This window comes from Polypterus senegalus, chromosome 14, assembly GCF_016835505.1.
Source record: "Polypterus senegalus isolate Bchr_013 chromosome 14, ASM1683550v1, whole genome shotgun sequence".
Lineage (NCBI taxonomy): Eukaryota > Metazoa > Chordata > Cladistia > Polypteriformes > Polypteridae > Polypterus > Polypterus senegalus.
The window spans coordinates 717,654-861,832 of record NC_053167.1 but is presented as its reverse complement, the minus strand read 5'-3'; the positions used below and the strand labels follow the sequence as shown (position 1 = coordinate 861,832).

The window sequence follows — 144,179 nt, the reverse complement described above, 5'->3', positions numbered from 1 at the left end:
TCATGTTCCGCAGGGGACTTGTCGGGCTGATGAGCGCTATTGTGCGAAATTCGGACTGGTGCAGGCCAGTGCTGGTGGCATCATTGACAAGAAAGTTGACGTCTACCGTACCTGTTTTTCATGCTTACGGTAGTACCGTACTGTATACTGCTTTAATAAGACCGTACTGCTGTACTGATAATTTCATTAGATCCTGAAATGCTCATCCGGTGTTGTTGCCTACATTTTTGGCGCTTTTCCACTGCATAGTACGGCACGACACGGTTCAGTTCAGCTCACTTTTGGGGGGTTTTCCACTGGGAACCTGGTACCTGGTCCTTTTTTTAATACCACCTCAGCCGAGGTTCCAAGCGCGCTGAACCGTTACCAAAACGTGACGTGTAAACTCTGCTGGTCACTGATTGGCCGGAGAAAATCATCATTACTGCGTCACTGGCTATTCTTTTCTTTAAAGGTACACACACGCGGAAGTTTGTGTCCCGTCTCTCCATCGCTGGATGCAGTTTGTTGCATAAGTGGATGAATGTTTCTTCAGACATTCGAAAGTTCTCCAGCCACTGAGTGTTTGTAAAACCGGGAACAATCACATCCCACCACTCTGAGGCACGGTTAAATGTCCAAACAGATGGTCTGTTGCGACTTTTTGCAAAATGTGGAAGATCTGTAATATACAGAATCAGCATTTTAATGTTACACTGGCAGTTAAGTTCATTTTATGCTTTGCAACAGTGATAAAAGTTAGCTAGTGACGTGCTTTTTTTAGATGCTTACCCTTGCGCGTCGTCGAGCTAAAGTGTTGTCGTTGTCTGTGTGTTGTTGTAAAAGTTCCACGGTGTCACGGCAGTAGAGGCGGCGAAACTATAATGACACGTGAATAATCCGCCCACTCTAAAGCGGTACTAAACTGCAGGCGAAAGCGCAAACCGAGCGAACTGAGCCGAACCAAGGTGAGCTGTACTGAACCGTGCTGTGCCGTACTATGCAGTGGAAAAGCGCCTTTTGTGACCGTAAATACGGTACCATACTGTATTTTACTGCCAAATGAACCCTGTTTACCCATCACCATTCCGTCTGCAAGGCGAATAATAGCCGGCCTCCAACAACCGCCGGTCTCTTTTAAACGCCGGGCCGTCCGAATAGTTTTTTGAATAAGCACCGGGGCTACTATTGGAAGATATACGGTAGTTAAAATGGCCTTTTACTAGTTCTCTTTTAACCTTTAATTTTGCTCATGTGCATTGGGCTTTGACTTTTCAATATTATTCAAACACTTTTTTCCTGCCTCGGCTCTGCCCTGCTTTCTGGTTCATTGACGTAGCTTAGAGGAAGTTAAAAGGCACTTCCATGAAGGCTTTGGTGTTAACATCTCTATTTTGTGTGCTCGGTTCCCTTGTCAGTTTTGTCCCCAGCCCACAGTTAATCTTTGATTCTGTCTTAGCCTCTCTAGTTTCACTTACTGCTCCCAGTATCTCTCGGTGTCACTCGACCTCTGGCACATCACTACCTGTGAAGCAGCAGTGCGAACCTGTCAATTACATATTTCAATTCCATATTCATTTATTTTTAGTTTTTAATCCTCCATGTCTGTGCATTTTGGTTGCAGATTGAGCCGCTCCTTGCTATTTTTCATTACATTATAAAAAAGCTTGGGTCTAATTTATAGAATGTAACCCAGATGGAAAACTGCACATTCCTGTCACCCATACACATTTCTCAGAATAAGAAAACAATTGTGACTTACTGAATTCTGAAGGGACTGTGAGCTGTTTGACCTCCTTTAGCTTCCCAGAAGGTTCCTGTTCTCACAGCACAGCCACAGCCTTAATATTCCTGCTGGAACTCCAATGGGAAATTAGAAAGGGAGGAGCTGACCGAGTCCTCAATTAATCGTTCAAATCCAAACCCAGAACCGGCACTGCAACAGAGTGGGACTTTAGTCTGCAATACCTGCAAAGTCACCTGCGACGTTCAAGCAGGGCGTTATTCTTAACTCGCCCATTCCAATAACACACATTTCATTCGTCATTCCAACAAATGGCATATGTAACCCAACACTGTAACCTAATAAAGGAAATTTTAAATAGAAAGAAAAAAAAAACTAGGAAATGATAAAAGACTAAAATACTTACACCATTGGGGCTCGTTGACTGTCACACCAATTGAAGTAGCTCATGGTCTGATTGCAGGGGTCTTCGTTATGTCCTGGGTGGCCACCATACTTTCTTGATAGCTGTGATGGAGTTTGTTTTTTACTTGCACAATTGATTCCCATTTCATTTTGTTACATTAATAACTGCAGATCACCAAAATGTTAATGGACTTGTTTGATATCGGCACGCTCTCTCTCTCTCTCTGTTGTTCTTTTCTACTTCCTGTATTTTTTTCAGTTTAAATTTACCTTTCTTAATTTATACTGTCAATTTGGTTGTTGCCTTAATCATACAGTATTTGGCACAGAATTCTAAAAAGCACTGCTAATGGTTGCAATGTGTCATCTGCTGGAAAGAAAAATGCATCCAACCATCCATCAATTATCTAACCCACTATATCCTAGCTACAGGGTCACGGGGGTCTGCTGGAGCCAATCCCAGCCAACACAGGGCGCAAGGCAGGAAACAAACCCCGGGCAGGGTGCCAGCCCATTGCAGAATAAAAATGTAATATAATTCATTACTACGAGCACTACAGAAAATACAATAAATATTCCAACAGATGGTGCATTGCAAATATTAAGTCTGAATACACCCAACAGAATGTAACTACTGGACAGAAAGGAATCGCTGTATATACTATCAGTGCTACTCATCTAAGACGGGTTGAAATCGAAGCAGTCAACGTAGACCTCAGCATTAACGTTTGCACTGCACAATCAATTGAAATACATTTTGTAGTGCATGTACTAATAAAATACATTGCGTTTGTCATTCCAACAGATGGTGCATCACATATCTTTGGTAATAAAATGCATTACAAATGTTTGATGTGCCATCTATTGACAAAATGCGGTGTGTTTGTCTCTGTTATATACCCTTTGGTATGGGATTGCTAAAAGCAGTGTTAAAGTTTATGATGCATCATCTGTTGAAATAGCAAATACAATGCATTTTATTACTACAAATGTTTGTTGCGTACCATCTGTTGACCAAACGCAACTCATATGTCTATGTTTTATGCCATTTGGTATGGGATTTGTAAAAGCAGTTTTAATATTTGTAATGTGCGATTTGTTGGAATCTTTTTTTTTTTCTATAACTACAAATGCTTGTAATGTGCCATCTGTGGAGAAAATGCAAGGCATAGGTCTCTGTTATATGCCTATATGCCTGTTAATGTTGGATTCATAAAAGCAGTCTTAATGTTTGATGTGCCATCTGTCAGAATGAAAAGTGCAATAATTATACTACTAAAATCATTTGAGATGTGTATGTATATGTGTGTATGTATATATATATATATATATATATATATATATATATATATCTCTCTCTCTCTCTCTCTCTCTCTCTCTCTCTCTCTCTCTCTCTGATATATATACACACTGGTCAAAAACTTAAAGGAACACTTTTAAATCCGAGTATAGCATCAAGTCAATGAAACTTCTGGGCTATTGATGTGGTCAGTTATGCAGCAGAGGGTTCTGTTAATCAGTTTCAGCTGCTTTGGTTTTAATGAAATTAACAACAGAGGGGCAACAATGGGACAACCCCCAAAACAGGAAGGAATGAATGAATGGTTTAACAGGTGGAGGGAGGCCACTGACATTTTTCCCTCCTCATCTAGTTTTTCACTCGTTTTGCATTTGGCTATGGTTTGTGTCACTACTGGTAGCATGAGGTCATACCTGGACCCTACAGAGGTGGCACAGGTAGTCCAACTTCTCCAGGATGGCAGCAACATCAATACGTGGCATTGCCAGAAGGTTTGCTGTGTCTCCCAGCACAGTCTCAAGGGCATGGGGGAGATTCCAAGTGCAGTTACTCTAGGAGGGTTGGACAGGGTCCCTCGTCGAAGGTACTTAACCCGTCAGCAGGACCAAAGGAACAGGATGAGCACTGGCAGAGCCTACAAAATGACCTCCAGCAGGCAGGCCACTGGTGTGAATGTCTCTGACCAAACAATCAGAAACAGACTTCATGAGGGTGACCTGAGGGCCTGACATCCTCTAGTGGGCACTGTGCTCACTGCCCACCTGGCACCACTGTGGAGCTTGATTGGCATTTGCCCTAGAATGCCAGAATTGGCAGGTCTACCACTGGCGCCCTGTGCTTTTCACAGATGACACCAGGTTCACCGTGAGCGCATGTGACAGACGTGAAAGGGTCTGGAGAAGCCGGGGAGAACATTATGCTGCCTGTAAGATCGTTCAATATGACCGGTTTGTTGTTGGGTCAGTGATGGTCTGGGGAGGCATATCCATGGAGGGACGCACAGACCTCTACATGCTAGACAACGGCACCTTGACTGTCATTAAGTATCGTGACGAAATCCTCGGACCCACTGTCAGACCCTATGCTGGTGCAGTGGCTCCTGGGTTCCTCCTGGTGCACGACAATGCCCGGCCTCATGTGGTGAGAACATGCAGGCAGCTCCTGGAGGATGAAGGAATTGAAACCATCGACTGCCCACAAACACGCTCACTCGCCTGACCTCAATCCAATAGAACACCTCTTGGTGTGACGTTATGTTTCAGTCCATCCGACCCTGCCAGGTTATACCTCAGACTGCCCAGGAGCTCAGTGATGCCCTGGTCCAGATCTGAGAGGAGATCCCCCAGGACACCATCCATCGTCTCATTAGGACATTGTCAGGCATGCAAACAAGCACGTGAGGGCCATACAAACTACTGATTACGATTTGAAATTTTGTCAAAATGGATTAGCCTGCCTGCCCCATCATTTTATTTCAATTTGATTTTCGGGGTGTCTTTGAATTCAGCCCTCTGTAGGTTGAGACTTTTCATTTCCATCAAACGTTGAGGCATCCTTTCCTTTCTAACACATCGCCATATCAGTCCAGATCAGTAGACATAGCCAGCAGGTGTTTACTTTTCCCATTGAGATCTGATGAGTTTTCAAAGTGTTCCGTTAATTTATTTGAGCACTTTATTTATTTATATTTAGATCTAGATCGATATACATATATATATATATATATACATACAGTGGGATGCAAAGGTTTGGGCAACCTTGTTAATCGTCATTATTTTCCTGTATAAATCGTTGGTGGTTACGATAAAAAATGTCAGTTAAATATATCATATAGGAGACACACACAGTGATATTTGAGAAGTGAAATGAAGTTTATTGGATTTACAGAAAGTGTGCAATAATTGTTCAAACAAAATCAGGCAGGTGCATAAATTTGGGCACCGTTGTCATTTTATTGATTCCAAAACTTTTAGAACTAATTATTGGAACTCCAATTGGCTTGGTAAGCTCAGTGACCCCTGACCTACATACACAGGTGAATCCGAGTATTTAAGGGGGGTCAAATGTAAGTTTCCCTCCTCCTTTAATTTTCTCTGAAGAGTAGCAACATGGGGGTCACAAAACAACTCTCAAATGACCTGAAGACAAAGATTGTTCACCATCATGGTTTAGTAGAAGGATACAGAAAGCTGTCCCAGAGATTTAAGCTGTCTGTTTCCACAGTTAGGAACATATTGAGGAAATGGAAGACCACAGGCTCAGTTCAAGTTAAGGCTCGAAGTGGCAGACCAAGAAAGATTTCGGATAGACAGAAGCGACGAATGGTGAGAACAGTCAGAGTCAACCCACAGACCAGCACCAAAGACCTACAACATCATCTTGCAGCAGATGGAGTCACTGTGCATCGTTCAACCATTCGGCGCACTTTACACAAGGAGATGCTGTATGCGACAGTGATGCAAGAGGAAGCACAAACAGAGCCGCTTGAGGTCTGCTCAAGCACATTTGGACAAGCCAGCTTCATTTTGGAATAAGGTGCTGTGGACTGATGAAACTAAAATGAGTTATTTGGGCATAACAAGGGCGTTATGCATGGAGGAAAAAGAACACAGCATTCCAAGAAAAACACCTGCTACAGTAAAATATGGTGGTGGTTCCATCATGCTGTGGGGCTGTGTGGCCAGTGCAGGGACTGGGAATCTTGTCAAAGTTGAGGGACGCATGGATTCCACTCAGTATCAGCAGATTCTGGAGACCAATGTCCAGGAATCAGTGACAAAGCTGAAGCTGCGCGGGCTGGATCTTTCAACAAGACAACGACCGAAACACTGCTCAAAATCCACTAAGGCATTCATGCAGAGGAACAAGTACAGCGTTCTGGAATGGCCATCTCAGTCCCCAGACCTGAATATAATTGAAAATCTGTGGTGTGAGTTAAAGAGAGCTGTCCATGCTCGGAAGCCATCAAACCTGAATGAACTAGAGATGTTTTGTAAAGAGGAATGGTCCAAAATACCTTCAACCACAATCCAGACTCTCATTGGAACCTACAGGAAGCGTTTAGAGGCTGTAATTTCTGCAAAAGGCGGATCTACTAAATATTCATTTCATTTCTTTTTGTGGTGCCCAAATTTATGCACCTGCCTGATTTTGTTTGAACAATTATTGCACACTTTCTGTAAATCCAATAAACTTCATTTCACTTCTCAAATATCACTGTGTGTGTCTCCTATATGATATATTTAACTGACATTTTTTATCGTAACAACCACCGATTTATACGGGAAAATAATGACTATTAACAAGGTTGCCCAAACTTTTGCATCCCACTGTATATAGATAGATAGATAAATAGAGATATACAGTAGATAGAGATAGAGATAGATATATATATATATATATGAGAGAGAGAGAGATATAGATAGATAGATATACAGATATAGATATATAGATGTTCACAAAGATGGCATCCCACTTTCAAAAGTCTTCTCCTGCCACATTTTCTTCACATGATGTGGTAAATTTGGCCCTCATCAGATATTTGGAGTTTAATTTAAACCAGAGATTAAATATGGCCATACAGCAAATAACTGGGTTGGGTTGGCACCCTGCCCGGGGTTTGTTTCCTGCCTTGTGCCCTGTGTTGGCTGGGATTGGCTCCAGCAGACCCCCATGACCCTGTATTTAGGATATAGCGGTTTGGATGATGGATGGATGGATACAGCAAATAACAAGTAATGCAACTAACTCAGGCTCATTGCTAATAAATCTATTCCCATCGCAACACCTGTCCTTTTCCAGCCGCAGGTTTAAACTGGAGTGTAACGTTTAAGTAGCCTTTCAACTCCTCAAGCTGGCTCCCTAAATATAGCCTTTCTTGTGGCTCAACAATCCGAAAGCGGGTTCTCTCCTTCCTTGCTGTCGTCTTATTTTTTTTTTCTTTTTCCTCCAATTTGACCTTTATGAACTGTATTCTGACAATGCATTCTTAAAAGCAGCAATTATCTAGCTGCGTCCTTTATCATGCTAACTGTAATTTCCTGCTTCTAAATGAAGCCTTTATTCTGTTCTGACAAAGCTTTCATAGAAAAGCCCTGCACAATTTAACTCTTCGTTCCTTTTAACAAGAAGTCCAATGCTCTCGGGGGGTGAACGCTGAAGACGCCTGGGGATACTTTTCATAGATGTGACCACACTCTGCTGCTTATAAAGTATTGTAGCGACCCGTGGAGGAGTCTTTTAAGATTTCGAGCCGAACTCTGCCGTGCACCTCTCCGAAGCTGTCGGCTAGCGGCTTGCCAGCGTCATGCACGCAACTGCACCCAGCTCTTTAAGAAAGAGAACACTCGTGCCCCATACACCGCACGACTCCGAGTGTCTCGGTAGTTTGCTTAGATAAAATCTTAGCAATAAACCAGCTCTGTCCTGTTATATCTTTTTATTACAGAAGATAGTCAGAAACAAAAGCTCAACATTATTGCGCGGCCATTGCCAAGGTCAAGCACGAAGACACATTTCAATAAATTGGTACTTTTACAAAATAAATAACCCCGGACGGCGATAACCCAAACCCACCCAACCAATTAAATACAAACACACCATTATTTACAACACAAATGACAATACGTAAATTCCGACATACAATAAGCTTTTTATAAATTACCCATAATTTCCCCGCAAACTATTTACATAAATTACCCATGAGGCGTCACTCCGCCAGCGCTTGCTGCCGGGTTGTTACAGTATTAACTTTGTAACTCCAGACATTTACAGTGGGTGTGCGACTGCGGAAGGTTTTATTTGATTTTCTTTATTCTCAGGTCGTCATCTTTCATCAAGCCCCTTTTGCCTTACCCTACCCTCTGTAACATTAGAAGGTAACAGTCCTTTAAGGACATGTGAATCTCATTGCCCCGGAGGTCACTCGCCATTGATTTTACAGCGCATTGTAGCAGCCTGCAGTAAAAGGCACCCAGCAAATGCATTCTCAAATATTATAGTGCTACACTTATTAATATTTATAGCCTGTATATTAAAAATTAGTTCCACTATTACTGCACCACAGCGGAGCACAATGCCACACAAGTTAATAAATACAAGTGCTGAGCAAAATTCTTAGCTATCCAGGCAGAAAGTGTTCATTTACTCATTAAAACACACAATCAGAATAAATATGGATAAATATGTAAAAATAAATGTCTACTTTCAAAACAAGTCAGCATGTGCACAAATGAAACAATTCACTTTGGTCCACAGTTGTCTTTCTTTTTTCAAGTAGCCCTGTGGTGTCTTCTTCCAAACCTCTTGTCGGATTTCCCGTCACTCTTTCTTTTTTGTTCTTTTGCTCGTCCTTGTGACCCCACACAGCTTCAGTGACGTAGCAGTCGGTCGAATGCTCTTATTGTTCCACTTCAAGTTGATCTTAATTGTGACGCAGTGTGTTTGGGGTCATTATCGTGCTGAACAAGGTTATTATAGTTAACGAAAACTAAAACTATTATTAAAAAAACATTTTCGTAAACTGAAATAATTTAAAAAAAAACGAAATGTAAAACTAAACGAAACTATTAAAGTAGCTGGAAAGACTAACTGAAATTAAATAATAATTTACTAAAATATTTCAAGTTTTCGTTTTTGAATGAATATTCTTGCCGTTAGTCTTTAACCTTGTAAGTTTAAACTCTAAAACAGAAAGTCATCCAACAGGAGCCGCCCGAACATATTCATCCAGTGAACGGCAGCTGGAGACGGAGGGCGGCTGTTCACACAGCATTTGCGGTGACAGAGCAAGCGGAGTGCGGGTGCGTAAAGCGTGAGAAATAGAAAGCGATTTGCGTGCCGCCTTTCTTTGCGCTTGTTGTATATCAAGATGTAATTCAAACGGCTGAAATCAGTATGTGATGGTCAACAAAATGTTTACCATATGGACAGGAAAATCACGAGTGAGTAACGTTTCAGTTTATTTCTCAGGTATCTGCTTTTTGTTGACCTGCGACTTCGCACAGAAGAAATCGTTTTTACTTTCTCATATACGAAGTATAGAGAAAATATAGTAATCATGAAAAATTCGACCTCAATATTTTGATGAATCTTGACGTTATAGACTTCCCAGAGTCCAAAAACATTTTTTGGAATTGTGTGTGTAAACACGATAACTCAAAAATGCAACTAGACAGACAGATAGATGGATGAAATTCGGCATGTGGTTGTTGCACCACAATTGCAGATCTGTATTAACTTTTTGGCCAAATCCATCACCCGGAAGTGGTACTTTACTTACACACAGTCGATTTTTTTTTTTTATTTATGCAGCTGCAGAGTCTGATTTATGCAACTTTACTTTTATAATAATCGTTCAATAAATTAATTTGATTTGTTGTTGATGGATCCTTAATGTACATAATATAAAAAATATAATCATTGTCTTGCGGTTTACTCCTCAAGTACCCATCCCGATATCTGAGTATACAAGGAAGTCAAGAAGAGACGTCTCCCGATGTTTGAAAATAAGAGACTGACAAGGTCATCATACGAGATCAGCATATTGTTGCTGACCAATCACTTTTGTTTGAAAAACATCGTTTAACAATGAAGCGATACAAACAAAGGTAGAGAGTCTGACAAGTGATGAAAAACTAAACATTGTAATGTGGTTTTGTATTTATTCCATATTTATTCACTTATCTTTTTTAGTTCATATTCACAACTCGAAATACCTGATATTGTGAAAGTAATCCATTAGCACAGGGGTCCTCAATCACGGTCCTGGAGGGCCGCAGTGGCTGCAGGTTTTTGCTCCAACCCAGTTGCTTAATAAGAAGCACTTATTGCTCGAGTAACACTTCTGCTTCACTTTAGTTGTCTCGCTTGTTAAGATTTTGAACCCTTGTTGCTTATTTTAGTCTTAAGCAGCTGCATTCTTAGTTTTAATTGCACCTAATTAGCAATAACATGCAAATGACAAAAGAGACCAGCATTTCTCCATTTAGCTTGTTACCATTTATCATGTACAGTTGGGTTTAATTAAATACTTGGAAGGAAAGTGAAGAGAAAAAAGTGAAGGACTGAGTATTACTCATCCATTTTAGCCTTCAAATCATTTGGATGATATAATTTAAAAGGGGGAAAAAAATCTAGAATATGAGAATTACCTGACTTTACCGAGTTAAAGCACTAACAAGCCATGCAAATAAATTATTGGCAAGGATTGCTTTCTAATTAAGCAACCGGGCTAGAACAAAAACCTGCAGTCACTGCGGCCCACCAGGACTGTGATTGAGGACCCCTGCATTAGCAGAATTATATTTTAAAATATTTGTCTCCCTTTTTTTCAACATTTTTCTCTCTCTCTCAAAATGTATAGTGGAAATATCATATTCTTTTTGTTCTTAACATCAGCCTTATCATTCATATTGCATACCAGGGATTTTTTCCTGCCTTACATCCAAACCTGCTGCGGTAGGCTCCTGGTTTCCTGCAATCCTGGATAAACAGGTTTGGATAATATATTTATGTACTGTTCTTAATCTCAGATGCTGCAGTCTATGTCGTTTTATTCTGTCCGTACTCCTATTACCTGCTCTTGCTCTGCTCATTATGGGTTTACTGTCCTTTATGGTGGGCTATTCAAGTCTCACCACCCCTAACCTTGACACTTCATGCTCGTTGTTCTTTGTTTCCCTCAATACAGCTAGGTGGGGTCTGCATACTGATTCAAGTCTAAGAGTCCTGTTCTTCCTATGCCCCTGTGATTTTCATGAGAAAATATTTAAAAAATTATAAAATTGTGTAAAATTGTTCATATTCAGGATCTAGTTTTAATTATGCTTGTTTTTATCAGACAAAAGTAAAACCAGATAGTGAACCATGTAGTGTAGTAAGCTTCCACTAACATTAAACTTATATCCAAATCTGTTAAGTGTACAGTTCTGTCTGATTGTGACACAAAGCTAACTCTGTAGGCGCTCCATGCCATAATTACTAAAACTAAAACTAAAACTAATATATATAAAAATAAAACAGAAATGTCTTTCTGAAATAAAAACTAAACTAAAACTAAAAATGCACTACGAAGGAAAACTAAAACTAAACTGAATTTCCAAGTAAGGTCAGAAAAAATATAGAAATGAAAACTAATATTAAAAGGCAAAACTATAATAACCTTGGTGCTGAAACATTTCAGTGTTGCCAATAAAGACCCCTTCACATTATACGATTTTCTTAGAGGTTTTCAGTTGTACACTTCCATCAACTCAGTACAACCTATCAGTTACTCTCTCTGGTAAAACTAACCAGGTATGATTTGGTCTTAAGTCACAGGGTGGATGCTGTGTGTTCACAAGAGCTGACAGCCAACAAGTGCTCAGATGAAAGGACAATGCATAAAATGCAGCTATGAGGAATACGGAGTGCTTGTGTTTCGAACCTCACAACTGAAGAGAGGCTTGTCTTGCGAGGCGGATGTCTCGTATTTTATGAGAAGCCATTCCTACAACTCGAGCTTTGTGAGGCAGCATGTTTTTAGCTGTCAGAAAATGGGGACGAGCTCTCGATACTTAGGAAATGTTATACCGTTCCTGAAAAGTCTGCATGGAGTCGTGTAATTTGTCATGACCTGTAATCAGATGTCTTCTGACAAAAAGATCTGCAGCTGCAGTCAAGTTTGACGTCCAATCTAACTAGAAGCCATGTAATTTGTCAAGCTCTTAGGTCTCCTTTCAGAGAAGCCTTCGCAAAAGACTGCAGACAGGCAAGGCAGGTGTGTTAAATAATGGAGTCCGAGGCAAAGCACATTTTAACACCCCAAAAAAATCTATCCTTACTAGGCGTGGGCAGATACATTAAGGCTTTATAATACAATACTCCCACAATCTGCAGTATACAGAGGGTCCTCGGGTTACGACACAGTTCCGTTTCTACAACAGTGATGTAACCCGAGTTTTGGCGTAAGACGAAACACACCCTATCCTAAGTCACTTACCTGTCCTAACACATTTGCAAAATCATAATCTATAACATAAAAACACAACTAAGCCACAGAAAAAGGAAAGTGAACATAAATATACTGTACTGTAGTAACAGAAAAAATGACAAAAATGAGTGTTCCTTACCTTTATTCCTTCTGATCTCTTTACAATATCTAATTTCACTTCCATCGTGATGGCTTTTCTCTTCTTCGAAGCACTACCATCTGAAGACTCTGACTTTTGTTTAGGAGCCATGATAAGGGCCACAAAGTCGCCAAACAAGGCCACACAAACGGAACACTTCCTCCATGCGCAACGAAACTAGATTGCCAACTCCCTCACTCATATGCTGCATTACTGCGTATTCTTCCGCTGCGCGCAACCAAACTAGTTCGCCCACGTAGTCAGTAAGTACAACGCTAATGGCGTTAAGATGAAACACTCACGTCTCAATTTTTTTTAAGTTTTTATGGGAGTGAGAGTTGTAAATTTGAAAGGTTGTATGTCGAGATGTTTTAACCCGAGGACTGCCTGTGTATAACTATTGCTGAGTTGACTGATTCATTCACTCACTCGTTTATCAGTAAAAACACTATTTCCCATTTAGGTAAATACTTGAAATTTGTCAGGATTGCACACGTAGGTCAGTATGTATCTGCTAAGACATGACATTTCCATATGTTTGTGTTTAGAGGTAAACCCCGCCCACGATAGAAAAACTACATACAGTGGAACCGCGGGTCACAAACGTCTCTGAACACGTAGAGATCGGGCTACGACCAAAAACTTTTGTATCTGTTCGTGACCACACACTCGGGTGACGAACAAGCCAGTTTCCCTTCCGGTTCGTATGCGCCGATGATTTCCGCACATGTTCAGTCTCTCCCTGTGTATTGTTCTCAGTCAGACGAGTGTGCTTTCGCAGTGAACTCTTTGTGCTCTATTTCGTGTGCTTTTGCATTCATTTTGTAATTAACCATGACCTCCAAGCAAGTGAAGAATGGTAGTGTTGGTGAGAAGAAAGGTTCGAAGAAAATTGAAATCGAATTAAAGAAAGAAATTATTGAAAAGTATGAGTGTGGCGTTCGTGTTACTGATCTTGCCACCGAGTACAAGAAGTCAAAATCTACGATTTCGACTATTCTAAAGCAGAAAGAGGCCATTAAAGCAGCTGATGTTGCAAAAGGAGTTACAGTGTTAACCAAGCAGAGGCCTCAAGTGCTGGAAGAGGTGGAAAAAATATTGCTAGTGCGCCTGAACGAGAAGCAACTTGCAGGGGATAGCGTAAGCGAGGCAATGTTATTCGAGAAAGCCAGGAAGATTCATGGCGATTTGCTGCAAGGTTAGTTTTCTTGGTTGTTTATGGTTAGTTTTTGTATTAATGAAGGATTTTTCAAATTTTCATTTTATTCCCTGTGCTTAAAACTCATTAAAAAAAAAGTGTTTACAGCGAGTGGTTAGTAAGACTGTAGCATGAACTCTTGCAATGTTAGTTTTCTCTGTTGTTCAAGGTTTTTCACAGCAGTTCGTAAGGCTGTAGTGTGAACTCATGCAAGGTTAGTTTTCTTGGTTGTTTATGGTTACTTTTTCTATAAATTACGGATTTTTCAAATGTTCATTTTTTTCCCTGTGCGTAAAACTCATTTTAAAAAAAAAAAGTGTTTACAGAGAACGGTTCGTAAGGCTGTAGTGTGAACTCTTGCAATGTTAGTTTTCTCTGTGTTATTCAATGTTTTTACATTTAGTTTACTATTACACTGTGCATTTTATGGTATAATTAACTATTTTTGTGCTTAAAAATCTTATATTCACATACAGTTTGTACAGTCTGGAACGGATTAATTGTATTTACATACAGTCCTATGGGGAAAATTAGTTCGGGTCACGACCAAATCGGGTTGACCCGAAGTTCCACTGTATCTCAAAATCGCCTTGATGGATTAAATTGAAATTTAGTGATGTTATACAAGCAGCTAACAGAATATTACCTGATGTTTTTTTATTTGATATTTTTGATTGATATTTATTAATATTGTGAGACCTCTGAACTTTTTGAGACCATCAGAGAGCCCAAAATGGGACGAGACACAGAAGCACGACTGCCGCGTCTGTTGAGGGTGGCTTGTCTGTTCGCAGCACCACCGAAACAACTAAAAGCTGACCGCTGGTGTGCGCAAAGTGCCGGTCGCCCGATGGGTGATGCAGGGAACATTATAACTTGGCCACTAACCTGGCCCCGTCTATACCTGTTTTCTGTATCGGCGTATAACAGAATGGTAGATCTCACTGCAATAAATAACCTTGCAGTTCCTGTTTCAAGTTGTATAAAACTGGTTTTACTAAAGAACTGAGACTCGGCCTCATCTTTGGGGTGCAAGACACCGACTCGCGCGTCACGATATACTAACGTACATGTCTTGTAGAAAATGAAGGACGGGGCAGGATTGATTGATGGACCATGTAAATAGCACCACTAACCAAAAGGCTGGATGGATGACAGAAGATGGGGTGGTGTCCTGGACAGTGAAAAGGAGACTTGATCATGATGTGAATAGAAAAAGAAGTTTGTCAAAGCTGAAGGAAGATGCAAATCTCAATGGTTAGCAAGCAGTGTTTTTTTGCTGTTGACTATCGGCATGCTTAGATGTGTTCAAACTTTCATCTTGGTTACCCGTTCTGCTCCATAAACTTCCTGGCATGAAGTACTGAACACTGCAAAGCACTCTTACAAAAACAACAAGCAAGAAGCATTGAGCGCAGTGAGGCACAACATGTAAAACGAAGCACAGGAGAAGTTTTGGGGTTGACCTGTTGAGTTTCAGAAGCAGCAGGTGCATTGCCAAAGGGTGAAAGGCACAATAACAGCTGCATGGCTCTTCCAAACTGCTGCGCTGGAAGGTGAGTGAGCAGCACGATAACAGATGTTGTAGCAACTGCCAGATATGGGAACGCGATTCCTACACTTCATAACCCGGGAGGGAAGTGGACGATATTTGAAGAATAAAATAGCATTGCCATATTCGGTCCTTGGTCCCTCTTGTCCCCTATGCAAGCCCTTAAATAACTGGCAAAAAATCACACGCAAAAGAAAGTGGAACTAATAAATATATTGAAATTTGCTGTTTACATTTACTTGCCTGGTGCCTCAGTGCTCATTAGTGAACCCCTTCCCCAGATACCCTCTCCAGCGGCCAAATCCTAACCCCCGGTTTGACACAGACAATAAAAAAAAAAAAAAAAAACTATTATCAGAGAAAGCAAAAAAAGATTTAACATAGTCCACATATAAGGAGAAAAACCCTGCAGTTCAGTTCCTACCGTATGGCGTGAGGAAACACAACAGTCCACTGACTATCATGAAGAAACGCACTCATGAATCAGACTCACCAGACGAGAGCACCAGTACCTGGCCTCTTCTCGGGGATTCGTCACTTATTATTTCTTTGGGGTGGCCACCCACAAATACGAGGCGTCCCTGGGTGAAGTAAGATCCTGAATGATTCTTAGAGAGTAGGTAGTCGCATCTTTGCCTTCAGCCTTTTCCTTCCTTTTTTTTCCTCCTTCCTTGATCCGCCATTCCCCTTAAAAAGAAAACGTTTCCCGCCTCTTGGTTGTTACGGAAATATGACGCTGGCAACAGGCAGCTGGAATATTCACCGGGAGGGATCCTCCCAGCACTGGGTCGTCCTCAAAAGTGCCTGAAGGGCTATTTACAGACACCCTCCCAAGCCACATTATAAAGTGACGGAACAGTCCAGAAGGCCAACCCGACTCGCAAGTTATGTAGCCTTGCTACAATGGGCCCAGGCACCCAGAAAAAATAATGTGCAGCTGCATCTTAGAGGCAACATGGTTGATCACCCATTTCAATTCAAAAGATTACCCTGTCCTGTAAAATTGTGTTTTGTAATTACTGTCGACAAAAGGCAAGTCACTAGGAAAAGCAGGAGTTGATCTAAGGCAAGGATGTCTTGCTTACTGACGATTGTGTATAGCATGTTCAAGAGATAGGATCTCCATTGACGTTATTATTATTTTGACTGATGCCTTAATCCAAGGCGACTTATAACATCTGAGATACAATTAATTACATGTCGTTTTGTTTTTCCAGCTGGAACTCAGGCAGGTGAAGTGACTTTCTTATGGTCACACAGTGTCAGGATTCGAACCCACAACTTGAGGGTTTGAAGGCCAGAGCCTTACCACTACGCCACACTGCCTGCCAATATTAGAAGCCCTTGGTTAAAAAATATTGGATACGGAAAAAGCATTTGGTGCATAGTACTTCTGATACGGCCAATTAATTGACGGCACTATAACTGATGCCCATTGTCTTACAAAACCTCATAGGCGAAACTGTGCAACACAGGTAGTGTAATATACGAGGGGGCACCCAAAAATAACCGGAATCCGTACCTGGCATGCAATCTCGACTTAGTTGCGAATTTCGCCGCTAGGTGTAGCATACTTACAGTATTCTGTGGGAGTCTGCCAAGTGGCGTTGCTTTGTATTGTTCGTATGCCATTCCGTGTCGGTTTTTCTTGGTGTTTATTAAACATGTTCTGTGATTTGTGTGATGGGTGATCATAAAGAACAGCGAGTAACTGCACTAAATTCTGTTTTCTCTTAGGGAAAAAGGGTGCTGGAACTGTAGCGATGCCTGAAACTGCCTTTAAAGAGGAAGCTTTCAGTAAAACACAAGTCTACAAGAGGTTTCCATGTTTCAAACGAGGGGAAATGTCACTTGAAGACCAACCGAGATCTGGCTGACCATCCACAATTAGGAATGACGAAAATCTTGAAAAGGTTGGCAATGCAACTTCCAAAGATCGTCATCAGACTATTGAAGAGATTTCTCAATTGACTTGTGTATCTTGGAGTTCTTGCCACCTTCCCTACTCGCCTGATCTTTGCTCCATGTGACTTTTTCTTGTTCCCAAATATGAAAAAAAAGAACTCAAAAGGAAAGCATTTTTGTACTGTGGAGGAAGTCAAAGAAAAAAATCACTGCAGGCATTGGACAACATTTCTCTTCAGTGATTCCAAAAATGTTTCCATCAGTAGGAAAACCGTTGGGACAAGTGAATTCATTCACATGAAGTGTACTTTGAAGGAGACTAAAGTTTCAGTAAGTAAAAATTATTAAAACAATTTTTTTTTCAATTCCAATTTTTGGGTTACCCCTCCTCATATCTAATATTACATTTTTGGGGAAAAAATTAAAAATGTGACCTTAAAACCAATTACACCAAAGCACTTAAAGCTGTGCAGATGAAAGCATCCCAGGACTTAAGGATATGTCCTACTCGGAGAATTAAACCTGTTTAGTCTCAAGCAAAGGAGACTGTGTAGGGAACTAATCCAGCTCTTTAAAATTCTCAAATGCTTTAATAAATTAAATCCAGCAGAATTCATTCCACTTAACAGTAAATCACATACTCAAGGACACCAGGGGAAAGTAAGAAGAAGTTCATTTAGGACTGAAGTCAGGAAGCACTTCTTTACACAAAGAGTTGTAAGAACAAACGACTACCAAGACCTGGAGATGAAGCAGAAACCTTGACAACCTTCAAGAAGCATCTGGATGAGACATTGGGACAGCTTAGCTATTAGCTAAACAAACAGGTTTGATGGTCTCCCTTTCATTTGTTAAATTTATGTTCTAGTTAAAAACCCAAAATGGGTATTAAAATAATCAAAATGTAAACATTCTTTACTGCTTCTCCCAACAACAGAATTCACATTATTAGCATGGAAAAGCAAATCGACGAATAGCTGAGGATGATCAACCGATCAGGACTTCCTGGATCTACTGCTGTATTTACTGGCAGTTCACAAAATACTGATGACCATCATGGAAGGTGTGGAGACAAGGGTAAAGAAGAACCTCCAAAATTGGCTTGGAGTTCCTCCTAGCTTCATGTCAGTAGGTCTCTATTTTAGATCACGTCAGCTCCAGCTTCCATTCTTGTCTGTGCTAGAAGAGTTCAAGCTGGCAAAGGGCAGGGTAATGAAGATGTTTAGAGACTCCCATGATGAGCTGGTCTGATTAGCAGGGATAAGAATGAGGGCAGGCTAAAAGCTCCCTGAAGTTAAGAGAAATCATCAGGAACCCATGCATGGGAAGACAAGAGAGAGATGATGGAGGCTAAAACACAACACCTGAAAAGAGAGAGATGATGGAGGCTAAAACACAACACCTGAAAGAGGAAGCTGGCATTGCAGGAAACATAGACCAAGTGGGACCTCCCGAAGAGGAAAGTCTCCTAGACTGAACTACAGAGGCTAGAGCCACTCCAGATCTCCTTTCTTTTGAGGCCAGTGTACGATATCCTTACTTCAATAAAAGATCTGCAGAGTTGGGGGCTTGAAGAAGACTCACTGTGGAAGTTATATGGAAAGAAAGGCATCTTGTCTCACATCACTGTAGCAGTGCTACTGTTTGTTAAAACCGCATCTCCCAGCAGTCCCTGCAGAGGCTCTGATTGGTCTGCTGTCTGGGGTGAAGGGGCAGTTGGGGGCAAAGGTGGAAGAGTGGCTCTTAAAAGGAGGGCAGGTGTCCAAATGGGAAAGGGTGTTTTTTGATTTGTATTTTGTGTTCCGTGTACCTATCTGGCTGCCTTCTGTTGATTAACCGTACTTAGTCGTTGTTTTGTTGTTGGGGTCTGGATCGTCTTCTGCCTTCCTGTGTGCTGAGGACTTAAAGTGGATTCATGGCTTTCCCACAAGATATTGAGTGCTCCTGAACCATCCACCCATCTTCACCTTTACAGTATCTATGGGTAGGGCTGTCTTTTCATTCCCTTTCACGTACAGATCTCTGAACTTATTATCTTCATTGTTTCATTACATCCGGTGCTGTTTTCCATGGACTTTGCTGTGGAGGGTTGTTTGTATTTGTGGTTTAATGTAATATTGTTGTAGGGGTACAGGGGTGGTTTCTTGTTGTTTTCATTTATTTCATTTAATTTCATTATGACCTTTAATTGTTGTTAGATCCCAATGTGTATTATTTTGTCTCTGTGATGGTGTGCGGGTGGGGCCAAGGTTGGGAGCGCCCCTGGGATCTCCTCTATAAAAATAAATAAATCTCCATCATCTTAACAGTGTGAATCTTAGCAGCACTGGACCACTACATCACGGCAGGAAGACTGCCATCACTCAAAGGAGATACCGTACACGTGGTGGCACGACAATGTGTTGATGGTTTTAGAAGACGTTGCGGAGCAGACAAAGATGGGGATTCAGTAAACCCATGGGACACCAGCAGCAACTATCCAGTTCATCAGGGTGGTGTGGAAGAGCCATCTTCCGCAAGGAAGACAAAAAGCTACATCATTAAAAGGCACAAGGGGCACGGATGAGGGGTAACCTGGTAATGGATACTGCAGTTCTCCCCAATTATCTGAACATCCCTAAGCCATGAGATTGTCATTTGCTCAGAGCAGACAGGGAAGGTCAGCCTGAATGAATTGACTGTCCTGTGGGATATAGAGTGCAGTGAAGTCCATTAGTGGAGGGCCTGTAAGTACCAGGACTTGGTCCAGGAGTGCAGGGGTAAAGGGTGGCAAGTGTGGCTGTTCCCTGTCGAGGTGGGCTGCATACAAGTTAGTGCTCACTGCCATAAGGACAGACGAAAGAAAGAAAGAAAGAGAGCTCACAGGACTGGAGAAACAGAAGAAAGAGCCTCGGATGACTATGTGTAAAAGAGAAAAATTGGACTAGAAGGTCCAGGTCAGAAGGTGATGGGCACTGATTTGGCCACCACTGCTGACCCATCAACTAGAAGGTGCCAAGTGTTAGGGGTCAAAATACCCAGGAACAATCGGGCACGGTATAACGACATCAGCTCAGGTCCAAAAGCCACAAGAGTGACTAAAGGTGAAACATCTTAGGATGTATTTAAAAATGAATCCCCCTTGCCCAAATAACAACTTTATTTTATTGAATTCTGTGTTTGCAAATGTAACCTTGTCTGCTTCATTCATACTTGACATTTCTGTAAATAACTTGGCAGTTCTTAAATGTCCTACAAGCTAAACGATGCCTACCCTTAACAGAAATGTGAGGTGCAAACTTAACAGGCATTTAACAGATATTGTATATGCGACTGACACCATAAAACATTGCAGGAGTGAACATAATTTTAACAAATGCCCATCGATATGTGGGCAGTATGATATGTGAAAATCAAGAAAATGAACACCAACATCAGGTACAGAACTGATAATAACTTACAGAAATACATTTTGACAATAAACAGAGACAGGAGAAAGTAGGGTGAAATGACACCTTTTATTGGCTAACTAAATAGATTAATTAATAGGGAATCTATTTAGTTAGCCAATAAAAGGGTGTCATTTCACCCTACGTTCTCCTGTATCAATCTATGGCTAGCACGGTACAACACTCTACTGCTATGAATAAACAGAGACTAGAGTCATGACAAGTTAATGATGGTGGACAAAAAAGAAAAAACCCAAAGAGCTCCAACCAGTGAAGAAATTCAACCTCTGGGGTCAACGGTCCATTATAAACAGACAAAGTCCCAGCTCGGAGGATAAGACATTCTGCTATATCATAAGAACATGATGGGCAGTCTGCTGGAAAGCAGATTGAATCATTTTATTGTTAAATCTCAAGGCCTCCCCTATGTCCATGGGCAGTACTAGCCTGGCAATGTGCCACAGCCGGACATTGGGAACAAAAATGGAACAGAGGAGGGTCAGTTACAGTTCGGAAGAATTGGCAAGCTTTTATTTTTTGAACAAATGATTAACACACAGGGTTTGCGATATGCACAGCTAATTGGCGTCTCTGATCGGGGGATACTAGAGTAAGGGAGCGAGTCTGCCGAGATTGACGAGGCATCATTCCCACAAGCAGGCAGATCATTGCACAGCTTTAGGGCCCTTTAGCTAACAGCTCAGCCTCCTGCTGTGCTTTTATTTATGCACAGAACCTTAAGAAGACTCTCATCTTTATCTTTGCGCAGAGGCAATATCGTAGCCAATGAGGATTATCCGAGGCTTGAAAACTTTACCCAATACCCCGCTACAGACGACTTGAAACATAGTCGGATATAGCAATTTTTGCAAGTCTCTCAGGAGACTTTACAATTCTTGTATAAGAAAAGAAATAATAACAATATAGTCTCTTGCGGTTGAACGCAGAATTGCAATGTTTCTTTTTTAGTTTTTAATGTAGTTAACAAACTGTAACTGTACATATTATTTTTTATCAAACTGTAGTATTCCGTTATGTTTTTTTTCAGTTCTTTAATGTTACCTTATTCTTATTGTTCATTTTATTATTATTTACCTAATTAACTTACTACCGTCGGTCCTAATCACCAAGAATTAAATTTACTTTTATTTATTTTGTCATGTAAAATACTGCTAATCCACTAAGAACAAACAAGTTTGATAAGAGGAAAGATAGGATAGGAGAATTAAATCCACAAAGAAAAAATGAACTATAGTAAAGAAAGAAAAATAAAAAGACTCTCATCTTGGTCCCATAATGTAAACTCTGGCACAGGTAAGGTCTGTTACACAAGTTGAGTTCAAGCCATTTAAATTTGACGTAGTGCCCTTCATAATGTTTGCGACAAAGACACATTTTTATGACTTTCAGGCTTTCATTTAAGAAGATTTGCAGGTATTTTGGTCACGCCATGTAAAAATGACGACACTTTTTCTACACAGTTCCCCCATTTCAGAGCACCATAATGTTTGGACACAGTAATGGCAGGTCTATTAAAGTCTTTGCCAGATTTAGGATTTTGTCACATATCCCTCACATGCAATGATTGCTTGAAGTCTGCGATTCATAGACATCACCAGGTGCTGAGGGTCTGCCAAGCCCCTAATGCAGCTATCTTCAGCTCCGGCTTGCTTCAGGAAGTTTTCTCTTCAGCATATGAAAGGCCTGCTCGATTGGATTTAAATCAAGAGGTTGGCTTGGCCATTCCAGAATTTTCTATTTTTTAGCTTTAGAATTCTCCTGTGTTGCCTCAGCAGTATGTTTGGATCTTTATCTTGTTGTCGGATGAAGTGTCGTCTACGGAGTGTGGAGGCATTTACTGGAATATGAGGAGATCAGATGTTTCTACACCTCAGAATTCATTGTGCGACTGCCATAAGCAGTTCCATCATCAATGAAGAGAAGTGTGCCAAGACTTGTGGCAGCCATCCATGCTCAAGCCATAACACCCTCACCATCAAGTTTAACAGATGAGGTGGACTCATTTGGATCTCGGGTAGTTCCTCTTTGTCTCCACACTTTGCTCTTGTCATCACTCTGACAAGGTTCATCTTTTTCTTATCTGTCCACAAGACCTTTTCCCAGAATTCTGCAGGCTGTTTGAAGTCCTTTTTCATAAAAAAGGCCATCCAGTTTTTGTGGTTTGCATCTTGCAGGGTAACCTCTGTATTTCTGTTCATGAAATCCACTGACACACACAAATAAGCCCCCTGAAGACTGTGTCTGGTCCGTCAGACAGGTGTTGGGGGGCTTTTTCTTTACCACAGTGAGGATTCTTCTGTCATCATCAGTGGTGGTCTTCCTTGGCCTACCAGTCCCTTTGGGATTACTGAGCCCACCAGTGTGTTCTTTCTTCTTCATGATATTCCAGACAGTTGATTTTGGTCATCCTAAGGTTTCCCGATGTCTCTAATGACTTTATTCTTGTTTTTTTAATTTCATTGGCACGGCTCTTGTCCTCATGTTGAACAATGGCGACTACAGACTCCAAAGGGCAGAAACAGGCCGAGGTATCTTAGAAAGCCATTAAACACACCCGAGTCATCACAAGCACCTTTGATGCCAATTTTCCAAACATTAAGGTGCCCATAAATGGGGGGACCGTATATATTTGTTGGAAAAATTACTTTTTTTTACCCCTAAACATAACCAGACTCGCATGAATGCTCTACCCCAGGGGTGTCAAACTCCAAGTCTGGAGGGCCGCAGCAGCTACAGGTTTTCATTCTAACCCTTTTCCTAATCAGTGACCAGTTTTTACTGCTAATTAACTTTTTTCCACATCATTTTAATATCCCCCATTAGAAGGATTCAGTCCTCTGAATTGACTCTTTTCTTCATTAAATGACAGCCAAACAAAAATGAGATGTGAAATAAGCCAACCGATGACCAGTTAAATTGGGACTTCAAACTCTAACAGGTTTCTTAAAGAGAAGCCGATTCTTGCTGTTAATTAAACCTGTTATTTAATTCCATGGCTTGTTGCTGCTCTCATTCTGCCACAGCACACATTTATAAAACTGTTGATTTTCTGTTTTTCCTGAGAACATTGTCAAAATGTTTTGGTGACCTGAGAGATCAGCCTTACTGAGACCGTCACCTTTCTTTACTTTCAGATATTGTGTGATGGGCACAGAGGAGCTGGTCTTGTGGTGGCTTGTTTTGTGTCTCATTATTGTTTGGCTGCTAATTAAGGAAAAAAAAATCAACTAAGGGGCCGGAGTCAAGTTAATTATAAGAAGTAATTAGCAGCAGAAACTGGTCACTAACTAGACCCGCCTTTTAAGGTGACCGACTTTTAAGTTGACCACTTCGTAAGGCAATTCAATATGTAGATCAATTTTGATATTTTATACAAACTCCTTAATTTGGTTATATTGCATTTGAGCGGTATTACTTTAATACTCGTAGTTTGTTATTTTTGTGATGAAATTTAAACTTTTTTTCTATATTGAGGTCGCCCTTTTGAACCCCCCTGATATTTACTACGAGGTGAGGCATTTGTACTCCATCAACATTAATTATTTCCAGAGACATAATTTTGTCTATTTTTCCAGCGCATCGCGTACAAAAGCAAGGAAACGATGGGAGCACCAGAACTCTGCTCACATCATGTCGCTTCGTACCGCAAGTAGTAAGTCTGTGATAAGCGGAATACCGCTACGCTTTCCACTCACGGGACTGAAGAACAATCCCGACCGCTTTTATATAGTAAGAAAGAAGAAGATATCGCACAGTCTGGAGTAGAAAATCATCTTTTACCTGGAAAAACGAAACTACAAATCCCATCGTGCATTGCAAAATGGACGGGGCGTGTGTGAAACTCCGCGCCTGTGTAGCACTCACGGCACAGAATGACAATCCCGACCGCTTTTATATAGAAGGATAGGATGGTGAGACTGAAAACCTGCAGCCTTCCAGGACAGGAGCTCGACACCCCTGCTCTAACCTATAATTACAATTTTGCAATGTATTGCATCCCTCTTGTAGTTGGTACTGATGGCTGATAAAATAAATTGAATCTTGTATTTCAAATTCAAATTCCAAATTTATTTAAAAAGTTCAAACAATGGCTGACCAAAATTGTTGACAAAGAAAAGCAAATTTGAAAACATGAAATATAAAAATAAACCACAATCAAAGCATTACAATACATAAACACAAGACCAGGGGTGCCCAAGACGTCGATCGCAATCGACTGGTAGATCGCAAAGGTAGTGCAGGTCGATCGCGTTGCATTCAAAAAAAAATTTTAAAATGTTAGTCTATCATATATGCTCCCTATACATACAGGGCGGCCAATCTAAGATCTCTTTTCGTCTAACCCACTGGTCATCCCGCACGCATGATCAAACACACGCGCAAAACTCCGGCTATCTAAGTGATCTAGGTAGCCTTCCAATTTATATCGACTAAAGAAGGAATTTTAAAAAAAATTGTTGGTTATGGACTGGATGTGTAATTGGAAGAGGATTTTTTTCTCTCACAATGTCACAATCGAAGTACGTTTGTCTGAACTGTCAATCTAATATTGCTATTCCAAAGAAGGAAAATGTGGAAGGGCACTTTCGAACTGTTCATAAAAACTACGAAACTGACTTTCTTCCAAAAAGCGATCTGAGAAAGAGAAAGGAGAGGGAACTAAAATCACAGTTAAATCAGAAAGCCGTCATTTTTCACTTGGCTGAATTCAAAAGCAAAGGCAGACACACCGAAGCATCATTCCGGGTGAGTCACTCGATCAATAAGAATAAGAAGTCCTTCCAAGAGCTTCCTCCTTGACTGCATTATTCGGCTCTACTTATTTATGCGAGTCAGTCTTTTCCTATATGAAGATTATTAAATCCAAAATACTGTAGTGACCATAAATGTATTGAAATGTTATTGTGCCATAAAGGTTATTCAGTTATGCAAGGTATGACAAAATATATCTGTATAAAGTATACTCAGTGTATATATATATATATATATATATATATACAGTATATATATATACAGTATATATATATACAGTATATATAATCATTTTTAATGTAGGTAGATCATTTCGACCTGGTCATTTTAAAAGTAGCTGGCAAGCCGAAAAAGTGTGGACACCCCTGCACTAGACTAATCTTCCAAAAATTAAACCAGAGGACAATCTCATCCACATGATAAACATTACAACACCATTTATTTCTATAGCACGTTTTCATACAACTGTTGAAGGTCAAAGTGCTTTACGAGATGAAGAGAAATATAAAAATAAGATTAGGCAATACTAAGTAACAAAGAGTATAATAAGGTCTGATAGCCAGGGAAGACAGAAAAAAACAAAAATAAAAATAAAATCTGCAGGGGTTCAGGGTCCACAAGACCACCCAGCCCCCACTGAGCAAATACATAATACTAATCCCCGAAAGCCTGAAACATTAGGCAGGATTTAAATATCAGAACAGAGGAAGTGGTTCTTACATTAAGAAGCAATAAATTCTAAAGTTTTGGGGCAGCCACTGAAGACGCTCGATCACCACACCATAAGCGTCAAAAGAATGGCACTTGCAAAACAGAAGAGTTAGATCTTAAGGACTGCGGTGGGCTGGCACCATGCCCAGGGTTTGTTTCCTGCCTTGCGCCCTGTGTTGGCTGGGATGGGCTCCAGCAGACCCCTGTGACCATGTAGTTAGGATATAGCGGGTTGGATAATGGATGGATGGATAGATCTTAAGGATTGCGCTGCCATGATGAAACTACTATAACATTCAATTGTTTAGACGTAAAAATGGCACCATTAATGTAACACGCACCTTAATAAAAGGATAAGCCTGCCCCCTTCACTGAGGACACTTCAGAACGCTAGGCGGGCGGGACTTTGCAGCGGCGGAGAGAGACCAAGGTGAGAGAGTATTACAACGAAGTCTTTTTATGTTTCTGACAGTTTCCCCATATGAAACGAGTCTATAGAAATCTCGTTACTACGAAGTACATTCACAACAACAACATTTATTTATATAGCACATTTTCATACAAGCAGTAGCTCAAAGAGCTTTACATAATAAAGAATAGAAAAATAAAAGACACAATAAGAAAATTAAATAAGTCAACATTAAGTAACATAGAATAAGAGTAAGGTCCAATGGCCAGGGTGGACAGAAAAAACAAAAAAAATAACTCCAGACGGCTGGAGAAAAAAATAAAATCTGTAGGGATTCCAGACCATGAGACCGCCCAGTCCCCTCTGGGCATTCTACCTAACAGAAATGAAACAGTCCTCTTTGGATTTAGGGTTCTCACGGAAGGACTTGATGATGATGGTCACGTAGACTTCTGCCTTTTAATTTATCTATCATTGTTGAAGCATCATGATGCTTTGAGTAGGTGGAGGTGGCGCAGGCCACCACCACAAAGAAACCGGAAAAAGAAACAGAAGAGAGAGTAGGGGTCAGTACGGATTTTAGAGCCACCATGAATAGTTATTATGAAGAACTGAACATACAGAGTATCAGGATTAGTGCTCCACTGTATTTGCCTGGCGAATTCCTATTGGCAGGCTATTCCAGATTTTAGGTGCATAACAGCAGAAGGCCGCCTCACCACTTCTTTTAAGCCTTGTTCTTGGAATTCTAAGGAGACACTCATTTGAGGATCTAAGGTTACGATTTGGAATATAAGGTGTCAGACATTCGGATATATAAGATGGGGAGAGATTATTTAAGGCTTTATAAACCATAAGCAGAATTTTAAAGTCAATCCTGAATGACACAGGTAACCAGTGTAGTGACATTAAAACTGGAGAAATGTGCTCGGATTTTCTTTTTCTAGTTAGGATTCTAGCAGCTGCATTCTGCAGTAGTTGCAAACGATTTATGTCTTTTTAGGGTAGTCCTGGGAGGAGTGCATTACAGTAATCTAGTCGACTGAAAACAAACGCGTGAACTAATTTCTCAGCATCTTTCAGTGATAAGAGGTCTAACTTTAGCTATGTTTCTTACGCTGTCCTAGTGATCTGATTAATATGCGATTTAAAATTCAGATTACAGTCAACAATTACCCCTAAGCTTTTTATCTCCGTCTTGACTTTTAATCCTAATGTATCCAGTTTATTCTAATAGCCCCATTGTATCCATTATTGCTAATCACTAAGATTTCAGTTTTCTCTTTATTTAACTTGACAAAGTTACTATTCATCCATTCTGAGATACAAGTCAGACATTGTGTTAGTGAATCAAGAGAATCGGGGTCATCAGGTGCTATTGATAAGTACAGCTGTGTGTCATCAGCATAGCTGTGGTAGCTCCCGTTGTGCCCAGAGATAATCTGACCTAACGGAAGCATGTAGATTGAGAAGAGCAGCGGACCCAGGATAGAGCCTTGTGGAACACCAGATATCATGTGTCTTCGAGTTGTAATTCCCACAACTAAAAAAGAATTTTCTCCCTGTCAGGTAGGATTTAAACCAATTTAAGACACTTCCAGAGAGGCCCACCCATTGACTAAGGCGATTTCTAAGAATATTATGATCAATGGTGTCAAATGCGGCACTCAGATCTAAGAGGATGAGAACAGATAAATGGCTTCTGTCTGCATTCACCTGCAAATCATTTACTACTTTAACGAGTGCAGTTTCTGTGCTGTGATTTGTTCTGAAACCCGACTGAAATTTATCAAGAATAGCATGTTTATTTAGGTGGTCATTTAACTGCATAATGGCTGCCTTCTCCAGAACTTTACTTAAGAAAGGCAGGTTAGAGATGGTTCTAAAATTTTCAAGAGTCGAGGGGTCAAGATTATGTTTCTTAGGAAGGGGTTTAACTACAGCAGTCTTAAGACAGTCTAGGAAGATCCCCGTATCTAATGACGAATTTACTATGTCAAGAACATTATCAATTAGCACGCCTGATACTTCTTTGAAATAATTTGTTGGTATTGGATCAAGGACACAGGTGGAGGGTTTTAATTTAGAGATTATTTTTTGTAAATCGGGTAAATCTATCCTAGTGAAAGAGTTTAATTTGTTTATAACAGAATGCTGGGGTTTAGGAGGATCCTTAGTGTTGGGGAGATATACTATGTTATTTCTAATATCATTAACTTTTTGATTGAAAAATACAGTAGATACTTTCATTACAACAAAGTTGCGTTGAAATGCTTGAATGAATCATCCACAGAGCAGTTAGTTCTGTGGTCGCAGCTCAGTTGTGCACATTTGCACAACAATCCCCAAACAGAAACAATGTAAATTTGTTTTTCTTTCTTGAAACTTTCTTTGTACTGTTTTTTTTTTTTTGCTGTTTTTGTTTTCTATAGTTTTCACTGATGCCTTTTGCTTATTGCTCGTCAACATTTGAAAAACATCCATTGAAATTTAACTCATTGTCGCCCTCCTATAGAAACGGCAGACACGAAAAAAGGATAACAGTGTTAAAGTGTGTGATGTGCAATCTGTTGGAATGACAAATGCAATGCATATGTCTTTGTTATATGCAAAAAAGAAGAAAAATCTCGGGTTGCCAACGTATGGGAACTGTAGCATGTGAAGATGCCGAAAAAGCCATTTTTATGTGCTTCAGTGATGCTCGTTCAAGAAACATTCCTATTAATGCGGCACTCATTCAATTGCCTTGCACCAGTGACGGACAAACAATCTTACACAGACGTGGCAATTGCACTTCGGGACGAACTTCAGTGTGTCATTCCCGTTGGGTGGGGGATCCCAAAAGAGTTCAGAAAACTCACAATATGAAGAAGAAGAAAAGGATGATTTGACTTCTGATTGATAACTGTGCTGCCCACAACATGCTTCCGCATTTAGATAATGTTCGCTTTGAATTCCTCCCACCCAATTGCATGGCAGTGCTTCAGCCATTGGATTGGGTATCATTCGCAAGCTGAAAGTGTATTATCACATATCATATTTTCTGCAGTGACAGGAACCAAAACGAGATTACGGAGTACAGTAGACTGAACTTAAGGAACACACTTCGCGTGTCACTGTCTTCCATCGTCCCCAGATGGGATCGCCTGGTTGCTGGAAAACAAGCTCAGGGCTCTTACTGATTCTGCATTATGATAAGCTGTATAATTTCTAATACTAAATTATAACTTAACTAGACATTAAGCCCGTTAAAATAACGAGCGTTAGAACAGTAGTGCAAAAACATTTGTATGAACAGTCCATTATTAAATGGCAAGGGACCTTGTATGTGGCTGTAATATGCGTCCCTGTATTGTGTGCCTTTAATTTTCTCTCTCAGTAATACTGGTTTGTATTTCCATGAAATGCCTGTAATTTTGTCTGACAGTAATACAGTTGGTCGTGAACCGAAGTAATTTCCCCTATAGGATTGTATGTAAATACAATTAATCTGTTCCAGACCGTATGAACTGTATGTAAATATATATCTTTTTAAGTTTTTAAGCACAAATATAGTTAACTATACCATAGAAAGCACAGCGTAATAGTAAACTAAATGTAAAAACATTGAATACCACTAAGAAAACCTTGAACAACAGAGAAAACTAACACTGCAAGAATTTGCGCTATAGCCTTATGACCCGCTCGCTAAAAATTTTTTTTTAATGAGTTTTAAGCACAGGGGAAAAAATAAACATTTGAAAAATCTGTAATTTAATAAACAACCAAGAAAAGTAACATTGCAACAATGCACGCGCACGCCTGTGTGTGTGTCTCTCTCGTGGGCCTGCGTGTGTGTCTCTTAAGCGCGCGCCTCTGTGTCTGTGTGTGTGTCTGTCTGTCTGTCTCTCTCTCTGTCTGTCTCGCTGTCTGTCGTGCGTGTGTGTGTGTGTGTGTGTGTGTGTCTCACGCACGACTCGTGTGTGTGTGTGTGACTCGTGCGTGACTTGTGTGTGTGAGTGAGTGACTCGTGTGTGTGTGTGTGTATCTGTGTGTGTGTGTCTGTCTCTTTCTTTCTCTCTCTCTCTCTCTGTCTCTGCACAGGGAATGCACAGGAAGAGACTGAACACGTGCTGTGTGGCCCCGCGCATGCGCACTTCACCAGAAGACACACACACATGGACACTGGACGCACTCAAGGGTTTTATTAAAGAGGATAATAATAGAAATGTAATGTAAATTGTGTATAAAACTGCCCTACGAACCCGCCCATAATCACCCCACAAACCCCAGCCCGGCAACCCCCTCCCGTCCAAACTCCCTACCGGTCCGTGAAAAAATTTGCTTCTAGTAAAGCGGTCCTTGGTGTCAAAGAGGTTGGGGACCACTGATCTAGATTGTCCAAAGCAATTTCTAAAGTTCTACTGTCCGCTATGCTACTTGGTAACCATGCAAAGCTAAATATTAAAACTGTCAACACTCATCGGCTGGTCACATCATAGCTCTCTAAATGCAGTCCAGAACTCGCAATGTGACAATAATGTTAGCTTTTTACTTATTTTTTGCGATGAACAGGAAAAAGTATTTTTTTGTTTTTATTATAAAATGTGTGATTTTCAAATAGCCCTACTCTCCACCACACTACTTGGTAGTTTATTTCATGCGCCAGTGGTTCTCGTTTATAACATTTTGTGGGAAACTTATCCTTAACAAGCGTCCAATGGTGTCCTCGTCTTCTTGTTGCAGGATGCATTTTAAAGTAACAGCTGGGATCCACTGCACTAATTCTCTTCGTAATTTTAAACACTTCAGTTATGTTACCTCTTAATCTCAGTTTTGCTTCAACTGAAAGCTGGTCTACACAGTTGTACAATTGCATATATTTGGGTTGTGAAAGAAAAAACCATTTACTCAGATAGTGATGGGGTTGCAGTCTAGAGGCATGGAGCTGTGAGGCCGCTGTGCTGATCTCTGCACCATCGTGCTGCCCACACTTATTCCTTTTCAGGATACTACGGTGTCAATGCCTTTCCCAGCAGCATTAATTGCAAGGGTGTCCGTGAGGCATGTCAGTCCATTATAGGGGTCACTCCAGCACATCCACACATTCTCATACCCGACCATTTGTGGGCCACTGGAAGTGGAAGACCAAAGCCAGGCACGCAGTGAGTGGGCCATTTGTCATACCCAAGCAATGCCACTGCACGCAATCAAATGTAAATCAATTAGAGAGAAGCCAGTCAGTCAGTCAGTCATTTTTCAACCCGCTATATCCTAACTACAGGGTCACGGGGGGTCTGCTGGAGCCAATCCCAGCCAGCACAGGGCGCACAGCATGAACAAATCCCAGGCAGGGCACCAGCCCATCGCAGGGCACACACACACACCAAGCACACACTAAGAAAAATTTAGGATCGCCAATGCACCTAACCTGCATGTCTTTGGAATGTGGGAGGAAACTGGAGCACCTGGAGGAAACCCATGCAGCATTTTGGTATTTTAAATCGCACATACCGTATTACTAAGCAAGATGAAATCTAAAGAATTATTGAATGCACAATCTGGGCTGGCTCTCTTAATAAAAGCTGCCATTGTTCTCATAAATACAGTATGACTGGGGCTTTGCGTGTGAAAAGCTCCCTGATATGACAGGCTACGAAAGATCTGGAGGGGGGGAGTCAGTTAACACACAATGAAGTGCTATGAAGATGCAAAAACTCTTAAGAAGGACTTTTCTCATAATAGGATTTTATTTAGATTGTGCAGTGAATGGAAAAAAAAAAACTTAAAATCCTGAAAACAATGTTGACAATGCAGCTTGTACCATTTTGAACTGCTTTGGCAAACATTGGAATTTCAGCAGATGTTAATATCATAAAAAATGTGAATTGGGGACAAATAGATTTTCTTGTTTTATTATTTTTGTTTTAACTCTGTAGCACTTTGAGATTTTGGAAAATATGAAGTGCAATATAAATAAAATTAATTATTATTATGATTAAGTACCATTAACATGTTGCAGGTCTTGAATGGCAACTTAAATACTGCAAGCCGAAACAGGTTGAGAGCCCTCTAGTGGCTGCTTTTGGTGTAACAAGACTCGGCAACCTTACTTTGGAACACTGTATTAATCCACAAGGGGAAATTGTCTATTCACTTGACATTTTGGGGTGTTCAGAGCACAGGGTCAGCCGTTTTACCGCACCCCCGGAGCAATCTTCAAGTTAAGAGCCTTGCTCAAGGGCCCAGCAGAGTGGGATCCCTTCTGGCAGTAATGAGATTTAAACTGGCAACCTTCCAGATACCAGTTCAGATCCTTAGCCTCACAGCCACTTACTTGTAGCCTGACAGGTTTTAATATGAAATCCAACCACTTGTTTTGGGGTATGGCAATTCTTTTTATTTTAATTGAGACAACGCAAGTATTGCGTGTTGTTGGTGTGCATCAGTTTAGTGAGAGGACATTTCTGAGTGGCTTGACTACCTGGCTTCACTTTAAGTGAGAGTGGCGTGTAGCTATGGCATTGAAGTTTCAGAAAAGTGAAACTCACCTGTTATTTGAAGAAAAACAGGACTGCCCAGTTAGGAGGAGCTTCTCAATTCAGAAAAGGTGAGTTGTCTAAGCAGCAGTCCTTGACTGTTAAGTCTGCGTAAAAGACAAACAGGAGTTAGCAGTGCCGAGACACCCACGTGATAAGGGGCTCCAAAGGTCAGGGAGGAAAGAGAAACTGTGAATACATCATGTCTAAAAGTAAGCACATCCCATGGAAAGTGTTGGCTAAACAGGCAAACAGATAAAGGTGATGTACTTGACCAAATGTCACATAAAACTGACATGGTGTATTCATTCTCATAATCTCAGGTCAGGTCAGGGAGCATGCACTGGTACAACGTGTTGTCACATTCACCACATGATGAAACAGCTCAGGATACTGATATTGTTGCAGACGACTGGGGACCCTGCCCCATCAGGTCACCTGGAAAAGGGAAGGCCCAGGAGAGGGGCAATATCTCCACTGGGGAGCAAATGGGCAGCTCTGGAGCCTTGGCATGCAACAATTCCACCACATCCGGAAGCCTAAGCACCCCCTGTCAGTGGCCACAGGCCCCGGGGGGTTACCTTCTCATGTCCCGGAGGAGGTACTGCTGATGAAATGTCCTCATTCCCGGTCCTCTGCTCAGAGGACCCCGGCCATCCGTCACAATTATATATATAATCTCCATCAGAGAAATCTGCAGACTAGCCCATAATTGAATGGATAAGTAGGTTTGCATATCAAGTCAAGTCGGGGAGCATTCACTGGTACAGTGCGTTGCTGCACCCACTACACGATGAAACAACTTGGCAACTCCTCAGGCAGACACGCAATCCAGTCCCACCACCTGGAAATGAATATCTATCTGCTGCAGCCGGGTGGTAAGTGGGTGACCCCTTGGCCTGGTCCAGCCACTCGGGTCCCCAACAATAAGGATCTTACGAGCTGGATCACCCTCGGGGAAATGCGCCACATGGCCACAGTGCCGTAACTGACGCTCCCTCACAATGCAGGTAATGTGCCTCATTCGGGACTCCATGAGCAACACAAAGTCAAACCAACGGTACCCAAGGATTTTCCAGAGATACACAGTACCAAAGGAGTCCAGCCTTCATCTCAGGTCACTGGATAGCGTCCATGTCTCACAACCATATAGTAAGACAGGAAGCACCAGGACTCTAAAGACTTGGACCTTCGTCCTTCTGCATAGTTATCGGAAGCACCACACACCCCCCTCCAGTGATCTCACGACCCTCCATGCTCTCCAAATCCGTCTACTGACTTCACAGGAAGAGTCACCAGAGACATGAAAGTTACTGCCAAGGTAAGTAAACCTCTCAACAAGGCCGACACTCTCTCCGCAGACAGACACTGCTGATGGCCGTGCCCAAGAGGTCATTAGAGTCCTGGATCTTGTTTTTTATCAAGACACTCGCAAGCCCAGACACTCAGACTCCTCACTCAGTCTCTCAGCACCCCGATCAGAGTATCCATGTAAGTCAAGATCCGTGATTCTTTCTTCACCAACAGATTCCCCACAGCCGCTGGACCCCATGACTTTGCTCAAAACCCAGCCCATACAAGCATTGAACAGAGTAGGAGCAGAACACACACCTGATGAACCCCAGAATCAACTGGGAAAAATGCAGAGGTCCTGCCTCCACTCTGCACAACACTCACAATACCAGAGTACAGGCCAGCCTTGATATCCAGCAACTTCGAGGGGATCCCGCGAACCCTCAGGATGTCCCAAAGGGCAGCTCGATCAACTGAGTCGAATGCTTTATGAAATTCGACAAAGGCTACAAAGAAACTCTGCTGATATTCGCATTTGCGCTCCATTAGAACCCTCAGTGCCAGGATGCGGTCAATGGTAGACTTCTTAGGTGTAAAACCAGACTGTTCCGGTCGCTGGTAGGTGAGCAAGTGATCACGGATCCTATTGAGCATAACCTTAGCAAGGACCTTACCCAGCACCAAGAGCAGTGTTATCCCTCTATAATTGCTGCAATCCAGGCGATCAACCTTCCTTTTCCAGATAGGGAAGACAAGTCACATTTTCCAGTCAGTTGGGATGATATCAGTCTCCCAAATGGAAGCAAAGATTGCTTGCAATGCCAGGAGGACAGCCTTACCACCAGCCTGGACAAGTTCACCCCGGATACCAGAGATCCCTGCAGCCTTTCCTCCCCTCAGCTGGTTCACCACCTGTGCAATCTCAGTGAGACTGAGTGGTTCACAGCTAATTGGAGGATCAGCTTCAAGGACCGTGGACCCAGAGATATCCAACGTCCTAGCCAGAGGATCAGCTTTGAACAACTACTCAAAGTAGCCAGCCCAGCAGGTCACAACTGCGGTGTCATCCGTAAGGACAGTTCCATCAGCTGCCCTGACTGTAACTCTCCGAGGAACAGATTCGATTCTTCTGTAAGCAGGACATGGGTCGCTAGACTACAGATGGTGTGTCACTTGCTCACAGATCTTTCTAACAAACCCCGCTTTAACTGCCCTCAAAGCCCTCACAGCCTCTCCTTCTCAGTTCCTGGTACAGACCAGAGTTGCCATTGAGCCATGTGCTGCGATTCCTCTCGATGATATCCAGGGTGCCCTGCGAGATGAAACACCTCCTTCTGGGAACACTGGTAACACCAACACAACCCTCAGCAACCTTCAGGGTCTTGTCATGGAAGGTCTCCCATATCACATTAGGATTGGCAGTTGTACCCAAATCTGCAAGTTCCTCATACAAACTGCGTGCAAACTCATTAGAAACAGCCTGGTATTGGAGTCTGGCCAAGTCCAGGCTCATACTCCTATTAAGTGGTAACCTACTGGACCCAAGCTGAATCCTAAGAGTAGCAACAACAAGTCTGTGGTCAGAATTCCCAAACTGGGCACTCCTGTAGACCCTGCAGTTTTGCAAGAGCCTTGAGTGTCTGCCCACGAAGATGTGATCGATCTTCTTCATCACACCACCAGCATTGGAGTACCAAGTCCAACAATACAGTTCTGGGCACTGGAAACAGGATCCAGCGATTACTTTCACCATGGGGACTGAGACAATCCTCATAGCCAGCGCTATCAGTGCCAGTGGCTGCCATGACCAGAGGAGTGTCACCTCGTTGGCACCCATTAACCACTGAGAGAAGCTGCGAATAAAATGTCTCCCTTGCTGAGACATCCACTCACCGCAGTCAGAGCATACACTGAGACAACAGATAAGACACCAAGGGAGTGCCGTAATCCGAGTCTTATAATACGCTCATTGAAAGGAGTGACACTGGACACCAACGGAAGAAGCCAGTCTGCTACAGCAACAGCTACTCCCTGAAAATGACAGCCATCAGAGCGACCAGACCAATAAAAGGTGTATCCACCTACAGAGATCTGGTGGCACTCTCTCAAACCGGGTGTGCATATGTATGGAAACAATTTTCAAATTATCCTTATCTTATAATCGGCTATGGAGATACAAATCTTTTAAGCATACAAGTACAATATTTAAAAATAATAGCTTAAGGCTCATGGTAACCAGTACTACGTTGCATGTATTGTGAGTCATGCGGAAACAAGAAGTACATCCCATGGGAATTGTTGATTATTTTTCAACATATTTTAACTGGCAAACAGTAAATCTTCACTCAGTGCCTACATATAGCGATGATATAAATGATATTACCTTTTCAATCTTTGAGTGAACAAAAACATACCTAGAGATGTTATGGTCTACTGGAGAAAAGATAAGTCCACTCTTTGCTTCTGAAGCTGGTATTGCCCCCTTTAGTAGTAATGACGTCTTGTAAATGTTTTGAATAAGTAGCCACTGGTCTCTGACATCAGTTTTGGACCATTCCTCCATGCATGCAAAGTTCCTTCAGTTTGGTGGGTACTCTTGCCCGTACTGCCCATATCAATTACCCCCACAATGTTTGTGAGAATCAAGTCAGGGGCTTTGATGAGGCCATTCCACAACTCTTCTTTCTGAGATGTTCCTAGGTGGAGTTGCCTATGTGTTTCAGATCATTTTCATGTTGAAAGGTCCATTTCCAGTTCAGTTTAAACTTTCAGACAGATGGCCTCACATTCTTCTCACGCACACTTTGATATGATGTAGAATTCATTGTTAACTTGATGACTGCCCAGGCACTGAGGCAGCAAAGCAACTGGAGACCGTAACATTTCCATCACCATGGTTCACACCTGATAAAAGGTTCTTCTCTTGAAATGCTGCATTCACTTTGTGCCAAACATGTCACCTGTTACTGTGGCCAAACAGCTTCTATCTTTAATTCATCTGGCCAGAGCACATTGCTCCAGAAGGCCTGGTCTCTGCTAAAATGTTTAGCAGCAAACTGCAGTCTTGCTTTGATGTTCCTTTTTGGGTGGCAAAGGCTTTTTCCTGGCAAGGTATTCATATTTGTGCAGTTTCTTATGATTTTAGATGCCTATTCTTTGATATCAACTTTTACCAAGATTTATCTTCAGATTCTGCAATGAAAGTGGCCCTTTATGAAGACTATTATTTTAGCATCAGAACTGTCAGCTCTTGGGTTGAATTTGCCGGTCCTGGACAAGTTAGCAGTCATTTAAAATCTATGCCACTTGCAGTTAATTTTCCTTACAATGAAATAATTGATTTTAAGGTATTTGGCAAAGTTTTTAAATCCCTCACCAGACTGCTAGGTGTCCACAACCTTCTTTCTGAGGACCTTTCAATTTGGCCACATGACATCACACGTCAACAGCAAAGAGACCCTCGCTATCTGTGGTTTGATTAAGACCGGTTCCACCTGTGCGCTTCCTAAGGAGGTTCTCATCATTGGCACCTAATCTGGAACACCTGGTAATAATTTGATGTTTTTGAACTGGTGATCAATGTAGGGGTGTTCTAAATTTTTACATGGAACAAATCTTCATTTCTGTTACTTTAGAACAAGTTGCTGGATATCATGGCCGGCCTGTACACTGGTACTGTGAGTGCTGTGCAAAGCAAAGGTAGAACTTCTGCATTCTTCCCAATTGATTCTGGGGTTTGTCAGGGATGTGTTCTACTCCTGCTCTGTTCAATGCTTGCATGGACTATGTGTTGGGCAAGGTTATGGGGTCCGGTGGCTGTGGGGCATCTGTTGGTGAAGAAAGACTTTGCTGACGATGCCGTGATCTTCACAGAGTCAATGGAGGCTCTGTTCGGGACTCTTGAAAGACTGAGTGATGAGTCTGAGGGTCAGGGCTTGTGAGTGTCCTGATAAAAACAATGATCTAGGCCTTTAATTACCTCGTCGCCACAGCCATCTGCAGTGTGTTTGTCTGTGGAGAGAATGTCGACCTCGTCGAGAGATTTACTTACCTCGGCAGTTAAAATCATGTCTCTGGTCACTCTTCAAAATGAAGTCAGTAGACATATTGGTAAAACATGGGTTGGGTTATGAAGTCGCTGGAAAGGGGTGTATGGCACTCCTGATATCTTTGCAAAAGAACCAATGTCCAAGTCTTTAGAGTCCTGGGGTCTCATGTATAAATGGTGCGTATGCACAGAAATGTTGCGTAAGAGTGTTTCCATGTTCAAATCGCGATGTATAAAACCTACACTTGGCGTAAAGCCACACACATTTCCACGGTACCTCATACCCTGTCGTACGCAAGTTCTCCGCTTGGTTTTGCAGACTGGTGGCACCCAACCTCAAAGCAGTGCTATTGTTCCTGTGTGGTTATCCTTTCTTATCCTGACGCGGCTTTATAAATACACTGAAATTAACCGCATATTGTTTATTAGTGTAATGCATCTGATTGTAATTAACCTGTAACAATATAATGGTCCAGGGAATAGCCATAGTATTCCAAATACCATAGCTGCTTTAGCGTTGTTACTCTCACTGCACCACCTTCTTCTTCTTCTTTCATCTGCTCCCGTTAGGAATTGCCACAGCGGATCATCTTTTTCCATATTACTCTCATTGCACCACTCAGAGTATTTATATCACTGTATCTGAGTGTGAATCACAGCAGCAGCTGATCGGAAAGAGAATTCTCAGTATACAGCATCAAATACACGCTGCCTCAGCCACGGCAAAACGTTTCAAAGCCTTTCCTGTACAGACCTCGCGGTTCGGAAACAGTTTCATCCCAAGAACTATAAATGAACTCAATCAATTGCTCCTTGTAGAACTGTTTGCACTTATAAATACAATTACCCCACTGTAAACTTGCACTACAGTTATAATATTGCACAACCTACACCACTTTATAAAGCACATATTTTCATATGATGACAATATTATTTTTAAGATGAAATGCAGCAAAATATGTTGATTATATTACACAGATTAAATTTTAAAAGTTAAAGCTTTAACATTTAAATAATCTGTATTGTTAATAAATAAACATGTGAGGACACGGTGCCGCAGCGCTAGCAAGTTCCTGCCTTGCACTGTATATTTACTGTGGCTGGCGCGACACTGGAAGGATAGCCGGATAGAAAAATTAAACACGTACTATGAAGATATTTCAATGTTCCTTAAAAGTTTTGAAGAATTGTCTTGGCCAAATTCTGTTACAGAGCTAGTTGTCTGGCGAATGGGTACTTGGAGAAAGAAAAGGAAGGACAGGAATTGGAGGTTAGTACGTTTGAAAGAGACAGTACTGCTACAAATAAATTATTTCAGCAGCATCTTGTGTGAAACATGAACAATCACTGCACCATCGTGTTCCCATGTTTAATAACATGCTTTCATTCCAATCATCATGAAAATGATATCACGTATACATCTCAGTATTTTAATTATTCAGAGAGCTGTAATATCACGAATGTAATGGATTCTGTGTCCTGTCAGACATAGAGAAAGAACGGAAGCACATACTGATTCGCACAAAGAAGATCAAATACAAAACAAAGCATTTAACGTGCTACTTTAATTACGATAGGATTTGAGAAACTAGTAAATGAAATGATTTTAAGATGAGGTTTATGATGTTCTACTTTAATGACAAAATAAACTACGCGATTAAATTGGAAATTTCGAGATTAAAGTTGACATTTCATGGTTTTTTCCCCTCACTGTGTGCCTATTTTTTTTTTTGTCTGTACCCTAATAAGCTTTCATATGACACTCAGACAGTGGGCTACAACTCGCCTTTTCACGGCGACTTTGATATGTGACTTCTTTTTTATTTCTGGCACTGTGCGACTTTGTGAACTTGAACTTTCGAGTTTCTCCGACACGCTATGTCACTCGATCAACTTCCTTTTGTTGATTATACCACTGTTTCAAATTTACAAATAGTATGTTTTTCCTTTGCCTCCACTTGGTATTCGCTGAAATTCTTATATTTTCTCCCTAGCTTTTTTAATTGTCTTTTCACAGAACGCTGAGCATAAGGGCTATTTGTATTGATTTGCATATTCAAAGAGAAGTAATTCTGGGAGGAGTTGGGGCGGGACAGCATGCGCGTGCACGAGCGTTACTTTTCACGATGACCGGGATTTATGTAGTCGAAGAACGCGGAAGTTGGCGAACGCACAGATTCCTGCATCCGGATTTTTCTGTGCATAAGCACATTTCGGCTTTTGTGCTTACGTCATGTTATAGTGTGAATTCTACACACGGCATTATGCACGAGACCCCAGGTGCTTCCTGTTTTGCTACATGGTTGTGAGACATGGACGCTATCCAGTGACCTGAGATGAAGACTGGACTCCTTCTGTACTGTGTCTCTTTGGAGAATCCTTGGGTACCGTTGGTTTGACTTTATGTCGAATGAGCGGTTGCTGTGTGTGCTACTGTTAGGAGCTGTGTGCACCTCATTGCCTGCTGGTTCATTCAGGCCAAATACCAGATAGCACTAAAAATGTGCCAAAAGGAGCGGAAGAAAAACAGTTTTACACAGGCAGGTTCATCTTCTTCATCATTTCTCACATGTGACCACGACAGAACACAATAAACCCTGATTGTATTCATAGCTCATGCAGATGCTGATATGTTTTAGAAAGGGCAAGAACAACGTAATAGAAGACTGTACTTTTCAGTGAGTGAAATTTATTGGTTAGCATACATCTATTCAAACCCACTGTAGAATATGTCAGTAATAAGTTTAGGCTTTGAGTGAATCAACTTTAAAATCGCCTCTATAACATTACCATATACTGTTATTGTTTATCTGCTGTAATACAGAGTTCTCTACACCGGACTATTCTGCCACTTCTCATCTCCAGGGCCGCCCATAATGTAGCCTGCTTTCGTTAGTTCCTACACCCAACCCTTTAGAAACAGAAGACAAGTTATAGTAGAATACAAAGTACAACCCCAGACAAATGTCACAAAACTTCCACTTCCACTTTAGAAAGTACTTCCTCTCCTCTTTTACAGTACTTCGGGATTTGAGTTTAGTATTAAGTTAACGTTCCTCCACCGGTTTGTCTGCGTTTGTGTCTTATTTTCAACAGCACATTTCTTTACTTTTGATCTTAACACATTTCACTGCCTCAGACTATGTTTTCCAAGTCCTATTATTTGAAGTTCAGATAGACATATATGCAATATCACCATCTCCTTGTCACTGGCATCCCTCGAAGCATCTATATTGTTAATCCTACATAACATGGTGCCTTGGTGTTCAACATTAATATTCAAGTTCATCATTATATGGGTGGACTTTACAGCTTTCAAATCCCTTTTATTTGAAGAACTGAGTTCCACATGTTCCACTAATTTTCACATGAAAAACACTTGGGAAAAGTTGTGAATTACTCCACAGATGAAATGTAAAATTATCCAAGAATTTACAAAGGATTGGAAAAAAATCCAACAACTGCCATCTCCTGTTGTAACTCTAATGACTCAACAATCAGGATAAGCAAAAATGGGATTAAATGGAGAGTAGGAAGGTAGAAACCACTGCTAACCACAAAAAACATAAATGCCCGTGTCTCGTTTTTTTAGGAAGCACCTAGATGTTCCCCAAGACTTTTTACAACAATGTTATATGAACAACTGAGATAAAAGTAAAACTTTCTGGACAACATGGGCCTCGTGAGGTTTGGATTTGTGACATCATGGAAAACTAGAGTTTGCAGATTTTCACCACTGGTTTTTGACCACCTTAATAATTTCAAATTTCTGTTTGTTTCTTTTGTCAGGAGGACGTCTTCAATAAACAACAAGGACAAATAGAATAAGAAAAGTACATGCAGCTTTAGCAGTATGTATTGCAGTGTGATACATAAATCATTTTGCCCTGACTGCAGTTATAAATTTGAAAGTTCTCATGTGGAGTTGCACAAGAATAAGGATTACATTTAATCTGAACTGTATTTTCTATTAAATAAAATGAAATTACAGTGTCTGTAAAAAGTATTCACCCTGTTGGAAGCTTTTACGTTTTTAGGTCCATCAGTTCCAAAAATGTCAAATTAAATCCAGGGTGATTTAACGTAGTATAACAATAAAATGTGAAAGCTTCCAAGGGTGTTAATACTTTTTATAGGCGCTGAAAGCACTTTAATACATTTTTGTTTATCAGCAACCGAGTGTGTCAATGTGTTGTATGTTGGTTGGACTTCATAGTACTGCTTAGGCATGACATTATTACTACACTACTGTTACTAAAGCAAAACAGAATACTTCACACTAAAACAACATAAAAAAAGTCTGGGTAGTGGTAGTGGTGGTGTGATGTTGTGGGGATGATTTGATGCTTCAGAACCTGGGTGATAGTAATGGAAGGAACAATTAATGGCTTTCTATTTCAGAAAATTCTTAAGAAGAATGTCCGGTCATTTGTTTGTGAGCTGAAGCTTGGGTGATGCAGCAACACAATGATTCAACCTACAATAGCAAAGTCGACATCAGAATAGCTGAAAAGAAGCAAAATTAGCATTTTGGACAGGCTTAAACAACATTAAAAAAAAAAAAAAAACAATTTCAGAAATGCAAATTTTTTCCTTAACAATAACCAAGTATGTTTTATTGAGAATCCAAAAATATTACATTTGTTGATATTACAGTGAAGCAGAAATTAGTTTACTATCTGAGAAAGCAGCTTTACAATGTTGTCGCTAAACTCATCCCTGCTCTTACCCATACCACTGAGCTGGATGTCATGAAATGTTGACCTCTGTGGAGAATACGAGTACGGGCAGAAAACCTCAGTCAGAGAAAGCCAAACTGCATCCGGGTCAGTCTTGATTAAATGTTGGAAAACACTGTCATAAAAAAAAAAAACAATAATAATAAAAAGATACTTACTTAGTAAAATAAATGTTTACTCATGCTATTTACTCCACTTAAAGGAACAGTCCACTTAAAAATAAGATACTTAGTCCGTGTAATTTGTTGTGAAAAAATGTGTTTTCATGCAGAATGAGAAAAAAAAAAACTATAATAAAATGTAATGGTGACCCTTGTTGTACAATGGCAAACGATATTTAAAACATCTATGGAAAAAGAAAAACACATCCTCATGTTACTTGTGTTGCATATTCCTTATAAAGTTCCATTAACTTAAACTACATTCTGTTACTAGAAAAATAAATATAGAGTTAGATAACTGTCGATAAAAGTTAAGTAGGTATAATAAAATATGCATCTATGATATATCATTATTTAAAAAAGAACAAATTGGTATTAGTGGGCTCCTTTCAAAAAAACGTTAGGGGGATGCGATTAAAACTGTTATGAAAACTTGGGTCGCAAATACGCAAATAGGTTGAGAAATGCTGATCTAGACAAAAATGACACTTGAACACTATCCTGTTTTGGAGGCTAAGGATGGCATCGATCTGTGCTAGGTGCAGATGATGATGATGATGTCCTTATTGGCCCTATGGAACTGCGATTTCAAATGTGCACTGGAGCATTTTTCAGCTGACTATGACGTGGTTAGGATGAGAAATAGAACTTCCAAATCTGATGTAATGGATCTGTCCTGGGAAAGAATGACTTTTGGAGTTGTAGGACTGAGAGGACCAAAGTGATAAACGTTGACCTTGGAGTAAAGCCACTGATCCTCCAGATTAACGGGCTCCTGGTGATGTGGTTTGAGCAAGTAGTTAGTATACTGTATACCTAAGTAACTTCCACAGGAAGTGCACCGTGCCAGACTCAGGACATGAAGGAGGACTTATATCTCATCATGCACTGGTGTATTCAGGAATTCTCTAAGGAAATCAGGGGCTTTGAAATATAAATCCACTAGCTATGGATTAGCATTTTTCACATAAATACTGTTAGTAATATAAATGCAAAAATTATAACACAGAATTATGTTAACACTTTGTAAGTATCACTTACTTATATAAAGCCAGGTTTCTTTTCCTGGATTAATATATTGCTTATGTTTTGCTGTTCTGAAAAAAATATTTCCTAACCAGCGGTACACAATGGAAGGAAGCCATGTTTGCCATAAAACAGTTTATTAAAATCAGCATGAAGTGATAAAAGGCAATTTTTTTTTTTATGATTACGAAATTATACATATACAGTAGGGTGGCATGGTGGTGTAGTGGTAGTGCTGCAGCCTCGCAGTAAGGAGACCTGGCTTCACTTCCCGGGTCCTCCCTGTGTGGAGTTTGCATGTTCTCCCCATGTCTGTTTCGGTTTCCTCCGGGTACTTCGGTTTTCTCCCACAGTCCACAGACATGCAGGTTAGGTGCATTGGTGATCCTAAATTGTCCCTAGTGTGTGCTTGGTGTGGATGTGTGTGTGTGTCCCCTGCGCTGGGCTGGCGCCCTGCCCAGGGTTTGTTCCTGCTTTACAACCTGTGCTGGCTGGGATTGGCTCCAGCAGACCCCTGTGACCCTGTGTTAGGATATAGCGGGTTGGAGAATGACTGACTGACTGACATATACAGTATAACCATGTGCTATACATAATTAGGCTTGAAATACTAGGTTATTTTCTTGTATTTGATTCTCATCTAATTTAAAAACTGTTCTTAATTTAAACTGATTAGTAGACTAATGCCATCTAAACAGAATGAGGACACTGCACCTGATAGAGGCCTCTTGGAGTTTTAGAGGTTGTCTGCAGCTGAGATAAGGTAAGCAGGCTTCCAAGATTACATCAATGTCGCCATCCACTTAAGAGACAATGAAAAACAGATTAACAGTGAAAAATAAATAACAGGTACATTAGTTATTTCATGGGAAAATATCATTAAAAGCTTCATGTTTTGCTGAATCACTTTTTTTGCCAGATAACTCACTTTTACTCCTGACAGGCTCCAATAACATGGCTTGGTTAATACTATACTTTCTCCAAACTTTTTACTTACAAACATCATACTTGTGTTAATACTACTTAGCAAGCACTCTCATCACATGTGTTGTTCATAGACAGATATTGTTATATAATCAACATACAACAGAGTTGCTCAACTGATTTTAAAAAACCATTGTAATTGTTATATCTGCTTTTTGTAGCAACCTGCCAGAAACTAAAGCAGTGTATTGTAGCACTAAACTTTAGCTCAGTGACATTTAACTCATATGAGTATTATTCAGGGAGACAGATACCAAACCATCTGAGTAAGCCAGCCATGTTGTATCTATAAGTACCTCTGCTGTCAGATATAGCGTTATCTGCATTACTGCAACTCATCGCTGGCAGGTCACCTCGGGTACAAGTGGTTTAAAATGATTAATGTCAAACATAAGCATTTGGGGTATTGTTCTTTGATATACTGAGGGATTAATAAGCCCATCAGAGTAAGATCCCTTCTGACAGTGTAAAGGTCAGTGATAATGAATATGATGTTATTTTTTATTTTTGATCTATTATTAGGGATCTAGCCCTCTATGGACCTCTACCAGAATGTGAAAAACTACATATTTCTATTAGGGTTGAGAATATTAATTTCAAATGTTTGACATAACTATTATTGTTTATTATGGGCTCCTACTTCATGAAATATATCATTACATTTCTTAAGAACACCGCAAATTAGGACGGCTTATGCTAATTCAGACCTTTTTTTCCCCTAAAACTTAATTTCTGAAAGTTGATTTAAAGTCTTTTACTAACTGTTCACCTATTTTCCTGAATTACTGAATCACTGTTACTTTACAGAGCTGTCATATCATTTAGAAATGGCTCCATTTGTCATCCATTCTTTTTTGGGGCATCTGTGTGCAAGGTACTAACTAATCCTGGGTGACGCAAATTGGCCACTACATCTTTTGTCAGGTGAAAGCCAATGGCAGTAGTACTTTTTTTTTTTTTTTTATAACAGCCAAAAGAAATAAATGATCGAACTTTCCACATACAAATGCATCCAAGATTTAAAGAACAGAACCTAACCCTATTCTATGCTTAAGCAAGTATCAAACGATCTATCTGCCAAGCATTCATCATATAAAGGTGCCATTTTAAATACATGAAACATCTCGTTACTCTGGTTTGAATCCTAGATAGTCAGGCAGGCTCTGATCATACTGCTATTTAGCCAATACCCTCCACTTTAAAGCAAAATGCCGACATTATACTGATGACTTTTCGGCACTGAAACTTCATTTTCCCATTAATGTACCTGTCACAGCTTGCTGACTTGCTTCATTTCTGTTGTATAGCTGCTTAATGACGGACCTCTTGTAACTGGTTATCACATAGATGAAGCACGCATTTTAAGTTCTCTTATAATTAAGCAATTGTCAAAATAAAAATGTCAAAACACCAGCCTTTGCAAATGTGGACTTGCTAATGCAGGGGTTCCCAAACTTTTTGGACGTCAAGTACCACCTGAGGTTAAGTGAGTTGTGTTGTGTACCACCCGCACCTTGTTGAAAGGGAGGAAGAGCGGGTCTAAATCGCCCCAAAATCTGAATAAGCAAGAATTGGAAGAAATTATCCATAAAATTAATGAAAAAATTTGTGCATGTACATAAATTGATAAATTCCGCCCCGAAACTAAATTCTGCCTTCGGCCTGTATGTGATGCAGTTACCGAAGACGAAATGGTATCGGCTTTGTGCTTAGATCTAGTGACTACAATGCGATACAGCGGCAGTGCACGTATAACAACAAACGCGAGCGGTTTCTGTGAGGCAGAGTTACCGAAGACTAAATAGTGTCGGCGTTGTGCTTTCATCTAGTGACCAAAAGCTCAAACTGTGAAGAAGTAGAAGTTGACTTTCGCGAAACGGAATTATGGTAGCGTTAAATGAACTAAATACTGATTCGAATAATAGGTTTTATTTATTCAGATGACGAAATTTCACACCACACTAAATTTGGGAATCCACGAATTATTGTATTTAAACAGTTTCATTGGTTTTTGCTCACAACAGGCTTGTCATAAAGGGTTTTGCACAGATAAATTAAATTTCAGGGACCGCGATGCATACCACCTGAAAAGGCTCCGCGTACCACATACCACAGTTTGGGTACCGCTGTGCTAATGTTCATTTTGTTAATCTGCTTGTGGACAAAATTGATACACAGCCCAACAGAATTATATGAAACTACTTTTCTAAACTTATCTGGTATGTAAAGCATTTCTAATATAAAACAGTTTAAACTCAACAGAGACAATGACATACTGTTTTATTTTAGCTGTGACTTAGAAATGCCTAACATTGCTCATACCTTATCTATATTTTCCCATGGTTTTTGTGACCTTCAGGTAATAATGTCAGACTGTGCCTTTATATTTAAGTACCCGTTGAATTACTGCTAAAACAGAATAAAAACACTAAGGAGGGATGATGCACTAACATGCAAGATGATAGACAGTGTCTAAAATGTCAGGTTCTATGAAGAGAAGAAGAGAGTGCAGCAAAGTCCAACCTAACAGTCTAACTTTACCTGTAAAGAGCACGTAAGCAGATTGTGAGATGAAATTGAATGTGCCTTATACCACCTGAGAATGATTAAAGAGACTATTAAGTTTCACAGCTATGTTATACACAATATTTTAAATTAATTTCATTTTATTAAAGTCCCCCAAGTTTCATTGCTATATTAATTAAACATTTCTACCCTCATCAGGAGTTTGTTCCTGCCTTTTTCCCACTGCTGTTGTGACAGGCACTGTTCTGCCCCACATGCTGTTAACCATTACTGTTATTTGTTGAACTGTGCTCCCCCTTTGTCTTGTCATTTCCTAACATGCCTGGTAGTCACGTCCCAAAATCACAGGAGTGTTAGAAATGTCTATGAAACTCACGTAAAGCATGTAGATCCCATAATAAACATTTAAATACAATACACCCCATGTGTCTCAGGTATGCACCCCTTTATCTCTCTGAAACGTATTTTTAAAGTGTATAAAGGGTCTGATTACTTGTGGTATGCAGCAATTTGAACCTCTGTTTACGTGATTCTCTTTGTCTCGGTCCGAACCGAGCAAATCACTCGCCTTTTTACGAGGTACGTCCAAGAAAAAGCCTTCATAGAAGCTCACCCTTGTCGTTTTTATGTAGATGTGCTGAGTTGTTTAAGCTCTCCGTGGCCGAGCTGCACAGACAGCATGGAGATGAGGCAGAAAAGGCACCATTGAAAAATAAATGAATACTGATCTCTGCTTGTATTTTTCTAAATAATAAATGACACACAATCCAAACTAACAGTAGAACTAATGTACAGGAATTGTAAGGCTGTTTCTGTAGAAATGGTGTATTGCTGCAGCCGATTGTAATAGCTAGTCTATTTTGATATTTCCTTAATTATTTTTTGCAGGCAGATTGTGGATATGCCTCCAAGGACTATTCTGAAAATGAACAACACATTTTTATACTATAAGATTGCCGTAAGGCTTATCATTGATGTGAAATCTGGGATGTCAAAATTCCATACAAAAAAAAAAAAAAAAATTGTTGTTAATAAAATATACTTAAAACTAATGACTAATCAATAATTATTTTTACTAAACACTGCATTACAAACTCTATTTAGTGATTACAAAATGTGTAGTAAATGCAAAAAGCTAGTATTTTACTATTGGAACACAGTAAAAAAAATGTAACAAAATACCCATTGTTAATTTAATTTTGTTAAAGATATATTATATGCTATGTATTAAAAATACAAAAAATTAAATAGTGTTTAAATCAGAAACCTTGGCAACCTTTAAAAGGTTGGACAGCTTAGCTATTCGCTAAGCAAACAAGCCTGATGGACTGAATGATCTCTTTTGTTGAAGTTCTTGTTTTTCTGTTCTAGTGTGGAGCCCAGAAAATTAAATAGAGTAGCACTATATAATATGAATAGTCATGCTAATTAAAATATTTTTCTATAAAATTTTAAAAACTTTTAGGACTTACTGGATTTATCAATAAGAAAGGAAATGGAGTATTTAGTTGCTCTACATAAGCAGGTCATCTCCAGCTTATCGTCTTGTAGTTATCTAACAGTAATGGAACACAACTAATTCAGCTGAAAATATATAATCTACGTTTGTTCAGATAGATTCTGATAAAATGTTCCAACAATACACTCATTTTGAGGGTAGGAGAGTCTATATGAACATAAATGTTCGGTAAATTGTTTGGCATGATGCATGTCTATTTACATTTATGTTTCCTATTTAAATATACTGGGAATGCTGTCTGCAGATACAAGCGGGATGTAACGGGATGAGGTAACATAACTCTTGATTGTCTTCAACTAAATCAAAAAAATGGGGACAAATATATTAAGAAAAACTAATGTTATTATTACCCAGATCCAAACGACAAGCAAGAGCTCCTAAGCCTTGCAGTACAGACAACTGCAGTTTATAGGCCAACGTGTGTGTATAGATAGGACCAGCTTTAGCACTGACTGCAGCTTGCTTCATCAGCGATCCGGTCATTTTTGGAAGCACTTCTTTGGAAACTCTTCTCTTAAGGAAATCCTTACAAATCTCACAAAGTGTACATAGCACCTAAGAGCAAAATAAAGACACAATTGTAAGTTTATGCCTTTTAGAAGTCAACACCTTGAAGTTTATGACTATTCTGTATTTGCTGCTAAACACTTTTCTACTATTAAATTAACATTCCTATAGCAGAAGAAAAGAAAGCCGCTCTGTTTACCTTGAAAGCACGCAGTACTACTAACGGATCATCATTGGTCAGCCTCTGGACAAGAGACGGCCACACCCTATGTGCCATGGGGAGAAGTTCATTGTCAAAACCACAGAGTACTCTGACACAAAGCTGAAGAATATCAAGAGCCTGGTGAAAGTAAATTGACATAAAAATAATATTCAAATTGACTAATGAAGAGTCATAAAAAATAAACGGTTTGAGCATAAGCAACACATTTATCAGAAAATCAACACCATTCGCATCTGGTTTTACATAACCATTTTTGAGAACAGATTTTCTCTTTGATCAAGATTAAAAAAATGGCTTCATTCCTGCTTGTTAACTGTTCATTACTGACTGATGTCAATGGCACTTTCAAGTACAGAGTCCAGCACATTACAACATTTCCTCTCATAGAAGACATAAACATACAGTAGATTTCATTAACAAAATTATTTTGCACTGCATGCAGCACATCAAGCCAAGTCAAGCTAAACTGGCAGGAAAGTGAAAAATCAAAAGGTTTATTACATAATGGCTTTTGTGCAATATAGCAGAGGTGCATTTTTATTACAGTAGTAACAACTGGCCAAGCCCTGAGCATGTAGTCATGATGTAAATAAACTGTTTATCTTTTATTATGGATATTGTAATCCAATGCTATAATTTGTATTTATTAATTTACGGTCCTTTGTTAGTGAGACACTGTAGAGGTTAGGAGCAGGCACTGATACAGTGCATTGCCGCACCCATCACACAGCAAACCAACTCAGGATCCTGATTAGGACCCGAGTGCAGCCATGCAACGGGTGATACCTCAGCACCACACTAGTTCAGATGGAGTGGAACAGTGTGAGGTTTTTTTATGGTGGCTGGAGTGCGAATTCAGGTTGGAGGGCCTACATGCAGGGATGGATGCAGATTAACGTCACACCCAGGAGAGCAGAGACCCTTTTGGCATTTTATGGGATTTGAACCAGTAACCTTCTGATTGCCAGTGCAGATCCCTACCCTCAGAGCCACCACTCCACCCCTGACACTGTAGGTTTACTACAAAATAAATGAGTCCAGTTTTTTTGTGAAATTGAGTACCGCTGCAATGTGCTTACAATAAAAAGAGTAGCCCTGTTTACCATCTTTATTTAACAGCCAGTTTAATCAATAAAATATCTGTGACCTCTCTTAGTGTGTGAACCAGGATTTTTCTAATTATTAAAAAAAAAAAAAAGGGCCAGTAAAAGATGTTTATACTGCCATTCAGTAGCATATTGTAAACTTGCTGCAGACCAACCCTCACACCAGGACACTATTTATGACCCCATTTTCAACACCCCAAGAAATGAAAACACTTCCTGTTAACACCTACACATAACACAGAGTGGATACCAAAAGACCTTACTGAATGTGTAGTTTTATTGATGTAAAGGCCAAAACCAAGATAAATCACATCAGACTTTAAAAGAACTTTATCCTTTAAAATTCTCTACTCTTTTCATAGATATGATGTTGGTTACATTATTAAACATACGGCAAGTCGGCTAAGGACGCCTTGACTGCTTAAGTGTACACATGCTTTCATTGGGGTGGCAACTGTTATCAGATTAAAACCAATCACATTCCAAATCACGCAGAAAGGTAACTTCTTGTCACCTGATTTGAATTACATAATTTTTTGAGAGGGATTTTTAATTAGCTACATTATCCTGAACATTAACTAAACTTTAAAATAAAAAAATCTAGCTGACTGTAGCCATGAAGCAGCAACTCTAACCACTGCGCCACTATGCCAATCTTTAGACTATATTTTTCATTCATATATGAAATATTTCATTTTTTTTATTGTGTAGCTTCTGATCAAGTTACTACCATTTTAAGGTGTTCTTGGAATTTTTCAAAAAAAAATAATCAAAAACAACAGAATTCCAACCTTCCTCATGAACCTTTGTTCCACTATTTTTGTAATTGCTCTTATTTCCTGTAACAATTATAGGAAGCAGGAAATTAAATTTTTTTGTGATAATTTCTCACACAAAAAGAGAAAATATGACATTGAAAATGGATATAGAAGTTGAACCCAGGGAGGAGGGTGATGTTAAACATTGTGCCACCCTGCTACCCACAGAACCAAAACAGGCAGATTTAAACTGCTTAGGGTCAGTTTGCTCTAAGCTACATTGAAATAAAAACTCTATAAAGCATTGTGGATTATGTTCTTTTCTTACACGTTTTAACTTGCCAGTGCAGCAAACAGAATATTGAGCCAATATTTATCAAGAAAACACAAATCCACACTAAGTTATTCAAATGCTCTGGGATAAGATATACAAAGTTTAGGCAGTGCTATGTTGATAGAGAAAAGAAAAAAAAACTGGTGCCTGCTGGTAATTCTTGGACAGAACAGGAAAACAGCACATGTGGTGAATGTATCACAAAAAACACCATCATATTGGGGGATTGTGAACATAATGCATTACCATAAGTGGATGAAAATTTTAATTTTATATAGACTTACAGAGTTTCTGTCTTGCTCGGTCTTTTTTAAATGCAAGTAATCATCTACTCCACACTAAAAGGTCAATCTAGATTGGGCTAACTGTCTGCTTTTGAAAAATGTAGTACTATAAATGGACACATTGCAATAAAATACTCAAACCTGAAATGAAAAATGTAACTGTCATACTGAAAAGTGGTAGTTGCTTCGATACTTCCTTTAAGAAAATGATTATAAGTCATACCATCTTGGACACAGGAAGAGGGCGAGTTTTTTAAATGGATTCAATTCAAGTAACCAAACTCTACCAGTACGCCCAGCGCTGTGCACTGCTAAGTATATAACTATTTAAATTCCTAACTGAATCTCTGACAATAAATGCATGAACTGGGTAAAGACTCTGCTATTGGAGTTTCTAAATAAATAAACACATAAGAATTCATCACAGGTGAATACAGAAGTAAATGTGAATTTATGAATAGACAATTTGATCTTATTAATGTAACTTGAATATTGACATGTCAATCCTTGAAAGATTTCAATGAAAGGCTAAGGTGAATATCTCTGTGAATACACAAAGCTCTCACAGATCTTTTTTCACTCATGTCTTAACAACCGTTAGCCATGCATATCAACCACTTGCTACAAAAATGCAATTTACTCAAAAAAGGTGTCTTTCATAAAACCTCACTCTTAAATTAAGCTAGTTTTAGAAGATCGCCCATGTTATTTTGCTCTAGACTTACAGACCTTGAGAATTCCTATGACAAAGCCTTCCCAGCTGTGTTCTCTATTGGCACTACATAAAGGCGAATAGCTCTCAGCTTAGCAATATCTGTATGTGATTTGCTAATTCTTCCCGAGATGGTTTACTCTGCATATACTTTCAATTTCTAAATATTAAGATGCATTTGTAGAATGCTCACAGCCCTTAAATTAATCTAGGGCACTGCCAGGATGATTATGAAAACACATAGAAATATAAAGAAGTTTTCACACATTAAACTTGTATTTGTAACCATCTGTTTTTAGAGATGCTTCTTATTCAGCAGTTTAGTACAGTATGGCTCACTGACCAGGAGATGTAGTTTATATGGCAGTTTAAGCATCCATCCATGGTCTTCCGCTTATCTGAGATTGGGTTGCGGGGGCAGCAGCTTGAGCAGAGATGCCCAGATTTCCCTCGGGGGCAACTCCAGAGTGGTAGAGAGTCCAGCCCCTCTCAAGGAGATTGGTTCCAGAGTCCATGCTGTGTGTTGAGGTGAGCCCCGACTATATCTAGCCGGAACTTCTCGACCTCACGCACCAGCTCAGGCTCCTTCCCCTTCAGAGAGTTGACATTCCATGTCCCAAGAGCCAGCTTCTGTAGCCGAGGATCGGACCGCCAAGGACTTTTCAATATACATTGTTTAAAATTTACCTTGAGTCTGACAAGTAGCCTTTTGTCAGATAAAAGGTGAATACATCTCTCCATTACATCTTTGGCAATTGTAATGTGACATGGTACCACTGCTTTGCCATTATAGCTGTCCTCTTCAAGATCGCAAACAGAATCATCTTGTGGGGATTCTACTAACAATAAAAGAAAATAGTGATCTTTTGCTTTAATTATACAGTATTAGCACAGCTCACACAGCTAAAAAAATAAAAAACTCCAGAAGCCTACAAAAGAATACACACATTAAATACACAAAAATCCAAATAATACAGTAAACTATTATCTCTGTGATTTTAATTCAATATTTTTTATTATTTTGTTAAAAAAATAAAAATCCCAATGAAATACTAAAGAATTATGTTGAAATATACAGCAGCAGGAAATGTTGAAAAAAATGTCAGGAAAAAAATAAATGCAACAGTATTTTAAAAATCAGGGAAATTACTATCCACTAACTATAAAATGTAAATATTTTCCTTTTAAAGACTAATGCCTAAACATACATCTTATGTCTTAGTAATAAAAGCTTTGATCACATTTTATAATTGATAGTAAAACTCCTTTGATTAATTAATAACTATTAATCATTAATAAAAGAACACCTCACTTAGTGACACAGAAAAGAATACCCCAAAAGGCTTACTTTATGCATAACATATATGAGAATGTGCTTTAGTGTTCAGTGAACAAACAGCTTCTTTACACTAATGAAATATTGTTTTATTTGTGTTTAGGAATAGGAGCATATAAAGATATTTGGGGGTCAACAGCACATACTACCTGTTAACTGTCAGGTCTGAAGTCAGGAACAGCTGCTACAGAAACACTCAATAAATGGACAACTGAATAAACAAACATATACTATTAAATTGAAAATTAAATTACCCATCTCTATTTAAAACATGAGCTTCTTGATAAAGAATAGCCATTTTGTCCTTTCCTACAGATTTCTTATACTGTACTGTATATTGACTATTATCAATGATTGTTTCTATACGGGGCGGTACTGTGGCGCAGTGGTAGCGCTGCTGCCTCACAGTTAGGAGACCTGGGTTCGCTTCCTGGGTGCTCCCTGCGTGGAGTTTGCATGTTCTCCCCGTGTCTCTGGTTTCCTCCTACATTCCAAAGACATGCAGGTTAGGTGCATTGGTGATTCTAAATTGTCCCGTGTGTGTGTGTGTATGTGTGTGCCCTTTGGTGGGCTGGCTCCCTGCCCAGGGTTTGTTTCCTGCCTTGCGCCGTGTTGGCTGGGATTGGCTCCAGCAGACCCCCGTGACCCTGTAGTTAGGATATAGCGGGTTGGATAATGGATGGATGGATGTTACTATACATTTGTATTAATTGACATTTATATACCTTTCCTATATACACTACAAAAACACTTGAAAGATATTTATATATGCACTACTGGTCAAACATTTTACACCACCTCATTTTTTCTTAAAATTTAATCAATTGAAATGCAATTAATGAAACTAAATGGTGAAAAAGTAAGCAGTAAACTGCCAGAGTTTTAAATTTAAAGTTTAGGCTAGCAAAAACTAAAAGAAAAAAAAAAAAAGAAAATTTCCTATTTTCAGTTTTTGCTAACCTAAACTTTAAATGTAACTCTCTGGCAGTTTACTGCTCACCTTTTCACCATTTTAGGTCGTTCATTGCATTTTAAATAATTAAATCAAAGAAAAATGGGAAAAACTGAGGTGTTGTAAAATGTCTGACCAGTAGTGCATATATAAATATCTTTCAAGTATGTTTCCATAAAGCCTGTTGATCCAACTGTCATTATTTTTGAGGTACTTTTCTCACCTCCTACCCGATTTTATACTTGCCGTCTTTGAAGGCAGCTCTTTCAGCATGCCTGATACTCCTTTACTCCTCCCTGTGCATCTAAGATTCGTACTTCTGTTTACATTGCATTAGCAAAGCCAAATTGAACAATCAGATTGCTCTGAGGGACTGAGCACACAGACCTTAGTGTTTTCTTATTTATTAGACTATATGTAAAGATTCACAATTAAACAGCTGCAGAATAATCAAAAACAATTTAATGTATGCACCTCCTACAATGATTAATTTGGTTTGAAAAAGTATGTACTTTTACAAAATAAATGTAGTATTTTCCCATATAGACTTGCCCATCAACACCTGAGATGCCACAAATTCATTTTAGACTATGAATGTATACAAGTCGAGAAAAATAAATGCAATGCAATATCAATGCTAGGATTTGTTAACTTGAAGTACATAGATGGATTTCTCTGTCTAAGAGAAAAAGGAGAAAAACTTAATAGCCATTAAGCGAAATTTAGCCACACAGCATAAATAAGTAACTGAAAATGTCATCCATCACCTTGTTGTAATCAATAACAGTCTTCTAATAAAACTATATTACTTGAAGAGAACGTTGACATTTCTACAAAAAAAAGAACGAACCTTGATCTTTGTCCTCATTTGTGTCTGTAAAATTTCCTTCTGCTACCTCTTTTAAGTTCTGATATTCCAAAAAGAAGCCTTTCACCTCCTCGGCCAAGTCTGTCTTTTCACTTACTGTACTGTCTCCACCTGTGCCTCTGCTTTGGTCACTGGATGTGCTTGCAGTTGGGAACCAGGTGGCTGCATTTAAAATAAAATTATCTTTAGTGGTCCATTTATTTACAAAAGAAGAAAAAACAAAACTTGTCAAAATTGCAATAAATTTGTCATTGTCAATGAAAAAGAGCATTAGATTTGTAAATCAAGCCTTATTTGTCTCGTGTGTATATGTTCTTACTTTGACAAGTAATATTATTGAGACTAATGCATCTTACTCTCATATAAATTACATAAAGCAGTACATAATTCAGATTCAATGATTAAAAGTGCCCACATCATAAGAAATAAGTAACTTTGTGTGGTTTATGTTTGGAGAAAACAAATCAAACTCAATTTCAGTATTAGACATATTCTGCTAAATCTTTTTAAAACACAAATATACTGAATCGTCTTCAAAACCAAAAAATACATTTTGTTAATAGAAACAATTAAATTCTTTAATTAAAATTAACATTATAAAATATGCTTTTCTACTGCAAAATAAAAAGGACTAAATCTAAGTGTCAATGTTAAGGTGAAGTGTTTGTAATAGTGCACTACTAAAATTAACATTAGCTTTTAAGTAATGTTTGAAATTATAATGATGAAAATCAAATTTACACAATTATTTTTCCTTACTAAAATAAAGAAAAAAAAAAACCAACAGCAATTTGTCTTACATATACATATACATATATATATATATACATATATATATACATATACATATAATATAGATGTAAGTGAAGTAAACTTTTTTCAGGTTGTCATTATAGGGTGTTGTGTATAGAATTCTGAGGAAAAAAATTAATCCATTTTGGAATAAGGCTGTAACATAACAAATTGTGGGAAAAAGTGGTGCACTGTGAATACTTTCCGGATGCACTGTATGTGTATATACAGTGTGTATGTGTGTGTATATATATATATATATATATATATATATATATATATATATATATACATACACACACACACACACACACAGTATATATATACACACACACACAGTCTATATATATATATATATATATATATATATATATATATATATATATATATATATATATAAACTACTCAAAAAAATTAAAGGAACACTTTGAAAACACATCAGATCTCAATGGGAAAAAGAAATCCTCCTGGATATCTATACCGATATAGACTGGGTAATGTGTTAGGAACGAAAGGATGCCACATCATTTGATCAAATGAGCCCTGAATTCAAAGATGCCCCAAAAATGAGAGTGAAAAAATGATGTGGCAGGCTAGTCCATTTTGCCAAAATTTAATTGCAGCAACTCAAAACTGTATGCAGCACTTTGTTTGGCCCTGTGTTCTTGTATACATGCCTGACAACATCGGTGCATGCTTCTAATGAGATGACAGATGGTGTTGTGGGGCATCTCCTCCCAGATATGGACCAGGGCATCACTGAGCTCCTTGACAGTCTGAGGTGCAACCTGGTGGCATTGGATGGACCAAAACAATATCCCAGAGGTGTTCTATTGGATTTAGGTCAGGAAAGTGTGGTGGCCAGTCAATGGTATCAATTCCTTCATCCTCCAGGAATTGCCTGCATACTCTCACCACATGAGGCCAGGAATTGTCGTGCACCAGGAGCCACTGTACCAGCATAGGGTCTGACAATGGGTCCAAGGATTTCATCCTGATACCTAATGGCAGCCAAGGTGCCTTTGTCAAGCCTGTAGCGGTCTGTGTGACCCTCCATGGATATGCCTCCCCAGACAATCATTAACCCACCACCAAACTGCTCATGCTAAATGATGTTACAGGCAGCATAATGTTCTCCATGGCTTCTCCAGACCCTTTCACTTCTGTCACGTGCTCAGGGTGAACCTGCTCTCATCTGTAAAAAGCACAGGGCACCAGTGGTGCATCTGCCAATTCTGGTATTCTATGGCGAATGCCAATCGAGCTGCATGCTGCTGGGCAGTGAGCTCAGGGCCCATTAGAGGACATGGGGCCCTTGGGTCACCCATATGAAGTCTTTCTGGTTGTTTGGTCAGAGACATTCACACCAGTGGCCTGCTGGAGGTCATTTTGTAGGGCTCTGGCAGTGCTCATCCTGTTCCTCCTTGCCCAAAGGAGCAGATACTGGTCCTGCTGATGGGTTATGGACCTTCTATGGCCCTCTTCAGCTCTCCTAGAGTAACTGCTTGTCTCCTAGAATCTCCTCCATGCCCTTGAAACTGTGCAGGGAGACACAGCAAACCTTCTGGCAATGACACGTATTGATATGCCATCCTGGAGAAGTTGGACTACCTGTGCAACCTCTGTAGGGTCCAGGTATCGCCTCATGCTACCAGTAGTGACACTGACTGTAGCCAAATGCAAAACTAGTGAAGAAACAGTCAGAAAAGATGAGGAGGGAAAAATGTCAGTGGCCTCCACCTGTTAAACCATTCCTGTTTTGGGGGTCATCTCATTGTTGCCCCTCTAGTGCATCTGTTGTTAATTTCATTAACACCACAGCAGCTGAAACTGATTAACAACCCCCTCTGCTACTTAACTGACCAGATTAATATCCCATAAGTTTCATTGACTTTATGCTATACTCTGATTAAAAAGTGTTCCTTTAATTCTTTTGAGCAGTATATATATATATATATACTACATACATACATACATACATGCTTTTACAGCAATTTTAACTCTGTTACAAAGTGATCAAAAGTCTCGTTTATACCCTGCGTCTTCTCATTAAACTTGTATCTCGCGAATATCGTATTCGTTGTAGGCATGACAAACGCCAGCGGCAACGTGTCTATGAACTTAATTTAAACTTAAGGTCTACACCGTGCTTTGTTTCTGCAGTAGCTGCACTTATGAATATGCTTGTATGCGTCACACCCTTCATTTTCTTTTGCTGCCTTCTCAATTGTGTAATGCGTTTTTTGTTCAGTGCTCTTTGGAGCTCTTGCTTGTTCTCTGCGCATCATGCTCACAGTCAGTTCATGTGAGCCATTCGGAGTACATGCATCGAAGGTTCTCAGCTGTGGTTGTGCTATCTTGCGATGTCCACGGCTTTATTTAAATGTTAGCTCAGACCCGGCACTTAAAAGTTTCTCTCGCACTTTCGATGATTTTGTGCCAAACACTAGTCTATCCCTGACCATCTCATCTTTGTCTATGCACAGTCCTTCACTATTCCTTCAATATTTAGCGGCAGCATGTCTATTGGATTGCTGCTGATGGACGCCCTTATATGGGCAGGCACTCAATTACGTGGGAGGCGTGATGATGTGGGACGCAACTCCGCCTCACACGCGACCGAGCTGCAGGCTAGGCCATATATATGTACGTAAGTAGGTTCCAGTTATTACCGTTACGCGTAGAATTTCGAAATGAAACCTGCCTAACTTTTGTAAGTAAGCTGCACGGAATGAGCCTGCCAAATTTCAGCCTTCTACCTACACAAGAAGTTGGAGAATTAGTGATGAGTCAGTCAGTCAGTGAGGGCTTTGCCTTTTATTAGTATAGATATACTAAAATCATAGCCCCTTAAAACATACCTTTTAAACTAGTAAAATGTGAATAAAATATTATGTATCCATAATACACATGCCATAAATAAAAATTCTTGTCATAATTACAAGCCACAAATCTAATAAAATGTTCATTTTTATCGAGAAGATAAAAGGCTAACATGTAACATGTTTGCACATAAAGTCAACACAGCAGGCTCTTAAGCTAAAAAGCCAACTGTTTATTAAGCAGCAATAGCAAACAACTTATATATCTCTTCTTTTTGTAATTAAAAATGTGAGCTAAATGTGTACTAAACACAAGCTCACTCTCTGTCCACACTCAGATAAAGAGTGTCCGTTTTATTTACAGGACAAAGTGAAGAGATCTGGACTCATTCTCTTTTAATTTCAGTCAAAGATGTGCTTTTTTTATATAAATAAACAGTATGTTGTTCCTTCACACAGAAGACACTTCCTTTAGATTCCCTTTTCTCAGTTTAGTAGTAGGCAGTATTCCTCCCTTCATTCTCTCTTTAAGTTTGACTGTCTGCTCCCTGTTTACAGAAAGTTCAGCAGCAAAATGGCATGTGTGAGTCCTTAACTATCATAACACTTTGTGTACAGGAGAACTATAACTAAATTACTATAAAGCTTAGAAATTCAGTTTCTGGAAAAAAAAAAGTTTTTGATTACAACACAAAAAGCCAACATCATTGTTCATTCAAAGCAAATATGCCTCAGGGTGCATAAACAAAAGATTACAACAGAGAACTACTTCCTACACAGCACAATGTCGCAGAATTGCAATGTAACAAATCAAAGGCAGATTGTATTGATTCTACTTCTTCTTCTTTCAGCTGCTCCAGTTAGGGGTTGCCACCGCAGATCATCTTCTTCCATATCTTCCTGTCCTTATCATCTTGCTGTGTCACACCCATCATCTGCATGTCCTCTCTCACCACATCCATAAACCTTCTCTTGGGTCTTCCTCTTTTTCTCTTGCCGGGTTTTAGCATCCTTCTCCCAATATATCCAGCATCTCTCCTCTGCACATGTCCAAACCAACACAATCTCACCTTTCTGACTTTGTCTCCCAACCGTCTAACTTGAGCTGACCCTCTAATGTCCTCATTTCTAATCCTATCCATCCTCATAACTGCAATTTAGTCATTGTAATACGAATGCAATCAAGTCTTCCATCATGTTGTCTGTCTTCTTTCTTTAGCTGCTCCTATTAGGGGTTGCTACAGTGGATCATCTTTTTCCATATCTTTCTGTCCTCTGCATCTTGATCTGTTACAGTCATCACCTGCATGTCCTCTCTCACCACATCCATAAGCCTTCTCTTAGGCCTTCCTCTTTTCCTCTTGTCTGACAGCTCTATCCTTAGCACCCTTCTCTCATTATACCCAGCATCTCTCCTCTGCACTTGTCCAATTCAACACAATCTCGCCTCTCTGACTTTGTCTCCCAACAGTCTAACTTGAGCTGACCCTCTACTGTATTAATTAAACACATATAATGGTGGTACTGGTACTATTCATTTGACTTGATGCAAGTTGATTTGTAAATTATATTTCCTCAATTGAATGAGTTCCTAACTGGCGCAACCAGTACAAAATATTTTCCTGCATTGCATTCAGAATTGCCTTCTCTGGTCATATTTTTGACATTGTTGGGCAAAACACAATTGCAGATATTCTGATACCGAACAGATTGCTGTGGGGTGAAATTCTTGCTGTGTTCACACTACATACATATGAATAAAGAAGATACAGTTGGACAACACTTCAGCAAAATAAAATTCTGTTAATAACGGCACAAATGTTCAATGTTTGCTTTATTCTTTTACACTAAAAAAAGATGTTATCTTGCTGAAGAGGAACACTACAGGCAGTAGCATAACTGAGAACTAATGAGGTGACACTTAATAATGCAATGCCTAAAAATTTTCCTTTTGCCTGTCTAACTAGGAACTTCTTTTTTTTTTTTTGCATGCTGAGCAATAACATACAATGCTTGTCTATAGGAAAATTCAACCACCCATAAATTGTTTAAAACCTTACTTGTTTACTTTAATGTTGCAGACTGCCAAAGCTTATCCTAGCAGGACTGAATGCAAAACAGGAACACACTCGTTCACACTTAAAACTAATCAATCAAACTAAACTGCATATTTTTTTAATATATGGGGACGACCCAAGTATTTGAAAAATCCACAAAGTAAAAGAATGTGAAGATGCCACAAAGACAGACAGGGATTCAATCTTAGCCTCTTCAAGCTCAGAAGCAGCAACTTCAACCACAGCACATTTCATCTAAGTATGAAAACATGTAAAGACAGTAAATGAATAAAACATAAAAGACTCAGAAGAACAAGAATTTTATATGCTTAAAAGGATCCTATTTTCTGCTTTATGCTTCATAATTTCTGTTCAAGGTCTGTATATTGCTACAGGGTGCCATCAATCACAGCATGAGCTCCTGTTCCGTTAGTATACCGATACTCAGTTCACAAAGAAACCCAGGCATGTATAAATAAGCTCATGTGTCTGCTTAAGTTTAGCTGTTCATGAATGGCAATTTCACAGAGTGAAAAATGACCAAAACTGAGCTGCAACTTATAGCGCCATTCAGTCAGGACGAGACATTTTGTTCTGTTTGACTTCCTCAGATTTATCTTACGGTTCTTTGTCACCACTTTTAGCCTCTCTTCAGAGCGCTCTAAACTCTAAAGGTCTCATCTTGGCTACAATCATAACACTGCTGATAAAGTCCTACTCTGACTTTTCTCTTCCAATGTGAAAATCTAGCCATTTATTTTCTGTACCCGCTTTTTGTCTGCTATAGCTATGTCAATGTAGAGCCTCAGCCTACAGCATTTGGTGGAAGGCATGAACAACTCTGGAGTGGTCCAGTCTTTCATGAGGCCTACTCACAAAAGTACATGCACTTCACATTGGGACAATCTAGAGTAACTCATAAACCTAACATGGACATCTTTTTCACACATAGGAGGAAACTGCAATATTCCAAAGAAAAAAAAAACTGGCCATATCCAGTAATTTTTAGGCAATCCAGCATGAACATATACATTCTAGGCATATAGGAAATACATTCATTGTGAGAGAAAAAAAATGGAATCTATAAATTTGCTCAAACGTGTCTCAACATTTTTCAATTTTATGCATACTTTTAGAAAGACAAAAAAATGTATCAATTAATTAAAATAGCAAAACATGAATACAAAGAGGATACCACAACTAGCAAATAAAACTTTTGCCTGCACATGATATTCACCATAATAACAAAATTCACAAAAGATGACTACCATGAACGTTCTTGCCACTTTAATTTCAAAAGAAAATGGCACATGTGAACCCCAATATTTAGCAAGGCTGCCAAAATAAAATCACTAGTTCGTTTTTTGTAAATGAAGGGTCTTTATAAGTCAAAACTGAAGAAATAAAAGACTATTCCAATACTTCTGCTACCAGCAACAATTAATACTTGGGGCTGGCTATACTTGCATAAATACGAACTAATCTACATCTATCTATATATATATCTCCTCTCTCTCTCTCTCTCTCTCTCTCTCTCTATATATATATATCTATATCTATATCTATATCTATATATATAAGCCAAATATCACTGACACACTCATCATGAAATCTCCCAAATTATGAGGACTTCAAATATGGAATGTAGGTTTACCCCTGGCCCATAGGTGCTCGCTAAGAAGTGGTTTTAAAAATTTCGTGGTCCAAGCGCGTTCTGTCTGTATGTCTGCCCACTTTTCACGAGAGAATTACTTAACGGATTTTGATCTGGTTGTTTTCTATAATTTGCTTGAATTTTACGGTTGATTTGGCGACTTCTCTCATCGCGCTAAGTACCATAGTTTGGTTGCGGTACTGATGTATTTATGCAAATCCATGAGAGTGGCTGTGGGCCGAGAGCAGGAGGGGGCAGGGCCTTCCTCATCCACACGCCAGCCTCTGTTCAAGTTGGTCTATGTCTCACCATGTGTGGGGGTGCACCTCGCATCCGCTTAGCTAGTGATACATGTTTGTTCAACAGACATTATCATCTACAAATTATTAAGGAGTATTATTTGACATTTTTGAGAGAAAGAGATCAGAGTTCCATGCGTTTTAGAGGGTAGCTGCCGAGTGCCAGAGACCTCACGGCCATGTGCTTTTCTCCAACGCGGGGAACGCTCTCCCGTAAGAGCTGAACACGATCAGATATAGTGCCAATGTCTATTGATTTTTAAAGTTTGTCCTGTTTCATTACTATGTGGGCACAGGCACGGGGTACACCTAGTAACAAATAAATGTTAGTAGCTTTGAAACACAGCCAACAGGCATACTGCAGAGCACTTCATCTGATCCTGTTAATAAATGGCAAATTTGCAAAAACAAGTCTTTAATATTCAAGGCAAGGACTGATACTCTGTTTCTAGATTAGCTGATCAATTCAGAAATTGCATTTGTGGTAGAATATATAGATATGGAATAAATTTAAACGGTGTTTATTTTATTAAAAATGACAGCATTAATAATTAACAAATTAAACTTATCATAAAGTCATAATTTGACCAAGTAAAACCTCTCTAAAGTTTTATCCTTACCTTTCTTAAGCAATACGACTAAAGCTATAACTTTCAATGTTAATTTTTGCAGTGGCAGTCAAAATTTGTACCTTGTCCCAGTTGGACAGATATACAATAGTGTCAGATCAACAAAAGGTTCTAAAGGTTGCACTCTCAATAACACTTTTCCAAATTGGTAAACCAATCTTTTGCCTCCAAAAACTCTTATCCTAATCACCAAATTTTTATCCACATGGGCTCTATGAAAACACAATGGTGTCTAAGGATTTCAGTCAGTATTTTTTTTGATAATTTACATGTAAAAATGCCAACACTACTAACAGATAAAGACATGCTTATAGACAAAATCTTACACAGATGTAAAAAGCATAATTACAACTGTACAACCCTGAATTGGATAATGGGATTGGAAAATGGTTTGATGGAATTTACAAAAAGATATTTTGCTCATATTTTGGTAAAAAGAATCATAGGCACTTGATATGTTCTTAGACACAAATTTGATTACAAACTTTTACGTCTTTGCCATACAATGGCATTGGTATGTTCACTTCTTATACACGTTTACTCTGGAACTTAGCACCATCAAAAGAAAGGCCGTGGGATGATTGACATCTGTAAAGATTGATGTGGATATATCCAATTGTAAATATACGTGCATATATTTACACCACTTATAAATATATGTGCATATATTTACAAGTGTCCTAAATAAGTTTTAGCCCGGGTGTTTTACAGTGAGCAAAGATTTAACAGACCATAGCACCACAGCTATGTAGGTAATTTAGCAGCTTTATTTACACTTGTTTTCCCCCTAAAAGATCACTTAATGTAATGCTGATACTGTTCTGAAATTTTTCAGGCATGCAAGACAGAAGTTTTGAGGTAAAGCTGTTATACTCGCTAATAATGGTGCCACAGAGTGGTGATGTTGATAAACACATGCAATTAAGAATTTCACTGTACTCTGTTCAAATGACAATAGTCTAAATAAAACTATTTTAAAAACTATGGGCTTATTTTTCAGGAAAAACTAAGGAGCTTTGTCCCCTGCTCACTTCGTTCGCCAACCCCACCAGCCTGTGCTATGCTAGCCAGCCACTTCACGTCTCTGCCACTCGCGTATGTGGATTTCACTTTCACCAACCAACAAATCTTTTATTCCTCGTGGATAAGCCTCTTCATTGAGAAGAAACACTACTTTTCCCCTGATGGCAACATGAATTAGACGATATACATGACTCTAACAATATATTTAGTCTCTTTTCGCTGTTCCATTATTTCACTGAGTAATAATTTCCATTTGTTTGCGCTAATGCGATCTTCACTATCATCTTTTTGAGACTTTAGAATTTTAGTACTTTCATTAACTCTAACCTGCTCTGCCAACGTTCTTGAATTCTTTACGACGTTCTACTTTGTCTTTTATTTTCAGCCCCGGGAGTGGTTAAGTCTCTTGGCGCAAAGTCTCATCTTGCGGGACATGAAAGTATCTCTCTGAAAAAGTCATGTCTCGTCCCAGGATTTTTTTATTATAATAAAGAGACAAATATACTGAAATAGTCTGAATGTGCAAGATAAAAAATGATACTAAAATACCTGCACTTGATATATTTTGACTTAATCTAGTATTGTATATCCACCTTAAGTGTATTCATTGTAATGCAGATTTAAACATCACCATAAATAATTATGACTTGATAAGTGTATGTTGGAAAAGCTGGTAATTATCTCAACTGATGACAGACGACCACTACCCTCAGAACTAAATTTCAGTAAATCAGGTAAGACAGCTGCTTTATAAACCCACATGAATTGCTCCAGAAAATACCTCTCTCCCAAGTGCCATATGTCTTATATAAGGAATATCAGAAATAATTCCAAAAATAAAGAGTTTTTAATATGTATGAAGTACCCATTTTAGGTTAAATCTACTATCAAAACTGCTAGAAGTAGTTTTAATAAAAACATAAATAAAAGAAATTTGTTTTTCAAGTGATGTAAACATTTTTATAATGTCTCTAATTGTTGTACAGTATTTCATTTCTGTCTGTTACTGGAAATTTGCCTACTCAGTTGCATCACTATGACTAAAGAAAAACCTTAAAAATAAGTACATTCATGCTGCTTTGACTTTACCGAGCTAAAATAGGTAACTGAAAACACCATTACCTAATGCACCAACAACAGAATGCAGAACCATGCAGAATATGGGAGCTCTTTCATCATATGACAGATCTAAAGTCAGGAGCACATCTTGAATAATGTCACTCAGTAAAGGAAGAAGACTCACATCAGAGTTTCTGATCATTGCAGCAAGAACCCGGGGTGTGTCAAGGTGTTGGGTAAACCTTTGCAAGTTCAAAGAAATATCATTTATGAGATAATCTGAATTTTGATTAATGAGGTCCTTAACTGAAGGATAGCCACATGCTTTACAAATGGTTTTCATGGTTTCCAGTGCCGATTGGCTGATTAGTAAAATTTCATCTCCCACCTTTTCCAACACGGGGTATAAGGATGAAATTAACACCAATTTAAACTGTGATCCCACTGCAAGAGCAAAGCATCCAATTCCTTCTAACTGGATGCAAATCTGCCAGATATTACTATTTATAGAGAGAATGCTTGAGCTACTTAATGAAGTTGATGTTTGTGCTGTTTCAGAGATACAGAGCATTCTTTGGTGATTTTGCCTTTCATTTTTTTCTTCACCTGGACTTTGGCTGGAAGTGGATATATGCCAGTTTGCTGAGCATGTGTATTCCTCAGTAACAGAGGTTACCAAAGCTTTTAAGTCTTCTTGGGGAAGCAAATTGTGTTGCTCCTGTAGCACATCTACATTCATCTTAGCAGCTCCTGCAATTAATTCATTAATGACCATGGCAGCTTGTTTTCTGTACACCACCGATTTCCTATATAAATCCATAAAGTGATCCACTAATAAATACAGGTTACCATAATACCCCAGTATTCTACATATCTGCTGAATACGCTCAAATATAACATTGCTTGTGAAGTATTTGAAGTATTTTTTTTGTGTTTGTGTCTCAAATGTTACCTCTGACTCCCCATTAACATGACTGGTCCTTTCTTCTACTATCTTAACATCAGACACATCCATTTCTAAGACTTGCATCAGTGCTTTAGAGAGGCAGTAGAGGTGGGCAGCAGAATTCAACACATTCACAATCCTTGGACCAAGCAGCCTCAAGTAACCAAGTAGAAGGTTCAGGTTAGACAGCTTTTCCATGTCATCAGTAGTTCTCATTAGACGAGGCAAACGGGTAGTAAGAGAATGAAGATTTTCTGATAGTATATCCAAAAATTCTCGATTTTCACAAAACAGGTTACCTTCGGCTATTCTTTTTAATACTTCTTCACATCTTTCCTTGATTTGATTGCTCTCATCACTCACAAGGCCAACTAAAGCTTCTAAGAGTATACCAACAGATTCTGCCAATGAGCCATGACAATTGATTAAAAGGTAATTGGATAGCTCAATTAACTCAATTCGAACCTTCCAGTGCGGATGACGGGAGCAACAGTTTATTACCCTTCTTAAAAGAATAGTTAATTTGCTGGCTGTGTCTTTGAGCCAGTCTTTAGTCCTTTTTATTACAAGTTCTCCATTTCTCCCACGCTCTGTAGGTACATCCTCTTTAACATTAACATCCGAATGCTGTGTATCAGCCATTACTAGACCAGTGGCTCTGTAAAAGACTTTCATGGCAGTTACAATTACTGCATTGCCCTGCTTAATGTCTCCATTTATAATTTTACAAAGAGCTAGAGAAATTCCTGGCAAGAAGGAAGCAAAAGTGTTTCCTAATCTCCTCGTCTCTTCCTCAGTTAATGAGACGGTTTCTCTGCAGCAATGACATTGCAAAGTTAAACACAGAAGGCACTGCAGGGATACTTTTTTAACAGCCCTTGATTTTTCATGCTCAGCAAGTTTAAGTAACAAAGAAATTGCAAATCCTAAATTGGCCAGCATGCTTGGCTCATACAAACAGAACTTAATATCTCCATAGGCTGCATGCAACAACGCACACAGGCCCTCGACCACGGCCGTCTTCAACTCTTCTGATGTAGGTGCTACATTTCCAGGGTTTGAAGGGGAACACAGAAGAACACAAAGCTCATTAAACAGGTCGTTTAACAGATCCCACTTTTGAACACATGTGACGGATAAAATATGACGGATGCATTTTACCACAGCACAGATCAGACGGTCCTTCTTTTGACCAGGAGATTTGAGGGTGAAACGCAGAGGAAAAAGAACATACTCCAGTAGTTGCTGTAAAACGGAGTCACTTATTTGTTGCAGCTGTGAGTGCAGCTTCTCAACATTTTGCAGTGTCTGCTCTTGGGTTAGTTTTACACATACGGGACGCAGGGTGTTGAATGCTTCACTTGGGTTGTCGATCACAGCCATGATCTTTCAGGTTTCAGCCTGGGAAAAGAAAAAAAATAAATAAATAACCGGATTGTCCCTCTATTCACAACAGCAACTGTCAATGTTTCTCACGAAAACAACAAATTCCCTAAAAAAGGCTGCCATGACTTTCAATTAATTTTTGCTTGATATGCGTTTTATTTTGTAAAGGCTTTAGGGGACAACTCTCCTTAAAATATAAACCCCTTTTTAAATGTGTAGATTCCCTTTAATGTGGACCCACAGTGTTATGAAAACTCTACTGCTATTCTCGTTCGTTCGCCCGTTCGTACATTTAACCAACCTATAGTGATATATACAGTTGACAGTTGCCATGCACTTGCACCCAGGACTATGGTCCACTACTTTCTGTCAATAGCTCCTTCAGACTTCACTGAGGTAAGATTGTCACTATGGCCTTCCTCTTAAAAGTGTGCCCACTCCGTCACTCTGACTGACCTAGCTGAGAAGGGAATTTGGTTATCATCCCTTGGTGGCATAATATAGTGAAACATGCAGGCAGGAAAGTAGGCTTTTTAATCTTTAAATATTATTCAAATAAGTCCAAAAGTAAAATAAAATGTGCCAATAAACACTATACTGCTAAACAGTTAAGACTTTCTTGAAATTCTTGAAGAGTCAGCAACAATGTCAGATGATTCTTGGCACAACTTTTCTCTCTTTTGTTCTCTCCAGCTAGCTTCTTTATTGATTTTATAAAGCCAGTAATCTAGGTATGATGTGGTCATCCTGTCTCCAAGATGATTTTTCTTTTTGTTACACGTAAATGTCTGGTCTCCGAAAAGTATACTGAGAGCTCAAACACGCAGGTTAGGTGGATTGGCGATTCTACATTAGCCCTAGTGTGTGCTTGGTGTGTGGGTGTGTTTGTGTGTGTCCTGTGGTGGGTTGGCACCCTGCCCAGGATTGGTTCCTGCCTTGTGCCCTGTGTTGGCTGGGACTGGCTCCAGCAGACCCCCGTGACCCAGTGGTTGGATTCAGCGGGTTGGCAAATGGATGGATGGATGGATGGATGGAGCTCAAACACTTCTGCCATTGGAGTCAGGAAGCTATAGTGGGTGGAGGATGCCACCGCAAGAATTCTGAATTTATTGAATGAGCACTTGGAAAGACCAAATAAATAAATAAATGCAAAATTGCTGTGTATAGAATCCTTGACAGATTTACTACAATCCAGTACAACATTTTAGCTGACAAACTAATTAATCAATTCTGTTTGGACCCTACTTTGGTGGGGTGGATTCTGGAATTTTAACAGCATTAATGGCTCTTTTAATGGCTGCCTTAATACATCTATGTCTCTTTATGTTCAATTCTTCATAGGAATTATTCACAGTGGCTCCAAAACCCATACTGACCCCTACTCTCTCTTCTGTTTCTTTTTCCGGTTACTTTGGTGGTGGGCCCGCCACCACCACCTACTCAAAGCATCCTGATGCACCAACATTGATGGACTGAAAGCCAGAAGTCTATGTGACCATCATCATCAGGTCCTTCCATGAAAACCCTAAATACAAAGAGGACTGTTTGACTTATGTTAGGTAGATTGCCCAGAGGGGACTGGGCGGTCTCTTGGTCTGGAACCCCTACAGATTTTATTTTTTCTCCAGCCTTTGGAGTTTTTTTGTTTTTCTGTCCACCCTGGCCATCTGACCTTACTCTTATTCTATGTTAATTAATGTTGACTTATGTTTATCTTTTATTGTGTCTTCTATTTTTCTATTCATTTTGTAAAGCACTTTGAGCTACATTTTTTTGTATGAATATGTGCTATATAAATAAATGTTGATTGATTGATTGTTGATCTATCAGGACACCACAAGGCAGCTGTACAACACCTCTTTTGTTTATTTTCTATACAAATGGCTGATGGAATATATGCAAGGGCAGACGTAATCCTGAAATCTGCAGACGACTCTGTCACTGCGAGTCTTATACATGATAAGGTAGACAGCCATGGATCAGTTGTTGATGAGATTATTCAATGGTGTGATTGTTCCTTTTTACAGCTAAGTATCTCTAAGACAAAAGATATGGTTTTAGATCTTAGATGTTCCACTCCTTCAACTCTATCAACAATAATTAAAAGGGAGTCTGTGGACAAGTTGGAGCACTACAAATATCTAGGGACCATCACTGATAACAGGCTAACCTTCAATCTTAACACGGAAAGAATTTGTAACAAGTGGCAGTCATGGCTTTTCATTTCTAGAAAACTTAACAGACTGGACCAGTCCATCGCAGGGGGGACACACTAAGACACACACGCACTTGAGCCACTTTAGCTGTGCCTATTCTGTATTACATTTTTAAAGCAGCATATGTCTATTGTTACAAGCCATGGCAGAACATATCCTCCGCAGAAACAGAATTGCATAAGCAAAAGTACGTTTATAAACACAATGTAGCTTTGAGCTGATGGCTTTTGGGTTATCATAACTCTACTAACAACAGAGGCTTTGAGGAATCTTGAGATCTGGAAATGTATTTCTACCTCAAGAAAATTACTTACAAGAGTATAAACACAAAAATTATTTCTAAATTTCCTGTTGTTATCATAAGGATGCCTTATAAACATGGAAGACATGTTTTCTTAAATCAAAACCTTTGCTGCTTCAAAGTGGACACAATCGAGAAGTTTTAAGACTTCTTCATTCACCTATGAACTTGTGCTCCCTTCAAAGATATGTTTGGTAATTTTTAAGGTTATTTCTTCACAAACATGATATATGTGCATTTCCCTAATGAAATTCTGCTCTAAATTTAAGCATTTTCTATAATTTCAAAAACATAAAATAAAATACAGAGCCTGTCCTGGTTTTTAATAGGAAGCCATGGGGCATGGAGCCCGATCAGAAAAAAGAAGCCTAAAAGCATACCAAAAACATCAATTTTTTTCAAGCCAAGCTACGGAGCATTGATCTGTGTCTTGAGATTACACGCACATTATAAAACTGCTTATATGTCATTTCTGAACAAAAAAAAAATATTTGAAATTCAGTCCTTCTATGAGACTTACTGTATACGAGACCTATCTCCCACTGCAACAACTTTTCAATGCCGGGGCAAAGTTTCCCCTTGAAATACAAAAATCACATTAAACTGTTTGTGCCATTTGCTTGGCATGGTGTTCTCTTACTATCATATTTATGTGAGAATGTTACTCACGAAGGCAACTGCTATCATACAACCGAAAAAAAGGTATCCTTACCTTAACAAAAACAGCATCAGGTATATGCAATAAAATAATTATTTCCACGTACCTTTTTGTTGTGACAAACCTGCTTCAGAAGCACAAAATGCATGTTTTCCTATAGCAAAACTTTTGCAGCTTCAATGCTCATATTCAATATGTTTTTAGGCTTTTGTTTTCCACTCATACTCCATGGCTTCCATTATAAAATGCCAGAACAAGCTCTGCATTTTTTTTAGAATTTATAGAAAATACTTAAGAACATAATTTAGTGTGGCAAACACACATACATACATACATACATACATATATACAGGTGCCGGTCATAAAATTAGAATATCATGACAAAGTTGATTTATTTCAGTAATTCCATTCAAAAAGTGAAACTTGTATATTAGATTCATTCATTACACACAGACTGATATATTTCAAATGTTTATTTCTTTTAATTTTGATGATTATAACTGACAACTAATGAAAGTCCCAAATTCAGTATCTCGGAAAATTAGAATATTGTTAAAAGGTTCAATATTGAAGACCCCTGATGCCACACACTAATCAGCTAATTAACTCAAAAAACCTGCAAAAGCCTTTAAATGGTCTCTCAGTCTAGTTTTGTAGGCTACACAATCATGTGGAAGACTGCTGACTTGACAGTTGTCCAAAAGACGACCATTGACACCTTGCACAAGGAGGGCAAGACACAAAAGGTCATTGCTAAAGAGGCTGGCTGTTCACAGAGCTCTGTGTCCAAGCACATTAATAGAGAGGCGAAGGGAAGGACAAGATGTGGTAGAAAAAGTGTACAAGCAATAGGGATAACCGCACCCTGAGAGGATTGTGAAACAAAACCCATTCAAAACTGCGGGGGAGATTCGCAAAGAGTGGACTGCAGCTGGAGTCAGTGCTTCAAGAACCACCACACACAGACGTATGCAAGACATGGGTTTCAGCTGTCGCACTCCTTGTGTCAAGCCACTCTTGAACAAGAGACAGCATCAGAAGCGTCTCGACTGAACTGCTGCTGTGTGGTCCAAAGTTATGTTCTCTGATGAAAGTAAATTTTGCATTTCCTTTGGAAATCAAGGTCCTAGAATCTGGAGAAAGAGAGGAGAGGCACAGAATCCACGTTGCTTGAGGTCCAGTGTAAAGTTTCCACAGTCAGTGATGGTTTGGGGTGCCATGTCATCTGCTGGTGTTGGTCCATTGTGTTTTCTGAGGTCCAAGGTCAACGCAGCTGTCTACCAGGGAGTTTTAGAGCACTTTATGTTTCCTGCTGCTGACGAACTTTATGGAGATGCAGATTTCATTTTCCAACAGGGTCTGGCACCTGCACAAAGTGCCAAAACTACCAGTACCTGGTTTAAGGACCATGGTATCCCTGTTCTTGATTGGCCAGCAAACTTACCTGACCTTAACCCCATAGAAAATCTATGGGGTATTGTGAATAGAAAGATGCAATACACCAGACCCAACAATTCAGAAGAGCTGAAGGCCACTATCAGAGCAACATGGGCTCTCATAACACCCGAGCAGTGCCACAGACTGATTGACTCCATGCCACACCACATTACTGCAGTAATACAGGTCAAAGGAGCTCCAACTAAATATTGAGTGCTGTATATACTCATACTTTTTATGTTCATACCTTTCAGTTGGCCAACATTTCTAAAAATCCTTTTTTTTGCATTGGTCTTAATTGATATTCTAATTTTCTGAGATACTGAATTTGGGACTTTCATTAGTTGTCAGTTATAATCATCAAAATTAAAAGAAATAAACATTTGAAATACATCAGTCTGTGTGTAATGAATGAATCTAATATACAAGTTTCACTTTTTGAATGGAATTACTGAAATAAATCAACTTTGTCATGATATTCTAATTTTATGACCGGCACCTGTACATACAGCGGGATGCAAAAGTTTGGGCAACCTTGTTAATAGTCATTATTTTCCTGTATAAATCTTTGGTTGTTACGATAAAAAATGTCAGTTAAATATATCATATAGGAGACACACACAGTGATATTTGAGAAGTGAAATGAAGTTTATTGGATTTACAGAAAGTGTGCAATAATTGTTCAAACAAAATCAGGCAGGTGCATAAATTTGGGCACCACAAAAAAGAAATTAAATCAATAATTAGTAGATCCGCCTTTTGCAGAAATTACAGCCTCTAAACGCTTCCTGTAGGTTCCAATGAGAGTCTGGATTGTGGTTGAAGGTATTTTGGACCATTCCTCTTTACAAAACATCTCTAGTTCATTCAAGTTTGATGGCTTCCGAGCATGGACAGCTCTCCTTAACTCACACCACAGATTTTCAATTATATTCAGGTCTGGGGACTGAGATGGCCATTCCAGAACGTTGTACTTGTTCCTCTGCATGAATGCCTTAGTGGATTTTGAGCAGTGTTTGGGTCGTTGTCTTGTTGAAAGATCCAGCCCGCGCAGCTTCAGCTTTGTCACTGATTCCTGGACATTGGTCTCCAGAATCTGCTGATACTGAGTGGAATCCATGCGTCCCTCAACTTTGACAAGATTCCCAGTCCCTGCACTGGCCACACAGCCCCACAGCATGATGGAACCACCACCATATTTTACTGTAGGTAGCAGGTGTTTTTCTTGGAATGCTGTGTTCTTTTTCCTCCATGCATAAACGCCCCTTGTTATGCCCAAATAACTCAATTTTAGTTTCATCAGTCCACAGCACCTTATTCCAAAATGAAGCTGGCTTGTCCAAATGTGCTTGAGCAGACCTCAAGCGGCTCTGTTTGTGCTGTGGGTGGAGAAAAGGCTTCCTCAGCATCACTCTGCATACAGCATCTCCTTGTGTAAAGTGCGCTGAATGGTTGAACGATGCACAGTGACTCCATCTGCTGCAAGATGATGTTGTAGGTCTTTGGTGCTGGTCTGTGGGTTGACTCTGACTGTTCTCACCATTCGTCGCTTCTGTCTATCCGAAATCCTTTCTTGGTCTGCCACTTTGAGCCTTAACTTGAACTGAGCCTGTGGTCTTCCATTTCCTCAATATGTTCCTAACTGTGGAAACAGACAGCTTAAATCTCTGGGACAGCTTTCTGTATCCTTCCCCTAAACCATGATGGTGAACAATCTTTGTCTTCAGGTCATTTGAGAGTTGTTTTGTGACCCCCATGTTGCTACTCTTCAGAGAAAATTAAAGGAGGAGGGAAACTTACAATTGACCCCCTTAAATACTCTTTCTCATTATAGGATTCACCTGTGTATGTAGGTCAGGGGTCACTGAGCTTACCAGCCAATTTGAGTTCCAATAATTAGTTCTAAAAGTTTTGGAATCAATAAAATGACAATGGTGCCCAAATTTATGCACCTGCCTGATTTTGTTTGAACAATTATTGCACACTTTCTGTAAATCCAATAAACTTCATTTCACTTCTCAAATATCACTGTGTGTGTCTCCTATATGATATATTTAACTGACATTTTTTTATCGTAACAACCAACGATTTATACAGGAAAATAATGACTATTAACAAGGTTGCCCAAATTTTTGCATCCCACTGTATATATATATATATACACTGTATATTGCTTGTGAAGAAATAACATTGACTTTAAAAATATTGAACTCATCCGTTATGTCCTATTGTAAGCTGTAAAGACACACAATTTATTTTTAATGTATTCACTTTAAAACACGATTTTCTGTGGCAAATCAATATATACCTTAGTGGAAAAGAAATAACTTGAAAACTTCCTAACTTATACAGGGTGATTCAAAAAGATTCATCCGATTTCAAATATAGTATGACCCCTCCAGCTGTTCGGACACCATCAATGCCATAATCAAATGTATCCCATACTCGATCGAGCATGTCGTGTGTCTGTGTACTCATGGCTCTTTCAAAGCGATTTCGGAGATCATCCAGTGTTGTTGGGAGTGGTGACAGTCAGAAACTTGATGACCCCCCTCTTTCAGTTGGTATGTGATTGGTTCCTAGGCACCTCACGGTTGTAAAAATATGGCACTTTGAAAACGGATGAATCTTTTTGAATCACCCTGTATTTTAACATAAGAATGACGTGAAAACCACCCAACTTATATCTTAACATAGGAAAACGAGAGGAGAAAAAACACCTTTTATTTGAGGCTTATTTTAGTAACATCTATTCTGGACACCCCTTAAACTCCTCCCATGTTTGTTACAACTGAAATGAAATCCTGTAAAATTGTTTAACCAGTCACCACCAACAAAAGCCAAGCTCTGTCAGTAGAATAAGCAGGAATTGATGTACTTTAGGAACGTTTTTCTTATGGGTAATTGTAAGTAGCATGTTCAAGAGTAAGGAGTTCCACTGAAATAATATCACCTAGCATTAAATTAAGTATACAAAAAGTACCTAGTACTTCTGATTAACAGCACTATAACCAAGGTCAACTATCATAGGAAACATAATACTGAGTTTCTAACAACATCTTACTTACTTTTCTAATGATTGTCCAAGTCCGCATATGGTCACGGTCCTCCAAAACAGTTCCGATTTAGACGGTGGAGTTTAAATAACAAACTGTCGTCATTCTGATTCTTCATCTTGTAACATTCCAAAAGTTGTTGCTCACCTCTTATATGATTTAAACAAGTGTAAATAAATAAGAAATTGCCTTCTTGCAACCGCTTCGGACTTGAGGATTTATTTTTACCTAGAGAGACATATCAATTATAGTTGTCACGGCTGCAAATTAAATCCAATAAAACTGGAAGACCGAATTCACTATTTCACATCAAGAAGGATGCTGAAGCCGCTTTATTTTTTTCTTGAGTAACCGCAAACGTTTCCATGCAAAATGATTTTGTGTTGAAAATGTTTTTAGCATATCAGCATCGCGTCCATCTGTAATAACTTACAACCAAGGGGAAACGTTGTTATTAAATCGAACGGAGAGAAAATGAGACGCACGCTCACATACCAAGTCGCTGAACCCTAACGCGCGTGCGCACTGGTCTATGAGGTCATTCACATGCGACCGGTGTCTTTTTTTTTTGCTGTCAATTCACATTTACGAATTTAAAGTAACTTTTCAGTGCATACTAACAAAGCACATACATAGCTGGAAAAATAATGCACATATTAAAATATTGTATTGCATTAACCGTAACTGATTAATTAAAAATAAGGCAGAAGAATAACTTTTTTGGCGTTTATGAAACATCTACCAATATTGCACTCAACGTGTATTGTTAAATCAAACATGCCGCGTTAACACATAACGCCCATTCATGTTTACAATCTGGGCGATCTCACTTGCTTGAGATGAGCTTTAGCGATTTACGGTTACGGTTCTTGAGTCACGTGTGTTTATTCTCCGTGAACCCTGGGTAAAAGGTCACGCGGCCATCTTGTTGGCAATAGCTACAACTGTTTGCTTTAACTACAATAAATATCACGCTATCCGAGTGGAGTTTTGGGCATCAAGGATTTGACTTGTTTTAAGAAATATTATTGGTGCAAAGTGCGGCGTGCGCAGAGTGAACGTTGGGCTCACAGCTTGCAGAGGAATATCCCTGGTTCTGGAAGTGCCGATTGCGCGGCAACCTTGGCCAATCTGTTGCAGGAGTTTGCGGTGTCACCTGAAGTTAAATGCAATTCGTTAACGTCAATGGACGCGTAAGGATTATCAGAGCCTGCGATTCCTGTGGTATTTGGTTTGTTTCATTTTAATATGCGATGTTAACGCTACACAGACTCCGATGTCATATTGCTCACAAGGTGCCAGGTGTCTGTTGAATAAGGTTGAGCATCGAGATCCAGATTTCGCTTAACTTTTGGGAAAGCCCGTTTGATGTCTTGAAGTCCGGTGCCGATACGATCGACAAACTCGTGGACAAACTGAGAGGTCGTGGAGCTGCAGCTGCTGCTCCTGCAGCCTGAAGAATCCGCGCAGCCGTTTCTTTGCAGCCTTGGGCGAAAAATTAGAGACAGACAGAAAGAACGTAAGGAGAGAAGATGTCGTCTTTTTCTGAATCGGCTTTAGAAAAAAAACTGTCCGAACTGAGTAACTCGCAGCAGAGCGTGCAGACCTTATCCTTGTGGATCATCCATCACCGCAAACATTCAGCAACAATTGTAAACGTGTGGCACAGGGAACTGAAAAAAGGTATGATTGCTTAACTTGTCTTCTTTACTGCTCTAATGAGTATGTTTCTGTTTGAAGTTATCAGTTAGAAGTTATGTTAAAAGTATTATGTGTTAGTGTTCTGTTAAAATTTTCATTGTAGCATATCAACCCTTGGTGGCATGAAATGAACATAAGAAATCTGACACACAAGAGGAGACTTTTTTCAGTTCCTTTGGTGCTTTTTGTTTCGCCAATAGCTAAACTGGCCTAATATCTCATCCAAATCCTTCTTAAAAGTTGTCAAGGTTTCTGCTTCAACTCCATGCAATTCCAGATTCCCACAACTCTTTATGTAAAGAAGTGCTTCCTGGATACAGTCCTAAAAACACTTCCCTGTAACCAGTGTCCTGGGGTACGTGATTCATAGTTAAGCTGAAAGAATTTGGTGGAATCTGATTTTTTGATGCCTTTTGAAGAGCTGGATTAGCTCACCACAGTCTAAACAGGGTTAACCCTCCAAGTCTGTCCATGTAGGACATGTCCTTAAGTCCTGGGACGCACTTGGTTGCTCTCCTGCACAGTTTCAATTACTGCTATGTCTTTCTTCTACCGTGGTGATCAGAATTGCACTTGATATTTCATATGTGGTCTCACTAGTCCGTTATACAGTCAATAATCACTTTCTATTCAGCAGCTTTTATGATACAACCTTATTTTTTTAATTGCTTCTGCACATTGCTTAGATGATTAAACTGTGGTGGCAACATAACTCCTTAAATCCTTTTCAGAGGTTTACCTCCTGTAGGACGGTGTCTCCCATCTTGTGATTATAATTGACATTCCTTTTGCCGACATATAACACTTTGTGCTTTTCCACATTACACTCCATTTTCCAATTGTTTATCCAGTTCTGAAGTTTTTTCTGAATTGTATTTGCTACAGCCTTAGTGTCTGCCATTCCTTCACTTTTAATATCATCTGCAAATTTCACAGGTTTACTAACTATGCATGAATCGGTATGATTATAATAATAAATCAGAAAAGTAGCGGCCCATGGACAGACCCTTGAGGGATCCCACTGATGACTTCACTCCATGTGGTGCATTCTCCACTTATGTGTACTCTTGTCTCCTGCTGGTTGTCTCCTGTGTGTGTATTTGTTAATTAATTCCTAGTCAAGAAGGAATAAAACATTTAAGGATGCAGAATGCAGCTAATTGAGATTAAAAGAAGCATGTACGTTTTTGAGTGATTAGAGTACTGTAGAACTGAATTTACCAACCCTGATGTCTTTGAAAGAGAATTCAAAAAGGTTACTGAGGCAGAACCTGCCCATTTTATATTATATGCACATGGATAAGTGGGCTTACAAAATGGATGGATGGCTGGATTATATTTGCATTTTGATACTATAGGATGCTCAGAATGAGACTTATGTCTGAATTTGCTCAGTTCCAATGACTATGGAAGAATATGCATTTTTCTCCAAGAATTCAGGTAAATCATCAGCAGCTGGAATTTTTGTTTACTTATATTTGTTGACAACTGATGACAGATAGTACTTTGGATGTGGAGCTTTGTTTCTAATGACCATTAGCTTTGTTGCCTCCACTTCATTCGCCCACATGTTGAGAGTGTAGATCATAACTGGACAAGCCTGCCTTCCAAATTAGCTTGTTGATTCAGGGACCTGTCTTGAAGTGATGTTACCAGTGCAGAGAATCACCCTGGCAATCATAAGAGATGTACAGTAGAAGATGTGAAAGATGTCGCTGCTCACATTAAAGGAACACAGTCTCCTAAGCAAAAAAAAGAGTTTTGTCTGTCCTTTCTTATATAGTTCCTTTGTGCTATGAGACCAGTTCAGCCTGTCATTGATGTGCACTACCTCAACATCCACTCCCCGAATAGTGACTGGACACAGAGGCACTTTGGTGTGGTGAAAGTTAATAACCAGTTCTTCTGCTTCTTATTAAGAATGATAAAAATAAAAAAAAAACAGCCTGAATGGAGTTTGCTAAAATGCATGTTGACAATCCACAGTCCTTTTGGTTTTTGTGTAAGTTGGAGGAGACAAGCTAGCATTTGTACAGCTGTGACAGTGGTTGATATAAAGAGTAATTGTTAAACTGTAAGTGTCAAAGTTTTCATAACGCCAAGAGCTGGGATGCCTACAAAAGCGTCACAAATTTTTGATAGAAAACGACGGTTTTATAAACTAGTTGAAGGCTGATGGAAGTGTGGCTGGACGCATTTTTTCCCTCAGATTAATTCCATTGCTTGTTTATTAATGGAGTGGTGGACTTTCTGTCAATGATTTCCATATACACGTGACTGTTGCAAGGTAATTTTGTAATTCACAAAAATTCACAATTCTTGCTTTCCATAGGATATGTTTTCATAATGTCTGTTAACACTTTAGATAATCAGGTAACACAGTGGTTAGTGCTAATGTTGATTGTGTCCAGCTTCGTTGTCCTGGATTTTAAAACTGTGCCCTCTCAGTGTGGGCAGCCAGAGGATATCCTGGCAGTGCTGGGCATAAGGCGGAATGCAGACCTGAATTTATTTCTTGGGGTTGAAACATTTGATGCTTTTGGATATAATCATTTGTTTCGGTCATTTTGGCCAATTGTAATATTAAGGACTCTTTATTCTTTCAGTGTGAGATAGCATGACCGTTTAAAAAGCATATAAAGAAAAAAAAACTGGAAAATTTATATGATACTTTGCATATGAGCCATAAGGTAGCCTGCCAGTAATGTGTCCATTGTGTTTTTGACCCTCAGTGCAAGTCCAAATGCCACTTGCACATACAGGAACAAAATGTTGACTGAGATTTCATTTTGAGCCTTAATGTCTGTCACAGTTTAGGTGGCAAAATTGAATACAGTAAGCAATGCCACAATATAGCACACTTCACAGAGCAGCACACATTAAGTGAAATACTTGCTTTACAGAGAATATTATACATCCTTGTGTTTAAAATAAATTGAGAAATTTATGGTTAATGTAATACAAAGGGCTAGCGACATAGCCTGGTGAATTCTATTACTTCGGTGAGTTGCTGACTTATAGGGTTCAGAATCTAAGCATCAGATACAGTATCAAAATGCAACCACACTTGAGATTTTTCTTTAATTTGAAACCCTATAGTTGATAACCTACTGTTATAAGCTTTGTGAACGACAGCAGAGCATCTTCTGAGAGTTGCCATTGTGGCAGACAGCCGGGATGCCCCTGTAATGGAAGGGCCAGGGGAGAAGGCTTATTCAGTGCAAGAACTGTCCAGGCGTCCCCTAGCGGTGGCCAATTTGTCGGTATTTACTGTATTTATTTGTTTCTACAATTGGTGGAGGACTGAAAAATAGAAGATGGACCAATGTGGAATGTAAACTTCTTTTAGGAGCATGTAGAGAGACTCCAGATTGCATGGCTCGCAGCATCGAGATACCACCAATGTGTGCACATTAACGATTACTGAAAGAAGCTTTTTTAAAGATTGATTTCTTTGGGTGTTAAGTGATCCTGCATGATGAAGACATCTCACTGTATCTTGAAACACCTTTTAATTTTTCTGTCTCCACATTTGTAAACGAATGTCTATTTTTCATTATGTTGACATTGTTTTTTCTGTAGAAAGATGGCAATATTCTAATAATATGGCTCCTCCTCCCCAATATTTAAACGTAAAATTGGACAGTTATGTTAGTTTGCTATTCTTCATTGAGAATAACAATCAAATTCTAATTAGCAGCACTATTCATATGGTGTATTTCTGTTTTTTTTTATTTGTACAAAATAGAACTGGTTACTCACCTAAAATTTAACCAACACATCCTAATCATACACACATGCAAGCCCAAATGTCGGCATTTTGTGTGACAAGCCCAGTTTAATTTAGCTTGGTAATTTAGATCTGCCAATTTTCCCAGTCAAGGCCTGGTATACAGTAAGTTTTATCAGGTCTGCTTAGAATTGTCAGATAAACATTTGCATTCTTATTTGGTTTTTTACATTGTTCTACTTGCTGTTAGGTGTTTAATCTTGTATGAAAATTATTTGTAACAGTAATGGCATGCACTCAAACCCAGAAAGATGCAGAGACAATCCGTAGAGATAACCGGACAATTGATTAAATAACACAATATACACCGGGGTGGGTGAAGGGAAGCAGGATATACATACGTGGCCAAAAATATTGGCATCCTTCTGCTATTTAAGAAACAATCGAGTTTAAAAAATTACAAAAGTAATTGCCATTCAGGATTATTTATTCTATAGAACAGTAACTTTGTTTTTGATTTAGTAATAAAACCAATGAAAATGGCAATAAAACCAATGTAAATGGCGGAGAAAGTTTGTATGGCCCTTTGGAAGCTAAAGACATAATTGTATTACGATATCTCAAGCAGACTAATTATGCTAATTAGTGTCATAGGTGTCTTATCACTCAGCTTATTTGAATGGAGTAAAGTTGTCACTCGGCAGGATTGTATCGTTGTGCGCATCGCGCTGAATCTGGAAAAGAGAGAGAAAATCATCTGTCTGAGGAGGAAAGGATGAAGGAAATAGCCCAGAATGGTCAAGGTAAAGGCTTCAAGACCATTTTCAAAGAGCTTCATGTTCCTGTGGCCTCAGTAGTTAATATTGTCATGATATTCCTGGGACTGTAGTCAACTTCCCTGGTCGTAGCTGCAAGAGAAAAATTGACCCCAGGTTGAATAGCAGGAGGGTGTGAATGGTAGAGAAAGAACCAAGGAAAACATCAAGATGGATTCTTGCTGACATTCAAGATCAAGGTACAACAGTTTCAATTCATAACATCCATTGCTGTCAGAATGAAAGTAGCCTCCATGGTGGAAGGGCCCATGATGACCCCATTTCTGAAAGGCAGATTAAAAACAGCCTGACTGGAGTTTGTTAAAATGCACGTTGACAATCCACAGTCCTTTTGGTTGAAGAGACAAAAAAAATGGATTTTCTTTTTCTTTTGGTAAGTTGCAGGAGACAAAGAAATGCTTACAACATCACCACCATTGAACATCTGGCACTTGGTACTTTGAGTCTGTGTAGGGCACAAGGAAATCGGAAGATTATCAAGGCATTCTGGAGTGAAATATAGTGCCCAGTGTCATTTGCATGTCACATGTCCTCCAGCAGGACAATGACCCAAAAAATGTACATCTAAGAGCATCCAAGAATAGTTGAAAAGAAAACATCAGACTGTTCTGAAGTGGCCCTGCTATGCGTCCTTATCTGAAACCAATTGGACATCTGAAAGAAAGAAATGGCTGAAGTGTGCAGTTAAGAGAAGTGGAAGAGTTTGCTGAAGAAGAGTGGTCCACGTTGCCAGATGAAAAGTGTAGAAGTCTAATTCAGAGCTACAGAAGCATTTCGATTGCAGCTGTTGCCACAAAAAAGGGTGTACTACAAATACTAGGTTGGGGTCTCAATAATTCTGTCAACAAGAACATATTTCTATAGTACATTTTCACACAAAGGCTGTAACTCAAAGTGCTTTACAGGGTGTCATAGAAGTAGTTATATGCAAAGAAAATCTTATGATAATTAGGTAGGAATAATAATGCATAAATAGTATACAAAAATAAACAATGCACACTTACATTAAAAGATACATAATTAAGATAGAGTCCTTAAAACAAAGGATTGTTTTTCTTAAATCTCTAAATGACAGTCCGATGAGAAGGCCTGGACAGAAAAAGTTTGCTTTTTCATTTGCTTTATTTCTTAAAAATAAGATTTTAAATCCTAAATCAACAGCCAAGTGTGTGCTGTATGGAATATGGAATAAACAATGGTGGATGCCAGTTACTTTTGTCAGTTTCAACTTCTGTTACAGAACATTATTTTTTAAAAGTGGAAGGGTACTGATACTTTTGACCATTAAACAAAATAATAAAGCCTATGCTCCTCTGGGCCTGCATACACTGTGCTCTTTTCAGGGCTTTTCTTCCCTCCCGTCATGTGAGCTCTTGCCTCGTCTCCCCTCCCAACTCGTAAGTTTGTTTGACTAAGGTGGTGGAGGCGTTTAATATGGATAGTCAAGGGAATACTTCAGGTGCCTCTGCAGCATACCATGAAGCAAATCCTAGGGCTGTCCTACACAGCCTCACGCAAATACTGTAATTCTAAAGAGACTTTGCGGGAACCTGATGTCAGAATAAAGCTGCTCTCCCTGAGTGTCTTTGGGATTTACTGCTCTACCATAATGCATCCATAGCTGATGCCCTCTTGGCTTGGCATTCCCACCATGTAATGATACTGCAGATCTAACAAGAAGAAAGCTAACCCATATACTCTCTGCAGTCAGCCTTTGCCTGTGTATTTTGCATAGCAACTTGGTTTTGTAAGCTGTTCCTCTTCTCCTTTACTTTAAGCCTACCAGCAGGTTGTAAACTGACTTCTGTTTCCCCTATCAGTATTGAAGTACTTGCTGATCAGTTGTCACATATCACCAAGCTGGATCATCTGCAGTTTGTGGACAGTCGTTTTATTCAGTATGGCCTTCTGTTTTATATTTAACCATCTGGGCCCATTCGTGGTAGCTCTGCTGTAAACAGCTTTATTTTTTGAACTTTTACAGACTGGCCTGTTTTAGAGTTAGAGTTAGAAATGTTCTTCATTGAAGGAATATTGACAGGATATGTTTACACTCCACACTTGAGGACCCCAAGGTGGCTTTGTGCTCCCCTTCTCCCCCTCTTCTCAGCCTTTATATAAATATTTCTCAGGTTGAGCAGCTGATTTTCTGGGTGCAGTCAAGCCATTTTTCTTTGTGTGTCTTTGTGGGTATTGTATTACTGGCACTGTTCTAAGGAGATGTTAAGTAAGAATTTATTTGTACTATTTACATATTGCAGTGAATTTTAACCTCAATACTCAGAAAACTGTTGAAGCAATAATGGACTTCAGGAGATGCCTTGCCCTGTTTTCCCTCCCATAAGCATCTGTGGTTTAGTAGTTACAATTGTGGAGCCCTTTCTGGAGATTATAATTTCTCAGAACCTCACATGGCACGTTAAGATTAAATAGGCTATTTAGGAAGCACAGAAGAGAATCTATTTGCTAAGACAGTTACTGTATTAAAATGTTAAATTGCCAAAGCCATTCCTGAGCCAGTTTTACGCGGTCCATTCCTTTGTTCTCCATAACAGTTTCATTTAAAGCAATAACTATTGATTACAAGGCATCAATGTAACTTTTGATCAGCCGAACAGGTAATTGGCCATGAGTCCCATGACTTTCCGAAATTCCAAAATCTGTGTATCTTCAGGTGCTGGGATTGTGCAAGCAAGATTATTGCTGACACTTCCTGTCCTGGCCATTGCATCATTCAAGCCTTCCCTTATGGGAAACATTACAGGGCACTGAAGGTTAAAATAATATCTCACAAAAAACATTTTTCTTCCTCTTCCCAAGAATTTTATTAACCTTTGACCTGTTTCTAACAAATCTTATTCTGCTAAAATGGTCACTAGGTTATATGTAGTTAAGATTTGTTATGTTTTTAGTTCTTCAACTGTAATATTACTGTTTATTTTATTCTCTTAACAATGGCTGTGCTATGTGTGTGTATTTATTGTGTCAATGTAAGAAGCTGCCAATATTCCTTGCACTTATAAACCTTCCTTGGCCATTAAAGTGATTGATTTCCATATCCCATCCCATTTGTACTGCCTCTGAATTCCCACACTGTAGATGGAGAATTGTGGTAAATGAATGCCAACACTCGACAGCTTCAGATACGTTTTTTTGAAAATTCTTGTGCATGGTAAATGGTTTACATGCTTAATTCAGCAGATTACTATAATAATGTTTTAACTTTTGTTTTTGCTTTTATTTTTTAGCTAAAAGCAATAGAAAATTAACCTTCCTTTACTTGGCAAATGATGTAATCCAAAACAGCAAGCGAAAAGGACCTGAATTCACCAGAGATTTTGAAACGGTGCTTGTGGACGCATGTTCTCATGTGGCCAGGTAAACACTTATTTTCATAAATGAAAATTAATCTGATTATTATTTTAATTTAAGATGTTGCACATGGCATAACTAAAATATAACCAAAATAAAAATACATTTTAGTCTAAAGACCAAAACAATAGAGCTTCGTGGAATCAAATCAGCAATTTCACAAGCCTGTAGTTAAATTGAAATAATAGAGTTTGGAGGTTTTTATGTGAAATATTTAAAGTTGTGTGGCACTCCTGATATCTATGCAAAAGGACGAAGGTCCAAATCTTTACAGTCCTGGTTCTTCCTGTCTTGCTATATAGTTGTGAGAAATGGACGATATCCAGTAACTTGAGATGAAGACAAGACTCCTTTGGAACTTCGTCTCTCCGGAAAATCTTTGGGTACCGTTGGTTTGACTTTGTGTCGAATGAGCAGTTGCTCATGGAGTCCCGAATGAGGCACATTACCTGCATTGTAAGGGTGCGCCAGTTACGGCACTACGGCCATGTGGCGCGTTTCCCAGAGGGTGATCCGGCTCATAAGATCCTCATTGTTGAGAACCCGAGTAGCTGGACCAGGCCAAGGGGTTGCCCACATAACACCTGGCTACGGCAAATAGAGGGTAATTTCCGGAGGGTGGGACTGGATCGCATGTCTACCAGGGGGGTTGCCAACTGGGATCCCAAATTGTTTCGTTGTGTAGTAGGTGCGGCAACGCACTGTACCAGTGCATGCTCCCCAACTTGACTTGACTTGAATATAATGCTTTGATTACCAACTGGTTACTTTCTTTCTCAAACACATTTTTTACTTGTACTAGAATATGGTTTATACCAGCATTTCTCAACCTTTACGTATTTGCGACCCGAGTTTTCATAACAGTTTAAATCATGCACCCCTAACATTTTTGAAAGGAGCCCACTAATACCAATTTGTTCTTTTTTAATTAATGATATATCATAGATGCATATTTTATTATACCTACTTAACTTTTATCGACATTTATCTAACTCTATATTTATTTTTCTAGTATCAGAATATAGTTTAAGTTAATTTGTTTTGGTTTCAATAGATGTATTTTTCATATTTTTGATTCTTGTTTTCTTTTTTTTCACATCTTCGCGCCCCCCTAGTATATTTTATCTTATACAGTTGCTGTAATGAATAGATTTAATGACATAATCTGGATTAAAAATCGAATTAATGGAAGGCATTAAATCAACAGTGTTTTACATCAAAGTCCATTTCTGTAACCATTAATCCACACTGCCTAAAACAGAACTTGACTAGCTGTACTAATGTTCCATGTAAATACTGTGATGAAGCTATAAAGCTCTGCAACATTGTGCTTACCCTGGAAAAAAGCTAAGTAAAATCAAACAAACAACAACATTTATTTATATAGCACATTTTCATACAAACAGTAGCTCAAAGTGCTTTACATAATAAAGAATAGAAAAATAAAAGACACAATAAGAAAACAAAATAAATCAACATTAATTAACATCGAATAAGAGTAAGGTTCAATGGCCAGGGGGGACAGAAAAAAGAAAAAAACTCCAGACGGCTGGAGAAAAAATAAAATCTGTAGGGATTCCAGACCATGAGACCACCCAGTCCCCTCTGGGCATTCTACCTAACATAAATGAAACAGTCCTCTTTGGATTTCGGGTTCTCATGGAAGGGCTTGATGAAGATGGTCACGTAGAGTTTTGCCTTTTAATCCATCCATCATTGTTGGAGCATCATGAAGCTTTGAGTAGGTGGAGGTGGCGCAGGGTTAGGGTCTAACTCATCCTACTGCAGAGTCTGTCCATTACACTCTGTGCATTGTACTGCTTCCTGTCCTCCTTTCTGATTGCTAAATCTATAAATAGAATGTAGTTCAGCATTATCTTTTGTTAAATATATTTGTTCAATTTTTCATTTGTTTCTGTGTCATTCAGTTTTAGAGATGTGTTATTTTTAAAATGAAGTGAATGTGTTTATGAATAATACAAAGAAAGGATATACTGTATGTTGATGCAACAAGTGCATCAAGAGCTAAGGAAATGACAAAGTGGTCATCAGCTTGGACTTAAAGTGACAAACTTAAAGACAATTGTTTTACAGCAAAGTACCAAGTATAGAAAGTGGACGAGTACATTTCTTTTTAATGGTGTGTCTTTTAAATGTATTTAAAAGATTCACCAATCAAAAAGCAGTTCTCATTACTTAAATTTAACTTTGAAAGCACCTAGAGATTATATTGTTTATATTATATGCTATATAAATAAAATGTATTATTTCTAATGAAGACTCTTGTCTCAGTCTCTAACAGTTATTGTCATAATTTTCAACTTTGTACTTGGTACTGTACAAAAAATAAAATAAAAAAATATGATAAGCTAATATTTACTTATTGTTATCATGTCCAGTTTATATGTTTTTATAAATTATGGCCCACAGCAATTAAATGGCTCTTGGCCGACATGTTTATTTTCTTTTTGAAATTAGGTAGGTAAACCGCCTTCCTCTTTTATGTACAATGCAAAATTGCTTTCTCTTAATTTGTTTTTGACAATAAAACCCATGCTTATTTTTTGTATGGTTACTAGTCTGCAGTGTAAATATATTTTAAGATACTAAGTTAAATAACTCTGTAATAGGTGATAACAATCTCCCCTTCTTGCAAAAGATTTGCAAGGGTAATGGCTTATTGACAGTAACCTGAGTGTGTCACTTCCACTGAGGCAAAAAAAAAGAAACTGCCCTTAAATAAACTTTTAATATTACTAGTGTTCAATTACACTACTATTGGTCTAATTAGCTGTACTTTTTGCTAGGGGAACTGGAAATTCATAAACAGCAGTAGACTTTATTGGTTTGTATTTACACCCATTTACTTTTGCTTCTGGATTGTTCTTTGTGATATTAAGGTTCTCTTAAAATCCGGTATTTCAAACTTTAGTGTGTGTTTGATTTTATCAGCTTATTTATTTACGTCTGTATGTATTGTTTAACAAAGGTTACCGTGGCATAGAGACTCAAAATAATTTCACAGTGAACCCGGCTCTACTTGAGGGAATATCTTTGTTTTATATTATACAATTCTGATTAACACTTATCTCAGTTTGTATTTTAATTTCTTTAATAAATGGCAGTTATCTCACAATGTGTGTCTTCCTCAGAGAAGCTGATGAAGGGTGCAAGAAACACCTAGAGCGGCTACTAAACATCTGGCAAGAGAGAAATGTTTATGGGGTGGACTTTATTCAGCAGCTCAAATTAGCTATCGAGGACTCTAACAGCCCTAAACATAAACTCAAGGGTAAGCAGCATGGAAGCAGACGAGCAAAAGTTGAATTGCAAGAGCCTATAGAAGGTTTGTCAAACTTTAACACTTTGATTTCACATGTAGTTACTCTTTTGTTCAGCTGTCTCTTTAAATTCTTATAGGCCATGTCCTTTATAGACTTTGTCTTTTTCTCCTTTTCTTTCACCTCCTATATTTTAATGGCTTAGCTGCCTGTTGTGGTGTGTCAGTTAGGCTTATAAGTTATGCATACACATGATATGTAGAATGTAGATGCTTTTCAAATGGTACAGTGGATATGCCGTATTGGTGTGTATTGTGCAGTTTTAAAGGGTTATTCTGTGGGAAAAAAAATGCTTAAAAAAGGAAGTTTGTTACCTCCTACGCCTTTTCAACATCACATATTGCCTGTTTTGTGCATTTTATATCCTAAGCATATCTTGCCCTGCAGTGTAAGCTCCGTAATGCTTTAAGCAAATTGAAGTTGACACCTGAATTACAGCAAAATGAAAAGCAAAATTGAAAGTTGCCTTTGTCTAACAATGAAAGATTGTGGTAATATTTATAGAAATTGTAAATCATTTCACTGTTTAAATTTGTCAGTATGTAATTTTTCTTTGTAAGTTTCTGGCAAAGGTTATATTATAACAGGCACCTACCTGCTTTTGGTCCTTGGCATACATTTTGGCATAGATTGCATTCAAACAAAAGAAGCTTTAGGTTCTGCAGTAGTGCAATTTGTTATGAAGGTATAGCTCTTAAGAACGATTTTAGAAATTATATTGTAGACACAGGGGGTCCTCGGATTACGACACAGTTCCATTCTTACAACAGTGATGTAACCCGAATTTTGGTGTAAGTCGAAACACACCCTAGCCTAAGTCACTTACCTATCCTAACACATTTGCAAAATGATAATCTAGAACATAAAAACACAACTACGCCACAGAAAAAGGACAAGGACATAAATATACTGTACTGTACACTGTACTGTAGTAACAGAAAAAAATGACAAAAAATGAGTGTAAAAAAATTCCTTACTTTTTATTCCTTCTGATCTGTTTACAATGTCTAATTTCACTTCCATCGTGATGGCTTTCCTCTTCTTTGAAGCACTACCATCTGAAGACTCTGACTTTCATTTAGGAGCCATGATAAGGGTCAAAAAGTCGGCAAACAAAGCAACACAAACAGAACACTTGTGCCGCTTGCAACCAAACTAGTTTGCGAACTCCTTCACTCAAACGCCCCGTACTTCGGCCGCGTGCAACCAAACTAGTTCACCCACATTATCTGTAAGTACGACGCTAAAACACTCACATCTCAGTTTTTTTATGTTTTTATGGGAGTAAGCGTTGTAAACTTGAAACGTCGTATGTCGAGATGTTGTAACCCAAGGACCCCCTGTAGTTTATTTTATTAGGTATTGTCATTGTTAGGTTGAGCCATTGTCAACCAGAAGTAGTAAAAATGGAAGTTAAATTGAATTCCATGCTAAAAACATGAGAAGTATATTAGGAGTACAATGTTTTACCCCATGCTCTTCAATAGCATTTAATAGACAAAGCTTTTTAACATGTATTGTTTTGCATGGAATTAACTTTTACATTGGTTAATGATGGATGAACGAACACATTCCCAGAGTAAACTATATAAATCATGGATTCCTGGGTTAAAAATCAAAGCCCAATCAGTTTAATATGTATAGTGCTTCCTGTTTTTTCTGTTTCATGTGGGTTTTTTTTTTAATAGGTAGTTAAGTAGGCCTGGGTAAAAATATCCATTTTCCGATTAATCGTTATTTTTCACTTAAACAATTTGATATCAATTCTCAGAGTCTCAATATCGATCTTATGACTCTCTCTATCCTGCTCAATTACTATACGTGTATGTAGATTTTTGCTTATCTTTGCTTTTGGCGTCCACTCTAGTAGATGTCGCCTGTTAAGGTTTTCTATGGGGAAAAAGCACTTTACTACCTCACATAGAATGAGAAGGGTCTGGCTGCAGGTAGGACTGCATAAAATGGTGTGTCCTCCCTCAACTGAAATCAGTGCCATTCGCGCTTAAATCAGATGTGTGGACTTCATACGGATTCAAGTGTCGGTAAAGAACAACTTGATAAAAGCAAACCCTTATGCAAGCTGCGCAGCTCAGAAGTAAAGTATTGTTGTAACGCAACAAATTTGAAAAATCATTTATCCTAATGTCACACATAAGCTAGGCTATTAACGGTTCTGAAACCGAGATAGGAATCTTCATTCAAATGTCCCCGGTCTAGGAATGACCCTCCTCAACCCTTTGTCACCGCTTTAGGTGTAGCCTGTTGAGCTATCATTACATTGCAAAATTCGTCTCTTATTTCACAATTAACACTATAACACAACAAATCACAAAATTATTATTCTATTTAAAGTTAAGGCAAGCGGTATATTTGTAAATAGTCAATCCTCAGCTTTTGAAGCGATTACATTCCTAGGAAACAACGCGAATGCTAATATATTGCACCAGTGGGAAAACTAAATCTGTAATTATTTGCTAGAGATTGCTTGAGATACACTTTTCTTCGTGGAATTTTTTATAATGGAACACAATATTTGACAGTATGCACTTTTCATAAAACAGTATCCATGAAATAATGCATAAAATACAGTGCAGAAAAATTCAATTGGTAGCATGCATTAACAAAATAAAAAATATCCCCAGTCATTCTCTAGAATTCTGTACGGAAGCATATTACGGCCACAGAGAAGAAAAAAATTGCATGTCGAGAATAAGGTGTACATTTTCATTAGAGAGAAAAAAACAAGGGTTTAAAGTGGAAATGATGACTTTAATCTCGACGTAAACGGCGAGAATAAAATGGAAATGTCGAGAATAATGTATAAATGTCAACTTTGATCTCAACATAAACAGCGAGATTAAAGTGGAAATGTCGAGAATAAAGTCAACATGTCGACATACACTATTTTTTTTTTTTTTCCTCCTCACTGAGACTGGCGAGGTCTCGACATCACCTTTCCTCCACGGCTGGTGGATGGAGTTGAAGATCGAGAAGGACGCACCGGCTTTTAAGTAATTCATCAGCAATGCTGGCTTTGTGATTTGATTGATCTTTAAGAGTTTGAGGTTTAAGCCTGAAGGGCTTACACTATGCTTTTTGGGCATATTTGTAATACCAAACTTGATGATTTTTTTTTTTAAAACAAAACCTTGAAAGTATGCAACAAATGCATAGGGAGTGCTTTTCTCAGTAATGGTAGGGTGTACAAGACAAAATTATCCAATTTAAAGTAAGTTATTAATTTTGTTTGACTACATTGAATCATTTATAAAATAAAATATAAAATATTGTGAAGTGCTATACCAATATTGCCAACTTTTAAACAATCTTTATACTCTTATTACAGTACATTAAAAGTGGCAGTAATTGTGCTATTGACTGTATATAGTTTGTTTAGAGCTAATTGACTACCTTTCTACATGTTAATGCAAATAAGAGTTTAAATTATTGGTACATCCTCTTAAAACTCTGCAGATTAAGTCCAAAACTGGCATAGTATAATTGGAAAAAGTTGCCTACTGCAATCCTCAAGATGATTATCAAGTTTTAAAATTTTATTCAATTCAGTTTTTTGGCATTAAGCCATACAGTTCAATGAAATATTATTTGTAATTACTGCTACTGTCCTTACAGAAAGTCCTCAAAAATGTGGTGACAATGCAGACAAAGACCAGCAAACAAACCAGTAGACCCACAAGTCAGTAAAACAAGTAGTGTTATGCTAGCTAACAAACACATAACTCTGCCTTCATTGCTGGTTAGCAAAACCACAAGTTAGCTGAACTTTTTGCCATTGCATGTATTTTTCTGTTTATTTCTGGGTGTAAATATTACTTGTGCAGCTATGCTATGTGCTTATGCCAGTCATAGGAGAGGGCTTTGGTTTTGTGTTCTGCCTCGTATGTCACTATCCTTTGTTGTGTCCTTAGACAGTAGGATGATTGTGATGATGTAGAGTAGCGATAGGTGTTGTGTCTTCCAAACTAACAGTAAGGTACATAGGTACAAGAGGTTTCCATATACAGCATGTATTGGTAATAAAGGGCAACACAGACTCCCACTAAAGTTTTTCCTTTCTAAAATGTTTTCTTTTCTTTTTCTCATTTATTATATCTGCTTGTACAATGATTACTTAAAACATTTATTGTTTGTGAACTGTTTTTTCTATTGTATTTTATAGTAATGTAAGTACAGCTGAATGGTATTTTGCTTAGATTCCATATGAATGGAAAACTGAATTTGTACTGAACTGGAGGGCATTAAGCACTTAATGATGGTGTAACCAATAAAATGGAAATAGATCTTTGGTGCATATACTCAAACAATAGTCAGTGTTTTCCACAACCTAAACTTCCATTGAAGCAGCCTTCTTGTCCACTGGGGGGAGGGAATACTCTGCTGTGTAGTAGCCAGCTGTGGGCTAATAAGATGTCCTATGCCCATCTAAGATCCTACCTGTGGGTTTTGGGATGTGGGCAACTATTGAGTAGCAGAAAGACCACCCTTGATTGAGCCAATTATTTTTCCATCTCCCTAACCAGTTCCAGCTCCATCTGTCCCACTCCTGCCTGTCATCTGATTGAGGTTGCAGTTAACCTTCATCCCTCATACTGTGTATGTTGTGAGCCCATGTTTCAACTTCACACAAGTTTTTTTGGGTGGCGCTAAACCAGGCTTTATGGGTCACCTGGCCACCAGGTGCTTTCTACCAAACCTCTCTTAGCACTGGGTCCTGGCATCCCTATCTCTGTTCCGAGTGGGGTTCTCTTTGAGGCTATCTCAAGGGCCGTTAATGGGATGTTCTTTGTTTGGCCCCTGTCTGTAGACCACTTTGTCATTCATTAATCTATTAGGAGCAGATCTCCAGACAACACAGTTCTATGGATTATTGAGGTGCACAAGCCAACCCACCATCCTAAGATTATTAAGAATAAAGGAAGAAATAAAATGATCTTCTTGCTTCATGTTTATTTAATTTCCTTACTTATTGTTTTTTCTTGTAGTGATAGAAGAAAAAAAGACAGTTAAACGAACTTATCAAAAAATTCAGGAAGAGGAGGAAGAGGAAGATGATGACTACAGGGGTCACTATTCTCCACAGGACAATGACACCACGGGTCCTCTTTTGGTACAATTAACATATTTATTAATTGTTCAGAAAAAAATACCGGAATATTCTGATTGTATAATTTATTAAGACTTTCATTGTTTTGTTTCATAATTTTAGTACATTAGGCCTTAGGACCAGTAGGGTGTAAATTTTTACTTTATTATTACGTATTACTTGGTTAATGCAACATATAAAATTAGAGAGATACAGTTGGTTACATTTGTTCTAACTAGCTCACAGGTGAATTGACTTGCTGATGGTCACACAGCGTCAGTACCAGGATTTGAATCCATAACCTCAGGATCTGAAGTCAAAAGCCTTAACCACTACACCAAACTGCCTGCTTCCTTTATACTGTATGACCATATTTTACATTTTATACCTGTTAATGTGTACAGTGTAATGAAACTGGCAATGAGAAGTGAACAGTATAAAGAGAAATCTACATGATTTTAAGGGCTGAGAGAGACTAGAGTAGACAACTCGTGCAAAGCCGCAAATATGCATGCTTAAGAGGAGGACAGCAACACTCGGGTTTTAAAAGCTGCTGAGTGTAATGAAATTGTATTTGTAAAGACACAGTTCTTTTGCTTTAAAATATTTGCCACATATTTTAACTGAGTTAGCTTGAAAGTGCAGGTAAAAACAAAAAATGATTTTGAATATCCTGGTTTTACTTTCCATGTAATTCTAAACTGTTTTTAAATTTGATCAGTGTGCTGCGCATCATGTTAGGTGAAATATTGCTGACCAAAAGATTGCTTGCATAAGCCACCATACATGGATCCTACTTGAAGCTGTAAATATTTTTGAATGACATTAGCAAATTACCGTATATACTTGCGTATAAGTCAGGTCTTGAACCCCGAAAAATCGATCATAAAATCAGACCCCGACTTATACACCCATTCAATAAATATGACACTTAAATTATTATTTATTTTTATTTTTTTACATCTTCTTGCTTCAGCTAATCTTGCACCAGTTTCTCAGACACATCAAATTTTGTTACAGTGGCGCAGTTACCAATTTCTTTTGCCACTTCAACAACTTTTGTTTTAAAACCAGTTTCATATTTTCTTCTGATCGAACGCTTCATCATAGATAAGGGATGCTCTTATGATAAAGATGTATGAGGGTGTGAGATACAAAAAATACAAAATAGTGCAAACATTGCTTCAGAATTGTTCGGATATTACCGTGTGGTCATGTATGCACAATATAAAGAAAAAAAGGCAGTGTGCTCTGTGGTTACTCTCTGAAGTGGGCATTACCATATTGTAATTTCTTGAACCAATAGCATGAGTTTTCTGCATTCGACTTATATGACTGACATTATAAAATACCGCAAATTATACAGCAAAATCAAGCCCTGCCTTTTCGGCGGGAGAAGTTAAAAGCGAGTATATACGGTACGTGTTTTTTTTTTTGGACTAGGAAAATAGATGTATGTAGATAGTATATCCTGTAGGAAGTAGTGTGAGAAAATCCTTGTGAACTCGATTTTTGCAGAGATCGGCCATTTCCCCACCCCTTCCCCAAATTCCTGCAGTTATTTCATAAAGGAAATATAATTACACTCTCAATTTAGAGTTGTCAAGTAACATAACACACAAGTCAAGGACTCTGACCTTATCTTTGGGTTTTTTTATGTTTCTTCTGCTATACACGATGGACGTTCAAAAAGTTTCTGCACTTATTTTTAACTCTATTTATTAAGACTTCCAAAAACATATTTCATCACTTTTCTACATAGTCACCTTCCTTTGCGATGCAATTTTCCCAGCGTCGTGCCAACTCTTTAATGCTATCAGCCAAAAAATGTTTTTGGTTGAGCGCATAGCCACAGGTGCACCGCTGCTTTCATATCATCAGCACATGAAAATCGTCCTGTCTGAAGCACTGCATCTGTACGGCCATTTTCGAACATTTCAATCCATTCATAGACGACTCTACAAGAGAGAATTTTATCCCCATACGGAGTACACATGCAGAGATGAATTTGTGCTCCCAGCACACCTTCTTCCCACAAAAAGCATATGACAGAACGCTGTTCCTCTTTGGTGCAATTTATAGGTTTCACAGCCATCTTCACCACAGGGTGACAACTCTTATAGTAAACTGCAAGGGCAGCCAGCTTGCCAGACAGAACTAGTCACATGACACTCTCAGACACAACCAATTACTACTCCTCCTGCCTTCGCCGTTTCCAATGAAAATATAAAAGCTCAGAAACATTTTGAGCAATCGTCGTACTATTCTTCGGCTATGTTTTCTACAAAAAAATATCTTGCCTACTCTGGCGCTTTACAGTGGAGGCTATGGGACATGGAATAAAAGCTTAAAAACTTACGATAAACATCCATTTTTCAAGCCAAGACAGTCAAGTATTGTTCAATGTCTTGCTATTACACACACACATAGTCAAATGGTTTATATACATCATTTATTTAACAAAAACCTGTATTACAAGATTTAGCTATTTTAAAAGGAGGCCAGCTATGTGCGATTGCTCAGCACTTAGTCTTCCTACTCACCAGTTTTTCACCCTCCCAGGTTGTGGTTTCCTCTCGTAAGATCAAATAACAATAAACTTTTTGTGGCATAAGGTTGGTTTTGTTTTGATAAACTTCTGTATTTATATGAGAACTCACACAAGCAAATAAAACATATTTCCTTACCATAAGATAAACAATACCAGAAATATGTGACAAGTAATTATTTCCAGATCCCTTTTATTGTTAGAAAAATGTGTTTGGAACACAGAAAGCAGTTTTCTTATATCAAAACGTTTGCCGCTTCATCTGTAAGTTTATAGTCTTTTATTTTCCAGTGGTGCCCGATTGCCTCCATTGTAAAGTATCAGTGCAAGCAAGATAGTTTTTTAAATTTATAGAAAACTTAAGTTTAGAACACAATTTGTGTGGCAAATACAGTGCATCCGGAAAGTATTCACAGCACATCACTTTTTCCACATTTTGTTATGTTACAGCCTTATTCCAAAATGGATTAAATTCATTTTTTTCCTCAGAATTCTACACACAACACCCCATAATGACAATATGAAAAATGTTTACTTGAGATTTTTGTACATTTATTAAAAATAAAAAAATCACATGTACACAAGTATTCACAGCCTTTGTTCAATACTTTGTCGATGCACCTTTGGCAGCAATTACAGCCTCAAGTCTTTTTGAATATGATGCCACAAGCTTGGCACACCTACCCTTGGCCAGTTTCGCCCATTCCTCTTTGCAGCACCTCTCAAGCTCCATCAGGTTGGATGGGAAGCGTCGGTGCACAGCCATTTTAAGATCTCTCCAGAGATGTTCAATCAGATTCAAGTCTGGGCCACTCAAGGACATTCAGAGTTGTCCTGAAGCCACTCCTTTAATATCTTGGCTGTGTGCTTAGGGTCGTTGTCCCGCTGAAGGATGAACCATCGCCCCAGTCTGAGGTCAAGAGCGCTCTGGAGCAGGTTTTCATCCAGGATGTCTCTGTACATTACTGCAGCCATCTTTCCCTTTATCCTGACTAGTCTCCCAGTTCCTGCTGCTGAAAAACTTCCCCACAGCATGATGCTGCCACCACCATGCTTCACTGTAGGGATGGTATTGGCCTGGTGATGAGCAGTGCCTGGTTTCCTCCAAACGTGACGCCTGGCATTCACACCAAAGAGTTCAATCTTTGTCTCATCAGACCAGAGAATTTTGTTTCTCATGGTCTGAGAGTCCTTCAGGTGCTTTTTGTCAAACTCCAGGCGGGCTGCCATGTGCCTTTTACTAAGGAGTGGCTTCCGTCTAGCCACTCTACCATACAGGCTTGATTGGTGGATTGCTGCAGAGATGGTTGTCCTTCTGGAAGGTTCTCCTCTCTCCACAGAGGACCTCTGGAGCTCTGACAGAGTGACCATCGGGTTCTTGGTCACCTCCCTGACTAAGGCCCTTCTCCCCCGATCGCTCAGTTTAGATGGCTGGCCAGCTCTAAGAAGAGTTCTGGTGGTTTTGAACTTCTTCCACTTACAGATGATGGAGGCCACTGTGCTCATTGGGACCTTCAAAGCAGCAGAAATTTTTCTGTAACCTTCCCCAGATTTGTTCCCCGAGACAATCCTGTCTCGGAGGTCTACAGACAATTCCTTTGACTTCATGCTTGGTTTGTGCTCTGACATAAACTGTCAACTGTGGGACCTTTTATAGACAGGTGTGTGCCTTTCCAAATCAAGTCCAATCAACTGAATTTACCACAGGTGGACTCCAATGAAGCTGCAGAAACATCTCAAGGATGATCAGGGGAAACAGGATACACCTGAGCTCAACTTTGAGATTCATGGCAAAGGCTGTGAATACTTACGTACATGTGCTTTCTCAATTTTTTTATTTTTAATAAATTTGCAAAAATCTCAAGTAATCCTTTTTCACATTGTCATTATGGGGTGTTGTGTGTAGAATACTGAGGAAAAAAATGTAATGGGTTAATTTAATCCATTTTGGAATAAGACTGTAACATAAAATGTGGAAAAAGTGATGTGCTGTGAATACTTTCCGGATGCACTGTACATACTGTATATTACCATGTTTGTGAAGAAATAACTTTGACTTGAAAAATTCCAAACTTATCTTTTAACTGAACATAAATGATTTGTTATGTCAAAAGAGCTTTCACATCTATTTATTAGTTGGACTCTCAAATTATACCTAAATTACAATTCAAATTAAAAATTACTATTAAAAATCAATAAGCAAATTACTAGCACATGTAACCTTAATGCTTATTTTTCATTTCGCCTTTGCTTTATTAGTTATGTGCCAAGCCAGCAGCCTCCAAAAGACATGTGTTGGTGGAGATAGATAAGTGTGGTTTCTTAACACTGGAAATTCTTTTTAAAATGGTGATTTAAAGCCATTATAATAATAACATTAAAATCAGAAATATGACAGTTTTTTCCTGTTGTGTATAATAAGAAAGGAAATAAGCTTTTGTTTGCTACAATGAATGCATACAAGTTTAATGTAAAATAACAGCAAAAATCAGAGATCTCAGGTTCAGGATTGAAACAAACAGAATCCAAAGCAAACCAAAAAATTTTAGGGCACTGAAGAAGTGTTTGAAATCCATTGTTAGTACACCCGTTAGCCAAAAAGCAGTACAGTCCATTAGAAAGTTATGTTTATTTTATAAATGATACAGACTAACTGATCGTGAAAGTGATATGCAAAACACATGTAAATACTACGGGACTGCAGCATTGCATGTCTGCAGAAACACAATGTTAAAATTAGTGTGAGGAAAAATAAAGCACCGTTCTTTTACAATCGAATGTCAGCCTTTATCTTTTTGAATATAATTTTTTTCCATGTAGATTTGATTGCAGATGTTTGATATGAAAATCCTGTTTAACAGTTTCAAAAGCTGCATAATGAACTTTTTTCCCCCTAAATCAGTAGAATTTTGCAACAAACTATTAGCCTTGTGTGTTCAATTTTTGATTAGTTAATACCATAGGTTTTAGTGAAGCTTATAACTGCCTAGTGTAGCTTCTACTGCCTCATTAATATTTGCTTTTTATAAATATGCTGTGTGTAATTGTTTACTTACTGTCTAAGCACACTTGGAGGTCTCCTGTGCTGAGTCTTGCATACTGTTTGCTCAACAGACAGAGGAGCTGATTAAAGCCTTGCAGGATTTGGAAAATGCAGCTTCAGGGGATGCTGCAGTTCGACAGAAGATCGCCTCCCTTCCTCAGGAAGTGCAAGATGTATCTTTATTGGAGAAAATCACAGGTAAACTGTCTTTTTTATTTATTTATTTATTTATGAATAACTGTTGGTACAGTTTTGGACCGTTGTCATCTCTGTATGTAATCATTTTATGAGTAAAAAAAAAATCACTCACTTAACAAACATAGATATATCGTCATTGTATGCCTTCTGACAAATCTCATATTCAGTATTTGAACAGTAATTCCTATGTCTCTCAATGTTGGTTGTACTAACTATAATGCATTTGAAATCACTTTCTGTTTCAATATTTTGTAGAAATCCCTTGGACTTTGCAATTAAGTATGCATTTTTTTATTTCTGTTAAAATTTATTAGTACAAGAAATAATGTTGGACATACTTATTCAGAAAAGTTCTTGATTTACAACAGTATGAAATGAGTACATTGTGTTGTTTTTAGTCTTTGCATGTTTAACAAATTGCTTATTTTTACAGACAAAGAAGCTGCTGAGAAACTCTCAAAAACAGTAGATGAAGCCTGTCTACTGCTTGCCGAATACAATGGCCGACTGGCTGCTGAGCTCGAAGATAGACGACAGCTAGCCCGGATGCTAACTGATTACATTCAAAACCAGAAAGAGGTCCTAGCAGAAAGAGAAAAAAAACTTGAAGTAAGATGTCTTTCTGTTACGTGTTGGTTTTTTTTTTTGGAATGTAACAAAAATGGAAGGGTCCTATAGTTTCACTTGTCTTGCTTGATTGTCATACACGATTGATGAAGTTTATACAATTAAATAAAAATACAAATATAAGGACAACAGTAATCCTCGTAATCCTGTTAACAGAGGTGATGGTGCCTTCTCTTTTACTGAGAGTATATTTAATAATAAAGCTAGAATGTATTCTTTCTGTTAGTTGGGGTAATGCATGATAAACAGGATGAAATAGACTTGAATTTGCATTGATACATTTATGGCAGTCCTAGAGGACCGAAAAGACTTTCAGTTTCAGTTTGAAAGTACTTTCTAATCAGCGGCCAATTCCTACTTTTATTTCAACCTCTTATTTAAATGGATGACTTCCCTGTATGTTTGTTGTTTACAGTCAGACATAAACTGCAATCTGTAGTCATCTATGAAAAATTGAAAGGCTTCTACAAAAGACAGTTTCTGTTTAATGTTTTGTTACTTATTTTAAGGCTTACATTGTTTAACTATCCGTGACATTCTACACTAGGCTGATTCCTTTATCGGAAATTGTCTGTACACCCTACTACCTACTTATAAAAATCATATGCAGTAGAATAGGGCTGGGCAACCTAGAACCGGTGGGCCGCATCCAGCCCATGGCACAGCAACTAGTTGCGTGTGGGTAACTCATAGAAATATCTAATATCCCGGCCCTGGTCAGGTGTTCTTAACAAAATGTTGCTACATTTGGCTGATTTAAACGTAATACATTGCCATGCGGTGTCCTCCAAAAAATAAGCAAACCAGACTTTTGCCCTTCGAATAGGGATAGTCTACATTGGGAAGTGTGCTTTTTAGCTGCTTGCTTTCCTTTCTCTTGTATATGTGTTTTTAAAGAATATGAGTTTGTGCACAGCAGATGTTATCAGCAACCGATTTAGTTTGTAGAGGCCTCACTGAAGGTGGTGGTCCGGGTATGACTCCAGGTCTTTGCAATAATCGGTGTTGATAGTGCCATTTACAAATGTGAAAGTTAGGAGGAAAACCGTTTTCTGGTAGCAGATTGACCAAAACGGATTATTCCTGTACTTCAACCCATGTGTTTGGTGAGACAGTAAGATGCATGCGTCGGCAGCAGCATCCCGACAGTGCTTCAGGGGATTTGTGTGTTTTTCAGACGCTTCATCATCGAGTCAGAAGAGGAAGATAGTTAACGGCTTTCCAGGTGAGCTCGTTTCAGTTTTGGTACAGAGTTGTTCATTTTTCTTTTGTCCATTTTTCAAATTTTACCATACTCAATGAGTCAACTGCATCAAGCAAAAGCTGTTGATTTTTGACACAATTACAGGTCAGGCTGCCATCCTTCATCCTAAATTTGAACCTCCCTTTCTGGATTTTAGGTGCCATGTTTAGGAAATTTTTTCAAAGGTTTTGCAAGTGTTCTGTGTGCATGGCATCATTATTTAGTTAACACAAAGTTTTGAGCAGGTATTTTCACATGTGGATATGACTAAAATGAAAGTTAGAAGCGAACTAGCAGATGCAGATCTCTGCAATGAATTTATTGTTTTGACAATCATTTATATTCTCAGTTGATATTAACACTTTATATGCAAGGTACGAGTTAACTTGTGTATATTTGAGCCTGCCAAGGCGTGATGTATGATATACAGTTAGGTCCATAAATATTTGGACAGAGACAACTTTTTTCTAATTTTGGTTCTGTACATTACCATAATGAATTTTAAATGTAACAACATTTAAATAACATAAATAACATAATGCAGTTGAAATGCAGACTTTCAGCTTTAATTCAGTGGGTTGAACAAAACGATTGCATAAAAATGTGAGGCAACTAAAAATTTTTTAACACAATCCCTTTATTTCAGGGGCTCAAAAGTAATTGGACAAATTAAATAACCGGAAATAAAATGTTCATTTCTAATACTTGGTTGAAAACCCTTTGCTGGAAATGCCAGCCTGAAGTCTTGAACTCCTGGACATCACCAGATGCTGGGTTTCCTCCTTTTTAACGCTCTGCCAGGCCTTTAGTGCAGCGGCTTTACTTTCAGTTGCTGTTTGTTTGTGGGCCTTTCTGTCGAAGTTTAGTCTTCAACAAGTGAAATGCACGCTCAATTGGGTTAAGATCAGGTGACTGACTTGGCCATTCAAGAACTTTCCACTTCTTTGCTTTAATAAACTCCTGGGTTGTTTTGGGTCATTGTCCATCTGTATCATGAAACGCCCACCACCCAATCAATTTGACTGCATTTAGCTGGATTTTAGTAGACAGTATGTCTCTGAACACCTCAGAATTCATTCGGCTGCTTCTGTCCTGTGTCACATCATCAATAAACACTAGTGTCCCAGTGCCACTGGCAGCCATGCACCCCCAAGCCATCACACTGCATCCACCGTGTTTTACAGATGATGTGGTATGCTTTGGATAATGAGCTGTTCCACACCTTCTCCATACTCTTTTTTCTTGCTATCATTCTGGTTGAGGTTGATCTTGGTTTCATCTGTCCAAAGAATGCTTTTCCAGAACTGTGCTGGCTTTTTTAAAAGTTCTTTAGCAAAGTCCAATCTAGCCTTTCTATTCTTGAGGCTTATGAGTGGCTGGCACCTTGCAGTGCACCCTCTGTATTTACTTTCATGCAGTCTTCTCTTTATGATAGACTTGGATATCGATACGCCAACCCCCTGGAGAGTGTTGTTCACTTGGTTGGCTGTTGTGAAGGGGTTTCTCTTCACCATGGAAATGATTCTGGGATTATCCACCACTGTTGTCTTCCGTGGACGTCCAGGTCTTTTTGCGTTGCTGAGTTCATCAGTGCTTGCTTTCTTTCTCAGGATGTACCAAACTGTAGATTTTGCCACTCGTAATATTGTAGTAATTTCTCAGATGGGTTTTTTTTGTTTTCGCAGCTTAAGGATGGCTACTTTCACCTGCATGGAGAGCTCCTTTGACCGCATGTTGTCTGTTCACAGCAAAATCTTCCACATGCAAGCACCACACCTCAAATCAACTCCAGGCCTTTTATCTGTTAATTGATAAGACATAACAACGGACTTGAACACACCTGCCCATGAAATAGCATTTGAGTCAATTGTCCAATTACTTTTGAGACCCTGAAATGAAGGGATTGTGTTAAAAAATGCTTTAGTTGCCTCACATTTTTATGCAATCGTTTTGTTCACCCCACTGAATTAAATCTGAAAGTCTGCACTTCAACTGCATCTGAGTTGTTTCATTTAAAATTCATTGTGGTAATGTATAGAACCAAAATTAGAAAAAAGTTGTCTCGGTCCAAATATTTATGGACCTAACTGGAACTTGTACCTCAGTATACACCCACTATAAGACACAGCCAGCTTGATGGTGATCTCTTCTGCTTCATCTTCGTTACCTGCTACAGTGCTGCTATCTGTTGGATAGCCATTGAATTTGTTTGTTCGATGGAAACAACTTGTGAAAAATATTGTTATAAATAGTCAGTTAGTAGTTACAAAAGGTATATAAAGTTGCTGATGTTTTAAATCGACTTGATGTGTTGCAGATTAATATTTTGAGGATAATGACAGTGATTGAGATAGTGACAATCTGTTGGATGATGTGAAATCTGTTGAATTTGATACTGATGTGGACAGCTGCCCAGAAGAAGCCAGAAAGCCTCTACTATCATTGTAAAATAATTTTCAACGAAATTATGAGCGGCAAATGACAGAAATAAACCAATTCTACAATACCTAATACAAACAAGAAGAACAAAAAAAAATTAAATAGTTAAAAGGAAGTGAGATAAACTAACAATAAAACCAGTAGTAATACAATAAATAATACCATTTCACTGGGGATTAGCTACGACAAGAGCAGCAGCAGTATATATGAGATTGTCTCCCTGCACTGACTAAAAAATTATTTAAACCACCTTAATTTGCTTATTTTTGTTCAGTGTATTTATGGCCATTGGATAGAAACTGTTTCTGAATTTATCAGTCCATACTTTCGAAGATCTATATCGCCAACCAGAGAGCAACAGTTCAAACAGGTGTTGACTGGGGTGTGAAGGATCGTTTGCGATGTTTGTGGCTCAGGTGAGATAGCGGGAGCGGGCAATGTCTTCCAGGTAGGGCAGAAAACAGCCGGTATTTTATTTTTTTTTTTGTGCTGAGTTTATGACTCTCTAGAGAGCCTGCTTGTCAGTATCCGTGCTTCCGGCATAACATACTGTGATAAATGGCAGAAGAATAAAAAGCCACCAGTAGTTTTTGCTCCAACTTCCTGAGCGCTCTCAAAAAGTGCAGTCTTTGTTGTGCTTTTTTGACCATTGCTGTGGTGTGCTCAAATCAGGATAGGTTGTCTGAAATGTGAGTTCCCAAGAATTTGAAGTTCTGCACACTTTCCGTATGGTCTCCTTAATTGTAAAGAGGAACTGGTTCTCTGCTGTGCTTTCTGAAGTCCAGAATGAGTTCCTTGGTTTTTGTGGTGTTCAGTGTTAAGTTATTCACTGAACACCACTCTGTCAGTCTCTGGACCTCACCTCTGTAGGCCGACTCATTTCTTTCTAATATGAGCCCCATTACAGTGGTGTAGTGGGCTCAACACACAGCCTTGTGGAGATCCTATGCTGAGCAAAACAGAAGAAAAGAGGTGAGGGCTGAGTTTAACTCTTTGTGGGCAGTTTGTCAGAAAGTCTTTTATCTAGGTGCTGATAGAGGAGGGAATGCATAAGTCTGTCAGCTTGCTTACCAATATGTCAAGGATTATTGTATTAAAATGCTGAACTGTAGTCTTTGGAGAGCAGCCTTGCATATGTCCCTCTTGGGTCTCCGTGGCTTATCACAGTATGTAGAGCAGTAGCAATGGCATTTTCTGTGGATGTGTTTGATCTGTAAGCAAACTGATGCAGGTCAAAAGTGGATGGGAGGCAGGATTTAATGTGCTGCAAGACCAGTCTCTCAAAGCACTTCATAACTACCGGCATGAGTGCAACTGGTCTATAAGCATTTAAGCTGTTGGTGGCGTTTATTCATCACAAGGCGATGTTACAATTGTCAGGACAGCACCAAATGGACATTCTGTCTCTCACTGAGCACAAACACCCACTACCAAATGTGTTGTGCGCAACAAGAATGGACAGGGCAAAGAAACATGTTATATTTGGAGTACATGTGCTTCTAAGCCTGCACTCTGTGTTGAGTCATGCTTCAAGACTCTCGTCCAAATGCAGACTTTTGTAGTGTTACTTTACATTATTCATTAAATGTATTAACATTTTTAGATTGCCGACAGAGTTCCTGTTGATAATAAAACCAGTGCTTTTGGATACATTTCTTCACATTTTTTTTTTTTTTTGCATTTTGAAAGAGTTGTATCTTCTTCTTCTTTCAGCTGCTCCCATTAGGGGTTGCCACAGTGGATCGTCTTCTTCCATATCTTTCTGTCCTCTGCATCTTGTGCTGTTACACCCATTTTGAATAATTTTGATAGAGTTGTATTGTGTGTGTGTGTGTGTGTGAGTGTATATATGTGTGTGTGTGTGTATATATGTATATATATATATATATATATATATATATATAATATAATATAATATAATATAATATAATATAATATAATATATATATATATATATATATATATATATATATATATATATATATATATATATATATATATATATATATATATATATATATAATATAGACTTATAGTGCAGCATCAGTGTAATAAGAGGTCCAACAGTCAATGTGTAACAAAAAAACGAATGGAAAATTCTTAAATGGCTGAGCCAGCTTAAATCCAGTTGGGCAGCCCTTCCATAAGCTGAAGAGAAAACTTAAGGAGACTAGCCCCGAAAACAAGCAGGAGCAAAAGATGGCTACATTAGAGGGTGGACAGAGCATCAGCAGAGAAGATTCTCAGCACCTGGTGATGTCTATGAATCACAGACTTCAAGCAGTAATTACAATAAAGTGCTAAATATGGCTTTAACAGACCTGCCCTTGCTGTGTCCCAAATACTATGGTGCTCTGAAAATGTGGGGTCCATGCACAAAAAGTGTTGTCATTTCTATATGGTGTGACCAAAATATATGCAAATCCCCTTAAATTAAAATCTGCATTGTGAACTTCAATCATATCTGAATTGTTGGATTTTGTAATTTTTAATTGTGGATTAGAGAGTGACAGACTGAGCGAGGAGTCTGAGTGTCTTGGCTTGCGAGCGCCCTGATAAAAAACAACATCCAGGCCTTTAATGACCTCTTGGGTACGGCCGTCAGCAGGATGTCTGTCTGCGGAGAGAGTGTTGACCTTGTCGAGAGGTTTACTTACCTCGGCAGTGACATTCATGTCTCTGGTGATTCTTCCTATGAAGTCAGTAGATGTATTGGGGGGTCATTAGGTCACTGGAAAAGAGTATGCGGCACTCCCGATATCTCTGCAAAAGAACGAAGATCCGAGTCTTTAGTCCTGGTGCTTCCTGTCTTGCTATACAGTTGCGAGGTATGGATGCTATCCAGTGACCTGAGACGAAGACTGGACTCCTTTGGTACTGTGTCTCTCCTTGGTTACTGCTGATTCGACTTTGTGTCGAATGACAGGTTGCTCACCGACTCATGGAGTTCCGAATGAGGAACATTACCTGCATTGTGAGGGGGCACTACAGCAATGTGGCACAATTCCATGAAGGTGGTCCAGCCCAAAGGATTCTCATTGTTGAGAACCCAAGTGGCTGGACCAGGCCAAGGGGACGCCCACGTATCACCTGGTTGTGGCAGATAGATGTTCATTTCCGGAGGGTGGGACTGGAATGAGTGTTTGCCTGGGGGGTTACCAACCAGGATCTTGAGCTGTTTCATTGTGTGGTGGGTGCAGCAATGGCTGTACCAGTGCATATTCCCCATCCTGACCTGACCTGTATGTCATAATTCTAGTGTCTGCTCAGATACCAGCGTTCTTCTAGACCTTCATCAAAGAGTGATCAATACCCACATAGTTAACAGGTAATTGGGATGGCATATGTAATTTTAGTTTGTGAAGTTGTTCTAATGTTAAATAAAAATATTGACCATTTTGGTACTTAAGATCCCACAGACTTTGAATACACAATGATAGATCCTGCACTTCAGAATGAGTCATCCACCTGAAGCTAAGCATGTTTGGGCCTGGCCAGTACTTGGATGGGAGACCATCTTGGAATAAGCTTAGGTTGATGCTGGAAGAGGTGTTGGTAAAACCAGCAGGGAGTGCTTATCCTGTGTTGTGTGTTTGGATCCTAATGACCTAGTACTGTGATGGAGACTCTGAACTGTAAAAATGGTGCAGACCTTCAGATGAAACTTAAGACCAAGGTGTCCTGGCTTTCTGTGGTCACGAAAGATCCCCAGGCAGCTTTCAAAAAGAGTAGGTTTTGTCCTGATGGATAAATTGCCCACCATTGTCTCATCCATTCTGATCGCCTAGTCGTCCCCTGTCTTTAATTGGCTATTTGTCTCTCACCCCTTCACCACCTAGTAGCTAATATGTGGTTAGTGAACTGGCACTAGAATGGCTGCCGCCACATCATCCAGGTGGATGCTGCAAATTGGTGGTGATTGAGGTGGCTCCCCACTGTCAGTGCAAAGCTATTTTAGTAGTGAGATAAGCGCTATATAAATGTAATAAGTTATTATTATTGTTATAATTTACCATAGTGATATTTTTGTCTCCTCTCATCATAATTGTGTTTAAGAACAGGTAAGAAAATTTATCCAGTTAACGTATATTAGCAATTTGACAGGAAGAAAAAACTTCTTTAAAGTAAAAACCTTGCCAAGCGTGTCACTTATAATAAGTATGTCATAGATAATTATTAGTACAAATTCCGTCCTTGTCTATGTATTGTTACGCATTGGGTAAGTAACGCTTACAAGGAATCTCTCTTCTCTTCCAGGAGTACAAGCAGAAGCTAGCTCGAGTGACGCAAGTCCGCAAGGAACTGAAATCTCACATCCAAAGCTTGCCAGATCTCTCGTTACTTCCCAACGTTACTGGCGGCCTGGCTCCTCTACCATCAGCCGGTGACTTGTTTTCTACAGACTGAGAATTTGTCTTTCATACGTACATATTTGCATCGGTGTGTGCATGTGTGTGTGAGTGTGTATATGTATGTATACAGTGTACAGTATATGTGTATATTTCATATATGCACATACACATGCACACACACATTATTTTTTTAAACCCTCCCCTGGGAGATGGCCCTTTAATCAGCAGATCTTTTTTAAATGACCAACAACCAAAATGGCCGTAATGCTGCCAGTGACAACAGAATGCCGATGTTTTCTAAGAGGGGCAAAGGGTTGTATGATTTTTTTTTTGTCAGACAGAAGGAAAAAAAAAACGATCTTCACCAGCTTGAATATTACAGGTGTTATGTTATTATGGGAAAGGTGTAAAATGAGAAATGCTTTCACTATAGGAAATAAATCACAATAACTTAACACTACCTGTTCAACTTTTAAGAAATGCCTACCCCATAAGAGAACCCGGGGACATCTGATCTAATATTAGTAGTTTAACTACCATTTTGAGTGTTAGTTAAAAAACGAAAAGCCAGTCAACAAATGGCTGAGGTTCATTTAATGAAATGATCGTTTTGTAACATAAAACTGTGCTGATATACCCCCCCTCCCACTCCAAACCCCCAAAACAGAGGTTGAAACTGTAGTGGCAACCATTTCTGCAAGCTTCCTTTTACTTGAGTCCACAATTGCATTGCTTTTCTACTGCTGATTTACGTTATTCTCCTGTTTACAGTATGGAGGCATGAACTCTCTGGCAATAATTCAGATAGAAATTATTTGTAAAAACAAATAAACAAAAAAAAGAACCATTTCAGTGAAAACATTTTATTTTAGCAAAAGTCTGTATGCTTAGTTAAGCTTGAATTATTTTATATTGATAGGTATTTAAATATTGAGTGAAGTGACAGTGTCTCATCTTTCCCATTAATGTGTCACAAAATGCAGCTGCATATGCCATTTAGCCTTTAAGGGAGTGTGATGACTTGGCAGAGTATAAATCTGGTTTACCTGTGTCAATAAGAGATGCCGAGATGCTACTAGAAATATCAGGATGCATTTTTCTTACTTGCCCTTACAAAGAAAACAATAAAAAAAATGGGAAAAGAATTGTGTTTTGCTTTCTTCAGTACAGCATGCTTACATGTTTGAGGAACTGCACAGCTGAGTTTATATTCCTCTGTAGCCAGGAATCGATAATGAGGTAGCAGCGTCAGATGGAGACAGTATTGGCAATAAGTGTTGGGAGATGAAGCCTGGGTTCCCTATTTTTTTTGAGCCTGAAAGCAGAAATCGGCAATAATATCAGAGTCAGAGCACAATACGTCACCGCAGGTCTATGGCAGCAGTTATAGGATAGAAGTTAAGGTTAGGGGTTAGTACGGTTACCACGTAGGATAATGGTTATGGTTAGGGTTAGTTTTGTTAAAGTTAGGGTTTGGTATGATTAGTGTCTCAATCAATTTGATTTCTGACGACATATAAATGTTTGTTTCCGACCTGCTGGTTTAGACATGCGGTGATGTCACTTCCACCCTGAAACTGCTGACGTAAACCTGCAGTGACATATGGTGCTGTGTCTCTGCAGGTCAATACATCTCGAAATCAGTCAAAATTGTGGCTCCCCAAGGGCTCCAAAGCCCTACTCAAGGGAACATCTCATTGTTTCAGTGCCACTGGAGGATGGGGCCACAGTGACAGCCAGGTGGTACTCCAAGGTCTGCTTAACTGAAGGTTTTTGCCGAATGTAAAGATGTCACCCCCAGTTGCCCCTTCCCCGGTCTTTCCTCTACCACAACAATGCACATGCTGACTATGGCCGCCATTCACCATCAGATGTTGACTTGATCGCGCCTCCTTCCTATTGGCCTTTACTTCGAACCCTGCAATTTTTGACTGTTATTCAAGAATTAAAGAACCTCTGTATAGGAAAGGTTTTAAAACTCATGATTAGCTCATTGAATAAGGGGTGATGTGCACTGGGAGTTGGACAGATTGACCGAAGAGGATTTTGTGTCTTGTTTTGACCAGTGGATTAAGCACCTTGAAAATATACAGGACTTGATTTTGAATACATTGAAAAGTTGTGAATGAAAGAGCTTTGTGGTAGTTTATGACCACTCCTGTATGAAATGTTGACTGTCTTGTAACAAGGCCATATGTCAAGGTCAGGGATATTAGAACATCAGAACAATCTAGAAGAGAACAGGCCATTGAGCCCAACAAAGCTCGCCAGTCCTATCCACTTAATTCTTCTGAAAAAACATCAGGTCGAGTTTTTAAAGTCCCTAAAGTCTTACTGTCTACCACACTACTTGGTAGCTTATTCCACATGTCTATGGTTCTCTGTGTAAAGAAAAACTTCCTAATGTTTGTGCGAAATTTACCCCTAACAAGTTTCCAACTGTGTCCCTGTGTTCTTGATGAACTCATTTTAAAGTCACAGTTGCAATCCACTGGACTAATAATTTTAAACACTTCAGTCATATCATCTCAATCTTCTTTTGCTTAAACTGAAAAGGCTTTTAGTCTTTCTTCATAATTCATCCCCTTTTAGCCCTGGAATCAGCCTAGTCGCTCTTCTCTGGACTTCTTCTAGTGTTGCTATGTCCTTTTTTGTAGCCTGGTGACCAAAACTGCTCACAGGACTCCAGATGAGGCCTCAGCAGTGTGTCATAAAGCTTGAGCGGAACCTCCTGTGACTTGTACTCCGCACATTAGGGTGTTATATAACCTGACACTCTGTTAGCCTTCTTAATGGCTTCTGAACACTGGCTGGAAGTTGATAGCGTAGAGTCTACTACGGCTCCTAAATCCTTCTCAGAAGGTGGGCTTTTGATTTTCATACCTCCCATTGTGTATTCAAACCTAACCTTTATATTTCCTATGTGTAAGACATTACATTTACTGACTTTAAATTTCATCAGCCACAAATCTGCCCAATTCTATATGCTGTCCAAGTCCCTCTGTAATGATATAACAGATTCCAAATTAGCTGCCAATCCACCTATCTTGGTATCATCTGCAAACTTAACCAGCATGTTACTTGTATTCTTATCCAAATCATTTATAATGTATATACAATCAAAGTAAATAGTATGTGAACCCTTTGGAATTATCTGGTTTACTGCATGAATTGGTCATAAAAAGTGATCTGGAGCCTCATGTATAAACGGTGCGTACGCACAGAAATGTTGCATAAGAACTTTTCCACGTTCAAATCGCGATGTATAAAACCTACACTTGGCGTAAAGCCACGCACTTTTCCACGGTACCTCATGCCTTGTCGTACGGCAAGTTCTCCGCTCGGTTTTGTAAACTGGCGGCACCCAGCGTCAAAGCAATGGTACTGTTCTTGTGTGATTACTCATTATTTTCATGACGCGGCTTTATAAATACACTGAAACTAACCGCATATTGTTTATTAGTGTAATGCATCTGATTGTAATTAACTCGTAACAATATAATGGTCCAGGGAACAGCCATAGTATTCCAAATACCATAACTGCTTTAGCGTTGTTACTCTCACTTCTTCTTCTTCTTTCAGCTCCTCCCGTTAGGAGTTGCCACGGCGGATCATCTTTTTCCATATTACTCTCACTGCACGACTCGGAGTATTTATATCACTGTATCTGAGTGTGAATCACAGCAGCAGCTGATCGGAAGAGAATTATCGGTATACAGCTTTAAGGACACGCTGTCTCAGCCACTGCAAAATGTTTTAAAGCCTTTCCTGTACGGACCTCGAGGTTCAGAAACAGTTTAATCCCAAGAACTTTAAATGCACTCAATCAATTGCTCCTTGTAGAACGGTTTGTACTTATAAGTACAATCACCCCACTGTAAACTTGCACTACAGTTATAATATCTCACAACCTGGGCCACTTTATAAAGCGTATTTACATATGATGACGATATCATTTTAAGGTGAAATGCAGCAAAATATGTTTGTTAAATTATACACATAAAACTTTAACTTCATTTAAATAATCTATATTCTTCACTGGGAGTGTCGTGAAGGATAGAATAATTAAACATGTACTACGAAGATATTTCAATGTTCTTTAAGCGTTTTGAAGAATCAGCTAAGCTTACAGATGGCTTAACGTCTATTACAGAGCTGATTGTATGGCGATCGGTTACTTGGGAAAGAAAAGCAAGGACTCTTGGGCGTACCAATATATATTGAATATAAAACAGAAAGAGAAAATAACAACACAGCTAAAAACGCAGTGACAAATTTCGACAAAAGATAAATGCTTGTCATGAGCACGAGGCTCATGAAACACATGTTTAATAATGTGCTTTAGCTCCTATCATCATGAAAATGACATCACGTATACATCTCAGTATTTTAGTTATTCAGAGAGCTGTAATATCACAAATGTAATGGACTCTGTGTCCAGTTGGAGGAAGAGAGCCAGTTTAAGAAGCAAGTAGTGATTCACACACATAGATCACATACAGTAGAAGATCAAATACAAAACAAAGCATTTAACGTGCTACTTTAATTACGATGTAATTTTGAGAAACTGGTTAATTAAACGATTTTAAGATGAAGTTTATAATGTTCTACTAAATGACAAAATAAACTACGTGATTAAAGTGGAAAATTCGAGATTAAAGTTGACATTTCGTGCTTTTTCCCCACCGTGTGCCTTTTTTCTCTGTACCCTAATAAACTTTCATATGACACTCAGACAGTGGGCTTACAACTCTTCTTTTCACGGCAACTTTGATATGTGACTTCTTTTTATTTCCGGCACTGTGCGATTTTGTGAATGTGAGCTTTCAAGTTTCTCCAACACGCTATGCCACTCGATCATCTTCCTTTTGTTGATTATACCACGGTTTATTTGAACAAATAGTATGTTTTTCCTTTGCCTCCACTTGGTATTAGCTGAAATTCTTATAGTTTCCCCCCGTGCTTTTCCCATTGTCTTTTCACAGAAGGCTGCGCTTAAGGGCGATTTATATTGATTTGCATATTCAAATAGGCGTAATTCTGGGAGGATTTGGGGCGTTACATAATCGCGCGTGCAAGCGTTAGTTTACACGCTGATCGGGATTTATGTAGCGGAAGAACGTGGAAGTTGGAGTACGCACAGATTCCTGCATCTGGATTTTTCTGTGCGTAAACACATTTCGGCTTTTGTGCTTACGCCATGTTATAGTGCGAGTTCTACGCACGGCGTTATACATGAGGCCCCTGATCTTCATCTAAGTCACAGGTACTGATATACACGATGAGCTTAAGCCAATGACACACAAAAAATTCTACTCTTTAATGCCTTTATTTTACAAACGCATTCAATGTTCACAGTGGGAGTTGAAAAAGTAAGTGAACCTTGGGATTTAATAACTGGTTGACCCTCCTTTGGCAGCAATGACCTCAACCAGGCACTTCCTGTAAATGCAGATCAGACCTGCACATCGTGTGGGGGGACATTGAGCCCATTCTTCCCTGCAGAACTGCCTTAACTCTTCCATATTCTTTGGTTGTCTTCTGTCTATGGCTCTCTTCAAGTCATTCCACAGCATCTCAATAGGCCTGAGATCTGGCCTCTGACTCGGCCACTCCAAAAGGCAGAGTTTGTTCTTCGGAAGCCATTGTCTGTGGATTTGCTGCAATGTTTGCGGTCATTGTCCTGTTGCATCACCCAGCCTCTTCTGAGCTTAAGTTGACGGATAGACACCCTCACATTATCTTGGAGAATTTGTTGATAAACTTGTGAATTCATTTTCCCCTCAATGATGGCAAGCTGTCCAAGTCCTGATGCAGCAAAGCAGGCCCAAATCATGATGTTCAATCCACCATACTTTACTGTAGGGATGATGTTTTGATGTTGATAATGCAGTGCCCTTTTTACGCCAAATGAATTTTTCCTTGTTCCTCCCAAATAGTTCAATTTTGGTTTCATCACTCCACAAAACATTTTTCCAGTACCGTTGTGGATTGTCCACGTGCTCTTTCGCAATCTTCAGGCATTCATCAATGTGTTCTTTTTTGATAGCAGTGGCTTCCTTCTTGGTGTCCTGCCATGGACTGAAATGTTTTGTGTATAGTTGACTCATGATCAGACATATTAGCCAGTTCTAATGACTTCTTCAAGTCCTTTGCTGTCACTCTAGGGTTCTTCTTCACCTCATTGCTGACTTTGCGTTGTGCTCTTGGGGTCATCTTGGCAGGTTGCCCACTTCTAGGCAGAGTAGCCACAATACCAAATTGTCTCCATTTATAAACAACTTGCCTAACAGTAGACTGATGAATATCTCGAATCTTTGAGATGACTTTGTAACCCTTTCCAGCCTTATGTAGATGAACAATTCTCGATCGTAGCTCTTTAGACAGCTCTTTTGTGCGAGGCATGATTCCCATCTGGATATGCTTCTTGTCAAAAGCTCAAACTTTATAGTCTTTTTTTATCAATCAAAGTAATTCTAGGCCACACCTCCGACTCGTTTCATTAAATAGACTCCAGGTGTGCTAAATTTGGACTGCAATGAGCTTTTTAAAAAGTCATTAGCTTAGGGTTCACTTACTTTTTCCAACCTTCAGTTTCACAGGTTGAATGATTTATTGAAATTGGTCAATAATTCTCTGAAAATCTGTGTATCTTTAGCTATATGAGACTGTGTTTGTTCATTATTGTGACTGACATGAAGATACGACCATGTTTTATATGGGAATTAGACATAAATAGAGAGAATTGCCCGGGGTTCACATACTTTTTACTTTGACTGTATATATTAAAAATAGAAAGCAGCCCTAGCACTGACCCCTATGGACATCACTCTTAACGTCAGCCAATTCAGATAAGGTTCCTCACACCATCACCCTCTGCTTCTTGCATCTGAGCCAATTCTGCACCCATCTAAAAATATCATTCTAAATTCCAACTTCTTTTAGTTGGAGCTTATCAGATAGCAAGCGGACATTAAGAACTCCTAGTCAGCAGGTTGAATGCAGAAGATCTGGGCAGGCGGAAAGACCTCCGTGACTTTGATAGGAACCACATTGTTATGACTAGATGATTGGATCAGAGCATTTCCAAAACAGTAAGACTTGTAGGGTGCCAATGGTAAACCATAGTGAGTACCTAATGACAGAGGTCTGAGGAAAGAGAAGAACTACAAACTGCCAACAGGGCATTGTGCAGCCAAGACTCAACAATGCAAGAGTTCAACCAAGGCTAGGGGTCCAACTATCAGAAGGCACAAATTGCAGATAATTTTAATGATGGTTATGGGAGTGATGTGTTAACACACAGTGCATTGAACCATACCGCAGGCCAGCCAGTGTACCAATGCCAACCCCGTCACTATCAAAAATAACTACAATGAGCATACAAGCACTGGACATCCAAAACCTCTACCAAAACACTTCTGCTTGAAAAAACATTGAGGTGGTAAGTCATTTGTACCTATCGGTGATGTCCAGATCATTAAAACAATCTTGACTGCAGCAGTTTAATCTCTGTTTCTTCTTGGTAGAGGACAGATATTTTAGCGGCAAGGGGGAACAAATGCCTGATCAAGAAAAAGTGGAGGGGACCACTCAGATGCTGACCTAGAATGACTCAAAGGAGACCCAAGGAAGGCCATAGAGAAAGGTGTGTATTACATAAATGATGCATACAAAGAGGGGAAACAAGGAGACTCAAAAGTTTCAAACCAAAAGCCAACCAAAAACTATAAGCCTCTCGGCCTTTCTAAGAGGTTTTTGTCCACCTCTTAATACATGGAGTGCCACCTCACACAAACTCCTTTTTTTGCCTCTTGTGGTATTGTGAACTACTTTTGTAACTGGTTAACAAGAAATGCACCTAAACAATACCTTAGCGTATTAACTTTGTGTTAATGTATATGCCCACCCGGCAATACCTACCCCTGGGAACCTCAGCTACACACTTCTGAAGCTGTGGCTTACAGTTTGCACGTTTCCTTTGGCTTCACCCACTCTTCCCACCTCTATGTTAACTATGTACAGTAAGAATGAACCAATAAGAGTGCAATTAGCATTATGTTTACCTCAAGAGGAATGAGTAAAAAAATATGTAAATGTCAACATAAATACATTTGGAAAGGTATATTTAGTGTCCACTATTTTACTGATTCAGATTTAGTACACGTCCTTCATGTGACATGTTTTGTTCACCAACACACAGTCCAAGATTGCACTCGGGACAATAGAAGTTTGTTTCTTTGCGTACTTTTCTTATACAGGTCAAATCCTGTTTTAGTGAATACAGCAGTAACAGAATTTTCTGAATAACGAATACTTTTTGTTGGCCCAGAAAAATGTTCATACAACAAAATGTTTTAACATATTTTGTTTTATTGGAATAAAACTTTCAGTATAACTAATGTTTCTTTGGCCAAAAATGGCCACTGAAGATTATAACGTGATGCAAAAAATATTTATTTCTGTGCCTACACTTTTTGCACCGAGACACAGGAATCCTGCAACAGGTTGTTTCTTTCTATTAAGACCAAAAGAAAGTGACAGTCTATTGCAAAATTTCCGAGGCTCGGTGAGAGTGTAGGCACGACATCATACACATCGGCGAATTCTCATAAGGAGTCAGTGCTAGACCTATCATCCACTTGAATAGTTGTGTCGTGTGAGGATTCTATACTTTTCTGTACTAGCATCTCATTTTCAAATAAAATGTTGTTTGCAGTTTTTTTATATCTTCTTCTTCCGGCTGCTTCCGTTAGGGGTTGCCACAGCGGATCATCTTCTTCAATATCTTTCTGTCCTCTGCATCTTGTTCTGTTACACCCATCACGCATGTCCTCTCTCACCACATCCATAAACCTTTGCTTAGGCCTTCCTCTTTTCCTCTTCCCTGGCAGCTCTATCCTTAGCATCTCTCCTCTGCACATGTCCAAACCAACACAATCTTGCCTCTCTGACTTTGTCTCCCAACCATCCAACTTGAGCTGACCCTCTAATGTACTAATTTTTAATCCTATCCATCCTCGTTACACCCAGTGCAAATCTTAGCATCTTTAACTCTGCCACCTCCAGCTCTGTCACCTGCTTTCTGGTCAGTGCCACCGTCTCCAACCCATATAACATAGCTGGTCTCACTACCGTCCTGCAGACCTTCCCTTTCACTCTTGCTGATATGTGTCTGTCACAAATTACTCCTGACACTCTTCTCCACCCATTCCACCCTGTCTACACTCCCTTCTTCACCTCTCTTTCACAATTCCCATTACTCTGTACTGTTGATCCCAAGTATTTAAACTCATCCACCTTCGCCAACTCTACTTCCTGCATCCTCACCATTCCACTGACCTCCCTCTCATTTCCATACATGTATGCTATCTTGATCCTACTGACCTTCATTCTTCTCCTCTTTAGAGCATATCTCCACCTCTCCAGGGTCTCCTCAACCTGCTCCCTTCTATCACTTCAGATCACAATGTCATCAGCAAACATCACAGTCCACGGGGACTCCTGTCTAATCTCATCTGTCAACCTGCCCATCACCATTGCAAATAAGAAAGAGCTCAGAGCTGATCCCTGATGTAATCCCACCTCCAACTTGAATGCATCCGTCACTCCCACTGTAGACCTCACCACGGTCACACTTCCCTCGTACATATCCTGTACAACTCTTATGTACTTCTCTGCCACTCCTGACTTCCTCATACAATACCACAGCTCCTCTCAAGGCACCCTGTCATATGCTTTCTCCAGGTCCACAAAGACGCAATGCAACTCCTTCTGGCCTTCTCTAAACTTCTCCATCAACATCCTCAGAGCAAACATCACATCTGTGGTGCTCTTGTCATGAAACCATACTGCTGCTCACTAATCATCACTTCACTTCTTAACCTAGCTTCCACTACTCTTTCCCATAACTTCATGATATGGCTAATCAATTTTATTCCCCTGTAGTTACTCTCACTTTCAAAGATTCTATTAAACAATATGGCCAAAAACTCCACTGCCATCTGTCCTAGACACCTCCATGCTTCCACAGGTATGTCATCTGGACCAATGGCCTTTCCATTTTTCATCCTCTTCATTGCTGTTCTTACTTCCTCCTTGCTAATCCATTGCACTTCCTGATTCACTATCTCCACATCATCGAACTTCTTCTCTCTCTTGTTCTCTTCATTCATCAGCCTCTCAAAGTACTCTTTCCACCTGCTCAACACACTTGTTTCCATGTTTATCCTTTATCACCCTAACCTGCTGCACATCTTTCCCAGATATGTCCCTCTGTCTAGCCAATCGGTACATGTCCTTTTCTCCCTCCTTAGTGTCCAACCTCTCATACAACTCATCATACGCCTTTTCCTTAGCCTTCGCCTTCGCCACCTCTCTGTTCACCTTGTGCTTTATCTCCTTGTACTCTTGTCTACTTTCTGCATCTCTCTGACTATCCCACTTCTTCTTTGCCGTCCTCTTCCTCTGTATACTCTCCTGTATTTCCTCATTCCACCACCAGGTTTAATTTTCCTCTTTCCAGATGTCACGCCAAGCACCCTTCTTGCTGTAACCCCTACTACATCTGCTGTAGTTGCCCAGCTGTCTGGTAACTCTTCACTGCCACCCAGTGCCTGTCTCATCTCCTCCCTAAACTCAACCTTTCAGTCGTCCTTTTTCAACTTCCACCATTTGATCCTTGGCTCTGCCCTCACTCTATTCCTCTTCTTGATCCTCCAACGTCATCCTACAGACCACCATCCTATGCTGCTTCATTACACTTTCCCCTGCCAACACTTTGCAGTGTTCAATCTCCTTCAGATCAATTGTTCTGCATAGGATGTAATCTACCTGTGTGCATCTTCCTCCACTCTTGTATGTAACCCTATGTTCCTCTCTCTTCTTAAAATACGTATGCACCACAGCCATGTCCGTCCTTTTGGCAAAATCCACTATCCTTTGACCTTCTTCATTCCTCTCCTTGACACCATACCTACCCATCTGCTCTTCGTCTCCACTGTTCTTTTCACCAACATGCCCATTGAAGTCCGCTCCAATCACCACTTTCTGTCCCTTGGGTACACTGCTCATCACTTCAGCCAACTCACTCCAAAAATCTTCTTTCTCACCCATTGCACACCCAACTTGCGGTACATATGCACTAACAACATTCATCATCACACCTCCAATTTCCAGCTTCATAATCATTACTCTGCCTGACACCCTTTTCATCTCCAAAACACTCTTGACATTACTTTTACTTCAGAATAACTCCTACCCCATTTCTCCTCCCATCCACACCATGATAGAACAATTTGAATCCACCTCCAATCCACCTGATCTTACTTCCCTTCCATTTAGTCTCTTGCACGCACAATATATCAACCTTCCTTCTCTCCATCATATCTGCTAACTCTCTCCCCTTTCCAGTCATACTGCCAAAATTCAAAGTTCCTGCCTTCAGTTCCACTGTCTTTACTTTCCTCCTCTCCTCCTGCCTTCGGACACGTCTCCCCCCTCTTTTTCTCCTTCTTCTTCTTCAGCCAACAGTAGCCCAGTTTCCACCAGCACCCTGTTGGCTAACGGTACTGGTGGCTGTCATTGTTAACCCGGGGCTTGACTGATCCGGTATGGAAATTTGTGTTGTTGTCCGCATATTGATTTGGCAAAATTTTACAACAGATGCCCTTCCTGACGTAACCCTCCCCATGTATCTGGGGGGTTTGGGATCGGCACGATGAAAGTCACTGGTTTGTGCATCCCCTGTGGCTGGGCTACAGTTTTATATATATATATATATATATATATATATATATATATATATATACACAACATTAAGAAGAGGGGGGCTGAACGTACCCCAAGGAGATGCGTTCACTCCTCTGAAACCCCTCTTAAACGGCGATACAATAAGAAACACAAATAATAGTTGTTTTTTTTTACCCTCTTTTTGCTTGATCAGCTCCTGGCTTGCTGCCGTGTCGCGTGATCTGCACTTCGCTTTCCTATCCACCAACCACCCCCCCCCTTCCCCACCAGTGCTCCGACAATGGGAAGCATATAACAGTTGTTTTGTTTACCTCCTCTTGGCTTGATCAGCTGCTAGTGCTGCTGCTCCTGTGTGACGTGATACCTCTTCACAATGGCACCTAGCGCTGGCAGGAGAGGGGGGCTGAACGCACCCCAAAGAGATGCAGTCGCTCCTCCGAAACCCCTCTTTAAAGGTGATACAATAGGAATCAAACAACAGTTGCTTTTTTTTAACTCCCTCTTTGCTTGATCAGCTGCTGGCTTGCTGCTGCTCCTGTGCGGTGTGATCTGCATTTCATGCAGTGCTTCGAACGTTTTAAAGTCACTGCCTTGTCTCTCTTCTACCCCAGACATCCTCCAACACTATTCAATCTCTTTTCGCTGTTCTATTATTTTACAGAGTAATATTTTCTGTTTGTTTGTGCTAATGTGAGCTTTACTCTCATTTTCTTGAGACTTTCAAATTCTTCTACTTCCATTATCTCTAACCTTCTCTGGGTGTGTATCACAGGACTAGCTTCCAAAGGTTTGTAAGTATGACGTGACTTACCTGTCTCGCGGAATGTGAAAGTGTCTCTGTCTCTGTTTCTCTGTCTTCAAAAGATCACATTGCGATGCAGTCTCATCCCAAGTTTTTTTTTTTTAATAACAGAGGGACAGGTATTGTCAAGCTTGGGTCACAGACTTGTACAAGAGATAGGAAGATAAGTCCAAGTTTCCAAGGAAAATACAGAAACTTCATTACTGTATAGAGAAGGTAGGTACAGTCTCAAGACTTCATTCAAATTCAGAGCTATTACTTCAGTACTCAAGCACACAAGACAGAAGCCGCGACACGGGGGTAGTTGTCCTGCTTTAGCTGCCATCTTCAGATTAGAAGAACACCAGCGGCTTGGAATCACCAATGTGGCAGATGCGGTCTGGAGAAGACAGATTAGGAGAGTGTGAGGAAGAGCAGGTCAAAGCCTGGTGTCAAATGTTCTAAGCATCATGCAATAAGCACGTTATGCAGTAACCCTTATCCTGTATTGGACAACCAATTGCTTTGTTCTTGGTTTACGGTTTACCAGATGCAGCAGTGCAGCTGTGGAGCTGTATTTGTGTCGCTGCTGTTAGAGATGACAATGTAATGTTGTCTTTGACGTCTCCTTTACAGTTTTAATCTCTGTTGTCAACTGGCCATTGCTCATCAATTAACCAATGGACTGGTGTTGTTAGTTTCCATTTATGTTTAATCCATTTTTAAATTGTTCCCCATTGATTTTAACAAATCTGTATTTTTAATTGTACTAATTCAGTATTTATTAATTAGTATATTCTACACTTGTATTTTAAATCAGAATTGTTCACAGCCCTCTGCACCTGCACTCACTGAAGAGCACTATACAACAATGAGTTGTATTGATTATGCGATGTAGAGGACCGTGACCCAGAAAAACAATAGCTCTGTGTTCATTTTACAGTAAGATAATTTCATCCCAGCATAAATCACACGAATATAAGGAGAGTGCACAAGTCCTGGCACCATATCAGAATATTAAACAATGAACTGAATGTACGTAGGAGTCAACAGGCAACAAAAAACTGATAGACAACACAGCAGAGCTGGCATCAGTGTGGTGTTGAAGGAGCCAATAACTCCATCTTAATAAAAGATCACACCCTGGAATAACAGAAGCTGTTTCTTTAAGAATAAGCATGGCTGTGCATTGGAGTTTGAGTCAGGACTGCCAAGTTGATGAAGACCTTGGATTTAGTTCAGTTTATTCTGATGTCCAGACTAAATTGTCCATCAGGGCCTCGTCCATTCTGGCCCCCTAATCTCTCCCTGTCTCTAACTGACTCTCAGTCTCTCTCACCCCTTCACCGCCTAATAGCTAATGTGTAGTGAGGGTACTGGAACAATAATGGCTGCCGTCACATCATCCAGGTGGGTGCTACACATTGGCGGTGGTTGATGTGGTTTCCCTCTGACTATGTAAAGCACTTTGAGTAGCGGGAAAAGCACTATATAAATGTATTGAATTAATTATTGTTATTCTAGCAGCAACTATTTGAACCTGTAGTAATGTGTTACTGTTTCATAGAGGAAACCCACTAAAAGAAAAAAGACTGATTTGTGTGTAAATTAGTAAAACACACAACTTCCAGACAATTAGGCACAGAGCACAGAATCAGATTCGGACATTTTGTAAAATTGAGTGTAACTCGGATATGAGAATGAAAAATCAAACATTCATTATTATTATGAAGGCTGGCAACAGAGGATAATGGAAACGTACAGCAGGTTCTGTTTTCCAGTGAGAAGGTTTGTCTGCCCCAAATTGAGTGGAACGTTTTTATTTATTTAGCTTTAGGATGTTTGTCGATTATCCATGGACTGGTTTCTAATGCTGTAGTAATTTTAGTGTGTTGTAGATCTCAATGTCATCAGCAATGAGTGCAATATGTTGGAGTGCTGATCATGATATTCATTGTTTACCATAGATTCAGAAAGTTTTCATTTTCTGCATATTTTCTTGTGTTGTAGGTTTAATTTTAAATGGTTAAATTTGACATTTGTGTCCATCTGTCTACACTCATTAACCTGTAATGACAAAGGGAAAAATTATTTTCAGAATGGTTTACAAATTTATTAAAAATCAAAAACCTCTCATTCCTGTAAGAATTAGTAGTTTGTAGAAGCCCCTTTGTCAGCAATTCCAGCTTTGAGTCTTCTTGGGTAAGTCTCCACAAGCTACACATCTAGTAGATTAAGGCAGTTTATTCCATTCTTCCTGGCAGATCTTCTCAGGTTCCATTAGACTGGATGGGAAGCGTCTGTAAACGGCCATCTACAGGAGTCTCCACAAATGTCCTAGGATCAGACCAATTGTTTTGCAATATTTTTGCGCAAATTCTTTTTGGGATACGTCATTTATTTAAATATACATGTGCGCACACACACACAGTACTGTCTTGTAAAATATTTAGCAGATGTCTTTGTCCAAGTCCACTTATAAAATAAGTTAGAATATATAAGAATGATTAGAAGGTGCAAGCATCCAAAGCAACAAAGAACAAGATAAAGTCAAGCACGCTTGAGTCATAGCGTTACAATATAATGATATCTTGTCACGTATGCTAACCTTGTCACTAACCTTCTCCTCTTCTGTTTCCTTCACGATACAAAGAAGATGTCCAGTGAATCAGACTGACTCCGCCCCTTCCGTTCCCTAACTCCAAATCCCGCACCTACTGAAGGAGGTATTCCACTTTAGACAGAACGCACTGCAAGACGGGTTTCTTATCTGGTGAACGAAAGAGACTGAAATGCCTAGCTTGATGGCTTTTCTTATCATTTTGTACTTTTCAGTTATGTTTATCCTCTCAGTGGCCATTTTTTTAAAGATTTTACTTAGTTGAATTAAACAGGGACGACCAACATTTATTCCTGGGTCTTGCAGTCCTTTTCCTCAATCACAATTTTCATTTAGACTAAGAGACACTCCGCAGTTCCAAAATATTTAATGAAGAAGTCGCCTAAACAGGAGTGAATTTGGTGCAGTTTGAATAGTCGACAGGAGACCATTCTACAGCTTCAGAGCAAGAATGGAGAAGCATTGTCCAGTTTTGGCATGTCTTGGAAGAGGAGGGATGGTCAGCAGACACACAGAATGGTGAGTCACACAGAGAGACCAAAGACCAGAGATATTGAGGAGCAGAACCATTCAGTGAACCGTAGATCAAGACGAGAGTTTTGAATTGGATCCTTGCTGCAACAGGAAGCCAGTGGAGAGACGGAAGAAGAGGAGTAGTTGTAGTGAAATAAGAAACAGAGAACACCAGTTGAGCTGCTACATTCTGGTGGAACTGGGGAGATCAAATAGCATTTGAAGAAAGCCCCATTAGGAAAAACTTGCAATAATCCAGCTGAGAGACAACCAGAGCCTAAACATGAAGTTGCTTGGCATAATTAGTGAGGAAAAGTTTAATTCAATAAATTTTATGAAGAAAGAAACAACAGAATTGGGTGATTGAAGAAATATTTTTGATGAATGAAAGTGAGGACTCCATAGTTGTACCGAGATTCCTGACCATGACTCATGGTGGAAGGGTGACATCCTCAAGAGCAATTCTTAGAGACAAATCTGAGGGAGGCAAGTGCAGGATATCTGAAAGGTTAACATTTAAGGAGATAAGCATTCAACCAGGATGAGATGGCAGAGAAACTGCTGGTAACGTGTGGGTTGTAAGAGGGAAATGAAAGGCGATAAGAAGAAATGACATTGCTTAGACAGCAGCTGAAGAGAGAACAGAGAATCGGACCAAACACTAACCCTGAAGGCACACCTGTGGAGAAGACAAGCAGTTACATCAGGAAACACAAAAGCAGAACCTCTAATTCCAGGTTTATCAAGGAAAGATATAAGGAGGGAGTGGAGTGGTTAAGAGTATTGAATGCTGATGAAAGGTCAAGAAGGATAAGGACAGAGGAGAGAGAAGCGGCTTGAGTAGATCTAAGAGCATTTGTGACCGAAAGCAGAGAAATCTCAGTAGAGTGACCCTTGTGGAATCCATATTGAAGAGGATCTAGTAGATTGTAAGAAAGATGAGGACAGTTGTTTGTAGACCATACGTTCTAAAGAAGAGAGACGGGATGATAATCCTCTGGGTTGAGGTCAGTTGAGTGATTTCCTGCTTCACTGAAATAAAATTTACACGGAAATACTTTGTGGATAATCCTATACTGATTTTGTCAGTTTTTTCATTTTCCAGATGTATTTTTATACAGTCCTTCACAAGCTCCACTGGAAGCTGGATTTTTACTGTTTTATACAGTAAAAGCATATATGGAATGGTGGCTCTGTGGCTAAGGATCTGCACTGGTATCTAGAAGGTTGCCAGTTCCAATCCCGTTACTGCCTCTAGGTATCCTTCTCTGTTGTGCCCTTGAGCAAGGCCCTTAATCTGAAAAGTGCTCCAGGGCCGCCATACAATGGCTGACCCTATGCTGTGACTCCCCCAAAGTTCAATTTCCTCATGAGTATTAAGATAGTATATCTAAAAAAATAATATACTGTATATATATATATATATATATATATATATATATATATACAGTATATACACTCACCTAAAGGATTATTAGGAACACCATACTAATATGGTGTTTGACCCCCTTTTGCCTTCAGAACTGCCTTAATTCTACGTGGCATTGATTCAACAAGGTGCTGAAAGCATTCTTTAGAAATGTTGGCCCATATTGATAGGATAGCATCTTGCAGTTGATGGAGATTTGTGGGATGCAAATCCAGGGCACGAAGCTCCCGTTCCACCACATCCCAAAGATGCTCTATTGGGTTCAGATCTGGTGACTATGGGGGCCATTTTAGTACAGTGAACTCATTGTCATGTTCAAGAAACCAATTTGAAATGATTCGAGCTTTGTGACATGGTGCATTATCCTGCTGGAAGTAGCCATCAGAGGATGGGTACATGGTGGTCATGAAGGGATGGACATGGTCAGAAACAATGCTCAGGTAGCCCGTGGCATTTAAACGATGCCCAATTGGCACTAAGGGGCCTAAAGTGTGCCAAGAAAACATCCCCCACACCATTACACCACCACCAGCAGCCTGCACAGTGGTAACAAGGCATGATGGATCCATGTTCTCATTCTGTTTGCGCCAAATTCAGACCAGGCAACATTTTTCCAGTCTTCAACTGTCCAATTTTGGTGAGCTTGTGCAAGTCGTAGCCTGTTTTTCCTATTTGTAGTGGAGATGAGTGGTACCCGGTGGGGTCTTCTGCTGTTGTAGCCCATCCGCCTCAAGGTTGTGCATGTTGTGGCTTCACAAATGCTTTGCTGCATACCTCGGTTGTAGCGAGTGGTTATTTCAGTCAAAGTTGCTCTTCTATCAGCTTGAATCAGTCGGCCTATTCTCCTCTGACCTCTAGCATCAACAAGGTATTTTCGCCCACCGGACTGCTGCATACTGGATGTTTTTCCCTTTTCACACCATTCTTTGTAAACCCTATAAATGGTTGTGTGTGAAAATCCCAGTAACTGAGCAGATTGTGAAATACTCAGACCGGCCCGTCTGGCACCAACAACCATGCCACGCTCAAAATTGCTTAAATCTCCTTTCTTTCCCATTCTGACATTCAGTTTGAAGTTCAGAAGATTGTCTTGACCAGGACCACAGCCCGAAATGCATTGAAGCAACTGCCATGTGATTGGTTGATTAGATAATTGCATTAATGAGAAATTGAACAGGTGTTCCTAATAATCCTTTAGGTGAGTGTATATATATATATATATATATATATATTGTGACGGACAGCCGGGTCCCATGCCCGGCAGGGACGCCCCTGCTGCTTCTGTCCCGGGGATTCGCCATGGGCAGTCCAATACCTCCCCCGGGACGCTTGGTGGCAGCCTCCCTGGCCGACGATGATTCCCCAACCGCCCGCAGGGCTCCATGGGAGATGGAGTCCTCCACAGCTTGGTTGGGGCCCAGCATGGCCGCTAGGGGGAGCTGCCTGCTTCCCACAGCCTGGCTGGACGAGTTTCAGCCCCACCCGGAAGTTCAATTAGGACCAGGTGGTTAATCACCTGGAATGCTTCCGGGTGGGCTATAAAAGGCCCCAGCCACCACCACTCAGTGAGCCAGGGTTGGGAGGAGGAGGAGGACTAAGCTTGCGGAGGAGTGGTGGAAGAGAAGGTGGAGAAGTGAGTTTGTGGCTTTGTACTTTTGGGACTGTGTTTGGGCTGTGTGGCACGGGGAAGACGTGTCACACAGCTGAAGAAAAATAATAAAAGCCTGTGTGTTTTGTACACGTTGCCTCTGCGTGGTCTGTGCCGGGTCGGGCGCTATATAGCGCCTTTTACATCTGGCGTAGTCGGCAGGATTCCGGCCCGTCCATTTGGACCGGGACCTGCATAAAAATTGTGTGTAACGGCCCGGCACAACACCTGGGGGCACGTGTAGCTCAGCGCAGGAGCGCACACCGCACCGCAGTGCCGGCGCGCCCCGAGGCAGAGCGTGCTCTATTGTGAGTACAGCGCTGAGAGCGCCTTTGGACTGCAGCAGGGCACGCCCCGACGAGAGCGCCACGAGGCCGAAGCGCGAGGCACGTGCCTGCACGACTTGCCGGCGGACACGCGCAGCACAGCGCTGAGAGAACGCGCTCGCAGCTGCAAGCAAGCCAGCCAGCGCAGCACAGCACAGCACAGCGCAACTGAGGCCGCCAAAGATCTCCTACAGGCACCGCGCCATGGGGAAGAAAGCGGGCGGACACAGAAGCCAGCCTCCAGACACCGGCATGCCGGCCCGCTCCACGGGTCACAACCTGAGGTAGGTGACGGGCTCAAGAGGGAAGGGCCACGGGAAGGGTTTTCCGCGTTTGCGTCAGCCTACCTCCTGGACCCCGAGGGACGAACCACCTGTTGGTGGGCAGATGGCCTCTGTTCGTGGCGTGACGGCGCAGAGAGCGACGGGAGAGCGAGGCTGGGCTGTGTCTTCCCTTCGGCGGCCAGTCAGCGGAGGAGGAGAACCGGGAGAAGTTTCCCGATGCGGTGACTCAGCTAGAGGAGCAGGAGCTCCTCTCCGAAACAGGTAAAGGGGAGTGTGTCAGCCGCCCGCCGAGGACAGTTCGCAGGCGGGGGTGACGGACCTTCTCCCCGAGCCTCTCGGACTCCCAAACGGACCTGCGGAGGGGCCGCAGGGGCTTGTTGGCTCGCGGTCGGTGGGAGGAAACAAGGGGACTTCAAGTCCAGCGCCGACGACGCATTAACTTTTCTTGGGCTGTAGAGGAGTTGAAACATGTTCTCCTTCCTCTGCAGTCCTTAGTTAAGGTTTTTCAGGTCCTGCAGGAGCGAAGGAGGACTTGGACTGGAAGATCGGCCGCCCCGATGGCGGCCGTTGTTAAATGGCTGGAGAGCGGGGGGCGTCAGCCTCCTGCCTGCAGGACACAGCGGTTCAGGTAGGTGAAGCCTGGGCCGTAGAGGAAAGGGGGCGGAGCGCAACGGCTGCGGATATGATCAGTGCTGCTTGCCAGGACCGATACGGTGGCAGAGGAACGTGTGGAGAGGCAGCTGGTGGATGTTGGCTGCCAAACAACCCCGTCCCCTCTGCCTGCACCGGTCTCGAGGTCGTCTAAAGGGGTGCAGGCGGCACAGGGTCTCCCTTCTTCCCATAAGGGGACCCAGACCGTCACTGCACCCCAGAGGAAGAGGAGGACCCGGACAAAGAGGTCGGGGACTCCTGACAAGGTGCAGCGTAAGCCCGACAGTGCGACAGTACAGGAGGGCTACACTGCGGAGGGGCGAACACCTCACAAGCCCTCCCCGGAGTGGGCAAAGGGGCAGGAGTTTCCTGCCTGCTTCCGTTCCCGCAAGGGTCGAGCTGGAGGGGGTCGGTTGTGTTATTCCTGTGGTCACGCTGGTCATGTCTGGAGGGGTTGTCCAAGGAGGACGTCCGAGTGGCAGGGACGCCGGGCAGCACCCCAGACCTGTTCATTATGTTTTTACAGGGCGCAGCCATGAAGCCAAGGATGCCGACTCCCTGTCCTGGAGAGGACCGGCCCTCGCGGGGCAGGCCGATGAGCCCCATAAGCCTCATCTGAGGGTGGGGAAGTGTGACGGACAGCCGGGTCCCATGCCCGCAGGGACGCCTGCTGCTTCTGTCCCGGGGATTCGCCATGGGCAGTCCAATACCTCCCCCGGGACGCTTGGTGGCAGCCTCCCTGGCCGACGATGATTCCCCAACCGCCCACAGGGCTCCATGGGAGATGGAGTCCTCCACAGCTTGGTTGGGGCCCAGCATGGCCGCTAGGGGGAGCTGCCTGCTTCCCACAGCCTGGCTGGACGAGTTTTCAGCCCCACCCGGAAGTTCAATTAGGACCAGGTGGTTAATCACCTGGAATGCTTCCGGGTGGGTTATAAAAGGCCCCAGCCACCACCACTCAGTGAGCCAGGGTTGGGAGGAGGAGGAGGACGAGGACGAGGACGAGGACGAGGACGAGGACTAAGCTTGCGGAGGAGTGGTGGAAGAGAAGGTGGAGAAGTGAGTTTGTGGCTTTGTACTTTTGGGACTGTGTTTGGGCTGTGTGACACGGGGAAGACGTGTCACACAGCTGAAGAAAAATAATAAAAGCCTGTGTGTTTTGTACACGCTTGCCTCTGCGTGGTCTGTGCGGTCGGGCGCTATATAGCGCTTTTTACATATATATATATATATATATATATATATATATATAAAATCCAATGTATGTCTGTCTATCTGTATGCCTGTCCACTTCTCACAAGAGAATTACTTAACGGAGTTAGATCAGGTTTTTTTCTATTATTTGCTTGAACATTACGGTTAATTTTGCAACTTCTCTCATCACACTAAGAATCGCAGTTTGCTTGCGGTACCGATTTATTTGCACAAATCCGAGAGAGAGGCTGCAGGCCGAAGGATGGGGAAGCGTGATGTCGTAGTGGGCAGCCAGGCAGGGCCCTCCTCATTCACACGTCAGCCTCCGTACGAATTGGTCTACCTCTAGCCACGTTTTGGACTGCACCTTGCCTGCGCTTAGCTAGTGATACCTGTTTGTTTATAGATTTTTTTAAAGTTTGTCCCGTTTCACTAAAATATGATGAGCTGGTCAAGTGTTCTGATTTCTGTCTCACCATAAATATGTATGAAAATTTCTTCTACAGTGACGTTTTTAGTGAATGTACAGTTACAATTTGCACAGGTTGTACCTTTTTTTTATAGTCCCAATTCCTTTCTATTTCTTCACAACATGTACGTATTCAGCAGAAGAAATGTTAAAGAGCTTACTTTGGAATATGAATATTAATGGAACATGAGAGAGAGAGCCATACTAAATCACAGTATCCTCACAGGATTAACAAAAGAATGTTGCGTGAAGAGAGTTTTAATACAAAATACAGCCATAAATGAAAGTCCGGATTTTCAGGTGGCAATGACACAGTTCTCTCAATAGGGGGCAGTGTTATCATGGATTTTGCACTGTACAAGCAAGTGGCTCTGCTGAGATCAGCAATTACATGATATCTGAAGCAGTCAGGAAAAAAGAAATTGTTAGATTAATACTTTACAGGCAGAACAGAAAACATATTTAAGCATCTATATGGAGCACAGAATATGAAGGAAGTAATGTACAAATTTAAAGGGAAATGTTTTTTTGAAGACAGAGAAAGCAGGGGAAAGCACTCAAAATCAGGATATGTTAAATTAGGGCTTTAAAATTGAGCACCATGAACTATCCTCACGACCCTTAAATGCACTGAACAGTGGAAGGATAAGCCGCATATGTCATACTGACACCTGACGTGTGCCGTTCAGTTTTAAGGTATCATAAGTCACAAAGAGAGGTTAGGAGCATGCGCTGTTAGTGGATTCCTGCACCTACCACATGACAAACCACCTCAGATTAGGACCCGAGTGCAGGACACTTCAGCACCACACTAGTTGAGATGGAATGGAACCAGTGTGAGTTTTTTTTTTATGGTGGCTGGAGTGCCAATTCTGCCACCAACCCCCAGGTTTTTCCAAGCAGGTTGGAGGGCTCAACATGCAGGGCTGGATGCAGATTAACGTCATACCCAGGACGGAGCAATTGCAGGTTAAGGGCCGAACGAAGTAGAGCCACTTTGGTATTTACAGGATTCGAACCGGCAACCTTCCAATTGCCAGTGCAGATCCCTAGCCTCAGAGCTACCACTCCGCCCTAAAAGTCACAAAGATAATTCAAAAATGAACAGGAAGAGGATGCAGCCAGGCTGACTAGCGACTGGCACTACGTGTGATCATAATGTCAGCACACTAGTGGGATCGTTTGATTGCACAAACAGCTTGAAAAAATGATGTAGAAGGGCAACCCTGGTCCTACCACAATCTAATAAAGGTGAGACAAAGACAATTTGATGTCAAAAATAAAATGAAATTAAGCTTTAGCAGTAATAAATATAAAGACAGGGAAAAGATGTAACATTCAAGATGAGGGAGACAAGTGCCTTCACCCGTGATGAAGACCCCTCAGTCCAACAGACTCTTAACATAAAACTTTATTTCACATAAAATGTATCTCCATTGAAACCCATTAACTGAATTTATTACATTAAACCAGTGTATATTTTTAACTATCCATACATTACCATTCCCAAATATAATATAAATTTTTGTATGCTGATGACAGTTGAGTGAATTTATCTACTAAACCTGTTGATACTCATCCTGGGCTGTTTTTTTAGATAGTCGCCTCAATGAGATTAAAAGCTGAAAGAAGGAAAAAGGCCTTATCTTTAAAAAGTAAGGAAAGCCAGCGGCTCTGTCGACTCCTACTTTAGTTTGGCTAAATCTGCTTGAATTTTAGATGTCATTTTTGGCTCTGCTCTTTCATGTATTGCTAATGCTAATTTATTATCAAATGTTTCATCTTCCAACTTTGTAACATGTTAGAATGATGGCTACTTCTTCCTGTGCTAGATACAGAAAAAAAAAAGGAAAGTAGCGTTTGGTACAAAGCAGAACGAATTACCATAATGTTATATTTTGTGCAGTTCAAACTGTTCTTTCTTTTCACTACATTTGCACTGCATTTATTCTATAATGAGGGAAAGACGAATAAAAAATACTGGAAATATCAGCGAGACCCACTGAAGGTGAAGCTTGTTACTCGTGCCTTACGTGTCCGTAGACCTGACTTCAGTTCCCAGCCTGAGCTGCACATTCTCCCAGCATCCTTTGGGGATTTCTTTGAATATCAGGGTACCTGCTTACTGATGATTCTAAATTGGCCCTGTATACGTAAATGAAGAAGTCTGTCTATCTATCTATCTATCTATCTATCTATCTATCTATCTATCTATCTATCTATCATGCCTTTCACTACACTATCTATCTATCTATCTATCTATCTATCTATCTATCTATCTATCTACACTAAATGGCCAAATTTATGTGGATGCCACTACAAATCACTGAGTTGAGGTCTTTAGCCAACCCTTTCAGTATGACTTTAAATATGGCACTGGCATAGGATGTTGCCTTTGCCACAAGTCAGCACATGAATTTTTTGCTCTTCTAAATCATCCCCTGTCAACTATTACTATAAAGTAGAAACATCTAGGAGCAACATCAGTTCAGCAATGATTTAGAAGACCATACAGACTCACAGAGTGGGGCTACCAAATGCTGAAGTACATCCATCCATCCAACCCGCTATATCCAAACTACAGGGTTACTGGGGTCTGCTGGAGCCAGTCCCAGCCAGCACAGGGCACAAGGCAGGAAACAAACCCCGGGCAGGGCGCCAGCCCACCGCCGGGCACGTACACACACCGAGGACAATTTAGAATTGCCAATGCACATAACCTGCATGTCTTTGGACTGTGGGAGGAAACCGGAGAACCCGGAGGAAACCCACGCAGTCATGGGGAGAACATGCAAACTCCCCGCAGGGAGGACCCGGGAAGTGAACCTGAGTCTCCTAACTGGAAGGCAGCAGCGCTACCCACTGCGCCACTGTGCCGCCCTGCTGAAGTACATACTGCATAAAATCATCTATACTGTGTTGCAGCAGTTACAACAAAATTCCAAGCTGCCTCTGGATGCAACATCCAACCAAGAACTGTGCGTCAGGAGTTTCATGAAATTACTTTCCATGGCTGAACGCAAGCCTAAGATAACTATATGCAATGCCAAGTGTCATCTGGAGTCATGTAAAGCATGCTATCATTGGCCATGGAAACATGTTCTCTGGTGTCATGACTCATGCTTCACTATCTGGAAGTCTGTTGGACAAATCTGGGTGCGATGGATACCAGGAAAACAGTAGCTTCTAGAGTGTATAGTGCCTACTTTAATGTTTGGTGAAGGAGGTATAATGGTCCTGAGCTGTTTTGTAGGAGCATGGGAACTAGGATCTAGGCCCCTTGGTTCCAGTGAAAGACACTGTTAAGGATACAGCATGTTAAGTCATTGTAGAGAATGGTGCACTTCTAACTTTCTGGCAACAGCTTATGGAAGGCCCTTTTCTGTTGTAGCATTCTAATGTCCCTGTGCCCAAATCCAGACCAATTAAGACCTGGAGGAACTCCAGTTGCCTACACAGAGCCCTGATCTCCGCCCTATTGAACACCTTTTGGATGAATTGAAATTCAAATTGTTAGTCAGGTCTTCTCATGCAATATCAGTACCTGACCTCACAAATGTGCTATTGGCTGAATGGATGCAAGTTCCTACAGACAAGTTTCAGAATCTTGTGGAAAGCCTTTCCAGAAGAGTGCAGATTGTTAAAGCTTCAAAGCAGGGGCCAGCTCCATGTTAATACCCATGGGACTGGAATGGGATGTCCAATGAGATCATATAGGTGTGATGGTCAGATGTCCACACACTTTTGGCTATCTATCTATCTATCTATCTATCTATCTATCTATCTATCTATCTATCTATCTATCTATTATATAGTGCCTTTCATATCTATCTATCTATCTATCTATCTATCTATCTATCTATCTACAGTGCATCTGGAAAGTATTCACAGTGCATCACTTTTTCCACATTTTGTTATGTTACAGCCTTATTCCAAAATGGATTAAATTCATTTTTTTCCTCAGAATTCTACACACAACACCCCATAATGACAATGTGAAAAAAGTTTACTTGAGGTTTTTGCAAATTTATTAAAAATAAAAAAATTGAGAAAGCACATGTACATAAGTATTCACAGCCTTTGCCATGAAGCTCCAAATTGAGCTCAGGTGCATCCTGTTTCCCCTGATCATCCTTGAGATGTTTCTGCATCTTAACTGGAGTCCACCTGTGGTAAATTCAGTTGATTGGACCTGATTTGGAAAGGCACACACCTGTCTATAGAAGGTCCCACAGTTGACAGTTCATGTCAGAGCGCAAACCAAGCATGAAGTCAAAGGAATTGTCTGTAGACCTCCAAGACAGGATTGTCTCAAGGAACAAATCTGGGGAAGGTTACAGAAAAATTTCTGCTGCTTTGAAGGTCCTAATGATCACAGTGGCCTCCATCATCCGTAAGTGGAAGAAGTTAGAAACCACCAGGACTCTTCCTAGATCTAGCCGGCCATCTAAACTGAGCAATCGGGGAAGAAGGGCCTTAGTCAGGGAGGTGACCAAGAACCCGATGTCAGAGCTCCAGAGGTCCTCTGTGGAGAGAGGAGAACCTTACAGAAGGACAACCATCTCTGCAGCAATCCACCAATCAGGTCTGTATGGTAGAGTGGCTAGACGGAAGCCACTCCTTAGTAAAAGGCACATGGCAGCCCGCCTGGAGTTTGCCAAAAGGCACCTGAAGGACTCTCAGATCATGAGAAACAAAATTCTCTGGTCTGATGAGACAAAGATTGATTGAACTCTTTGGTGTGAATGCCAGGCGTCACGTTTGGAGGAAACCAGGCACCGCTCATCACCAGGCCAATACCATCCCTACAGTGAAGCATGGTGGTGGCAGCATCATGCTGTGGGGATGTTTTTCAGTGGCAGGAACTGGGAGACTAGTCAGGATAAAGGGAAAGATGACTGCAGCAATGTACAGAGACATCCTGGATGAAAACCTGCTCCAGAGCGCTCTTGACCTCAGACTGGGGTGACGGTTCATCTTTCAGCAGGACAACAGCCCTGAGCACACAGCCAAGATATCAAAGGAGTGGCTTCAGGACAACTCTGTGAATGTCCTTGAGTGGCCCAGCCAGAGCCCAGACTTGAATCTGATTGAACATCTCTGGAGAGATCTTAAAATGGCTGTGCACCGATGCTTCCATCCAACCTGATGGAGCTTGAGAGGTGCTGCAAAGAGGAATGGGCGAAACTGGCCAAGGATAGGTGTGCCAAGCTTGTGGTGTCATATTCAAAAAGACTTGAGGCTGGAATTGCTGCCAAATGTGCATCGACAAAGTATTGAGCAAAGGCTGTGAATACTTATGCACTTGTGATTTCTCAGTTTTTTATTTTTAAATTTGCAAAAACCTCAAGTAAACTTTTTTCATGTTGTCATTATGGGGTGTTGTGTGTAGAATTCTGAGGAAAAAAATGAATTTAATCCATTTTGGAATAAGGCTGTAACATAAGAAAATGCTGAAAAAGTGATGCGCTATGAATACTTTCTGGATGCACTGTAGATAGATAGATAGATAGATAGATAGCCAAAAGTGTGTGGACATCTGACCATCACACCTATATGATCTCATTGGGACTTTCCATTCCAATCCCATGGGCATTAACATGGAGCTGGCCCCTCTTTGAAGCTTTAACAATCTGTTGTTCAGGAAGGGGGAACTGCCACTAACTGTGTCTCTGATTTCTTCTACAGCATGGAGCTGTTGCCTGGAGATGACACCTAGCCCCGCCCCAGCTGGTAGTAAGGCTCTCCGCCCCTTTTGAGAGCCAGCCTATATATATGGGGAGCACAAAGGGAGAGGTCGTCATTTGACTGATTTCAGACAAGGAGCAGTGAAGTCCTGAGTGTGAGAAATACAGAGAAACTCTTTGTTATGATGTTGAGTTGAATTTTCCAGAAGTACCATTTAACAATATTTAAGTAAAAAAAATGTGTCCTGCACATTCTGCGCATACATCTGGATAACAGAAATATGGATTATATAATATGCATAACATTATTTTTTTTTCTTTTTCCATGGCCATATTTCACTTTGTTTTCCATTGTACAGCATTGGTCACTATTGAAGTTTATTATATCACTAGCTGTGTAATCCTAGAAAGTATTGAAGTCGTCAGGAAAAAAAAATTAAATGTAGAAATGACAGGTAACGGAAAGGAACAACTCTGGGCATCTCTCTCCTAGGAGGTTTCATTTTACCAACATGCTCACATTGTTTGCGCATTAGCGGCTAAGCGACTGTCTTTCTTCTGAGGTTTTGTTTTGCTGATGTGCTCGCCTCGTTTCTGTATTAGTGGCGGGAGGAAAAGTAAAAGGGATACCATTTGGCCGATGTGCTCACCTTGCTTCTGTATTTGCTGCTAAGCGAGTGAGTCTTTCTTTCAGAGGTTTCGTTTTTCCGATGTGCTGGCCTCACGTGTATCCTCGGAGGTGGAGCCCTTACCCCGACTCCTCTCTCTTCCAGGACTGACAGACACACACATGCACACACAGTCACGCGCGCGTATACATGTTTATATATAAGATAACTTTTTCTCACTATTCTGCATGAAATCATGAGATTAACATTTTTTCTCAGGTAAATCGAGAACACTGCAGGGCCAATACAGTTACCCCCATGAGCTGGAAACAGGGCTGAAGCATCCGCCATGAAGACCATTTCACATCCTACAAGCTAACTTGTATGTGAAAGAAAATTTTAAAACATTTCTTAGAAAGACAAAGATGAGGGTGTTTATCATTACCTTAATAATAAGTTAAGTTAGTGAGGGAAACATTACTTATTTTGCACATTATCTGGCAGAGCTTTGCCCTACTGGCCCTTAATGTAGAAAAGCTACTGATTTTGAATCTGCTCAACCCAGTTCAGGGTCACTGAGGAAGGTGCCTATAAATCCCTGACACTCTGGACCAGCTTAGATGTGCCAGTTAGACTAACCTGTACATATTTGGGCTGTGGGAAGAAAATCCTTGTGATGAACGAAAATGGAGAAAATATGTGCATGATTGATGCCGAGACGCTTATTACTGTGACCACCTCAGAGCTCCTGGAGTCTTGGGTTTGATTCCTGACCCAATCACTAGTTGCAAAACTAATATGGAGCATGCTTTGGGACATGGGAAAGGGTGGGGGGGCGGGGAGATCATTTTGATTATTTGAAGAAAGTCGCAATTTACTGCACTTTCAGTTTTGTTATTTGTTGTGAGTGATCACTCCTATGCTCCTATGCCTCGGCTGTTTTGGAGTGTGATATGCCATTTATCAACCCCACATTTAACTCATTTATTTTAACAATAATCTTAGCAAACATTCTTAGAGTTTAGAGGAAGGTTTACGACAAGGTAAGCTGCCTCTTTAATTATCTAAATATTTCCATTTTATTTCAATCTACTCATTCTACCACAGGGCTGCTATCTTTGAAGCATCAAGTCCAAGGAATCAAACCTACCTGGGGCTCTGGTCAAGTTAATACTTGTTAAATTTAAAAACAAATCACAATTAAATATTAGATTCAACTTATTCAGCACATTTGCAAAGATTTCTTTCTCTTTACCATGTTGAATTAGATATTGTTATGGCTACGCAAAACTATCAAATCCACATCCCATCTTGTGCTCTCATTTCCCTTATGGACAGAGGGCCTCACAAAGCAGATTAAAGCAAGTCCTGCAGATTTCACAAATGAATGTTACAAAGCTGGCATCAAAGTGCGTTAGCCAAATCAAGTTGATGCTTCGATAATACGCTTTGTATTAGTGCTAACAGGCGTTGCGGGATTTTCCATAACACTCTCGATCATTTAAATGCCTTTACCCTCTGTTGCATGTTGTCAAGAGTTCTCAATGAAGAAACCCCAAGTATTATTTGTCTCCTTGTTAATAACAGAGTGCTTATCAAAGAAAGTCTTCTATCTTGTTTGATGAAAAAAACATTTCCCACAAGAAATTTAAAAGGCTTGAGAGCACTTAGGACAGTGGGCTCAGGTCAAAGGTTGGTGAAGACGGAGTTGTGAGAAGGAGTCACAGTCGACTTGTCATTATTTACATCCAGACTGAGTGCAGAAAGGTACGGAAACCAATCGAAATGCATTGAAATTGATGGAAAAGGAGAAACAAAGCTAGTTTTGAGTGGGTTAACACTTTTAAGTGTCCCTGAGGGCGAGAAGAACACTCTGCCAATTATATTGGACCAATTATTGTGGTCAAATAGTTACTTGAGCTGTGAGGCAGCAGTGCTAATCCAAGATAAAATTATACTTCAAGTCTACAATATTCCACATCTCTCTGCACTTCTCATGCTTCTATCACTACAGCTAACTAATAGTACTCAGGGGGGAATATCTGTGTCACTACCCAATCTGCACTACATAGAGAGGAGGTTAATGTGCTTAATCCAGCAGTGAAGACACAATGTGCTATGACAGCGTTTCTCAACCTTTAAGTATTTGCGACCCGAGTTTTCATAACAGTTTTAATCGCGCCCCCCTAACATTTTTTTTTGAAATGTAGATGCATATTTTATTATACCTACTTAACTTTTATCGACATTTATCTAACTCTATATTTATTGTTCTAGTATCAGAATGTAGTTTAAGTTAATTTTTTTTGGTTTCAACAGATGTTTTTTTCATATTTTTGATTCTTGTTTTCTTTTTTTCACATCTTCGTGCCCCCCTTTTTGTTACTTTGCGCCCCCTAGGGGGGCCCGCCCCACAGGTTGAGAACCACTCTGCTATGAATCTATGCAGAAGAACCATAATATTCTCATTATGGTCAGCTAATGTACCCCTCAAATGAAAACGAGTGGTGTATCTCCATGCGCAATGTTGAGTGAGATGTAATGTTAAGCAAGGTGTTTTTGTAAATGCACATATGGTATAAATCTTGTTAGAAGTACCAATTGGTTAGTGATATCATACATTCACTTATACATTGTAAATTATTCACCATGCGTGAAGCAGATTGGGTAGCGCCATAAAGTGCAAAGTGGAGTACACTTACAGATACCAAGTATGAAGGCCTTGCCCATGGATGACACAAATAGGGCAGGTAGCACAGAATGGGTAGTGACTTTCAAATCCAACGTGGCTGATATAGCTGTGTGTCATCAGGCTGGCCTCACAAAGCATCATGGGGCACTGGGAAAAAATCAAATTCACCTAAGCTTGGTACACAGCAAGTTTTATGAAAATAATTTGGTGCACAAAGAGACTGGCAAAGCCAGCAGAATTCACTGTGTAAAATGGTTTGGCAGATTTTCCCAAACAGCACTAATCACGACCTGTGGAGTGCAAGTCAAGGAAGGTTACACTTGAAGGAGTCCAACCTTTTCAGTTTAAGCAAATGAATATTAAAAGTTGACATGATTGAAGTGTTTAAAATTATGAAGGGAGTTAGTCTAGGGGATTGACTTTAAATAGAGTTTAACAAGAACACAGGGACACAATAGAAAACCCATTTAGAACAAATTTCACACAAGCTTTAGAAAGTTTTTCTTTTCACAGAGAACATTAGACAGTAGGACTTTAGGGTCTTTCAAATCTCAACTTAATATTATTTTGAAAAATAATATTTTAATGAATAGGGTAGGTGACCCTGCTGTGGGCTGGTGTCCTGCCTGGGGTTTGTTTCCTGCTATGTGCCCTGTGTTGGCTGGGACTGGCTCCAGCAGACCCTCGTGACCCTGTAGTTAGGATATAGCGGGCTGGATAATGGATGGATGGAGGGTGGATGAGCTTTTGCCTGTTCTTATAACAATTATTGTAATGTTGTAATACTGTACATAAAAGTCACTCTCCTCGCACTGAGGACTCCATACACCATTCATTGCCAAACTCTTGTTTCAAAGGAAATGCCATTCACACTTCAGAAAGTACTTGACGAAGGCTTTGTCTACACTAATAGATACATTTGAAAACAACATGTTTGCTTTAACTGCCTCGCAGTTAGGAGACCCGGGTTCGCTTCCCGGGTCCTCCCTGCGTGGAGTTTGCATGTTCTCCCCGTGTCCGCGTGGGTTTCCTCCGGGTGCTCCGGTTTCCTCCGACAGTCCAAAGCCAAGCAGGTTAGGTGCATTGGTGATCCTAAATTGTCCCTAGTGTGTGCTTGGTGTGTGTGTGCCCTGCGGTGGGCTGGCGCCCTGCCCGAGAGTTGTTTCCTGCCTTGCGCCCTGTGTTGGCTGGGATTGGCTCCAGCAGACCCCCATGACCCTGTAGTTAGGATGTAGCGGGTTGGATAATGGATGGATGGATGTTTGCTTTAAACGTTTTCTGTCAAAATTAGAGTTTTCGGATCATTTCCTAATTTTTTGTCATCTAAAATGAAAATCAAAAGCACAACAATCTTGGTTATTGGCTATTTGTGGTTCATCAGCCAAATACACCATTTGTTTACAGAGCAGACCCAAAGTTCACAAAAACACCAAAAGAACGTGGGAAAAACAAAACTAGTTTTAAAGGTTACAAATGAATACCGGTTGAATATCCCTAATCCGAAATTCAAAAAATCTGAAAATGAAACCGTTGTCTTTCAGTTACAAAGATAGTGTAGGAGTCGATGTAAGCTTGAAAGGATTGGCAGGCATGTTAGTGAAAATATGAATTGTCAAAGGTTTATTCAAAGTAAATGATTTGTCAAACTCCAGGATTGCTGTTAAGAGAGTTACTGTAAATAGGATGAGGCAGTAGACATAAAAAGGGTTTGGGGAAGGCCACCCCGTATACTGCAGAGCAAAAAAGAAATACGTCTTTACAGAACAGAGTTCAACACAGAACTAAAGTAACAGGGTAAGTCTGGTCTGTATATATGGGTGAAACAGGAAGAGGTGGGGTCAGGGAAGCCAGAACAGGAAATGATGTCTTCAGTGGGTGGGTTCTGGATGCTGGTAGTGACATCATCAGTGGGTGGGTCGGAGGTGACATCATGGGGAGGCACGGTCTTCACCTGGTCTACAGAAGGACAATAGGAGGGAAGATCAGATGACAGTGCCAACCCCTGTTCCGACTGAGAAATACCACCATTTGAACCCATAAACCATCCCCATGTGCACGTGTGTGACTGTGCCAAATGAGAATCAGATTTTGCTACTCAAAACACCCGAATCAGGATGCTGTGCTCCTGTGTACCAACATTTAACAACATGAGGACAGTATCCACCTTCTGACTACACGTCAAAATGAATAACTAAAGTAACTTAACATTGCTATAATTGGAAATGCAAACATTTCATGCCAGTATGCAGTGTTTGAATACGTTGTATATCCATAGACCCCAATACCAATGTAAACTCAACTTGCTGTGGTTATGCCATATACTGTAGTGATGCAATAATCAAAACAGCAGCAGACAGAAGTACTTCCTAAACACATGAAGCCAAGTAGCTGCAGTGGTCTACACGTGTGTGTCTGTCTCTTCTGTTACCATACTCTTCACAATTAAACAATTAAGCTTTAGTTACCTTATAGTACTGAGATCCTCAAAGTACTGTATAACAACTATTTTAACATTTTACTTTTTCACAGCATCAAGTCTCTTGGCTCAGTTTCTTTTGCTCTCACCCTGAAAACCTGGCAGTTTAAAGTACATGGAATGGGGGTAATTAAGGTGGATATTTTCAGAAGATGCAAATATGCTACAACCCAAGAATATCCGAAATTTAAAATGCTTCTTGTCCCAGGTATTTCAGATTAAGGATGCTCAACCTGTATATGGTTACCAAAGCCTTGGAAAATATAGACTGGAAGAACTGCTGAAACAAACACGGCAAATCCATGTGTTTCATGTGTTTACCCATCAGGTAATGCAGAGGATTTAGAAAAGACCCAATCAGAATCAACTTTATTGGCCAGGTACACCAATGTGTACTAGGACTTTTTCTTGATAGTATACTGCAGCGTTTCTCAACCTTTAAGTATTTGTGACCCGAGTTTTCATAACAGTTTTAATCGCGCCCCCCTAAGGTTTTTTTGAAAGGAGCCCACTAATACCAATTTGTTCTTTTTTAATTAATGATATATCATAGATGCATATTTTATTATACCTACTTAAGTTTTATCGACATTTATCTAACTCTATACAGTGGAACATCGGTTTGCGAGCATAATTCGTTCCGGAAACGTGCTCGCAATCCAAAACACTCGTATATCAAAGCAAATTTCCCCATAAGAAATAATGGAAACTCAGATGATTCGTTCCACAACCCAAAACTATTCATATAAAAATGATTAAGACAAAATATAAAGTAAAATACATAATACAAATTAACCTGCACTTTACCTTTAAAAAGAATCATGGCTGGTGTGAGTTTCTAAACTCATGTGGGATTCCACCCAACAGGAAGACACGCGGAAGAGTGTCCCAAAGCAATCGCAGTCTCCCAGCGCTGTAGCAGTTCGCCGTATAAGCGCATCCAAAAAGATCACAGACATGCTATAAGCACCTGTCGTCAATGGGTCATACAAGGAACATTATAAAGATCCCGCTGCAATAAATAACAGCGCTGTTGCTGTTTCAAGCTGAATAAAACTAGTGTTAAAGTACTGAGACTCAGCTTTGTGTTTTGGGGAGCAAGATGGGGACTCGCACTTCACAGCGCACACACACACAGTCACAATGCTGTAGTAAACAGAGACGCGCTGGGCGAGCGAGATAAGGAGAGAGAGAGAGACGCGCTGTAAACAGAGACACGCTGGGCGAGCGAGATAAGGAGAGAGAGAGAGCGCTGTAAACAGAGAGACGCGCTTGGCGAGCAAGCAAGCAAGATAAGGAGAGAGAGAGGTGCTGGGCAAGCGAGCGAGATAAGGAGAGAGAGAGAAGAACCATCAGCTCAGTTGTGATCACATGACGCTCAGCAGACAAAGTGTATCCATACTGCTCGTATTGCAAGACCGCTCGTTTATCAAGTCAAAATTTATTACAAATTTTTGCTCGTCTTGCAAAACACTCGTAAACCATGTTACTCGTAAACCGAGGTTCCACTGTATTTATTTTTCTAGTACCAGAATGTAATTTAAGTTAATTTGTTTTGGTTTCAACAAATGTATTTTTCATATTTTTGATTCTTGTTTTCTTTTTTTCACATCTTCGCGCCCCCCTTTTTGTTACTTTGTGCCCCGTCCCAAAGATTGAGAACCACTGGTATTGTGCAATGGTGGTAGAGTAGGGGGCAACATACAAGGAAAATACAGAATATAAAAGATACATATAAGAAGATAAAATAGAAAATGATAAAATATTATGAAG

General features: G+C 39.9%; 2 protein-coding genes, 1 long non-coding RNA gene and 1 pseudogene across 7 annotated transcripts; 3 read left to right on the top strand and 1 right to left on the bottom strand.

The window, feature by feature from the left end:
* Nucleotides 1-21,378: 21,378 nt before the first annotated feature.
* LOC120515301 lies at nucleotides 21,379-21,506 on the top strand (annotated as a pseudogene).
* A 21,462-nt stretch (nucleotides 21,507-42,968) lies between these two features.
* Nucleotides 42,969-77,257, bottom strand: tti1 (TELO2 interacting protein 1). Of its 2 annotated transcripts, none has more exons than XM_039736085.1 (8): nucleotides 76,756-77,257; nucleotides 66,807-69,090; nucleotides 56,391-56,570; nucleotides 53,940-54,091; nucleotides 50,035-50,175; nucleotides 49,679-49,883; nucleotides 45,014-45,101; nucleotides 42,969-43,227 (listed from the first exon to the last, which is right to left on the bottom strand). In XM_039736085.1, exons 2-8 carry the CDS (start codon nucleotides 69,070-69,072, stop codon nucleotides 43,041-43,043), a joined length of 3,219 nt encoding a protein of 1,072 aa, XP_039592019.1. In that variant the 5' UTR covers nucleotides 69,073-69,090; nucleotides 76,756-77,257; the 3' UTR covers nucleotides 42,969-43,040. The 2 variants fall into 2 exon arrangements, with proteins under 2 accessions (XP_039592019.1, XP_039592020.1); XM_039736086.1 differs by having other exon boundaries at nucleotides 53,940-54,088.
* A 237-nt stretch (nucleotides 77,258-77,494) lies between these two features.
* On the top strand, nucleotides 77,495-110,422 carry rprd1b (regulation of nuclear pre-mRNA domain containing 1B). Of its 4 annotated transcripts, none has more exons than XM_039736088.1 (7): nucleotides 77,495-78,426; nucleotides 86,259-86,388; nucleotides 89,535-89,674; nucleotides 94,727-94,851; nucleotides 100,490-100,616; nucleotides 101,050-101,225; nucleotides 109,183-110,422. In XM_039736088.1, exons 1-7 carry the CDS (start codon nucleotides 78,276-78,278, stop codon nucleotides 109,330-109,332), a joined length of 999 nt encoding a protein of 332 aa, XP_039592022.1. In that variant the 5' UTR covers nucleotides 77,495-78,275; the 3' UTR covers nucleotides 109,333-110,422. The 4 variants fall into 4 exon arrangements, with proteins under 4 accessions (XP_039592022.1, XP_039592021.1, XP_039592024.1 ...); XM_039736087.1 differs by having other exon boundaries at nucleotides 89,535-89,728; XM_039736090.1 differs by lacking the exon at nucleotides 109,183-110,422 and adding an exon at nucleotides 108,185-109,168 and having other exon boundaries at nucleotides 89,535-89,728.
* Nucleotides 110,423-116,024: 5,602 nt separating this feature from the next.
* LOC120515119 lies at nucleotides 116,025-125,984 on the top strand. The gene is made up of 3 exons (XR_005630596.1): nucleotides 116,025-116,925; nucleotides 121,942-122,046; nucleotides 124,463-125,984. It is a non-coding gene; the product is annotated as an uncharacterized LOC120515119 (long non-coding RNA).
* The last annotated feature ends 18,195 nt before the right edge of the window (nucleotides 125,985-144,179 follow it).

What these genes read in the sequence shown, in the direction of transcription:
- tti1 (XM_039736085.1), bottom strand. Translation starts at nt 69,072, where the DNA reads ATGGCTGTGATCGACAACCCAAGTGAAGCATTCAACACCCTGCGTCCC. An exon ending in GGCTACTTGTCAGACTCAAG is followed by an intron (nt 50,176 to 53,939) that starts GTAAATTTTAAA and finishes TACTTTCACCAG; the next exon opens with GCTCTTGATATTCTTCAGCT. An exon ending in TAGTACTGCGTGCTTTCAAG is followed by an intron (nt 49,884 to 50,034) that starts GTAAACAGAGCG and finishes TTTTGCTCTTAG; the next exon opens with GTGCTATGTACACTTTGTGA.
- rprd1b (XM_039736087.1), top strand. Translation starts at nt 78,276, where the DNA reads ATGTCGTCTTTTTCTGAATCGGCTTTAGAAAAAAAACTGTCCGAACTG. An exon ending in GCACAGGGAACTGAAAAAAG is followed by an intron (nt 78,427 to 86,258) that starts GTATGATTGCTT and finishes TTTATTTTTTAG; the next exon opens with CTAAAAGCAATAGAAAATTA. An exon ending in ACACCACGGGTCCTCTTTTG is followed by an intron (nt 94,852 to 100,489) that starts GTACAATTAACA and finishes TTTGCTCAACAG; the next exon opens with ACAGAGGAGCTGATTAAAGC.